Source organism: Rhea pennata, chromosome 5 (assembly GCF_028389875.1).
Source record: "Rhea pennata isolate bPtePen1 chromosome 5, bPtePen1.pri, whole genome shotgun sequence".
Classification (NCBI taxonomy): Eukaryota; Metazoa; Chordata; class Aves; order Rheiformes; family Rheidae; genus Rhea; species Rhea pennata.
Window position 1 is genome coordinate 13,726,979 of NC_084667.1, and position 144,179 is coordinate 13,871,157.

The window sequence follows — 144,179 nt, forward strand, 5'->3', positions numbered from 1 at the left end:
CCGTTTGCAAAGACAACAGACCTCATGGGAGGATCTGTTGCACGGGAGTTTTCCTTCCCCGTGGCTGTAGTTTTCATGTGGGTCCTCGCTCAGTCGCCTTTAGCCAGGCGTGCTGGTTCTGAGCGCCAGCCCGAGCCTCCCTGAGCGTACGTGCTCTCTTCGCAGCTCCGTCAGATACCAGGCTTAGCTTTAGCTTAGTGTTCTGTAAATGGAGTTACACAGTTCTACCCTCTGTAAGATTTAGTTTTTTTAAAAAAAACTTCCCTAGTGAGATACTTGTTTTATGTACAGAGCTCTTAAATTTTGTGCGGTTGGGCTTCATCTCCGTATTACATCTCTGCTTGTGTCAGTGTCGGGGCTCCGTTCTAGAAAGAGCGGTGAAGGTCTAGAGAAGAGCGTGCTCTGAGTTACAGAAGTAGTTCGTAATCCTTACTGTTTGTGAAATACTTGAATTTGCTGGTCTGTTTTCTGGGGAAATGCCTTCACCCCCCTCAAACTTAGTGATACGTTTTGGAGGACCTGTACAGAGCTGAATATTTTCCAGTGCCTTTCTTTCCACAAATCTCATATTTATTTCTGACAAACACACACACACACACACAAAAACAATATACATACATACATATATATATATACACACACCTGGCCTAGAAAGAACTGCCGTATTAATCCTTATTTTTCAAATGAAGAGCAAAAATGTGTGTACTTGGAGTCAGAATTTACATTTCATCATGAAACACTGAAGAATAAGGCATGCTCGCCCCACTAGTTTTCAGATTGAACTTGTCTGACAAGTAAGCTTTAGGTTAGGTTTTCCCCTCTATCTCCATCTCCTGTTGCCAGAGTGAGGATGGATCTAAGGACGCATCCTCTCCACTATTCGTTTGCTGTTGAGGGTGTGCTTTCACAACAAGGCTAAGCTTATCCAATATTAATCACTCTGATGCTGAAAGGGACTTTCCTGCCCCTCGTCACATGCTTGACCTGCTTTCCTGATTCCAACTGTAGCGATTGCACGGCCGCGGGGTCATTTTGGCTTATTTATCCAACTGAAAGCTAAGCTACGAAGTAAAAGCAGTTAGTTTTCTATCAGCTCTAGGCTGATCTGGCCTGCACCAGGACTGCATGCTCATTAAAACCAGCAGGACAGGACAGGTGAGGGGGACAGCCAGTCTTTCCTTTTGGCGACAGCCGATGGTTAGATTAGTTTGTCTCAATCACGAAGTTGAGGGGTAACAAATAGTTGTATTAGTAGTTTTTGCAGTTCAAACAATAGATAGTTGAGATGAAATCTGAAGAACTAGTGCAAATGTCCGTATTTAAAACTGCCAGAGTTACATTTCTCTCTGATTTAATTATGGAAAAAATGGGGTCTTTAATTCACACAATGAGGAAATACTTTGCAAAATGAATATTAAAGATTTGTAACACCAACATTTTAGTAAGAGTTGCAACAAAATATAGGTTTCTTGTCTTTCTGCTATTTGGCACCTATTTTGATCACTGCTATAAAATACTGAAGGATTTAAAGTGGAGAGTTGGTGAATGTAGATAGTGGAAACCGTGAGAAAAAATGGCTTGTGCATGCATTTGGGTTGTCTGTTGTCGTGGCCTAAAAAGAGGACAGGACCCTGCCATCTGGTGGTCTTGGTGTGGTAGTACACAACTTTATTAACAGCTTCTGCTCTCCTCCTCCCCCCTTTTTTTTTCCTCCCCCTTTTTTCCCATGATGTGTTTGGCTCTACAGCATCACTGACTCAGGGATCTCAGAGAGCAAGTGCCTGGAGCTGGCAGACTTTCCGGAGAGTGCTCTGGAAGGACCAGGATAGGCTTTCCCCAATCTCACAGTTATCTCTTGGCATCTTTTACCAGCCGTGTCAGAGACTGTTTTCTGGATGAAATTGGCTTTGGCCTGATTGGGAAAGCTGTTGTTGCGATCTAGGTAGATAGATCTAATGGATATTTCAGCCACTGGTAATAGACAGAAGAACATAGCATTAAAAAGTGTCTCCGTGCAGTCTGTGAATGATGACATTTTACCATTTGCAAGCTACAGAAGAAGTTTCGAAAAAGCGCATGGCTTTCTGGTGAACATACAACCTACATGCTGTAGTGGGGATATTTTCTTACATATTTTCTCACAGGATTGTATGGTCCTGTTATTATTCAGCAAATCTGAATAGTGGGAGTTAGATTCTTGGTATAAATGGACCCAGTTCTAAAAGTCTGTCAGAATCCACACCCATGGTTTCTCAAGGTTTGGGTATAGATTTTGGTTTAACATGTTTTAAAAGGAGACTCTAACCTGACAAATGTGCATGATAGCCTGACTTCTTCCAAACTGGGAATTTTGGACCAAGGATTTTAATTCAAGCGCATTTTTACTTATACATTAAGACAACAGAAATGATTAGAGGATACACAAAAAGGCCAGTATATCCCAAGCCCTTGTTTTGAGAAGCCATGGAAGGAGCTCAGTTTTATTCACATATACTTAGAACCATGGTCTCAGCTTTTACCCTGTCTTCCATGTGATGTTTGTGCAGACTACTAAAAATGACATTTCTCTTCTCTCTTTGCTGGACCTAGTGCTGCATGTTACTGTGCCTCAGTGCTCTGAGCAAGGAAAAAAAATCAAAATGCTACAGAAAGAAGGAAAGGGAATGTCCAGAAAGAAGAAAAAATACCAACATAGTCAAACTGCATCACAGTACTGGAATACTTCCAATTATAGCTATGACGAAAGCATATATCTACCAGCGCAGTGAGAAAGCATAAAAGATGAGGGAGATGCTCCTTAGTACATCTGCTTAGTGCAGCTCACTCCTTTTAAATTCCATGGTACTTTATATAGCATGTTAAATTAACCCATCACTAATGCTCTCATTTTGCTAATACCATTTCAGAAGATCTTTCTCAGATGTGTTGCATGCTTTTGTCAATAGATATAACCATATAAAACACTGTGGAGATGTACCTTAGGCCAGTAGACGGAGTTATTTGATCAATTTGTGATAACAGCTCCTCAAACAAGGGAAGTTTTACTGACAGATTGATTCTTCTACCACTATAGAGTGCCTCTCTGCATATCTGTAAAACGGAAGTGTGTTTTTCCCCCACTTTAAAACAGTATTGCCTTGCAAACATCGCCATAGGGGAGGTTTGTTCTTCATGTAGGGGAGAGAGGCAAGCCACTGGCAACATAAGTTTTATGAACTGTGCTGTGCTAGCTAGGAGGGAGGCTGGGAATCGGGGTCTATAGCATCGGAGTCAGGAAAAGAGAGAGCTCTGCTCTGCTTCATAAAATATATATGTTAATCTCCCAGATGGTTATCTCTTCTTTCTTCATAGAACAGATGACCTGGAAAACAAACAAGACTGAAAACTGTGGGTAGTGGAAATTCTGGGCTGAGTAAGATCTGGGAGCTTCCAGCAGATTTCACAGTCAGACTTACCTGTTTAGTTTGAATTTGTTTTGATAATAAAATATAGCAACGATTACATGACTGTTGTTACAGGTCTCAGTATGATTTCACATGTGCCACATAGCGTAAGGTAGTGATGCAATTATCATTATTCACAGAAGAAAAATAAGACAGACTTTCAGATGAGATTTCTGCCTACACTAATAGATATACAGCTAACTGAAATGTTGTTTGACTTTAGTTTTGCGATAATTTCCACTTACATCCTGTGTGTTGTCTCAAAAGTGCAATCCAAGCCACATTTATAGATCCTGTCTCATTTGGCACTGGTGAGGGGCCACTCCTGCAGAAGAACACTAAAACTCTGCACTGCTACGCGAGCAACGTTGTGCCACAGTTTTGCAAATGTGTAGAACAATTAATATAGCTGATCTGAACAGAGGAACCGAGAGCAGTGCAATGCAAATGCACCCACTGGAGTTTGGCAGACACTAGAGAAAACCTTTCGGGAAACAGCCCTGACGTCTTTACAGCCACTGGTGGACTTGATCTTCCTTTCTATGTTTCATGTTAAAAATGTGACAGCAGCACAATACCCATCAGTGCCATGTCCAGCATCTGGCTCAGCACTGCTTCAGTGCTCTGCTTCCTAATGCACGGCCAGCAAGGCCTGGGGCACCCTGGCTTTCCTTAGAGGCCTTCTGTCCAAGCAATGACCCAGCAAAGTCTCCTCTGTTAGTCCATGGTTTTGTTTAGGTTTAAAGTTTCTCAAACAAAGAGTTTGGGTCAATTTTCAGGGTGCCACCCTCAAATAACTTCAGAAACGCAACAAAAAAAAATGAAGAATCCTGCATCTGAACTGAAACCATGAAAGACAGATACAAGCTTTTTTCCTAATTCTAACTGTCCTGAGCTAAGCTGAGACTTAAAACATCTGTTAGAGACGCCAGGGTTCATATCCAAATCACAGCTTTGTGATCCAGAGCATAGCTCCTCTAAATGTTTTGTCATAAACACGTTACAGAGTTATAAAATAAAATAGATAGTCTTTTCATTTGGTATAAAATAATACCTGTGTTGATTGAGGCTGATGTCTTTTTTTCTCTAAGATGTATTCAGTAAGCTAGCTTACTATGCAGGATAATAAACCTCAATCTAAAATAAGATCAAATAGGTCAGTACAGTAGTAATTGTTTTTTTCCCTGTTGTCTTGAGGGAACAGGCAACATTTGCCTGCTGTCTCCTTTTATTTGCAATCACAGTTTAAACCCTTAGCAGAGTTATTAGAGGAGCCGTCTTCAAAAATGTATGACTCTAGTGGAAAATTTTCAGTCTTGATTTCCCAATATAATGCCTACTCTTTGCCTAGTGACTAAGCTCAGCTATGATATTGTATCCATTTAATATTTCATAAGGCTCCTGGAAGGGGATTTCCTTGTACTTGCATGGAAATGGAGATAAATTTGTTTTGATCTTTCAGTGGGTGTGGGGAGAAATACACATAATGTTTTTACTGTAATGCCATCTCTCAGTACTGGCAGCACCAGCTCCATAGACAGCCAGAGCCATCAGCTCACTGAGCAAGAATACCCTGTCAAACTATTGCAGCTATCGCAAGGAGTTTGCCTTTACATACCAGAATTAATTTATGTTACCATTTTTTTTCCTTCCTTAATTGGCATATGGTGGACTCTGGCTCTGGGTACCATAGAGGCACTCCACAGCTCTGTGCAGCTGAAGCTTCTGCAGAATGGGAGATGAGTGTGACTCACGGCATTAGCCTACGCAGATCAGCGCCAGACTCCAGACTGTTGAGTGTCTTCGACTCTAATTGGTACCTGAGTAGTTATCAAAAGATAATATTAAACAAAATTAACTTCTGACAGATACATGCCTCCTTCTTTCTCACAGTGTGGTATTTTCCCTCCAAATTATGCTGCTGAAAGTACCTGTATGTGTAAGATGCATTAGAGTATGAATGACAGGCTTTTTTAACATAAATATTCCTCAAGCATAAGTTTTCCTGCTCCACTGGTGATAGAATTTGGAATTTTATGTCACTAAGAAGCTGAGATTCTCAGCTTCTATCCTAAAAGGCTTTGCATAATAGACTCTATTATCCTAAATTTTTATGCACAGATGAGTAATATTCTATTTTATTTGGAGTCAGCTTGGGTGCTTATATTCAAAATAAGTAAGACACTTGGCTTTATAGGAAAAGGGAATTTGAAAAACAGTCACAATAAAGTCTTGTACAATTCTTAGATCTTTCAATATATATTTTTCCTGTAACTTGTGTCAAACTAATGGGCAACAGGGTAGAGATGAGCCAGCACCCAACAGAATGAGCACTCAGTTCGCTCACAGTGAACCGTTTGTCAAGTATTCACCTCCAGTTCATGCCAGCAAAGCCTCTACTTTATTCCACCGCAATATTTACTCTTGCTAGATTCCACGCTGCTCCTACCAAAGTATAACAGGACTGAAAACTGCAACACAAGTTAACACTTAACTGGGATTGTAGACGGGCTTCTAGTGGAATTAAAACACCGAACCAATGCACCATTTTCATGTAAGCTTCAGGAAAACCTGGTGTGCTATTTACCTGTATTATTCTGAATACATATATAAAATGTATTATAGCAAGACCATTTCATGGCTACAAAAAAATCACTTTTCTCCCACTTTCATCCTGTTATCTCTACCTTTCTGATATAACAGCTTCTTCGCTGCCAGCAAAGAACTGGAGTAAAAGTAATAAGAACTGTGCTTCCTTTTTATCAAATATCAGTGTACGAATTCTTTTCACTGCTTATTCCTAGCAGAGGGTACCTTTCCTGAAGTTGTCAACATGGTGCCAAAATTTCTTAAGTGGATAATAAAAGGAAAGGTTAACAAATTCTGCAGCTCTCTGGAGAGGAGGGTCCGTAGTGAGGCAGGTCTCGTCACCCACGCGCCGCGGGAGGTCCACGCGTGCCCCGGGGCGGCAGTGCGAGCCGCCGGGCCGTCCCGCTGCTCCTCAGGCCTGCCCCGGAGATGCAAGGGGCAGCGCGGCGCTCCCAGCAGCCGGCCCGCCCTTCTTTGCGGGCGGCGGTACCGGTGAAGCGGGGCGGAGACCGCCTAAGCGGCGGGAGCGGGAACTAATTGACATCGGCATTCTCATCAGCCCCAGTCAGCGCAGCAACAGAGTGAGACCTTCGGCTTGAGGAAGGTTAAACTAAAAAAAAAAGGTGGTGGTGGTGGGGGAGGCAAGGCGAGGCGGAGAAGAGCGTGTCCGCTCCGGGCGGCGGCGGCGCCGCCTGCCGCCGCCGGGGGGCGCCGTGGGGCCGGGCGCCCGCACCGCCGCGCACCGCCCCGCCCCGCCCCGCCCCGCCGCGCCCCGCCCCGCACCGCCCCGCACCGCACCGCCGCGCACCGCCCCGCACCGCCCCGCACCGCCGCTCACCGCCCCGCCCCGCCGCGCACCGCACCGCACCGCCGCTCACCGCCCCGCACCGCACCGCCCCGCACCGCACCGCCCCGCACCGCACCGCACCGCACCGCACCGCCGCTCACCGCACCGCCCCGCCGCGCACCGCACCGCACCGCCGTGCACCGCCGCGCACCGCCGCGCACCGCACCGCCGCTCACCGCCCCGCCCCGCCGCGCACCGCACCACTCCGCCGCGCCCGCACCGCACCGCCGCGCCCCACCCCGCCGCGCACCGCACCACCCCGCCGCGCCCGCACCGCACCGCACCGCACTGCCGCGCCGCGCACTGCCCGGCCCCGCGGCGGCGCCCGGCCCGCGGCGGGCGGAGAGGAGGGGAGGGGAGGGGAGCGGAGCGGAGGGAAACCACCCGGGCGGCAGCACCGCGCACTAGCACCCCGCGGGTCTGCGCGGCAGCGGGCGCCCAGCCCCTCTCCCCCAGCACCGCCCTTAAAATCCAGTTTATTTTTCCATTCTGCGGTAACAATGGAGAAATTCTTGCATGGGCTATTTCGGGTCGTGCTGGAGGCGCACGCTGTTTCCTCAGGGCCGAAAGCTCATTGTTTTTATTCACTTGCATGAAGCAATTGTAGTCTGCATTGGACGTATTTGTTTTCCAGTTCCTCAAACCATTATTACCTTTTCCTGTTCTCCTTGAGAAAATGGACCTTTGATACTCTGCCAAGCTGTGTTATTTAATTTCCTGCACATTTTGGATGAAATCATGACAAAGGCAGGCACTTTTACCAAAGGGAAAAAACATCACAGGGAGAATGTGGAAGAAAACCTTACTCTGGAAAAAAGCAGGTTGCGTAACACTGGAGGAATGAGGTGGTGTGAGTCATCCCACTCACGAGCACTTCCTCGGTTAGAGTTTTCACCCCATCCAGGAGCGAGTCTGCCAGGCCACGGCTACATCCCACGGCCAGTAAGCCCAGCCAGGGGCACAGCAGCAAATACAGAGCAGTGTATATGCAGCTCCTTGCATATATAAGACACAATCTCAAGATTACCCGTGCAGAAGCACATCAACTCTCTTTCCTGCATTTTACAGCTAATGACGCCACTAAACACAGCATCGTCTAGGTGTGCAAGGAGGTCTGGAAGATTTAGGTCCACAGATTCCCTAAACACCAGGTTCCTGCTTGGAAGAGACCATGGTTATGTGTCATACTACTCTTCCCACACTTTTCCTTCACCTGCTCCAGAACAACTCCCTCTTCCTCTGAAAACAGTTTTATTTTAATTTCTTTCAGATTTAGACCTTTTAATCTTCTATGGACTTACATGTGCCATGACATTCCAAATGTAAGAAAAAAGAAACGCACACTTCGAGGATGTAATATTGTTCCTCATTCTTAAAAACTGTGCAGTAAGGTGAGGTAGGGGTGTAATTCATTTTTGCTCAGAGTTTGAATTAGTCTTGATTCAAATGTAACTATACAGGTACATCTAGGATTCCTGCTTTTTTCCTCTGCTCTGACTGATTCAGAGAATGTTTCCAGGTTTATATCCACAGAGACTGAACGCCATCAAAAATATCAATAACTCTCAGCATATTTCTATGTTATTTAGGATAGAGTTAGCAAGAAGAATCACCAAGAGAATGGCTCTTGCTATCTTACCAGCGGGAAGGAGAAGAGGTGTTATCGTAAAGGATAAGCATTTGGAAATGCACTCTCTCGTTTTCTCATAGACTATACAAGGCAGCACACACCGCCTGTACAGCCATCTCCCACAGAACTTCCTTGAAGGTCACTCTAGCTAACTGAGTTTGATGGATTTTCCTGCAATATCAGTCACCTTCTACTAAACACTTTCAGCCTGGAGCTGATGTTCTTCTATCACTTCATTAAATTCAGTCCCTTGTAATTTGTTTGTTGTATTTATGAGCAAATTTGACAACATTAAGCACTTATTTCATAGTTGTTGAGAGCATGAGGTTGGTAGAACCAGGAGATGCAATTAGATAGTGAGAATAGCATCTGCCAGAAGCTCCTACCAGGCCTGCCAATCACATACGAGCCTTTTTGAGAAGATTTATGTTGTTTAGACCTGTTGCTAGGAGTAAGGCAGAAAGGAGGCTTGTGAAAAGTTGGATTATAATAAGCTCTGAACTATTTCCTTCTAAGAGCTAAATCCTAGAGACCTGCATTAAAAAAAAAAAAAAAAAAAAAAAAAAAAAGGGAACTTGAGTGCAGTTTTCCTGACATCAGTGGAAGTGATAGTCATGAATAAATATGCTTTTCAATACATAGCTTGCAAGATTAAACATAAACCTGTGACTAATATCTTTTTCTTTTCCATTTAGAATGTTGTTTGTTATCTACCACATACTCATTTAAAGATTTAAAAGAAAACATTTAGTTGCATCAATACTAACAAAAGCATGAAGTAGCAGAAAGTCCTAGGCTTAAAATTTTGGCCACCTGTGCTTAGCAGTGCTGTTACCACAAGAATGTTTTTCAAATGATTTGTATAACACTCAGTATTGAGTTAAATCTTGGAAGTACATTTTATACTGCAAAATAACTTTTTGTGGTTCAAATACTGTTTGCATCAAAATATCCTTTTTCATGTCATGTCACATGCTGAAACAATGGTGAAAGGATAAATCACTCAAAACCTAATTTTAACTTCTGTAAATTTTATAATAGGGTCTCTGATTTCTGTAAAGTTTAGATAACTTCATATAACAGATACATGCAGTTAGCTTACAGATTTCTGGTGCAACCATCACCAGCATTTCTGGGTTCCATAAGCAGAATTAGGCAAAGTATAAATCTCTCTGAAAGGGTTGCCTGCTCCACCCTTCCTTTGTTTCAAATTCTCTTCTGATTTTTTGATTTTGGGGTTATTTTTAATGTTACATTATTTCCATTGTTTATCTCCAGAAAAGTGTTTCCAGGCCATTCTGCAGTCATCGCTATTCTGGGAAGGCCTATGAAAAGATAAAAGTTATACACTTCGCAGGCAGATGTGGTCAGAAATACATGAGTAACTGCCATTAGCATCACACTCCTATATCTAACTCTTTCTCTCTCTAATAGTTTTCTCCCAGTTCATTTTCACTGCATAATCCATTGAAGATTTCCCAGGGGGTCTTTCCATGCTGAGAACTGATAAAGAATATACCAATGAAATAAATACACTAATGCTATTAATAGGGACAATTTGCTGGAGCCAGACCTGGAGCCAGGAGGCTCTAGCAGCTGCACAAGTCCTCCATGCAAGTGGCTCTCAAGAAGCAGAGATCCCTCTGGGTGCCCAAAGATCCATGAGAATCTGCCATGAAGGATTTACAACCTCATCTGTGATGTTCAAAATCCTTTATTCCTGAGCAAATGATCAGGAAGGAACTCAGCGATGGGTTGCTCATTGTTGCGCACAGAATAGATGCCAGTTCTTTCTAGATCTCAATAAGAAAGAATTTCCACTTGAATCTTCAGGCATAATTCAATGTTTAATCAGAATATTCAAAGATAGGAGTGGAATAAAAGATGAGCAACTAAATCTTACATTCCTTCTGATGCTAGGAACCCTGAGATGACACTGCATCGGACAGACCTCTCAATCAGGACACAGCATGCTGTGCAGACCCCTTGGCCGTAGGATAAACTTAGCCAGCTAATCGTAACAGCGGAGCCTGTAGGCAGCTCCCACTTGGCACCAGCAATTACACCACCTGTGTGTCCTCGTCTTTATCTAAATGTGTAGCAACATATTCTAATGTGAACATCCTTTCGCTCAACAGTAGGAAAGATATATAAAATTGGTTTTGTCTAAGAAAAACCTGTAAGACCAAATGCTCGTGAACCTCATCATGGGTAGAATCTGCATGTCGTACCCTCATTGAGAGGTCCATCTGATGCTGTATCGTATTGGGTTTCCCAGCATCAGAAGGAGCCACAGTTCTCCACTCAACATGATGATTCATTGTGCCACCACTGTTAATGAGGGTCATCAAGCTTTACCTATATGACAGGCAAAGGGATAAATGTAAAAATTGAAACACAAACTGTTTTAGAAAATAGACTAAGTACTATCAGCTAATGCAGCTGAAGGATTATTTGCACTACCTTATACATGTGCCGTCCACTTGTACTTCAGAAAACTGCGGAATATGCATCAAAAAAAGCTATTGTCTGAAAAATTATGATGTTTCGGAACTTGGGGTATATGCTCTTGTACACATATATGTATATACATGCATGTGTGTGCTTTGTGTTTGCGGGGAGTATCTTACAGGATTACAGCAAAAAGATAGCCGAAAGTAGAGGCTCCATGGAGAAACTGAGTTGAATCAGAGTGTGTATGTGTTTGTGTGTAGTCATGGATTTCCTTCACTGTAGGAGTTTCCTCCACAGTTAGCTTAATATAAAATACTATCTTTGGAGGGTAGGTTAAAATCAGTTGCCCCTTGAATTGCTACAGCAAAATCTGCTCACCCAGCAGGGGATGGAAAAGATCTTTGCAGTTGCTCTTCATTTTCCTAAGGCATAATCATGCCACCAGTTGTCAAAAGACCCTGTCTTTAAAAGCCATATGCCCTATCTAATAACATCATTGTCACACTGCTATCAAGCTGCCCTCATTCTGCTGCAATTGTGCCTCATTTCATCAAATATTTCAGGCAGTGATATGGCTTAGGATGATGGCTTCCTTAAGGTAGTGTTTGGATGGCCTAGAGAAAAAGGAAAGATTGTCTAAGACGGCCTGGGTCTGCACTTCTGTGATTCATGGAATGTTACTCATGGGATTTTCTTTTTTAGTAGCTCTTCAAAGGGCTGCTGGAATCCAAGTTGCTTTATATCTGCCATGAAGTGGCAATGTTTCAGGGCACTCCCCTCAGATTAATCATCATTTTCATATTCTGAAATCTGTTAACTGTACCTTCAGCCATTGCCAGTTCAAGCAAATATAAAAACAGTAGTCACAACACCTCAGTGTATGATGTCATCAGACCTTCTAAGCTAAGCAGGTCTGACCTGCCCAGTATTTATCTGGGAGACCTCCAAGGAACACAAAGAAGCATACAGGAAGTGGCAGATCTTGTGGGGAACTGACATTTCTTGTCAGCATGAATCATATAACATCTTTGGGAATCTAAATCTTGGTAGTTTAAAAAATGGCCCTGCTTCTCCTGAGACCAACCCATATTGGTGCTGAAGCAGAGTGTGACTGGAGATGTTACCTTCCAGAAGGGATTTGAAACTGAGATTCCATAGTTCTTTTCTCAAATTCAGTTTGTTAACTATGGCCACTTTCCATCTCAAGGCAATGAATTACATACTGTTTCCAATAGTCTTGAATGTCAGAATTATGCTTCACACCTCCTACTACAGCGCATAGTCACTGCCATATTTCACTTCAGACAAAGCTGTATTCAGCAAGGAGTCTTACGTACACAGTCAGCAAAGCTGTTGTGATCAGACAGAAATATAAAGTTAATATTTTATTTATTCAGAATGAGCTTAAATCTGAAAAAGATCAAGGGAAATTGCCAAGGCGCTAGACCCTCTGAACTGATCTGCTTGGGCAAATTATCTGCCTTCTTGTATGAAATCCGATCACATGAAATTGTGACTTGTACTCGCTATGACTTTCCCCACCCTGCAATGCTACTGGTTATTCCACAGATTTCCTCTGTTCTTGTATATGCACACTACACTTAGCACCCTCCTATGCCCCTACCTCAACACAACAGCTTCTTCCACAGTTCCCTGCAACAATCTCCCCAACCCATGTTCCCTGTCTACGTATTTTTGGCTGACTAGCTATGCAAGAGATAGTCCATGCTATGGATAATATGAAATTACATGCCTGTTGATAGGCCAATCATTTTATGACTGTGCTCCAAATATTGCCCACATTTCAGCTTTGTAGGTACTAATTTTGTCCTCTTCCCAGTGCCCTGAAATCAGTAGACATTTAATATTTTAAAAACTTCTGTCTATCTGACTGTGATTGAAACTGAAACCCTCTCCTGAGCAGAGACTTACCAATCCTAATGGCTTAACTTTCTTAGAAAAATGGCTAAAAAGAGTCATAAGAGAGAGCAATTCTTTTAAAACTCAAAAGATGGTCTTGTGGACTCGTTTGCGTGCCCTATAGCTTTGAACTTCAGACGGTGAGTTTTAAGTGTGAACAAAGATCTTAATTAGGAATTTATCCCAGTGGCACCATGAATCATTGTTCGGTAGAAATTTCTTACAGTGAGGCACTGCTGTGCTGTAAAGTTTAAAGAATGTGGTATAAATGCTGCTAAAATACTGTCAGCTCAGTGTCTGGATATTCTAATTTTAGCCTTGTTTATTATGTTTCATCTCTATGGTGGTTTTAGGAGATTCTTGTATCAGAAATGCTAAAAATGCCTCCCTGTTCACAGAGACCTTCCAGTCACTGGGACATTGATGACACTTTTGTGACTGATTTCTGCATGGACAAGTTCACAGAATTAGATCCTGTAATGTGAAAGTGAATGGTAAAGTCTACTGTGTCATAATTTTCTTGCAAGAAACATAGTATCATCTCTCAGAGGAAAGTTCACCTTAAAACTGCAAATTACTCTCTATCTCTAGCAATGGGAGTCTTAAGCCATTCCAGTTGGTTTTTCAGTCATACTGAAGCACCTGGAAGAATTGTAGAATCAGTAAGGTTGGAAGGGACCTCTGGAGATCATCTAGTCCAGCCTCCCTGCTCAGCAGGGTCACCTAGAGCATGTTAGACAGAGTTGCATCCAGGTGGGCCTTGAAAGATCTCCAGAGAAGGAGACTCCACAACCTCTCTGGACTGCTTTGGTGGCATTAAAAGGACCAGGCTTTCTAAATATGTATAGCAGAAAGATGCATAGAGACAATTTCTAGAGAACAAAGAAAAAGGAGTGGAGCTGAAGATACTGCTGTTCTAGTGGTGAGTTATAGGAGGTTGCCATCACCAAGATTTTGGTAAGAATTCTTTTCTCCTTAGCTCTCACGGGACTTCCTTGTCAGCGTGGATCTAACTTAAAACTTGTTCCCCTTTAAGCATTCCTCGATAATAAAAATCTTAGGTAAGTGCTCTCTGGGAAAAAAATCTGACTTTAGTTGTGGTTGTCTTAAGAAAACCACACATCCTAGGGAGTTTGCTAAAAAAAGCTTTCCTACTCAAACAGCGTAGCAGGCAGCTGAGACGAACTGCAAGGGCAGAATTAATGGTACTCAGTTTTGTGGTTCAGGCGTGTGCAGATCAGTAGTTAGCATCCTCTGCTCAGTGAACTGAACTCCTGCTAAGTAGCACGGTGAAATACTACCGAGAGCTGTATTAGTCATAGGTACAGAAGAAAGGAAGACAGAAAAGAAAGGAAGAAAAACCCTCTTTCTCTCCTTTCTTGGTATGTGAGTGCAAGAACTTTGTTTTTCCACCCTGAGAGAGAGGGGATGCTGCAGCCTGCCCTCAGAAGTGCCCGGGCAGGGTGCATCCTGAAAAGCCGGGTGGATCTGCAAGCGTGGGGCGTGTGGCAAAGGTGGGTGCAGGCTGTGTCCGGATACACAGCTGGGACTGCGGTATGGGATGTGAGTGGTGAACCTGCCAGCACAGCGGGGAGATGTGGCCTCGCAGCATGCAATCTTCCTGCTGGTAAATCTGTGCCTGCTCCGCTCTGAAGTGCTACAGAACATGCGTGCTTTCCCCACCGTTTCTAATGGCTACGTTCAGCAGTAGGGGTGAGATACAGGAGTGAATGTCTCCGAGGGACTTCACAGTGGTATTAGGCTGTGAGGCTGAATCTGGCGTGACTTGTCACGAAAGGTTTTGAAGAGTGAGCGAAAAGAACTGCCAGAAAGGGAATGCAGTCTGCGAAAGGATCTGGCTTTTGCTTAGAAGTTTGTTAAATGCTATGAAAATAGCAGATAAGCCTACATCAGCTGCTAACATCAAGGCAGCATGTTCAGCAAATAGTAGAGTACTACAGTTGCTGAGAACCATTCTACCGTTAATAAAAACAAAGCCAGGAAAAACACCTGACAGGTTTGTAAGAAAACTAGTTATCTTACAGTAAAACCATGCTCACAAATATTACTGTGGAATGACTTTCTGCTTTCTTTCCGTCTTGTAAATAAGCCTACTTCTCAATTCTCTTTTAAGATGGGGAAACAGTTTTATTGCCTTTTATGACAATATTCCAAATTCTGGTCACCCTTTTTCTACAAGGCTGCACTTGCATGTAGATGGCAGAAAGAAAGTTGAGACCTGAAGTTAAACAAAGACAACTAATGTCCAAGTAGCAAGGAAATATTTTAATTTTTGCTTCTTTGTGAAATGAACAGTTAGGTATGCCACTTTCCTAGGCCGATCAGTAATGAAGGAATATTTTTGGGGGTGGTCGTGGGTCGGAGTGCGGAAGGAGACACTAAAATTGTAACTTTGGATACTGTATCCAATCCCCAGTAAGAAAATATCTGTCAGCAGGATTCAAAAGTCGGGGTTGTAATGCTGCTGACTAGCTTTAGATCCTGAGCCAAGGGATCAATGGCAGGAAATAAGTAAAAGTCAGTAGTGGGCTATGAAAGCCTTATTTGTCAAAGTTTATCTGAAAACAAACACTCTATTCAACATGGAGACATAATTACATATTGCATAATTTACATAATTGTAAAGTGAGTAAATTAGTGTTTCTTTTGTTTTGTGCTGATTATTTTACAGGCTGTTAGCAGCTTGGGATTAAATGGTGCAGATTAATGAAAAAATACAAGAAAGTGCCAATAATATGCTTGTTTCTAGACAAAATACATTTCACGCAGTTTAGGCAAAATTTTGTTTTCAACTTCCTGTTAGCTCTCATGTCTTAATTATCTAAGTTATGTTCTCATAGAGCTCAGCAATTCTCTTGATAACTACCTTAAAAATGATAATTTGGGGTAGTCCCAAAAAAAGATTGCTGGAGGAAAAAGTATAAAACTTCATTCCCTTGAATGAAGAGATAAGAGAGACTGAAATATTTCTAATGGTCCAAAGCATGCTGCAGTATTGCTCTTACAAATAGAAACATGCTGAAGCATTTCTATGGCAGGCTTCAGTGTTTTGTTACTGTTATGATTAACTTTCTGTTTTTGTGATACCATGCATTTACTGCCCACCCACTCCACACCCTCCAAAAAAGGTGTTCATAAGTTTCGTCAAGAAATTGTGATTAGCTCACCTGAGTATTTTGTAGAATTTGTATTTTACTATGTACCATATATAGCATTGCTTTGATTCTGCTAATGCCACACTTCAGCGGGTTGAAGGAGTATGAAGTAAAGAAAAATACTGCTGTATATGTTTACAAGAACGTTCTTACTTGGCCAAGTCCAAGTCAAAACAGCCATATCTTTAGCATGATGGCATTCCCTAAGACACCCAATAAAATTAATTTGTTACAGAAGTTCTCCAAATAGCCTGCAGTTGTAAAGAGGGTACTTGACTGGGTAAATATACTGAGAACGTGAGGAAAAAACAAACTGGAATGTTGTTTGGCCAAAATAACTTTACAGAAGAACAGCTGTTGGAGTACAGAATAGAGTTTTCCTCCTTTGCAACAGTGGCTTATGCAGCAGAATGACTTGTTTGCCTTAGTTTAAGCATACTAAATTATGGGAGAAATGCTGGAGAAAAATGAGTTGATTGCCAAATCACTTGAACTAATACCCTTCTTCTAAATATTATAATATTTAATAAATTTGTCACTCTTCACTAGTGTTCTATTCTAATTTTCCCAGAGCATGCTCTCTCCTCTCACAGAGAGCAGTATCCATCCTAAATAAGTATTGGGAGGCTAAAGCAGAGCATGATGGCAAGCCAGATATTTGTTGGATTGCAGAGACTCAATGCATAGCTCTAGTCTACTGCTGTTACTTTCTACCCAGATGTAGTTTGCTTGTTTCCCTTAAAAGCTGATCATGATTTTTTCCCCCCTTACTTTATTAATGATGCTGACAGCTCGGCTTGTTACCAGCTTTACCTTCAGACATGGACGGATTCCAATATTATTTGCTATCTCATGTCTTAATGTTTTCAGCCTGTCTGCATTTAAGTAGCTCAACAATAAGATTTAACTGTCTTCGCAAGGACATAATTTTGCTTATTTTGCTGAATATGTCTTCCCAGGATGCAGTCCTCTTGAACGGGGCTGTGTGTGATAACTAGGTTATGCTGCTTTGGATCAGGGTTGAGCCTGAAATAGTCACAATTTGTTTCCTTGGTTTGTTTTTGTTCCCCCTCCCACCCCCCCTTCTCGGCTTCCATCACTCCATGACCGGACCAATGACTTCTAGGAGCAGGACTGGGGAAGCGGCCATAAGCTTCCACAGTATCCATCCTCTCACACAAGGGAAGTGTTCAGTGTGTGAATCATCACTATGAAGGTTGAGGCTTATCTGTGCAGATTTAATCAGCGGCTCCTAAACAAAAGCAGAAAGGTTTTTAAAGCATTTAGGGTAGCCTTTAGACTCATTATTAATGAGTGTTATCCCTCTTTTCTCCTTTTTGTGGAGAGGATGAACAGCTTTTATGTAACATTCATAAAATAGCTGCAGAAAGAACCTACAAAGAACATTTCTTAATCCGGATCATTACAGAATCACAGTATATTTATGGATAACATTTGCATCCTAAAAGCTTTGTATTTGAACAAGTGTATTTGCAATATCAATTTTTAAAGTTATTTTGAAAAATGATGTAGTTGAAATACAGATTTCACAATTTGGGTGACTTTTTTTTCTTCTTTCTTCTTTTTCTTCCCTTCTGTAACTGGTGGTCCTTCTTATGCTTGGCTTCATCCCAACAGACGGAATTCCCCCCTCCCCATCCATGAAAATTCTTTACAGGTATTTCCTGTTTTTCCCCCTCTTCTCCCCCCACCCCATTCTTTTTCATGTTTCAATCCTGTCTGACAGATTGAAAACGTATTCCCTTACCAAATACTGTTAGCAGTCTCACATTCAGAAATGCACTATTTGAAACACTGTATTTATTTATTTTTTTTTAATATGGGGAGGGAGCCATCATGATTGAGGGTCTTGTGTCAATCCCTTCTTCTTTCCCATTAGGGAACCAAAAAAAGAAAAAGAATAGATCAACCACATCTGTTTTGACTCAGTCACTTCTATCTTCTGTTTTTCCAAGAATATTCCAAGAAATAGCCGAATGCTGTCATTGGTTTAGATAATGGAGAAAAAGGTGGAGACTGTGGCACCAAGCCCCTTGAAAACACGGGTCCAAATGCATGCTTATCATGAGTCATGACTATTTGGATACTACGTGCATGCGATTCCTCCTCAACAGAGAGCCAGAAGGCTCTGCTCTCCCGTTGTGTGCCCGGTGGAGCTGGACAGACACCGAGGTTTGGGCTAGAAACCGAGGTGGGATATTTCTGCCAACGCTGTAACAGCATCAGAGCATGCCCTCCTAGCTGGATTTCCCCCCAGTTATGACTGGCAGCTCGGTGAAGGATCCTCAGCGTTACTCACTCGCAGGGCCTGAAGGGAGAGGCCTCCCCTTTCCCCCGCCTGGCAGCAGTGCCAAAGCTCCTTCCCTCATCTGCCTCTTTCTGTCTCACGGTTTTCGGGATGTGTTTAGTGACAACTAATGACCTCGTTGCTCCCCGCGTGCTAAAACACACGACTCCGGAGGTTCACACCTAACACCCCGGGACACCGCGGCTGCGCAACGGCCGGCAATAAACGGGACCGTTCTGGCCGCCCGCGTGGCCCAGGCGGCAGCGGAGCAAGCGCTGCGGCGGGGCCGGGCGCTCGACGCCGCGCCGCGCCCGGAGGGGCTCCGAGGCGGGAGGCCGCGGGACCTCGTCTTTACCCGCACGGAACCGAGTCACGGGCGGGGGCGGCGTCACCCCGCCCCCGGCACGGGCAGGGCGTTAGAGATGACGGAGCCGGGGAGCCGAGGGCGAAGCCGCCTGTGGCGCCGCCGCCTCCTCGCTTCCCAGGAGCGCCGGCGCCAGGCCAGGAGCGCTGCCGCGCGGCCTGGCGCCCCCTCGGCGGGGCAGGGGCCGCCGCCCGCCCGCTCCGCCCGCAGCCCCTGCCGTTACAGCCCGACGGCGGCAGCCCCTCCCCGGCGCCGGGAGCGGCGGCCGCGCTGCCTCCTCCGCGCCGCCAGGGGGCGCCGCCGCGCCCCGCGCGCATGCGCATGCGCAGGCGCCGCCGCCCCCGCCCCCGCTGCGCCGTCCCTCCCCGGCGGCAGCGCGCGGGGCGGGCGTCCCCTGCCGCAAGGGCTGCCGGGTCTATCGGGGGCGCGGGGGCGGGCGGCCGGCCCGAGGCCCGGACATAAGATGGCGGCGGCGTTGCTGGGGAGGCGGCGGCGGCGGTTGCGGCCGTGCGGGCTGTCGCGGAGCGCGGGCGGTGCGCGGCTCTGCCCGGGCTCGCAGGGCGGATAGAGCGGGGCCGGCGCGGCGGAGCGGGGCCGCCATGGGCTCCCAGGTGCTGCAGATCCTGCGCCAGGGCGTGTGGGCGGCGCTGAGCGGCGGCTGGTACCAGGACCCGCACCAGGGCGCGGGGGTCAACGCGCTGCACCTCTACCTGTGGCTCTTCTTGCTCGGCTTCCCCTTCACCCTCTACATGGTGAGCGGGGCGGGGAGCGGGGCCCGCGGAGGCGCTGCCGCCGCGCTGGGCCGGGGGCTGGGCCGGGCCGCGCGCGCCCTCTGCCCGCGGCGCCGGGGCCCGGCGGGGGGGCGCTGCCCGCGGCCCGGCCTGGCCCGGCCCGGCCCGGCCCGGCGCCGCGCGTGCCGCTGGCGCAGGAAGGCGTCGCGTGAGTGGAAGGTGTCGGGTGCAGCCGGCGTTCGTGGCGGGCGGTGGTACCGCTTTCGTCTCTGACCTCGCCTGGGAGAGGGATGTGCTCTCGGGTCCGCGGGGTCGGAGCGGCTTTGGCTGTAAAGCCGCAGTCTGTGCGCTGGCTGGTGGTACGTGTGGGTCGCCCATCAGCGGTAAGTCACTTCGTGTCCTTGTGTGCAGCCGGGCTCTGGTGTATTTGGTTTGGGAGAATGCCTGCTGGAAGTATCTCTGTATCTGACGTTTTGGTGAAGTCTTTTGGTGAAGTCTAGAAGTTTCTTGATGTTTGGATTTGGGAATTGACACATAGATGGTACCTTGGGTTGTGAGAGAAGGAAGTGGTTTCCTGTTGATCACTGCTCATTTGTCTTTCTGAGCTGGTTGTGTGTGATTTACAAAATACTAGTGTTCTTCAGGTATCTTGGCAGAAGAGCAGTGTGATTGGTCTAGGTGTGGTGTGACTGGTCTTGAGCTGATGAAGTAGAATGTAATCTGCAAGTCTGCCAGGCCCAGATGTTGTGACAACTTAAAGTAGAAGCTGACTTGTGGAAATTGTGAGTTAGAATGAGACCTTGGAGGGGGGAAAAAAAATCTGTGAGTGCAGTTGTAAAGATCTAGAGCTTGTGGGTCAGATTTTTGCTTTGTTTAAAAAACAATTTGTAAGGATAGATGCAATATGAGACTCTTCATAAGAAGAAATGGCTAATGTGGAAGAAGAGGTTACAGCTCTGTACACTTACCTCTTAATTTGTGTTACTATGTTCTTGGAAAAGGTAGCTCCCAGGTTTTGTCTGAAAACTCTAGACTTGGCAAGGAAATTAAAGGCTTGAGACAAACTTCTGAAAAGCAAAGTTAGTGTGACAGCAGCTAGATCAAACGTTCAGCTAAATAGATCTCTGTAAAAGTTGAGACTCTCCATATAGAGTTCCATTGAACAGGGGGAGAGGCTCCTCTTGGTCTTGAATCCATAATTGCTTAGAAGTAGTGCTTTTGTGTTTTGACAAAACAGTCTGTCTAAGTAGTACTACCTTGTTGAGAAAGTGGTTCTTAAAGTCATCATACCTTCATGTTGCATGTGCAGGAGCCCTTCCTTTCCTGTATTGTATATCCTATTAGCTGTTAGGATATCTATCAGTTAGAGATCTATATTGTATATAGATCTGGAGCAGCACTTGAGCCTTTGGCTGCTGTTGAAGCAGCAGTTGGGCTTCAGTTGCCCATAGTATGGGGTGAACTTCAGTGTTGTCTAAACTTTCCCTCCTTTCTGTGCAAAGGGAAGATAGGCAGAAGCAAGCTGCTTCAGGTTTTGTTGAGGTCAGAGAAATTCTCTTGCTTCATAGCTTTGGACAAGTTAAAGATGCAGCAACAAATGCCAACTTCCCTGAGAATAAGTACAGAGATTAGTCACAAGTTAAAGCAGATTGAATCATATTTGGCTGTTGTCCCTCTTTCCACCCTCTGCAGTTTGAGTGTTGTCTAGACATAAACTAAACAGGCAGAACTATGATGGTCATCTCAGCCTTTTAACATCTCTTAGACTCTTCAGAACAGACAGCAGTAAGTCTTGCATTGCTGTAGGACGTACATAAGCAAGCAGAACTTGCTAAAATCCTAGGTAACAGTAATCTGAAATCATAGTACAGCAGAGTACTGGTGTGGGAGGAAATTTCTAAGCTAGTTCAAATGACTTGTTGCTGGCAGAGAACCCTGCATGGTTTTTTTTTTAAAAAAGTGTGTGTGTGTGTGTATAAAACCTTAAAATACTGTCAAGTTTTACATTATATATACAACCTTCTCACATAGACTTTCCAAGATCATGCTCTTGCTTTGCTGCATCAGTAACAATTGTAGTTATTTCGAAGTTGTTTTGTAGCAACAAAGGTGGGTAGGATCACTTAATCACTCTGCTTGTAGCTAGTTCTCAAGACTGAATGCATCTTACAATAGGCTAAACACTCTTCAACTCTTATTTAACTTCAAACAGTAATGGAACGCTTCATCTTGTCTGGATTTTGTAACTTGGATGCCTTCATTCCTTAAGGACTTGATTTATCACACCAAATACTGTGTTTTTTTTTTCCTGTCTATGCATTTATTGTATTGATCCTGTAACTTCAGAATGGGATCTGGTAATGATTATTGTCAGTGAGTCATAACATAAATCTGTGTGCTTCTTTGTGTCTTTATAATAGCAGTGCTATTAGGGCTGAGAGGTAGTGGATGCTTTCTGGGTTTAATATGTAGTACAAACCAATTGAAGTGGGGAAAATAGTGCTATATATATATAAATATATATTGCACTATATAGTGTGTGTATATATAGTGGAATTCAGCTGGTGTTTCTTCCTTGGTCCCTTCCTTGGCTTCCTTCCGAGCTTGGGCATGTGAAAGTGTGGGTCCTGTACCCTTGGTGAAGGAGATGAGGTAAGATGTATGCATATCAGAATCTGTGTTACAGACTGAGATAGTTGTCTCTCATGTGTATTTATGTGCTTAGCTGTCCTTGCCAGAAATGTGGCAAAAAAGTCTAGATAATAAAGGATTGGGGTATAGAGGAGAAGAGTCTGGATAAGTGGAGCTGCTTAAGTCTTTACTCTTAGATCTGTGGCTTGGCAGTATGCATGCCAAAGTATTGCTAGCTAGACTAGTTTAATTTATCCTCTTGTAAAATTTGTAGTTAGTGATAGGCTCAATTATGCCAGTTGCTCTGCATGTCTGAAGAGTCAAACTTTCAAATGTTTTTGAACATAGGAGAATGTGCTACAATATGGGCAAACTTTTTGTACAAGACAGTTGTAAAAGCCAGTGATAAGAGTTAAGAAAAGCTAAGGCATCCTAAATCCAGAGACCAATGTCTGTGTCACTACTAGGAGGGGAGGGGAAAGCAGAGGAGCTGCCAGAGCACTCTCCCCAGTCGGGATGCTACTCCAGCCCCCCATGTGCCTGGAAGGGGCAAAGTCTTGGCCCTGGAATAAGGGGAAATTTGCCAGTGACTGAAGAGGAGCCAGAACTAAAGCTTGCTTTGGGTGATGGGCTTGTACCTAAAGAACTTGTCTGTCGAAGTTGAGATCATTTAGATAGTGGTTTATTTAACAGGCGTTTGACTTCCTGACTTGTGTACGTAGTAATAGAAGTAGGTCACGTAAGTGTAACTTCATGTGAAAGTCTCCGGTAGCCAAGTTTGATAGAAGTGCTGTTTCTTAACTTACCAGTTTAAGTACTCAGAGGTAGGCCAAGAGTTTAAGTACTTGGAAGTGGATGAGAGTCCACCTCAGCTTGCTGTAAGCCACATCTAGTTTCTTTGTTACTAGAAGTTTGACTTTGTACATGTAAAGCTTCAGTCAAAAACCTAGGTAACTTATAATTGAACATACTTCCTAATACCAACAGTTCTTTAGGGCTCTATGTGTTTATAAACAGAAAATAGTGACAAAACTAGATCTACTGCTTCTTAATAGTCATCTTTCCTTGAGTATGAATGTGTCTATGAAATATTGGCCTCAAAATGCTTGGGTTTCATAGGTTTTTACAAGATGGTCTTTATTGCTTAATGAGTACTTAATTGATATCAGTTTTATGTAACTATTTGCAATCAGATTTTGGGATGGGAGTCTTTCCTATGAATATTCTTAGTAAGAAACATCTTTATTTTGAAAAACGTCAGCAAACTTTTCATTGAATTTACAACGTCTAACCAAAGCATGATGTGGTTAACTAAGATCAAATTCATGGTTTTTCTTATTTCTTTGCAAAGTGTGCAGCTCAACCTGTGATCAAGTGGAACTCCCCCTAGTTCCTGGTGCTCTACAAAGATGTGGAGAGATCTTTGTAGTTTAAATGGGTATATTTGAAAGCCTTATAACTGTTGCTCTGAAGTTTCCCTTCTGTTCTAGGCTGACACTTGGATTTTGGGAATGCTTAAGCTTTCCTACAACCCTTTCACAAAGGGTGTGCTGCGATACAAGTGAGCTGCCCTAACAGCCAGCTGCTTCTTCAAAGGATAGTCACACTCTTTGTAACTGTGATCCTGCATCTTCTTTCTTCACCATTTGTGCTCATCTAATCACCTGTTTGAGGCCCTCTTCCAATGCAGTTGTAGAACACTTGTTGCCTGTTGTGGTGAGCTTTCTACTAGCCCGGTTGGCTATGGGCAGTAGTTAGTCTGCTACGAGGGTAGGCAGTGACTGCTGACAATGGGCTGATAGCACAGCAGTTGAAGGCCACACTCAAATTATGTCTTGCAATAAATATACTTTAGAAAAGGAGGAACTCGAATTATAGTGCTATTCTTTGCTTCTTTTATGTGGTTTCTATCATATCATATATCACAGAGGAAAGATGAAGAGGAGTTAGCCAGGCTTGAAAAAGCATTTGATTACTTTGATATCAAGGCTCTACAGGTATAGTATAGATATCCAAAATTTAGAATTTTCAAGATAACTTATGAAGTATGTCCTTGAAGAGTGCAAAGTCCTGTGTAGGGGGTGTGTGTGTCTGCAGGCTTTTTGTTTTTGCTTGCTTTTGATCTTATTCTCTGCCCCCACCTTAGTCTTTGGAGGTGCTACTTAATACTCCTTAAAGATGCACAGAAATATTCTTAGATAGGAGTTTAGATAGTGATTGGGTTTGTTCAGCCGTTAGTTACTGAAGTCATCAGACATTTTGCAATAGAACACAATTAAAGCAGGCAGTTTATGTATGGACAAGTAATGAGGGGAGGGAAAAAAAGTGAAGTAGACAAGAGCTTCTGTTGTGAACAGTCCTGTTCAGTTAGCACTCAAAAAAAAAAAAAAAAAAAAAATGCAGAAGGGGCTACACAGCTGTGCAGTGCAGATGGATGTTCTCTGAAGTGCTGTTGCAGCTGTAGACTTGTGGCCAGTTAATGTCTGCTGACAAGCTCTAGCCTGAGCTTTTAGTCTGTTGGGCCTAATAAAATGGCTGCTTTATCACTTATGAAAAGAACTGAAATGAGACCAAGTTGCAAATAGGTATGGCTTCCAGGTATTCCTATTGATCTCAGATGCTATTGTGTAGGAGTCTCAGTTCTGTTGGCAACAGACCTGTTTCTTGTCAAGTGCAGTAAAATGTCAAGCATTGTTGAAGTTACTAATCTCATTTTAATTTGACTTTAACCTGGATTGTAGAGAAGAGACCCCCCCTCCCCCAAATGGAAGCTAGATGATTCCAAATATTGCAAAGAAAAACTTGTTAGGCACCAGTGATTTAGGATGGGTTGCAGCTCTTCCTCTTCAGGCTCTGATGCAGATTAATTGCTAGTAGCCTGGATACTACTGCTGTGCCACAACATGAGATTTTTGTGGGAAGTGTGATCAGACAGCATGTTATTCTGGACAAGTTCAAGTTTTTTATTCTTACAGTATGCATACTGCTCAGAGAGGAATAATTACTAACAAATGCTAAGAATTTGAAGTACTGAGTTTGGTTCTTCTATTATTCTTAGCCATCTGCAATCCTGTGAAAATGGAATACAAGTAAAAGCACTAATTGTTTAATGGGTTTGCTGCAAGTTGTGTTAGTGTCTTGCCTCTTCCCCCACCCTCCTTGTTTTCAAAACTTTCTTTTTGCAGACCAAGATGTAGAATTGAAATCTGTACTGGATACATGGTGTGATCTGATTGCTGACAGAGCGGAGGGGAGAAATTGAAGAGTGCTCCAGATAGACATGCCTATGCTTTCCTATCATAACATTTGATGGCTGAAGTTAGTCCAAGACAAATCCTGTGGTAATGGCTTCTGAACATGACGTAGTTGTAAGGGGAAAGCCAGTTGAAGTAGCTTTTTGCAATGGAGCAGCAGACTGCTTAGCACTTAAGAGAAGCTGATATATTTTGTCGAAGTTAATGGGTTTGTATGTGCCTGGAGGAAGCTAAGCTACCTCTGAAGCTCTCAGGGCATAGCATTCCTTGAGGAAACCCTTGTACCACTGCCTCAGAGGTTGTATGGGTGTCACTATCAACACTGTGGTTTCTGGCTGGTTACTGTTGCAGTTTTTAAATAGCTTTGTTTCCTCTTTCTTTTCCTGAAGTGATGCTTGGTAAGTGAATCTTTCTCTGTCAAGGAAAGTTAGTCTTGTCCAGCTCAACATGAATGATGATAGGCAAAATCTAAATTGCATACCCCAGCTTAGTTTGCCCATCCTCCTTCAAACATTAAGTTTAACCTACTTCATTTCCCCCAAAACAAGTCAACACCTAGTATAACATCTTTAAGAGAAGACTCATAGTAAGTAAGTTCCCTCTGATCAATTCCAGACTCTATTATTTATCTGTGTTTGGCTTTAGAAATGCTATTGTTTGGGATTCTCTTTTGTACTTTTTGCTTCCTGCCAGAAAATGGACAGCAGAGTTAGGAATTGGTTTTGTTCTGGAGTCAACAGTTGATATGATATTTAGAAGTGGTTTTTTTTTTTTTTTTTTTTTTTTTTTTTTAATCCCTTTAGTTAGTAGTTAGTACAATATTTTGTGTTTGGAGAGCCTTTTTTGGTAAGCTCATGGCCTAAATTATATGATGAGCACTACCTGTTCTTTCAGGACTAATAAGTTTTTGAATATGTAGAAATATTTAATGTTTTAATCAGATCTCTGTAAAAGGCCAAAATTAGCTTTATGTGTAGAATAGAGAGGCTCTCTGTCTTGTTCTCTGGTTGTACTTCTGTTTCTGCAAAATGTTGGTAGAGCTGTGATTGTAAAATGCTTCTTTATTAATATGGTCCGCATATGGAGCGTTACTAGGTGTATCAACTTGGAATTAACTTTAGAATAGGAAGTCTAAAAAGATTGTTTGTTCTCCTCATACTAAATTCATATTTGTGCTTGATAAAATACTATTTAATTCTGACTGTATTGTATTTCTCTAAAGGTTATCTTAGAATTTGATATAAATCTATACCAGTAGGTAAAGGGAAAATGATGCAGCAAACTTGATTACATGGCTTCTTGTTGCTTTTACAAGGAACTGAAGTATTTATGAATAAAGACTGAGAATTAATATCTCATGTTGTGCAGTGACTGACTGGGCAAATGAGGTGGCAAAGGTATGAGTGAAAGTGAATTGGATAGGTAAAAGCCTTGAAATGAAAGAACTCTAACCTTGTCTAGTGCTCTAAAATTTCTTTAAATAGCTAATAGGTTGTGCTTACTCAATACCTGTTGAAGTGACTGCTCTGTAAAAGCTTTTTCATTCTCAGCAAGAACTTGGGGAGAAGTCTTAGTTCTGAGTGGAATTTCAAAAACTGAATTCAGACTTGATTATTCATGTGGCTTTTGGCCACCTTTGACACAACTGAAATTCTTCTTGGAGCAGCTATGTTGGCTGCCTCTCCATGGGCATGTTAGGGTTGAACACAAATGATCCTTGTAGCATGTGGTCTTGCAGATTGGCCTGGGCTGCTGCTCAAACCTGTGAGCCACAGAATGTAAACAGACTTTTTTTTTGTATGCAGACAGACTTTTTGTATGCAGTGTAAGCAGACATTTTTGTATGTAAGCTTTTGCAACTGCCCAGTATCTCTCTGTGTGAGAGAAGCTGTCGTGAGCTGACATGCTAAGTCAAAACCTCCAGATTGAGTTGAGCAGGACTTTTTTTCCCCCAGTCATGCCTTTCAACTTGTATTGGTATTTCCAAAATGGAGTCACTGCTGTGTACTGGCCCTAAAACAAGGTCTGATCTTGTGCTTGGTTTTAATTTAAGTTGCTAAAAATCTCTTGTTCTCTTTGGTTCATAACAACAGATTAAGTGTTGAGTATGACACAAAAATCATGCTAACTGTAAATCTAAGTCTTGCGTACCTGTAGCCTGGATGATGAGGTCTAAACATGGCTTTTAAACCATTTGCTAGCTCTACTCTAGTATGCTACTCTAGTGCTATGGTTTTTTGTAGATGGACAGCAGATCTTTTTTTTTTTTTTTTTTTTTTGTCTTACTAACTTTGTTAACAATCTCCCTGTAAGATTTGACTGTGAGGGTTTTTTTTTGTTTTAGAGACTTTTTAAAAAAACAAATCAAAATTTTAACTGTTGGTGTGATCAATATCTTCGGTGTGAGAAAACTGTTAAATTCTCAATAGCTTTATGTACTCTTATGGACTTCTGACCTTGTAATCATTAACTTTTTTTATTCTCTTTTGAAAGGCTCTTCCTTCTTCCATGATGATAGTAGCTGTCTACTGCCCAGTGATAGCAGCTCTGTTTATCGTTTTGAAGATGGTGAATTACCGTTTGCACAGGGCACTGGATGAGGGAGAAATTGTGGAGAGGAATGCCAATGAGCATATGGACAGAGGTGCAAAAATGGAACAAAGCAGTGTTTCAGCCAAGAGAAAAGACAGCAATGGGCCCAGGTAAGGTGGCTTCCCATACACTAGGCATTGCTTCAAATGATAAGCAACAATGTTTTCATCAGGAGTGTAACTGGAATGGTGGTTGAAATAAACACTGCAGAATACAGATGTAGACCTCAGTGGTTCTGAAAGACTTAAGTTTGATCTTTTGAAACAGACTTCTTTTTACATATGAGATTGAGGTTTTGGACTCCTGTTAGTTTCCCAGGTCTTCACCAGTAGAAATTCTAGAGTAATAGTGGAAATGCTGGAAGCATTGAAACAGCAGCATGGAAAATGTTTGTTTAGATTACTAAATACTTAATGAATGCAACCAGTATAAGTAATCTTATCTCAGCAGTACACTTGCTTTTAAAATTCTTGCTGGCGAAAACCGCTTACTGCACCCCAACTCTTGTATCACTAAAGGAGTGTCTGATCTGGGCTCGGTTTACTTTAGTTCTGCAAAAACATGACTCAAATATAACGTGTGACTCCATTTGTAGACTTAACTCTGTCAGAACACTATCCTCCAAATTTGGTAATCCTGAAATTGCTTGCCTCTAATGATGCTACTTGCAAATCATCATTAGGATTCCTTTCCAGGACCTCCTTTGCTGTCAGCAGCATCCGAAACTAAATGCATCTCCTACCCTTGAGCAGACAGTTTAGTCAAAGAAGAGGCAAAGATAACTTACCAACAAGGCCATCCTAACCAGTCTGATCAGACTGTAATGTGTTATGGGCCCTTATTACAGCTCCAATTACCTAGAGCTGTGCAGAAGCTTGGATAATAAGAGTTAGACTGCATGAAATCAGTCTTTTGAAGAATGTTTTTATCTTGTCTGTGGGTTTCTGGTAATAGACCTATGAATAGTTTTCAAAAGCTAGTGTACTGTCCTGACTTTCTTTTTTCCTTTTTTTTTTTTTTTTAAGTGGTTGTTTTAAAACAGACTGTGAAGCTTCTGTGTGGAGGCCCTGGTATGCTAAAGGGAAATGTAACTGAAAGAAGCCTCTTAAATCTGTTTATCAGGATGTTTAGAGGAAGGAAGTCTTAAAGCAATGCTCTTTAAAGTACTTAGTATAGAAGTGAAAGGACTTCATTGTGTGGATGGAATAGCTTCTCCCGTAGTGGACCAAAGTTCTTCTGTATCTGCTCTCAACTCAGTCAGTGCAAACCATGTCTTACATACCTTTAAAGCTGATGCACAGAAACTTCTTGTATCAATATTTTACAACCTGACCCTCTTTTCCATGTTGTACTTGGTAACTGAACCTGTTGATGTTAATTGTGACTCCAGTTAGATCACCATACACCTTACTCAAACTGTATTAAAATAGTTTGACAGAATGCTTGCCTAAATGTAATTTGATGCTTATTTTGTTTAATAAAATTCATGGAAGCACATCAGCAGTCTGTTCTCTTTCAATGCCACCTTGCTAATGCATATCTTAGCTGTGATACTTAGATTTTTAAGCTCTCGAACAGTAGCTAAGATTTGACAAGGGACTTCTTTGCATTAGTATTGTGAATAGTTACTTCTGAATATTTTTAGAAACTTCAGTCTTTCTGAAGAGCAGTCCACATGGGCCAAGTTACTACATTATAAACACTTGAGCCCAGAGGTGGAGGTTAGTTTGTGTCCGACTTGCCAACTTAAGTTTCATTAATTTTTATATGATCCTTGTTCCCACTTTCAGGTCTCTTAACTAGAACTGGGAACAAGGTCAATGCAGAAATTATGGAGTTGCTTTTTGGTAAGTGGGGGGTACAGTATATACTAATCTTTGCCTGGAAGCTTACAAGAGCTCTGCAGTAACACTCAAACCAGAAGAGGGGATGTAGGATGAGCTTTTAATATTAAGCTGTCACTTTCTTGGCCAATTATCTTGAAACAATAATAATAAATCTATTTAAAGTAGGAAGGGTTTTTTCTTTGACTCTTTTTCATAGCTGTCCTAGTATAATGTTGATATAACTGAGATCAAAGGGAACATACATACATTAGATATTTGCATAATAATCTGTTTTAATAGCTCAGCCTATAGCACATGATACTTGATTATTGTAATCTGTAAGATTGTCCTTCTAGAGTAGTCTAAAACTTACCCATCTTCTCCCTTTCTAGAGCCTACTTAGCTATGAATAGTAGCATTGTTGAAGGATTAAGTGGTAGATAGGTCTCTGTTCAAAAATTGTTGGGGGTTCTGTTCAGATTTTTTAGAACAGCTGTTCTTTCTGGAAGCACCACTTTGCAGACAAATGCTTGACAAAAGTGATGTACTTCTATCTGTAGGCTTATATGGACTGCTAACTTCTGCTCATATCAGTTTCAGAACAGGATCAAAATCATTTTTTTCATAAGACTGACTGAATTAAGCAAAGAAGTTGACTTGCTCCTTAAGAGATGCCCTATTTGTTCCTTATTCATTAAACTTGCAATTTCCTAGTCAGTGTTTTTAAAAGAAGCCTGCACAGGCTTAAAGATATAGGATAAACTGTTGTCATCTTTGCTTATGTAACTTACAGTGCAATTGTTGATTTCATTCTTGCTTGGCAGGGTGATGTCAGTTAAACTTGTCTGAGGCTTTTTTTTGTTTTGTTTTTTGAAAACCTGTGTTAAGGAATGGGATACAGTATCCTCTTCACAGAAGAGGTAGAGGTAGAAGCAACAGCATAAGCGTGATTTTTGTCAAGTATCAGTGGATCAACATAAATATCTTAAAACATGTTTAATTTTTCCTCTTGATTCTGGGGATAGGAATGTGGCTCTTTTGTCAGTGACCACCATGATACAACATAGTACTAAGCAGTGAACTGACGCTGCTGTTTCTGCCCTCTATCAGCATAGGTGCCCTGTGTTCATATATGACCTCAACATGTACTTTGTTACAGAATAAAACTTATTCTTGGAAAATGCGGTTCATTTGTTGAATCTTTTGAATTGTTTACAGTCTACTTAAACAAGTATGATCAGGAGAAATAAAGTGTAATCTCTTTAACTAGTGCCCCACCTTAGCTATCACTCCTCTTTGCAGTTTTCTCTGATTAGCAGACCTATTGCTAAGCTTGAAGTTTTGTCCTTTTGGAGTTACAATTACTAGTTCTAGCTTTAAAGGCAAAGTTTCTCAATAAGCTGAAACTGTCTTGGTCTAGAGTTCACATTATATACTGTGTTCTGAGACCAGCCTCCTGACTAGTTATCCTGCTGTCTTAGTTGGAAACTTAAGGGCAGAAAAAGATGTATAAAATAGAATTCTCCTATTCTTTTTTGACTTGTCCTGAAATCAAAATTGCACATTCCAAGTTCTCCCTGAAAGTTCTAGTCCTAGCGTCAGATTTCTGTAGTCATTCAGCTTAAGTCCAATTTTAAATTTTTGAATTTACCTAGACTTGCAGCCTGTTAAGACTTCTAGTTGAACTCCAGCACAGTAATGGAGCTGCTTATGGTAATTTTAGCTAGGATGGGTACTGATGTTTAGAAATGCTGGTTTTAATTTTATGCAGATTCTTGATATCTTTTCTATAGCAATCTTGGTTGCTATTAGCTAGACATGGTTTTCTCAGTCTTCATAGTAACTTCACTTCTGCTTCATTGATAATTTATTTTATTTTTTATATTTTTGCTTTCAACTTCAACAATGCAGTGCTTAGTTTCCTGACCTCATACATTAGAAAAAGGAACTGATTCTAGAACTCAGTAGCAAAAAGGAATGACTGCAACACCAGCAGGAGATAACTGTTAAGATGTGGACTTCAATAGCGTGTAGAATCCTCTATGCATACAATTATTAATTCTAGAAATCTGTATTTCCTGCCTCTTCCTGCAGGGTTTTTTGTTGTTGTTGCTAGGTTTTGTTAGTCTGTTAGTTTTGTGTGTGCTGTCACAGAATGCAAGAGCTATGAGTAGAGTATGGTTGTTGGGTTGTACCATTTCTTATACTGCTATCTGCTGGTTTGCTTTTAACCGGACTCTGAACTGTGTGCTGGTCTTACAGCATAGATATCTGTAAGGCTAGCTGTATGCTGAGTCATGTTGTGCTTCTTGTCTGCCTCTGTCCCATCCTCCAGAGGTAACACAGGGCTACATTTGTAGTCCCTTTGCTCCAGCTGGAGAAGGGTTGTCCATGTATTCTTTCTCCAGCAAAATGCTGGAGCTCTTCATTGTATGAGGTCCAACAACTTATGTTTCTGCACCACTTTATTACAGTGGCATTGTATTTTCCCAGTTGCCTGGTTCTAGCTTCTCCAGCAAAATGCTGGAGTGGACTTGCCACAGCTCTGGATCACTGGCTGTTGGGAGATAATTGTTTGCTTTATCTTTGGGGGAAGAGGGCAGGGGAGGAGCAGAGGGTGTGAGCGCACGTTGCATTGCAGCTAGTTCTATTCAGAAGTCTTGTGGGTCAAGTTAGTTGAAGATAATTGTATTAGGAGAGGGGAGAAAAAATGCCCTTATTTCTGCATCTTTGAATTTAATGAACAAATCTAGATTTGATCCAAGAGCTGTAGCCCCCAAGTCATCCTACATCTGTCCTAAGGGATAGACCCAGCTTGCTTTTGTATCCTGAATAACAGCCTTTGAGCTGAACTGTGTTGAATTATAATTTGATGGTGTGATTTGACAATGTATTTAAAAAAAGACATATTCATTCTAGAAGTTAAGTTTAAAATATTTTCAAATCAATTACAACATCAATAGATTCTGAAAGTATGAAATTGGTAGTAGATATATTTTATATTTATACACACACGTGTGTGTAGTTATACAAATATTGCACCTTAAAATACTTCTTCATAAGGGCTGTGAATTTTCTTCAAGTAACTTATTTTCTGGTAGAAAGAAGAGACTTTTCTCCGTAGGAGAGATACCACATCCCTGTATGCTTCTGCCATTTCAACAGCTTTCCCTGGTGTAGTGCATGGCTATTTGGTTAAACTGTCTTTACAGTATTACTCCTAGATCCAGCCTTAGAAAAACTTACTGATCTGCTTAAAGACAAGGGCATTCAGCAATTTCCTTTCAAAGTGTTTTGTTTATTACTTCTGCTTATTTCTGGGCATTCCAGTTAGACAGGCAATCTGAAAACTGTACATCTTGGCGTGTGTATGTGTATATAATGTGTATGCAGCAGTATCTTGAAACTCCATGTAGCTCCTAATTAATCCCACTCTGAGGGTTGGCCAGTGACTCTGGAATTCCAAGGCAGCATCTTCTGTTGCAGTTCTGACAGAGCTTTCCCCTATCAAAGAAACAGTGTTCATTTGAGATACTGGAGTATACTTGAGCCCTTAATATTTGAAAAGAGGAAAAAAGTGTTTTGAACCTGGACTTGGTGTAGGCAGATGAACTCCTGTTTATTTAACTGGTAGTGATGTTCTAAGTATAACCTTAACTCTTTTTTTTCCTTTTCTCCTCCTGTCTTTCAGTGATCCTGGTGGAGGGATTGAGATGTCAGAGTTCATACGAGAAGCAACCCCCCCGGTCGGCTGTAGTTCACGCAATTCTTACGCTGGGGTAGATCCAAACCACCAGGTAAAAAAATAAAGCTATTATAGTTGCTGCTTTAGCATTACTGGCTTTGTAACCTGCAGGGTTAATCTTTGCTGAAACTAAAAATGAAAAAAACCCTCAGTATGTACTCTTTCTTGATTGTATGAGGTCCAACAACTTATATTTCTGCATTGCTTTACCGCTTTATTACAGTGGCAATGCATTTTCCCAGTTGCCTGGTTCTAGCTTTTTGCATCTTGTGTTTGTTCTAGTGACTTGAATCAACTTACTGTCCCAGCAGAAAGTATTTGCTCCTGGGTTAGCTTTCTTCTGACTTAGTATATCAAAGTGGTTTATGGCATGGTCAGACAAGAAGCAAGAAACACTGTGGTTAGGTTCGTTCTTCCTTTTGGTACCAGTTAGCCCTTAGCTCACACCATAATACATAACTTCATCCTTGAATACTACCTTTCTCCCTCCTCTCCATTAGTTTTATTTGATCTCTGCCATTTGGATACTTAACTGGTAAATTTCTATTGTGTTGGCTTTGAGGAGGCTCCCTTTTAATCTCCTTTTAGAATATATTCACTGCTGTTTATTTCTTAGCATGCTGCATGGCTCTCTAAAAGTCATTATTCCTGACAGATCAGACTGCCATCGAAAATGTTGATTTGCTAATGTTGAGAGCCAGGTAAATTGCTGGAAATGAAAAGACTAAAATGTTTTATTTTTAGATTACATGTAAGATCCTCACTGTGACTCTAGCAGGGCAGGAGCAAGGCAGTAAATAGGGGCTACAGTACAGCAGATGGAAGGGCTGAAGAACTTGGCTTTCTTTAACTTTAATGCAGTTTCATTATGCTCTAGTTGCTTTGTAATTTCATTGGGGAAGTTATTCCATTCCTTTGTATATCCACAGTGCATGCATTGGACTCTTACAGAGCTGCACATGCTGTTCCTGTTATTTTGGCTGTGATGTTTAGCCAGTCATGGCATCTTTCTTTTTCCAAGTCTTCATGAGAACAAGTAGATTAGCTGGCTAGACTGTAAGGTTGTGCTGAAGAGGAGCAATACAACCTTATGTTAAAGGTACAGAAGCTATTCTTGAATGAAATGGAAATCTTTAGTGCAGCATTGCAATACTGAGTCTATTCTAATCAGATCTCTGGGCAAGCAGTACGAGGTAGCATAGTGTTAAGCAATGCTGGTATTCTGGAAGAGTTGACTGATGTATCTGCATAATGCTGTTAAACAGCATAGATACACTCTAAGAGACTTTATCTTTTGAAGAGAGCAGATACTTTATAGTGTTCATAGGAGCATATTCACATATAGGAAATATGAAGTGATGGCCCGTATAAGGGAAAAAGAGCCCAGCAGGGGACTGTGTGTGTCTGCTCTGTCTGGAATAGTGGTTTTGAAGTGTGTGTGTGTGTGTGAAGCTCAATATCCTTTCCTATGTGCTTTAATAGTATAACAGAACTGAAGCTAGTGTTAAAGAAAGGATGTTGTTTAAAGCACATCTATACTGATAAAATTAGTGCTTGCTAGCCTCCTGTGATGGAATTTCCAGTATCAAAAGGGTGTTTGAGCAGTAAATACCTGAGTTCAGCTTTTTTTTTTTTCCTTTGGTGCTGTGCACTTGCATTCAGCTGCAGCATCTAAAGGCAGTGAAAAGGTAACAAATAGTTGAAATACAGCAAGATGACTAACTAAAAATGTTAATAACTATAGTAAAATACACTGGATAACTTTTTGTCTTCAGCTTCTGCTTTTCTGCATTATGTGAGTAACAAAGCTACTGTTCTGTAGAATGAGTGATTTGTTCAGATTACTTTGTTTGGGGTACTTGCAGAGAAGAATTAGTAGGTTTTTATTTTATTTTTTTTGATTCACTTGAACTGGACTTCTGAAATAAAACATCCCAAGAAGCGTTTGGTAAAGTCAAACTGCTAGCACTTTAAGATTCAGATTGTACCTTTGAGCACCCTGCTGCTATCCTATTTCTGAATAATTAGATGCTTTTGTCATTTTGTGTGGTGCTCAGAGTTCTTTGAGAGAAACCATACTGGTGATATTATTAAAGAAAAAGCTAAGTTCACTTTAGCACTTCTGCAAAGTATCATCTACAGATTGCTGTATGTGTGTAGAAAGGCAACGTTTTTATGTCCGCAGCTACTTGCATCTGATTGGCCACTGATTGTGGTTAAAAAGAAGATACTATAAACTCAAAATAAGATTTGAACTAAAATAAAGATAGTGCACAGTCTTCCACTAATACATTTGCTTACTTTGAGGGAACTGTAGTGTGTGTACTTGAACTATTTTCAAAAGAGAAATTACATTTGCGGGAAAGACTATGTTCATTATGATCAAGTTAAACTGATCTGAGTTTATTCAGTTACCAGCAAGGATCATCCTGCCTTGTCCCCTGTTCATGTTGCTGCTGCTTTCCATGTGCAGATACTTAAGTTTTTTACTATCTGGTCACCTTCTTGATATACCTGAAAACTAACCTTGATAAAAATATGCATCTCTTCCAACTGGAGCAGTTTTTCGATTTAGTTCAATACTTACTATGCTCAACAGAAATGTTTTATTAATTTGTTTTCTTTAAGCATTTTAGGCAACAATATACACTGCAGTCAACATTCAGCTTACTATATAGTAGTTATTAGTCTACCACCGAACATGCAGGGTTTTTTCCATGTTATGTGTTTTTTCGAGGAAAACGTTCAGATTAGAAACTGTGTATTTAAAATCCACATATTAAAATCTCTATGTTCATTGGCTAGAACAAAATAATGTGGTGATGTGATTGGATGCATAATTTAGATGTTGTCATTATGTTCACAGTAGAAATGTTCTGAGGCAGAAAAGACTTTACAGCTCTTCTCAAAAGCACAAAAACTTTTGACAATCTCCACTGTGTATATAAGCAAATACATGTATTCCAGTAATAAGAAGTAACAGCTGTGTAATTTCTAAAAACTTACAGCTTTTTAAATGTGACTTTCTGTTTCTAGGTTGGGTCTGGGTTATCTCGTCTGGGAACAGCAGCAACCATCAAAGGTGAGATTTCTAGTTATCCTTTAGGATAAAATACTATCTACCTTGTTTATCCTCAGAACTTCCTGAGGCAAGTGCAGCATTTACTAACTGGAAGACGTCTTCCTTGGATTTGAATTGAGTAGACTTTTTCCTACGTTTGAGTTGCATGCGGCCAGTGACCCTTCTGGTATTGTTTTTCAGTGATTTGGTATTTCTTGTTACCCAGCATCTAGCAAAGTTGTTGCCCAGAACAGCCATTGTAAATATCTCTGAGAAGAAAAGATGAATTATTTGTAGTATGTAAAGTTGTTATCTTGTAAACTTGAGTTGATAAAATGACTAGTAAGACAAAAGAAAATACTTGAATTTGTTACCTTTTTGATTTTTCTTTACTTTCTGCATCTTCAGAAGTACTCAGATAAACATCTGTTCCTATTTTTATTGGCAGCTGTACTAAAAAAGGAATATTCAGATATACTTATCTCTTAGTCTTTACCTCCATTGAATTCTGTTTAATACACTTTTTCTTCATGAAAGATCTGTGTAATTGAACGAGAGTTAGCAATAATACTCTTTCTTAAAATTTACAGGAGATACTGACACTGCAAAGACCTCTGATGATATCAGTTTAAGTCTTGGCCAGAGTTCTAGCCTATGTAAAGAAGGGAGTGAAGAGCAAGGTAAAATTTCTTCTTGCTGAATATTAAACATGGTATTTTATTACCAAAGACTCTGCTAAATAAATCCATGAAATTTGTTGATAGAATCTAGGAAGGGTATCTTGAAGTGCACTTTTTTCTGAATTCCTGTTAAGCTTCCAGGATGCATGGATTGAATCATTTGAACTTTATTCTTTGACTGTATGTTTCTTGTTCTAGCTCTTTCTAGCAGGTAACAAGCATTTACTGTATATCTGCCTGCTTACTGCTGCAAGATACTTAGCTTGTGTGTCTCTAGACTGTAGACCTCTGATATTACAAGTGGTCTGGAATTCATGGAATTCAGTGTAGGGTAATACACTTTGCTTTCCTGTACAGCCAAAAGGGTGTGTTTTACATCAGGCGTGCTTTCCTGTAAATAAGCCTGTACAGTGTTCTGTTTTTAGAGGTAGACTCTATAGCTAGACCGTGTAGAGTTTTCTAGTAGAGTTTTGTAGTTTTTTCTAATATGGAAGGAAACATCTACCTTGGGTTCTCTGCTTGCGCATTGCTGTTTGTTTTCTTTCCTTTTCAGTGTTTGTTTTTCTTAAAATTTTTTTTACCTTTGTCATGGGAAAAAAAATCTACTTCAACTAAAATGGAGCATAAAGCCATAGGGAAATCCTTTGTTTGCTGATTTAAAGCACATTATGGTGATTAACAGGAAGTTAACCCTGGGAATACTGTAGTTCATTTTGGCTAATCTCAGCAGACTGTTAGATTCCTTAAATGTATTTGGATTTATGACTGCATGATTTAGTGCAGAAAGTATGTGTAAGATTTAGTGTTATATATAGCAGTGCTATGGTAATAAGCAGCAAGATTCTACTTTCAGCTAAGTAACAGAACTGTTTGCCAAGTTTCTTAAGTTACACATATGCCAATATACCGTACAAAACCTTTGGCAATTGTAGTAACTCAATTTGACCTCCAGATTTTCTATTTTATGACAACACCAAAAAAAAAAAAAAAAAACTGATTCTCAATACTACCTGCATGTGGCACTTTCATGAGAAAAAGCTTGTGACTGTATTAACAATGATTCTGAGCAAGAACCAACAATCAATCCTTGTAATTTGCCTTAACAGCACTGATTTTGGAAGTTAGGAATAAATTTTGTTAGAGCAGTAAGCACTTGTTTTTGTAAAGCTGGAATTCATCACTGTTCAGAAGAATCTCAGTAACTTCTCAGGCAGTTTAATTGTAGCCCTGATCAACCTGTACCAGTGCCTGTAGGTCCTTGTTAAATGTGTACGTGAGCTTATCTGCTATCTGGTGGAAAAGGTGTGTGGGTGTTCTGTTTTTTTTTTTTTTTTTTTGAACTTCAAATTTGATACAATTTATTCATATTTCCTCTAATTATTTTAAAGTTTATGCAAGACAGTCACTGCATGCAGGAGACATGACAAAAGGCAGAGTTAGACTGCTTTGTAAATAAACTTCAGGATATGTAATATTGTCTGAGACATACAAGCAAGAAAGAAGACTGGAGATTTGTCAGAATTTATATTGTCTTTTATTATCTGCTAGGTTAAATATATTAAGAGCTGCTTTAACAAAAAAAGTCACTGTCAGTTTTGCTGAAATGCTAGAAAATCTTTTTTTTAAGTGGTAATTAATGCATAGTACTTCCACATGGATTTATTACTTTATTTACTTTCTGACATAAACAAGCAGTTGTAAAGCTAAAAGCATAACTTGAATGTTTTAAATATTTTCAATTGTATACTTAAACAGATCTGGCAACTGATCGGAAGCTTTTTCATCTGGTGTCCAATGACTCGTTTGTCTCCATCCAACCCTCGTTATCCTCTGGACAGGATTTGCCAAGAGACAACAGTGACAAAGTGTGCCTCTCGAATAACCAGCTGGTGGACCAGGCTAAGTCTAGTGCGTGTGACACAGAAGTAGCTTCGCTTGTAACTTTGCATTCTCACTCCTATAGAAAGGATCACAGACCACGAGGTGTACCAAGGACTTCTAGCTCTGCTGTTGCTTTTCCAGATGCTTCACTAAATGACTTCCCTCTGTATCAGCAAAGACGAGGACTAGATCCTGTCAGTGAGTTAGAAGCTTCCAAGCCTCCTGCTGGATCCAAAGAGTCCTTGGCTGAGAACTCTTGCATTTCAGGAGTTTTTCAACTAGATGACATTCTGAAAAGTAGCAGTCCCCAGCCATTGGCCAAGAGTGGGAAGAGCAAATCCTTGAAAGCAGACAGAAGTGTGGACAGTCTGAGAAGCCTCAGTACTAGAAGTAGTGGCTCAACAGAAAGCTATTGCAGTGGGACTGATCGTGACACTAACAGTACCATCAGTAGCTATAAAAGTGAACATACTAGCTCAACACACATAGAAAGTGTGCTGTCAGAGCATGAGGAGGAATCTCCTAGAGAAGAAAAGGACAGCAAAAAAATGGATTGTGGTGTTGACTCGGAGGATGACAGTAGCTCTACTACTGACAAAAGGACTAGTAGTGAAAGGACTGCTGTTGAAGTGAGCACTAACAGTGGTGTTCAAGAGGCAAAGGGTTCTAATGCATCTGATGAGATGCAGAATCAGAAAGGTCTCAGTGCTTCTGCTTCTGAAGAGGCCAATAAGAACCCACATGCCAATGAATTGACTACGCAAGCTGACGGGCTGCCTGGGAAGGCTGCTGAACAAAGAGATGAGCAGAGTGAGAAACTAGCTGTGTTGGTAGATTCAAGAACTTCTAAAGAAACAGGTGGAAAACAAAAAGAAGGAGATGTTCGACCAAAGTCTTCTAGCTTAATACATCGAACAGCCTCATCTCACAAATCAAGCCGGAGACGGACAGGAAAAAAGCGGGCTAGTAGTTTTGACTCAAGTCGGCACAGGGAATATGTTTCCTTCCGAGGAGTATCTGGTACTAAACCCCACAGTGCTGTGTTTTGTCATGATGAGGACTCCAGTGATCAAAGTGACTTGAGCAGGACATCAAGTATGCAGTCAGCTCACCAGTTCAGCAGTGATAGCTCTTCCAGCACCACCTCCCATTCATGCCAGTCACCTGAGGGGAAGTACAATGCTCTAAAGACCAAATACATTACTAAAGAGCGTGGGGGCACAGACGCTGAAAATATTCACAAAACCCACTTAAGCTCTGAAGGAATTAGCAAAAAACGGTCTACACGTCGGACTTCTAGCACAAACAGTGCCAAGAATCGTGCCAGAGTATTAAGCCTGGACAGTGGTACTGTGGCTTGCTTAAATGACCCAAATAGCCTAATGGCACCAGGTAACATAAAACAACTAACCACTTCAAAATCTGATTTGGAGGCCAAAGAGGGAGAGGTGCTAGATGAGCTATCTCTGTTGGGAAGGGCTTCACACTTAGAGTCAGTCACTCGTTCTAGGAATAGCTTACCAAGCCAGGCTACATTTCCTGAAGGAGAGGAACAAGAATCAGCAAGTGGAGGTAAGTAACTGAACTACCAGAAATAATCTTGCCACATTTTGTTAATGAGTCTGGTATGGGTGATTTAAGTTAGACGTCTAAGTGAGTAGCCACACTTAGACGGCTGCCTGTTTCTTTGTTTTTGCCCAGCAAAATTGACAAAGCATTTCCTTTGTCTTCTCTTGGAAGATCCACAGAAATGGGAATTGAATTCAAAGAAATGTTACGAAATCTCTAGGCAGTGGTGTTAAGTATTTGTTACTGGCAGTCTTGGTTAACCAGAAACTTACAATAATTGTGATCAAATCAGACATGTTCCGCTGTATTACTCAAATATCAAATTATATGTTGACAATAAAATCAAGACTATTCTTGTTTAAAAGACTGTATGGTTTAGAGAATTGAGAATATAGAAACGATTCTTTGCTGCCTCTTAGATAATTTCTCTACCATGGCTTGAGATGGTACTGGAAACTTCTACCAAGCAGTCTTGAACTATTTTTTATTTATTTATTTATTTATTTTTAAATGGTGGTTTAGCTACTAAACTAAATTCTCCTGGAGATTTGATTTTGCTTAGCGTTGTCATTGTTAGTTAGCTGTACAATGTTGTTTACATTAAGATTCTTTTTTTTAATGTCCTTATTATGAGAACATACTGGACTTCCTGTGCTAAGGAGAAGAATGCAACTTTTTACTTTCTATAATAATTACTTTGCTTGGTATAATGTGAGGAATAAGCTTACTTGTAGTAGCTGATAGTAATACTAGTTGCAGTCCTTCAGGTTTTGTTGTCAGCCACACTGACTGCATTACCTGCAAAGCTCTTTCATGTTGTGGAGGTTCAGTGAGTTTGAAGGATGTTTTCAGAGTAGTGTGTGATTAGTAATTGTTTCAGTCTGACTTTTGGGATTGTGAATCTGGATCTTGTTAACTAAGGGGCACAAACAGTTTGTAAAACTATATCTTCTGTGAAGAGACAAATTATTTTGAAGAACATGTAATCAATTTAGTGACCCTGCTACAATATTTAGACTGCCTAAACTACTGTGACTGTCCTATCATAAAAGAAGAGTTTTGAAGTGAAAGTGAGGTGAGAATTGACTGATAGTTCTTTTCTGACACTAGCTTAAGAGCTAACTTTAAAAATCAATACCATTACTTTAAGGGAGAAATAATTACAAATATGTCATTGTGAAGCTCTACTATATATTGACTGTTGCTCAAATTTTACTGGTTTATGACTAGCTCTATCTTCTTCATATACTTTCAGTATTAAAAAAATTATCTGCAGATGGGATTTATTTCTGTCTTTGTTATTCCTAGTAACAGAGCTCTGCAGTTCTTTTAATGAAAAAATCGAGGTTGTGCTTTCAGGACTAACTTTGCAAGCTGAGTATTTCAAATATAGTTGTGTTGTTAAAATGATAGTTCTGTGATATATCTACTGGGAGTAAATGTGATTAATAAAAGGGCTTATTAATGTGTTGGCTGTTTTGACTACATTCTCCATAGTAGCTCAAAGTTTAATTTCATTTTAGTCTGTTATTACAGCTTAAAACTGCTCAGCATCCGTTTTGATATGCAAAGGGAGATTAATATATTTTTTACTGTACAGGATATTTTATTTGCTTACCAGTTGTCAATAGTCTGTGAAAGAATTAGTGTGTGATTAATCAATGTATATTACCAAATATTCTGATCATGCAAAAAAGTGTGATATAGCATGTGGGGGGAACAGACTCACGTGTGTGTTTAATCTTAATGGTATAAAGTCTGTGGTAGCTTTACCGGGGAAGTCTTGCTGCTGTTCTCACCACACTATTCTCTTAAGTCTCCTCTTTAAACTCTTCCTTAGATAAGCATCATTCTGAAGTTCTTAGTAGGTTTTATGCATGGAGAGCAATGAAATGGTTCTCACCTATGGGCTTCAGACTGTATTTAAGAAGCCATCTGAGTTCAGGTTATCAGATCTGAAGATGCTGAATGATTAATGACACTTGCTGTATCTCATGTTTCCTATTAGTGGTAGGATGGGAAATATTTCCTTTATTGAAAGAAATGAATGTCATTCTGGATTTCTGGAAAGAAAAGATATCACACACTTTTGTGTCCTGAGTCATTGTGCAGTCATGTGGCATTAAGCCACTATTATTTGAATTTCTCTTCCTATCTATTTATCTAAATAATTCTTTCCTGTTGTCCTTTTCCTTTTTATAAAAAAAGACTACTAGAAACCGAATTGAGTTACTTACCAGTTCTCTAATGACTGTACTTCAATTGTTGCTTTCTTTTCCAGTTGTAACTGTGATTACTATTAATCAGAGTTTTTTTTTTATTTTATTTTTTCTTTAGAATCTGTTAAGCTGCTTTAAAAACCAACATTTCCCCCTGTTGAGTTACTTTCACCCTTGGGAGTGTTTTTTAAAGCCTTACATGTATATGATGTATACTTATGCTACACAGATACACAGGAATTATTTGCATGTGAAAGTGTGTGTGGTGGGGGGTTCATGTAGCAGATGCATTGCAGAATAAACTTGATTCAGGTTTTTGTAAGATCAGAGGATATAGGTTGGATGGGAAGCCCAGGGGTCGTCTGGTGCAGCTTCTTACTCAGAATTGTTTTATAGTTTTATAAAACTATTTTTTGAATTCTATGGATTGCATGAGTTAGCTCTCTAAAACAGTAAATTATTCAGATACCCACTGGATAATCAGTACGCTGATGCAATACTGCTTTTTCAGCAGCTTAGCTTCCTAATTTTCAAATATGATTTAAATTGATCATTGTAATTTTACATTTGAGTCTTTAGGGATGTAACTAAACATTCTTACTTGCTCATATAACTAAAACATGTTTAACAGTGGATATGGCCTCTAATCTTTACTAAGCAAGAGGATGTACAAATTTGTACATTATCTTACTTAAGCAAATACAACTTAGCAGTTTTGTTTTTATATTACCATGCCAGGAACTACTGAAAGACCTCTCCCCCCCCCCCTTTTTTTTTAACAAGGTAACTTGGGTATTTGAATAGAAATTGAAATTCATTGAAGTGTAGGTAGCCAGCACTTTGCAAACTGCACTTGAAAAATTTGTAAGTAAATACATTAAATGTGGTGGATGTATAACAAATCAAATGGAAATGTCTTACAATAGTTAGCTGACTTAAAGTACTAAGAGTAGTTAGTGCACTGGTGACCTATAGGTTAGATTTGCAAAGATGTTTAGATTCCTAAAAGGTTGGATAGGTGTCTAGTGATACTTGGAAAATATCACTAAGATAGTCTCCTGTGCGTGGTTTCTTTCAAGTGTCTGCTATTTCTAGATCGGAATTTGTAGAGATTTAAAGAACAAATTTAATGCAGTATATGACACAGTGACGTTTAGTAAAACTGGAGCTGACCTCAAAAGCTGTGGTGTTCTCCCCTAATTCTATATTTATTAGAAAAGATGCACCCTTATTTTTTTTTTTCCTTACAGCTTGCTGTACATTTAGGTTTTAACAGAACTATTTTTTCAGATACTTACATATTCTGGAAAATTGCATATAATACTGTTTTTCCTTTTGTGCTTGGTTATGTTTGTAATACTGAAATAACAACTTACTGTGTTCTTATGTATTTTGTGGTTTACACTGCATCTGTACAAGTGGACAAAACAGACTTCTGTGAGCTTGGATTAGAATCTTGCTTTTCCTTTGACATATGGAAACCTGTTCATCTTTTCAGTTTGAGTATATTTGTGTGTATGTATGTATATATCTATTTTAGTGTGTCTGCATGTAATCATTAAACAGTTCTCCTATCTAAAGCTAAAAACAAGAGTTCTCTGCTATATAACAAATTGATCATGTCAGCTGTTACCAATATATCACTTTTTTCCTACTATGCATATGTTGCACAGTTTTAGCAGTCTGCAGTTACTTAATTTCTCTGTGTTGTAGAGCTCTTCTATGCTTTTGGTGGCCTTCTGTGTGTGGAAAAATACAGTTCCACAAGATGGGGTTTTTGATCTGTTCTTTGGGAATCTGATTATCCATACTCAAACTACTAAACCAATTTTGCATAGCAAGTCAAACTCTAAAGTTATAAATGGTACAAACCATAAAATGTGCAGTTTTAATGTAATCTAATTATGTATATGCAAACTGTCTCTATTCACGTGTTTGAGACTCTTGCCATAATTGGATTGAATTAAGCAGATTAGCCAGTAGAAAGGACTCTTTTGCACTTGAGGTTCTTTATTTGAACCTAAAAACTATTTCATTCCTGGTTCTGTAAAGTCTTGATTCAGGATGTCAGCCTTGAACAACCTGGAGTGTGCCAAAAAGGTATGCAGTATTTGACTCAAGACTGAAATAGAAATTCGATTTTTAATCCTTCCCAATATTTTACTTCAGAAGCTTAATTTTCTTGTGTCATTGCTGCTTTGTGTAATGAAGTAAAGGTTGAGTTTACAGATGGACTTCTGATTTTTTTGGTTCTTTTGTTGTCTCAGTAGACCTGAGATGTAGCCATTTAATCCTTGAAGGTTTAAACAATGTTAGGAATAATGTATAAAGCAGAAATAGAATTCTGCAGCCTGCAGTTTTGGAATTTCACACTGAAATAACACTTAAATCTAGTATCTAATAAATTATTTATTGCTATCTAATAAAGCAAAATGCAGTTGAAGCATAATATTTTGTGTGGGGACTGTCCTGGTTATTGCTGCTTTATGTGAAGGGATTTTATTACATGGTTTATGAGCAAAATAACTGTCATCTTTCTTTATGTTTTGTGGTTCTGTAAAGCAACTGTAGTAAGATCTGTGGGAATTGGTTTTTATTTACCAAAAAAAAAAAAAAAAAGATGCCAGGTTTTGCCCAACTCACAGCAGTGAGTGTTGAGAGCCAAGAATGTGTGTAGTTGCTTGCCAAAAGTCCTGAGTAGTACTTGCAAGAGAATTCCTTTTACTTGATAGAAGCACACTCCTTTAAGAGTACCATGCAAAGAGTAGTAGATATTCTGCCTAAAAGCCTGCAGAGCTATGTGGTAGAAATTCAGGATACTAGATGAAAAATGCATGCCACAACACTGCTGCATGTGCTAAGGGGAAGTTGAAAGTTAAGTGGAAAAACACTGCATCTGTTCATTTTTTGTTTGTTTTCTGAGGATATAACTTATAAAATTTGACCAAAGGCAAGTACTCTCAAGTTCCCCAAAGAGGCAGTTCTTTTAAAATGCCTTGAATCACTGTGGAAGTGAGATATGTCTTAGGCTGGCAGTGTTTGTGCACCTTTTTCTGCAAGTGTGTATGCGTGCTTTTTAACTTGATTTGGAAAGAACGTGAATTTTGTTGACAAATAGCATATATTGTTGATAAACTTCTAGTTTATTCATCTCAAATGAGTTGTATAAGAATTCCTGACACTTGATATAAACCAAGCTGTATTTACATTTGGTTGCTTCTCTCATGCCTCTTTGTAGATGTACCTGGATTTATTGTTATGTATGTGGCCAAGAAGAGTTCCTGAGAACTCCCTGAGCTATAATAGAAGTGTTGAACATTGCTGTCAAATGTAGCTATGGGATGCAATTGCAAGATACACAGAAGTTGTCTAACAATTTAACAATTGATGTTATAGTTAATAGAAGCCTAGTCAAAACAAACATTTTCTACGTATGATATTAATATTGAACACCTTTTATGACGAAAGACCATATGTTCTAAAGATTTACAGTCTTTTTTTTCCCTTAAGATCAATGAATCAAAGTGCAAAATCAGGTGAAATATTTCATTAAGATTAACATAAGATATGAACATTGTCTGCTGAATATATTGCTCACTATTGATATCCGCATTCCTGGATAAAGTGATCCCTGGATATAGGGGCTGTATTTGGCCAGAGATCAAATTAGGTGATCATTTTAAGTTTTTGCCACTAAAATCTATCAACGTTACAGTCAAGAAGGCTATACAAGAAACACTTGTTTCTAACAGTGAAATAGTGCAACTGAGAGAGACAAATTTCTGTATCAATGCTAAAGATAGAAGTAGAATAACTGAAGTTCATAATTCTATCAGGTTTCAGGCTAGCCTATGAAAATGTTTGATTCAGTGTTCAGAACAGATGGCTTCATGGTAATCGCTATTCCCTGCTTCAAAATGTTTTCCTTCAGACTGTTGTAGCAACTGTGGTTTGATGTAATTGTAAATATCCTTCCAGTCTCTTCTTGAATTTGTTTTTTCATGTTTCAACCACAGCAATGGAGTCTTGGGCTTTATTCCTTGTTTCTATTCTAATTTTCTTCTGTGTGACTAGCTTTCCATGCTAAACTGTGTACTTTTTCCTCTGCCTTGTTTTCTAGCAAAAGTTGGTATCTTAAGGAGATGTTTCTCCTTTTCAGTGTTTTCCCCTTTGCCACTCATCTCCATTTTTAGCTTTCTTCAGAAACTGTTACTAGGTAAACTTAGAACAGTAACTTGTTATGTACATTTAATAAGTTGATACTGTTTTTTTAATGAGGAAGATCACTAGTTCACCAGGAATTATAAATCAGCATGAGCTACAATTGTAGAGATTTCTTAATTATATTGAATATATGGACTGAGCTGCTTGTTCATTTCTCCTCAAAGGTTCTGCAGCAGCTTAAATGGAATATTGTACAAGCATGGTTTTTAAAATAGAGTTTAGCATGTGAGAATTCACACAGATGATAAACTTACAAATGCCTCAGTGATGAGAAGAGGGTTGTTAACCAATAAATGCATGTGTATAGGAAACTAAACTTTATTAATTCTGACGATCACTGAAAGCTTTATTTTTGAACGGATCTCAGTTGCTGCCAGAAAGCGTGGGTTCTCTGCCTTCCAGCCCAAAGGAGACCAGGTGTAGATGCTTGGTCAAGAAGTGTGAAACTTCAGTTATATACGGTTTGGCAAAAATGTGTTTGGTATTAGAAGACAAATTTCATTGCTTTTGTGAATGCATGGGCCGTATGCCTCTTATTTCAGTTCTTGCTGAGAATTTGTAGGGCTGGTCATTACAAGTAGCTGAAAAGTCAGATGAGAGTTCCTATTTGATAGAGAAATAGTTAAACCTTTGTATGAAACTTGAATGAGTGACATCTGGATATTCTGTGTTTAATCTGAATAATATACAGAACAACCTAGACTTCAAGTAATGTGACTTTTCTTTCCTAAGAAGAGTGCATGTAGGGGTGGTTGTGTTCTCATTGTGTGTGCATGTGTGTGTGTTGTGGATTTTTTTGTTGTTTGTTGTGTTGTGTAAAAAATCTGCAGTTTGTGTTCAGGTATTTCCAGCTGTCTGGTAGAGGGAGTCACAGTTATTGTAGAACTTTGTCTGGAATAAGTTTTAGTTCTTTTATTGGGGAAGTATCATCACAAATGCCTGATAGAATGTTATCCTCAAATGTTACCCTCATGACCTTCTGAGTGCTAGTTTGGCCTTCTTCCAAGCAGAATATAATGAAATAATAAAAATAATAATAAATTAACTAATGCATGTCCATATACATAGTTGCATTATCCAATACAAAATTTGGAATAGTTCTGCTTTCTTCTAATATGGTAGCCTAAATTTTTGGTTAGGATGTGTTCTTAAGAGTGCCTTACACTTATTTTCATAGACATGATAAATTTCCCCAAGAATCAGTTTGTTTAAATTGGTAGCTGTTCACACTCTGAGCCCTAGTAACTAGTATAGAAGACTAAGTTATCACTTGTTCAGCCTCATCTGTGGATAAAACCTGAGTATGGGCACATTCATAACTTTGGATCTTACTTATAAGGGGGAAGAAAAACAAAGCAGCGATGGAACTTTCTGGAGAAGGAAGGAATAAAATAACTTTAAAGTTTTAAAGGGGATTAAATAGTAGAGAGTTAAATGGAGTAAGTCTACATTGTCCCACTTTGTCACACTTTTTTTTTCTTTATAGGAGTTTGGGGAGGGAGATGAGAGCCTTTCCTCCAAGAGCAGTGACAGTTTCATGGGAATTCTCTCACCCAGAATCTTTAGCTAAGCAGATGTAGGACAGTATCATGTTACAAGCCTCTTATCCTTTATTTTTCCTTCTAATAGTTGGGAATGGGTGTCGGAGGGTTAAGTTTGTCACAGTTGTCATTAGACCTCTACCTCTTTTATTATATTGATCTCTGGGAAGGAGGTTTGTATTTCCAGTTTGTGCTTTGTGAACTTGTCTTTTTTTTTCCCCCCCTCAAGAACAGATAATACAGGGACGTCAAGTACATATGAAAATTAAAGTACAGAAGTAATTCATACTTAAATCTCTTAATACTAGTGAAATGTGTTTAAGTGAAAATCAAAATAAAACAAAAATCGGAATATGAAGAAAAACAACATTGCTCTGTGACATGAAAGGCTTACCTTTGCTTAGATGGTTTATTTTAAAAAGCAAGCGGGAACTGTCTAGGTACAACTTAAGTTATTTGTCCCTATTGGATCTAAATTTTGTGAGCACAGGTGTTGGATCTTTGCCCTCTGGAATCTGGAGTAAATGGTTGTAAACAGCCTCATCATGTAAGGGTGAAAGATACCATGTCTGGAGATTTAATTAAAAATCAAAATAAAACTATCCTACTGAGATACTTTTAACTTTATTTTTTTTAAATACTAAGCTTTATCTTTTAAATATTAAAAGAAAATTACGTATACAAAAGCTGTTTCCCTCATGGTTAAATTGCTTTTAGAGCCTGATAAAGGTTGTTATAGGATCTCTGCCTTGTATTCTGCTGGTGAACTGAAGAGTAGGTGTACTGCTGAGGAGTTACTGTTAAATTTTTCTCATTAAAGACATGTGGAAACACAAATAATACCTGTAAAATTGCTTGGATTTCCATGCTGGCATAACTTTCTAAAATCTATGTTCTTTAGAATGGATGAGTAGGTGGTTTGGATTATTTTTTCCTTTAAACCCTCAATTTGATGGCTTTCTACACTTACATATATGTGGTTTTTCAAACAAACCATAATATTTTTTGCTCAACTGACTTTTTTAATTTTTTTGATTTTTCTCAATCATGGCCCTAGGTGACCCTGCTGAGTGGGGAGGTTGGATTAGATGATCTGCAGAGGTCCCTTCCAACCTTACTGATTCTATGGTTTCAGCTTTTTGAGGGGTTGCATAATGTTTGCAGACTTGGAACTGTTGGGGCTGAAAAGTTTTGCAGTCTTTTCAGAAGAGCTGACAGACTTAGTGGTTCTGAGTATCACCATCTGCATTCAGGAGGAAAGCATGTAGATGATGTATATTGAACAAAAAAATTAAAGGCCACTCCCAACACACATGTCCTGCAGATTATGTGGAAAACTATAGTAAAAAAAAACTTTTTATTAAAGTTGAATAATAAAAACTACAAAATGCCAGAGCTGTTTCTCTAGGTATCCTGAATTCAGTCCCAAAGTGTGTATGAATTTTGATTTAAAATATTTTTCTTTTCCTGGGGGGGGGGGGGAGGGAACCTTCAAACATGTTCGAATCTCACTTTCCCTGCAGAGCATGCCTCAGGCAGTGCTTGAGATGGACTTTACTTTAGTCATGTATCTGAGTTGTTTAGAAAGGAACTCTACTATTTTTAGAATCTGGGCTTCACTTTTTGCAACAGGTGACATCTTTAATGAATAAAGGGGATATCAAAAGAAAAATAGATGTTTTCCCTGTTAGGGATGTTACCTTGAAGACTTGAATTTGAATGCTGCCTTGCTAAATAGTTGCTATAAAATGGTAATTAAGATGTTTGTTTTGGTTAAGCTCAGTCGCTCTGTTCTCTATTTTGTGATGCTTAGCGGTGGCCTGACTGTGCATGGAAGTCTGACAGCATCTGAAATCAATAGAAGATGTATTATAAATTTTTGTGCTGATATATACACTGGAGAAATTAAGCATTGAAAATTGGCATCTAAAGTTAGTGTGTGACTTTAACCTCTTGTACATTAACTTGATCCACCAGAAGTCAGGATTCAAGCTACCTTGTTTAATGTGCTTCACTTTCTCAATACTTCAAATATAATAGGTATAGAAAAATCATTTAAGAGATTAAAAATTCTTGCTTTAGAGGATGACTTGAATAAGTTGTGTATTAAAATAAAGCTTAAAGCTATGTATTGAAGCACAAGGGTAATAAATTCTGTTCTTGCTGAAGTATACTGAAAAGCAGTTATCTGTTCATGTGCAGAACGAGGGAACAGTTGTGGAGGGACATGGGAGAAAGTGGGCAATCCCATAGTTTTCAAGGAAAATATACAGAAGAATTTAATTAAGAATGTCTATTATAAACTGACATTTTGGTAATGAAATGCTTTTAACCTTTATGTTGGTCTTAATGTACTCTTTTCATGTAGCTTCCTAGGTTTTAAGGAGAATTGACAGACTGAAGTTTCATTATACAATATTCACTTGATAAGCTATAGTAGAATTAGACACTAGCTTTATTGTTTGGGCTGTAGGAGCCAAGCCTAGCAGCGGTAGGTTGTCATTCCCTATAGACCACTGTTAGAGCCAGGTGATGTTGTTTGCTAGCAGTTTTTGCGAGTTTAACTGACAGGAATTTAGTAACTTGGGAAACATGCTTAAGTCAATGTGGGCTATTCTGACTGTGATCCTTTTGCCTCTCCATAAAGTTTTGTTCCCTCAGTGTTTTCTCTTTTCATTTTGGCTTGGCACAACCCTTAGTTTTCTCACACTAGTAAGAGGGTTCTCGCCTACTATGCTATGACTTCCACCCTACCTCCCAGCTTTAAGATGTTCTTATTCTTGCACTGGTTTTGTGTGAAACTCTTCCACCCTCCTTCACCGCTTGCCCACCTGTTTTCCTTCTCTTTGTTACCCGTCCATTTGAGCTCTCTAGTGCTCTGCTTTGAAACTGGATAGTAGCTTCCTTGGCTCAGCAGAAGATTCTTTGGGGCATAGGCACACCATGAAGTAGTCTAGAGCTGAAGTTGCAGAGAAGGTCCTGTTTAGACTCAGGCTGGGAGCATGGGGGAATGTAACTGTAAAAGGTCTTAAGATGACTTCTCTGAGTATATGCAAGCTGTTCTGTATGGTGGTTTTTTGTTTTGTTTTTTTTAGTGTCACCCTACAAATGGAGAGGGAGGGGGAAGGGGGATTTGAAATAATAAGAGATGAGCCTTAAACAGAAGCTATTCTCTTGCTTAATCTTAATCCCCTGCTCCAAATCTTAGTGTTGCTAGTATAAAAACGAGCACCCTATTAAGCACCAGCGCTTTTTTTGACAAATTTGCCTCCTGGGGGGATGTGATGTGATACTTCAACCATTTCACTTTGGCAGAATTGTAAAATTGAGAGCACATTTTTATGGTGAGGAGTGGCAAACCTTACTAGGTTGTCCTCTGAGTCCTCCTTTTCTCTGTTAAATGAGAGAAATGGGTAGGGAGAGACAGACTGATCCCTCCACTGTAAAAGGAAGAGTTTTGGGGTATCTAAGTTTTTTTTCTGGCAACTTAGCCTTTTGGATCTGAGAAAAACAAAGGCTGTATTTTCAAAGCAAAAATTTGTCTCTGCTAATAATTATTCTTTATAATCCTGCCTGAGGCAGGTTACTTGAATAGTTGGTGCATAAGCTACTTCCTTGTTGCAAGCCAAATTCATTAACTTGGGGAGGGCCAGGGGGAAGAGAGGAGTCTTAAGTTACTGTGTTACATATCTAGGCTGGGTTCTTATTTGACCTAAAGTCTGTCTTGATGCAGCAGCACAAGCCAGCGAGGAGACTGTCACATTTCGCCGTGAACGCAGCACATTTAGGCGTCAGGCAGTACGACGCCGGCACAATGCAGGGAGTAACCCTACCCCTCCTACATTGCTCATCGGATCACCCCTCAGGTAGGGTATCTAAATGTTCCACCATATCTAGCATGCATGCAGCGGACCACTACTCCCCACACCCACCAGTGTTGCCAGAAAAGCACTTTTTTCTTCCCTTCCCACCATAATTTCCTTGAGCTGTCACTGCATGTCACTGTGGGCTTGTTGAATTGTGCATGTATATGTGGCACTTTTGAAAATGAACAGGGTAGCCAATCTTTAACATGTTACAGTTGGTTCCAGATTGATAACAAAATGAACTAATGCTAACAAACCTAAACTGTTTTCTCAGTTTTAACAAATACTTCAGAAGCTCTTACTTTCAAGCAAGAGAAGGTCCCAAGAAGATGCCGTTGTTTGTTACTCCTCATTTTGTTGTTCTCTTCCCACTAGGAAAGTAAGCATTAGGGACTGGTAACATAATCGCTTCTCAAATTCTGTAGATGGTGAGAGATGAGCACTATAACAAAATGGCAGACTACTACAATGAGCTATATCATACCTGGAAAGCTCCATCTAAAATACAAGTTAAGCAGTGTATAAATAGCCTGCAACTTTTTTTTAACAGAAAAGAAATAACAAACTAATGATGTTCTTATTCTAAAACCCCAAATATTGCTCAATATTAAATCTAATCGTGTAGCACTCTGCATGCCTCAGCGGTATATACTATACTCATGTATCCCAGGCTCCCTGAGCTTCACTGGCTCACTTGGTAGCAGTGGTGAACCTACTGATACGTTACAGATAGCAGTGTTCTGTGTTCAGTTTGTCAGCCTGAGCAGCAGAAACAGCAACCACAGTAAAGTAAATAAATATATATTAAAAAAAATCAATTCCATGATTGCCTACAGTGTTAAAGAATGTGACAAGCAGAATATTGCCCTTAGTCAAAGGAGCACTCCCACATCCATGTCCAAGTAACTCTTCAAACATGCAGAAATAAGAATATACATTGCATTCTTAACCATCATTCTCAATTTGCTAAGCTAACAGTCTAACAACAGGAGCATTCTGGCTTTGCTTTTCAGTAATACTTGTGCCTTGTTTTTAAACTGGAAAAAGCTATAGAAATTTGAGCAAATTTAGAAATTGTGCTGTAACAAAACAGAGTACTTCAAAATATGAAAACAGAGGATGGGGAGGAGTTTTGTTTTTTTGGCACCACCAAAATAATTGGGGACTGAATTTCTACGTTGTCCTTGGACAGGAGGATTGCAAGAACAGTACCTAAGATCTAACAGATCAAGGATTGACTTTGGCCACATAACGGACTGAAATTAGGAAGATGTGTTTTTATTGGTTAGTGCAGTATGTGGTAGTAACTAATTCATTTCAGATATGTCTCTCTTAAACTTCTGATCTCACTTAAACACTTACAGTTAACGAATAACGTCACAGTCAGGGATGTTGCAATAACTTTTGCATTCTCTTGTATCACTTTTGTTTTGCTCATGCTCTCTTTTAGGATGGTAGTGCAGTTTTGTCTCTGTATATAAGAGGTGGTATGAACTAATCAGAGTAAAAATGAGTTTTGTTTTTCCTAGACAGGTAGAAGGTGATGCAAATGAAGGACACAGTTTAAAACAAAGATTACCCCCTGTCCCTTCTCGCATGTTAGTGCAGTCATTAATGTTTCTCAGGTCTAATTTGGAGTTCATTGTGAGAGCATGAGAAAACTAAATTTGACAGTAGTAACTATGAATTCAGACAAGATACCTGAGGATGAAAAAAGGAAGCAAATATTCTGGCCAGATGTCATCTTTGTGTGTCTTCCCATTATCTGAATTTGTTCCTTTCTAAATAATAACAAAGCTTACTACTTCATGAGCAGCTATCTGGAAGAGAAGTATAATATCATAGGTATTTACATTATGTGTGCAGAATTGCCTACTGACAGAGGTTATTTTGCTCAAAGCGCTGTTTGATTCAGTATTGTGATGCTGAATGTGTGTCCTTTGGTGTGGAGTTTAATTGCCTTAGTCTATGTCAAGTTCCCAGCCAAATGCAAAAATTCTTTCACATTTGACAAATTCCATTTGAATTGCAGAGTGAAATGTGTTTAAAAATCTGGGAAGTTTTTGTTCAGATTTATAGATGAGTACTCTGGGGAAAAAAAAGTGCCATTATATGGGTAATTTGATTTTATTGGGTTTTTTATTTCTTACTAGAAGAAGAAACCCCTTGGTATCAGTAAGGTATGAATTTAGTGCATAAGGAAGAAATATGAAGTAGTACAGGAAATTTTAGCTATTTTTAAAGGATTGTATTAGATGACTATAACTGTAAGTACACAGACATTTCTGGTATATGCTGGTATGACCTGCCTCAGTTTTACTTTTAATATTGCTAATCTGTATGACCTCAGATGTTAAACTTAAAACACTGTTAGATTTACTAATCTTTATTAAACCTGATATTCTTTCTTATTCTTACCACAAACTTAATCTCCTAATTTCTTAACTCTGGCATGAAATTGGATCTAATTGGGATAGCCCCTTAGGGCCTGTTGAGTTTCACCTGAATTTTTTAAACTACCATTACAAATACTTCTCTTCTATGAAATCTTTAGTAAAAGAGATGATGGTATTGTATATTTATTTGTTTGGCAATGAAAGATGCTTTAAATTAAAATATGGTCTGGTAAATCCTGCTGGTTTGACACTAAACTAGACACAAGTGTACTTTTATTTAAAAACAAACAAACACTGCTTTCATTTTAAGTGTCAACAGTGTTTTGGGCACTTCAGGCAAATATGCTTTAGCATCCCTTGTGCTTAATGATGTGCGCATGTGTGTCTGGTATGAGAACTGAGTGGACTGATTTGATTTTTACTTTTAGAATTATTTTTTAACTAGGTAGAGAATAACTCGTATATCCACGCAAGCTACTAATAGCAGTGTTCTGCCATTTTTTAGGGGGAAAGTTGTCCTTATTGTGACGGATAAGGGTAACTGCTGAAAAGACGGCTTGTATTTACCTTGTGGTATTTAGCTATTCTTTAAGGGAAAGCTGTGTTGCTTAGTGTTGTTCTGTTACTGATAATACTTAAGGGAGATGAGGAAGGTTGGTGCATCTGCGAGCTTCCTTAGGGCTTGTGTTGCCATGCAGCTCACTGAGCTTTGTCTACAGCAGCAAAATACTGAATTAAGATTCAAATTCAGATACACTAGAATATGGTAATGATGGCTTGCGATTTTGTTATCAGCTGTATGCATGTCTGCTTCATCTTGCATGAGCTTTTCCTAACACCTATTCTTGTACATATTTTCATGTTTTCCCCTCCCCAGTGGTATTCTAACAAAACCTGAAAATTAAATGTTTTAAAACCTATTCTAAGCAAGTAATATGCCAGATAACCCTTTCGCCCAACTCTTACTAAATCTTGTTTGTCTAGTTTCCTCATTTGCCTGCTGTAGAACAGCATCAAGCTGTATTCAGTGAAATATTAAAAACAGTAGGTGATACAGTTTGTTCTTTATCGCAGAACACAAAGGGAGTGTTCTAAGATTTTTTCATAATAAAATCACAAAATAGAAAGCCTTTAATCTTTTGTAACAAGATCATTTTTCAATTTGATTGAGTATCCCTTGAATAATGTGTGACGTGATTTCTTTAAATGTACAAAATGAATGTTAATAGAATTACTGATTTCACTAGGTAGATGTGATTTTTCAAGTGTAAATGTCACTTATTCGGGGACTCTGCCACGTTAATACTAAACAAGCTATTTTTTAAAAAAAAGGCACTAGCAACTTTGTTAAATAGCATAGCAAATTAGTTTTGGAGTGGAAAGGAGGTGAAGAGGAAAACAAGCATTTTCAAGCATTGTCTACTCATACATCTGCAAATCTGTAGACTTCTCTGTAGCCTAAATTGAATTTTAAACCCTGTTTTTTTGGTGCAGATGTATGTTTCTGTATAGAAGAATTTCTTTGTGGTAGGAATATTGAACACTGAGATACTAACTTTTTGCAATGCTACCAAAATAAAAGTTTAAAATAAGCTGAGCTAATGAATAACTTAATCTAATATTTTCAATTAATAACTTGTTTAAAATACATTCAGAAAAGAATTCTGGATCTGCTGCCTGAACTACAGTTACCTACTAGGTGTGTGACGACGTGTGGCTGGTATTTAAGCTCAAAGACTTTTGTATGACTTTGTAATTAGAGTGCAGGTTGATAGCAAGAAAGAAGGATGGTGGTTCTGTTAGTCTGATTAAACAGCCCCCAGCCTACTAAACAGCTGAGCAAGCCGTACGGCGGCGAGCGGAAAAGACCCTGTGAGACCGCTGGAACGGCCGCTGTTGTGTGCAGGCGGCATCTCGTTTTGCAGTTGCAATAACCCACGGCAGCTTGCTTTTGTGCCTGCAAATTAACACTTACAGAAAAGGCTTGAAGGAGGCTTGCAGAAGTTAAAACACAATCTTAAAAATAATCTTAAAAAGTAGTACGTGATCTGTATCTCTAAAGCTGCTGTTGTAACTGGGTAAACTAAGTATTTGGTTGTACAGAACTCATGAGTTATTGTAAGCTGAACGAATGGCTGCTTAATCCTATACTTACTCTTAACTTTGATCTCTTTAGAAGAAAGTTGTGGTTTTGTGTGTGTTGCTTCACTTCTAGCTGTTGTTCTTTCCTTCCCGGTAATGTCTCCCCAATCCGTGTTTTTTCGTAGCCTTCAAGATGGTCAGCAAGGCCAGCAGCCCTCCTCCCAGGCCCCAGTGCAGTCCCGCCCCCCCTGCCAGGCCGCTGGGCTCAGCGCTAGCGCCTCCTTGCTGGTGAGAAACGGCAGTGTCCACTTAGAAGCCTCACATGCCACTGCATCTGCTGTAGGCGGTAGCAGTTTGCACGATGAACTTGGTATGCAGGCCTTATGTAACCTTGGTGACATGGACGTTTTAATACGGCAGGTGTATGGGTAATGATGCGCTGCAAGTCAGCTAAACCTGGCTGCCTTTCTGAATCTCGGAGGCGGGATCCTTGAAAAGGCCGTGTTGCTCCTTAATTCCCTGCCTTTCGCAGGTGCTTTTCCATGCGCTTTCTCTAACGAATGCACGGGAGGGAACCTTAAAGATTTGTAAATACAAATAATGAAGCTGTACAATCTTTCATGAACAGTACAACACCTGTAACGCGTAAGTTCCTGCCTCAGTCTGCGTTGTCACAGATAGTTGGGCAGAGGTTGGTATCTGCTTTGGGGAGCTTCTGGTTCTTTGCAGGTGAACATTTAGCTCCTTGGAGACTTCTTAATCTTACTCTCCCCCCATTTGAGTCTTGCTCAGCTACTGTTTTCTTTTTCTTTTTCTTTTTTTCTTTTTTTTTTTTTAAGGAAGAAATTCCTATGTGAAGGAGGATAATTTCCATATCCAAATTCATTTAGCAACTTGAAATAAGAAGAAAATCACAATTTGTTTGTGTATCTTCAGTTCATTTAGCACCCATGGTAGTTCTTTTTTTTTTTTTTTTTTCTGTATAGTACTTCCATTTTATGTTGAATATCTTAACTATTTATTAGCTCATCTTTTTCTCTGTGGTCAATAAAATCACTGTGGAGGGGGAAGTTAAGATGGTTGGAATAAGTGACCGCTTCATGTGACCCGATAAAGCAGGGATAGATATGGAAAAATTCCTGGCAGGGGTGTTTGCAGTAATCCATACGTGACCTGAATTGCTTATGACTTTTGGCATTAATGTAGAATTCCTATTTAAAATATTAACATGGCTGTCTCTAGAACTGATGCTTATTAGTGGCATAGTATTTTGAGCAGCTGTCAGTTTTATAATTTGAGTTATATAAAATATAAAACTACAGGTTAGCTCAGAACACTGATAAAACACTTCTAACACACCTTACTGTAGTTTACTACTAAAGATTAAATGAATGTAATCTTGCTCTGTCAGTGAGGAAAATTTCAAGAATTGCCAGGCTGTGGTATACCATAAAATATGAAAATAATCGTAATTTGTTAACCAAACTGTACCCTCTAGTTGCAATATAAGGAGAATTGAAAACAGTCCAGACTTTCTTTGATATGTTTTATAAAATTAATTACGGATGTGAAAAATAGTCAACTTTACTGTTTTGCTTTAGATTCTGTGGTTCTGGAAGTCCCTAGATATATAATCCTAAACCTTGATTTTTTTTTTTTCTATCTAACTGTGAAAGTGTACAGTGTTTTTTAAGCATACCAGGGGATTTTTATCTATTTAATTTGGAACCTTGTATTTCTTATTTTAATGCATTGTTGTAATATAACTCATGAAATTCAAGGATGTTTGTCATATCGGTCCAAGGTTAAAGCCATCATTCATATTTCTGAAAAATATGCTTCATCTTACCCAAAATAATCAAGCTTTATACAATTCAAATATAATACACAATCAGTCTTTAACAATCTGAATATATGATACTGTGACTTTCTCAAAATTAAAGTAGATTCTTTAAGAAATTAACTTTTTTTTTTTTTCAGGCTGTCTGGACAGTCACTAGTAATGCAGTGCAATGGAGTCTTAGAACTTTTTACAATTAAATTCTTCTGAAACTGTGTTTACTGTGCTTACAGCAGTGTGGGGTGGCACATTGCTAGTGGGAGGCACAAAGCTCCTGACATCTGCTTGGTTAAAAATCAGATAAATAATAGACATTTATTTTTGATGTAAAGCTCTTTAGGAGCCTGAAACATCTGCTTGGAAACATTTCCTTAGTGGAAACAGTTTGTGTAGGCAAGATTGCCCCCTTCCCTCCTCCTTTTTTCTTTTTTTTTTTTTTTGAAAATTAAATTTTCTAGTTGGTATGGCAGTCTACCCAAAATTCAGTGGTGTGAACAAACGTGTTTTCCAAGAGATGTTTTGTGTGGCAGATATCCTCTTTTGTTAGACCCGCTAATACAGGTGGATAAGTGGAATAAGCTCTCACACACACAGTCCGTTCATCAGGCCTGGCAAGGGGGAGTGTCTGAGGATAGAGATGCTCTGGTCATAAGGAAAGATGATCAGGGCTGAAGTAACACTACTGCTGCATTTGTTTTTCCAAATTATGTTAGTGAAAGATTACCCTTTTTTGTTTTAATTTTTATGCTACTGCTAAAGCGATACAGGCTTTGAGCTTTTTGCTTTTTTTTTTTTCTCTCTCCCTTCTGCTTACTGAGATCCTATTAGCATTTTTTCCAGCTCCTCTGGAAGATAAATAGAGCATGTGTTAACATACATGAAAAATATTAGGGCTACTTTTCAGTGTACGAGTGTAGTATCTGCTTCTGTGTTCTTTCTGCTTTCTACGGATATGTTGATATCAAGCTGTGCCTCTTAAGAAAACATGCAGAATTGTTTGCTTTGAAGGTTTGTGAAGGTTAATTTGGCATTTGCGACTCATTTTATGAAGGGTAAACCTTACTGGATTATACCTAGTCTATGTTCAATCCAGTCAGGAAGGTAAAAGAGTGGATTAATGGAGAGTATGGCCAAATTTTAAGCAGCCCCAGAGTAGAAGTGGTAAGTTAGGTGATCCTGAGCTATTAACACTTCCTGGTTTAAATGTAAAAGTAGTAAAGAAGCTTCCCAGCAAGAGCAGTAGTCTGGTAATGACGGTGCGTTCCACTTGCTGGGTATGGCCCTGCCAGTGGGAGAAGAGCTGCTTTGAGTCACTATCTTTAGCCTTCCAGGTCTGAAGTAGAAAGAACTTTATAAGTTACGCTCTTTGTGAGGGAGGAAGAATGTGAGAGGGTGGAAAAGGAAGCTTCATGTGAAACAATAAATGAAGAAAACGATGGGAGAAACACAGGACAGGAAGGGAAAGCAGCAGATCGGATGCCATTACAGGTAGGATTAAGATGATATGGATCCAGAGAAGGGGCAGGAGGGCAACAGGCTGTGACTTAATTGAATTACTGTCTTCAAAACATAGCCTGGCAGCACCGATAGCCTTTTATTCTCACTAGTATCTAATTCTTGGGGCATATAGATGATGAGTAGAATTTTTGAATCCCTGTGGCAAAGGCCATGGGTATTACAATTTGTGAAGCAATTTAGAATCCAAGTACTGAGTTATTAGAATAGATTCCCAGTTCCTGAAACTGGGATGGAATAACAACCTGTTATCCTCACCTAGCTTTTTTTTATATATATATTGGACTGTATAAGTGGAAGAACATTACTGTGGTTAGAGATCTAGTTATTTGAAGCTCTGTAATAGAATTCCTGTGCCGTATCTGGTTGTTTCGTACAAGCGATAATCTCTGATTTCTGTATTTCTATTTGTGAAGGTGGTTGGACTTTTCCTGTTGAAAATCAAATTTTCCCATACTGCCTCTAAATATTTATCAAATAATTAATCTATGCATCTGTTTAAAACAATTCAGCATCAGTTCATGAGTAACTTTTTAAAATTTAGTAACTTTATTTAGGGTGGATAGGGGAATATTTTCAAATGTACAAGTAGAAGATAAATACTCACTTCCAACTGTCTCCATTGAAAATCTCTTGTAGTTTGTGGGATTCTTCATAATAGGTAAGCTGTTATTCAGAGAATTTAAAAAAAAAAAAAAAAAACTTTGAAGTGTGAAACTGTGAGTTTCAGTACTAAAACTGCTAAAGATAATTCTTTGACCTCTGAAAATATTTCCTTGCACAGTAGAGAGTCTTCAAATTCCAGTGGCCTCACAGGTTGTTCTGACTAGATTTTAAAGAAATACTGGAATAAGTAGTAGATGAATGAATTCTAATGTTGCTGTAGACTTCAGCTGTTAGCAACATACAGAACTAGTCTATGAGAGGTTTGAAACAAAGTAAGATTTTGTTGAACAGAAAACTGGAAAATGTGCTGGAAATAACTTGACTGAAGAAGACATCAAACTCCATTCTAGTTGGATGCTAACTCACTTAAGTCTCTTCCAGCTTTTATCTGTGTAAGCTCAGCAGTATGTTGCTTTCTTTGATTCCCAAAACTGCAAATACACAGTTCATGTAGTATGTGAACCATAACACTGTCTTTTGACTAAGTGATGAGGTTTTTGCTTCTTTGAAACAAGTGCATGCATTCACCTTTTCCTCTTGTCATGTCAGGATGAGGTTGTAATCTGGATTTGCGTGCCTGAGTATCAGTGACTTAGTTTTGTCATTTTTATGACTAGTGTAAATGGAATATTATTTGAGTGACTTTAACTTGCTAAAAATTTGCACCTCTCCCTTTGTGAGAAGTAGCAAGTGTTTCTCTTTAGTGGCCAAGTGTATTACTGACTATTTCTTTGAAATATAAACTTTGAGTTTGCCTTTTGTTTACAACCTGATAAAACCATAAAGCTTTAAACAAACAGACAAAAATTCTTGCTCAAACATATGCAATGTAATGCTATTAAATATTTCAAAGAGAATGCTATGGGAAAACTAGGAATGAGAAGGAAAGAAGATTTCCAGGATAATTGTAAAAGTGTCTTAAGTAGATTCCTAAATATTGAGTCTTGTGAGCATTGGAATCTTTCATGAGAGTTCTGTGAGAAAACTGTCAATAACCTTGCACAGATTTAAAAAAAAATTGATTGTGCTTTGGGAGGACATTCATAGAACCTCCAATTACACCCTGTCTTTAGCTTCATCTCCAGCATTGACTAGTTCTGTAAATAACCTTTGCTGCTTTGGATGACATCAAGCTTTTCTGGAGAGCCCTTTTATTTAAAAACAAACAAACTTAGTATTTTATACTTACAAAGTTTTGTTATTGAGAACTTGCCTGAGTTAGAATTTTAAAGCCACATTTTTCTTGTCAGTGAGCTCACTCATTAGAAAGTTTATTTTAGTACTGGGATACATGCAAGTATGGCAAAACCTGAGTTGATTTTGTAGTTCATGCAGATCATCTAACACTGTTTCATCTGTTTGTTGAAATCGTGCAATACGTCTCTATTTACCAGGTATGTTTGATCTCATCAGTCATGTAGTACTTATCAGCAATGCAAACAGGAATTTGTAGTAGACTTAAAGATGAGTTGGGCATGAGGGAACTGTAGGTATTTCCTGATGTGAAGTTATAATGATTTTCTTCCATAATCATAAACCCTTCTCAGAGATGTTCACATTATCGTGTAACACAGTTTAGTAGAGACATGTTTATCTGATGCATTATCTCTGAGTCTAAGAGCATGAGAAGATATTTCTTTTAAGTAGTACATTCTAACTTCTCTGACCATTATTTCCATAATTTAAAAATCAGTTTCGTTGCCAAGATCTCAATTTAGCTATACAAAAGCATGGGGAACTTAAAGTATCTCAAACCTTCTTCTTTTAAGAACTGGTTACTTGGAGGATTATCCCCCCCCCCCCAAAAAAAAAAAAAAAGTTGCAAATTACTTTGTTCACACCAGAACTTGAAGTGTATTACTCAATATCTTTGCATTTGTTGTTGAAGTTTTCCTTTACCAATACACTTGTGAAATGTATCTCTGTGGCTAATCTTCATCACTTCAGCTGAATCTCACCAAGTAGTGTGCTAGTTTAAATTTAAAGCTTTGCTTTAGTCAAGCGTGTTGTTAGCGTAGTAACAGTTTTTACTAAAGGGCTTCATTAGGAGCTTAACTATTCTAAAAATATTAACAAGTGAATTTTCCATTTGTGTTTACTTACAAGTATCTATAGTAGATATAATTAAATATTGAGGGAAGACTGTTGCTGAATTCTGATGCATGCTGCCCATGACTCCAAAACCATGTAGCTGTCTTGGCAGAATGGTCTTATGTTAGCACAGCTGTGGTGTGCATCTGGTTGGTCTTAAGTGCTTCTTCCCCCCTTCCACTCTGCAGGTGAGAGTAGGAATTTTTATGAAGATACTTTCATGGTACTAGTATTTCTTTTTCCTTAGTTTCACTGATTTTTATCCATCCAGTTCTATTTCTTCTTAATCTCCTCATTTTCGTATACCTCTGGAGGGAACTCAGTTTCCTGAGGAACTGAAGAGAGGTCAGAGTCGGAGACAGAGAAAGGAGAAAGAGAGAAAAGAGGGGGGAGGGAAGAGGACTATGCTCTTGCAGATGGAGGAAAGAGGGAAGGCGCTTATCCTATATCAGCACGAGGAGAAAGTGAGCTCTAGGACATGTGACTGAGAAGGGTGTGCAGTTTTTTTTGCTTTTGATGCTCCAAAGTTGGTTTTCTGTTTTGTATAAGCAGATCTTAAAACACCTCAGGTTTTCTATCATGGCTTAAAAGATGGGTTTTGAGCTAGAGGAGATGCAGAAATTGGCAGGGCATTTCATGTGAGAAGATTGCAACTTTTAAATCTGCTTGCTGTATACTGAGCTGAAATACATTGAACCTGGCCTTTGGGGGGAAATTGCAATGTTTATCTCTCTAATCAGACTTTTGTGGAGGGAAGGGCACTGTGAGAACATAATATTACGAGTAAGGTAACATATCGCTTGGGTTTTCACCTATAGCTACTCTTAATTTTGTGCATAGGCTTGATATTATTAACTCCAAATTAGTTTTTAATAATATGTTTATAGTTAATGGATCTTCAATAACTCCAAATGGTTTTGCACGCTTCTGTTCTTATACTGAGTATTTTTCTCTGCTTTGAAGACTAAATCTCTGCCAGCCATTTTTTTGCTTTCTCTAGAGGTATAACTAATGAAGCATCTCTGTCATCTTTACTTCTTTATTTCTTTCTAAATAGACATGTACCTTAAAAAAAAGACACTTGAGGAATCTCTGCTATAGCTAAACAATGTGGTTCCTAAATGCTGATAGAATAATTCACTGATTGCTCTACAGAGAGGGGAAAAAAACACTGAAGCAATTGGTCATTACAAGTTATTTACTTGCTTATTCTCTAAAGGAATAAAAACTTCTGTTGTACTTCTGTTGCATTAATGATGGTATTTTTGTAAATATCAACTCTTAAAATTTGATTTTAGTGTTGTAGTTTATATGTTGTAAACTGGTATGGAAGAACTGAATAGCTAAATTTTTACTCTACTGGTAACATTAATGTATTAATGTTTTTATATTCTGACATTGATACAAATTTAGATGTTTAAATCAGTCTCATTAACTTAAATGTATAGAAACTAGTGCCAGTGGGATGAAATCTTATGGAATTTTGACCTGGTTCTTGACCTTTTCTTTAATAGGTAAGTTCAGTTCTACGCTCTACGAGACAGGGGGCTGCGACATGTCACTTGTGAACTTTGAGCCAGCTGCAAGAAGAGCATCCAACATCTGGTGTGTGTGAAGGCCAGTCAACAGTGGTGATTCTTGTCTTACTGCAACCAAAACTTTAATTTTAATTTTAAGAAATCATTTAGTATGGACTACAAAACCCACATTTTTGTATAAAATATTTGTGTATTTTTACTTTTAAAACCTAACTCTGATCTTTATTAGAAGATCATATTAAATGGTTGAATCTTTTCTATTTAGGCCAATCTTGGAAAATGTAGACCAATGTTAATTTAAGTAATATATGTCCACACTGAAAACTTGATAAATGCATTTCTGATTGGCTTACTGGAAGTCTGTGTTAATGAGTTTAACTTGGGTTTTGGGAAGGGAGGATGCTATCAATCATAATTACTATTAGTTACAAATTAACTTCCAATTATGAAGTGAATGTAAACCTGATAGGTTTGTTCTCAAGTTCATAAATGGCATGAAACAATACAAGAGTAACAGACTTCCCATGCTGGAGGCTAAAATCTGACTTACATTTGAATTAGCCAGCTATGTACTTGAAAGTTCATCTGCTTTTGGAAAGATGCCTTTTCTCCCTTTGAAGGGACAGGATGCAGAGAAAGAAAACCCAAAACGTCCCCACAAAAATCCACTGCATTACACAGAACACATATTGCATGGTGCTGAATGCTGCTAAGCCCCACCACGTATTAGTGGAAGCTTTCAGATTTATGGAGCAATGCATTTTTAAAACTGTCTGCAAGTCTGTCTTGTGAAAGTGTGAAAGTACCTCTTGTAGAGCTGCACTTGACATCAGGTTCTGTATTCCTTGCACAAAGTTGCCGATGCCCCCCTCTACTGCTTGCGTGTTCCAGATGCAGAGGCTTTGGTGATGGCTGTTACGAAGCTACATATGCTATGCAAAGAAGCAAACCGGGCACATCCAAATACTGAGATCTCAGCTTTTCTAGATAATAATTAAATTTCAGTAAAATAAAACTGATAACAAAGGCAGCTTTTAACTCAAGATAAAGAACTGAAGGCAACTTGTTTAAACTTGATACAAATCTTGGTTGTGTGATATACAGGAAGGGTATATATAGTTAAAAGCCATCGAAAACTGGGGAGAAAGCAGTGGCTAGATATGGATTTTTACGAAGAGAATTTTGTCCTTATCTCTAAGAACAGTAATTAAAGTGCTGCAATTAAGTAGTTGCAAAAAACTGTTCCTCTTACCAAAGGTTTAAGAATAAAATTCATTTTTTCAAGAGTAACTTAAGATTAAGAACTTCAGTGTACTAAAGTATGTAATATTTTTGGCAGTTGTGAGACTGGTGAAATGGCATAAAACTAACAAGAACTGCAAACTTACAGCACACAGCATTCTTCCAGAGATATGCGCTCAAGTCTATGTGGTGTTAGCTAACTGATTTTAGAACTTTTTTTTTTTCTTTTTAGTTGAATTATTTCCATTGCAATAAGCCTCCTTAAACAACTAAGGGATCTCGAGCTGGTCAAATCATGTGTTGAGAAAAATTATAGCAAGGGTAATGGTAAAAAGCTACCTGCTTTACTGCAGCTACAGAACTTACTGCAACATACAGACCCAATGTCAAAATATGTTTCCTTGCTTAGTTGCATATAAGGCTTGAAAAAAGGATGTGTTTTAAAACACATTATCGAAGGAGGGGAAAAAAGTTTAAGCTGAAATTTGGAAGGAGTCAAAATTGATTTTGGACACTAAATTAGAGTGGCTTGTTGAAATCAAATGTAGTTTTATAATCTGAAGTCTTTCCCCTGTTCTTATAGTGACACGGACTCTCATGTATCGAGTTCTACCTCAGTTCGCTTTTACCCACATGACCTAGTAAGTTTTAAAATTTATTTTTAAAGCATGTAAAAAAATCAGAAGACTTTGTTTTTATAGCATTAACTGTTTGTTTCATGTTGTTTGTTCTTGAGATTATTTTTGCTTATGTTCTAATGAAGATAAATTATTTACTGTTGCAGTGTCTTCATATATACATACTTTCTGCAAAGCACTTTAATGTCAGAAAAACCCTTTATATTAAATTTAAACTTGGTAATTTGAATCTAAATTATGCAGAAATAAGATGTGCTGAGATCCTATGAAGATTTCCAGAGACTAGATAGCTGTACTTGGGCAGTTCTGTTCCTCTGCACTGCTTAGAGCAACAACTAGCAGAAAGAATAAATGTCAGAGTACTGTAGAACAAAAACATGACCAAAAAACTTCAGTAATTTCTCTGAAAGGAGTTTAATAACTTGTCATTTGGAGTCTCTTGCACAAAGTTTAATTTGTATAAAATGAGTTCTTGGGGGGAGGGGGGAAGGCAGAGGCTTAAATGACTTCATCCTGCAGATAACTTTATCATTTCCTGATTTTCTGATCTCTGGCCTTATAAATTGCCCTAAAGTCCAAATGTACTTGTGCTTGTAACTTGGAAGGCCAGTATTGATATGTCACTAAAACTCTGCAAATGATCATAGTTCTTAAGAAAATAAAGCATATTAAATTATTACTGTTAATGATCACCTAATCAAGAGAGGGAAGTGGAATTTTAATTCTGTGCTTGGCAGAGTGGCAAGAAACTTCCATTTGCCTAACCATGCATTTTATCGATAACATGATCCTCAAATCTGCTGTTTGCTAGGGAAACTTTGATTTTCTTCAAGGGACATAATCCAGACTCTATTAAAGGTTTAGGTGTTATGTGCCAATGAGACCATCAAAGTGGTCTCATTGAGGAACATGATTGTTTAAAGCAAACTCTTGACACTCAAAAGTGTAGCCCATATACCTAAATGGGAACTTCCACTTGAATTTATTGTTAGTGTCACAAATGTTACATTACAGTGATTTTCTACTGGTTAAGAAAACAAGTTTTTAAAGTTCTCCAAAAAAACTCATTTTCTGACACAGCTCATCTTAAATGATGTTTTTGTATTTTGAAATGCCTTTAGAAAGTGAATGTTCCTGATTAGGTTTTTGCTTTTTTTTTTTTTTTTTTTTTTTAATAATCTTTTCATGCAAAGGAAAAGCTGTCTGAGCATAGTTTCAGTATACTGATAAAAAGTTAGAAATCAAATGTTAAACTTTAAGGTAATTCTAAAATGTAAAACTGTACTTTGAAACTTCTAGGTGACATGAACACTTAAATTTTACTTTGCTTTAAAACATTATAAAGGATTTTCATTAAGTGACATTTTAATTATAGTATTAACAGTAAATGGGAGTTTGCTAAGATGTTTCTTAGCCTGTTAACAAGATTTATACATCTGTCTGGGTTAGACCAGACATACATATTTTAGTAACTGTTTTTTAACCTTCTGAATACTTTCCTTAAATGTCCTTTGCGATTATTAGTATTACTATGATTTCAAGAGAACTGGTTCAGCAAACCCTGGTTCAGCAGGGTTTTTTTATTCATCTTTGAATATATTCAGAATGTAGTATGCTTAAATTGGACCACTGATATGGGCATATGCTGCTTTGGTTTGCAAAGTCAACAATTTGGCATGGGTGTGTATGCAAGTTAGTTGACTATATAAGAAATGTGTTGTCATTTCTTTAAAACTGGGATTAGAGTGTTGCAGTAAACATTACTGCTACTCACCTATCAGTTTGCTTGTCTTCAGATAGGAAGTTTCTAGAGTTAATGGAATAATTTGCTTAGACAAATCCTTACTTCATTTGAAATAAGGTAGATGATATAACACAGTTGTTCAGTATTATAAACTTATTGATGCTGGTGTGCTTATTCGCTATGATAAGGGCAAAAAGAGTAAGTAGAAACCTCAGAACTAACTGTGCTTAATCTATAACTTCACAAAATTGAAATTATTTAATCTGTTATATTCAAACTAATATTCAGTAGAATACAGCGATATAAAATAAATAGGCTTTTAGTAATACTGTCTGTCTTTTAGCTTTCTCTTCCCCAGATCAGATTGAACAGGCTGCTAACCATAGATACAGATCTGCTGGAGCAGCAAGACATTGACCTGAGCCCTGACCTTCAGGACCACATGCAACCTCAAGAGGAAGCAGCTCAAAAAGTCAAGCAGTACTATCGCTTTTGGATACTGCCTAAGCTTTGGATTAGCATCAATTTTGATAGATTAACCCTTCTGGCTTTATTTGATAGGTGAGATCCTTGTATATTCCTAGACTTCAGAAAGTAAAGTTTTTTTTTTTTTTTTTTTTTTAAAAAAAAAAAAAACAACTCTATCCAAGCTGATAATACAGATAGAGGTATCCTTAGAGAGCCATACTTACTGTACTCTGAAAGATAAAAGAACAATAAAAAATGCAATTCTTCTAGTATAATGAAAGCTATTCTCATTTTCTTTAGCAATACTAAAATGAAAAAAGCACCAAAACTGGTTTGGTGTGGCTGAGGCAATAGCACCTCTATGAACTGTCAAGAAAGATTTGTTGCAAATCCTTAAAGCTATCAAATAAGCTTGTCAAAAGTAAACTGAAGGTTGGCTAGGACCTGATATATACCTGTATTATTTCAGGAGGCAGAGAAAAACTTACCTGATGTTTCAAAGCCTTTTTCAAAAGGCAGAAAGAGTTATAGAACACTAACATGTTGTCCCTATTTACCTATTGGAATAAAATGAAAGTGACCCTCCTTATCAGCTGTGGGAGTACAACACTTAAATTTCAGCAATAAACTTCCTTAAGGTCTGTGTACCAGTGATTCTGTCTAGGCAGAAATACTACTGGTGTGTTACTCAGTACTACTATATACCATATGGTATGGTACACAAAGATGCTTTTTAGTCCACTTTAGTTTATTGTAGATTGTGAGAGAATACTTTAGTTTCTGCATTATACAGTCATGAATGGCAGATTATTTCTAGATAAGGTATCATGCATGTAGTTTTCCCTATCTATAAATGGGAGGAAGGAGCTGTAATCATCCTGTATGGAACTCAAATATAGATTTATATTATGGACCATGCATCTTCTAGCTGAGCATTTAAATTATTTCTGAAGCTATCAGTGCTGCTTCTTAAAGGTCAGGTCCACAAGATACTAATTGCTTTCAGCTGTCACTGAAATCCTGGTAGCTTCTCTCCTAGCTTTGCTAATAGGCAGTGTGCTAATATAGTCTATGCAAGTTCAAATTTATTCTTAACTACTTTGCTACCAGCAGTATATTTTATTTGTTAACATCTGACCCTAGCTGCTTCCTTGCAAATTTTTCTAAACATAGTTAGCTATTAATGCTATCTCTCTTTTTTTTTTTTTTTTTTTTTTTTTTTCCCTAATACAGGAATCGTGAGATCCTTGAAAACGTGTTAGCTGTCATCCTAGCTATTCTAGTTGCATTTCTGGGTTCTGTACTACTTATAGAGGGCTTTTTCAAGGATATTTGGGTCTTCCAGTTCTGCCTGGTAATAGCCAGTTGTCAGTACTCACTGTTGAAGGTATTTTTATTTCCATCTTTGCTTTTTATAAATGGTAGAACTAACTTAATTTGTTTGTGTAACAAACTTCCATGTTACAAAATGTTTGGAGGTTGGGTATTGTCTGCCAGTTAGGGCTTTAAGGAGAACCCTGTGTGTGTGTGTGTGTGTTCAATGAAATGAGGAAGCCCCAGCTGCTGGGGAAGTTTGCTAGATGGTCAAACAAGGTCACTTACAATAGTTCTGTGTATGTTTGTTGTACAGCCCTTTATTTGTTGTTCTCATGCACTTTGTGTTCCTAAAGAGAGAAAACTCTCATTGGTTGAAAACATAATCTACTAACTAAACCTGAAATTGTATTGTTTTTCAGTGGATCCACTTGAATATGTTCCTATTAAGTAAATACACATCTAAGCATATTTTTTCTCCCCTCATGATTATGATTAGACTATTAGGATGCAAATTGTAGTTAAAACTGAAATGCCTAACACTTTGTAGAACAGTGTAAAATGTTTTACTTCAGGCATTTTGAACAGATAAACTTTTGATTTCTTTAGAATTTTGGCAGTAGATACATGCTCTTTGAATGTATTTTATGATTTATTTTAATACGTTCTGCTTTCTGGAGGCTCACAGTGGATCATCAAATGAGAAATTCATTTTAGATATTAAAAGTGGTAGAATTAATAAACATTGGGGAAAGGAGGGTAGATGAACTTATCCACAAAGTGGATAATTTTTCTTTGCATTTTGATTTCAGAGTGTTCAACCAGATTCTTCTTCCCCTCGACATGTAAGTCATAGACATGTTTCACCTCAGTAACCTTGCAGATGTAGAACTTCCCCTGCAGAGAACTGAACTTCTTGATTTTTGAGCGTTTGGATTTCTCAAAGTGCTACTTCAGGCACAAGAGGTGTATGCAGTTTTAGCATGCGAGAAGGGAATGGAGCTCTCTTTCCTTACCCCATACAGTTTCTGCATGTATTTAGCATATCATGGTCTCCCTGTTTAGAGTCTAGCTTATGCTATGGAGTTCTGTTGTAATAGGTTTGTCAGTCACACTCTATTCAGGTAATTATATCCAAAAAGATTCTTAGTTATAATTTGCTTTTCTGATGTTCTGTACTGCCCTTGTAGACCATTCACTTGTTCTATCTGTGGATGCAGCCTTATTTTTTCACTTGGTAAAACCATGAGTAGTTGCCATAATGCTCTTATGAGCAAGTATTAATGTTTGAGCATGGAAAGTGATATGATAGTGTTGAACAGCATGTCAGTATTCTGGCAGTTTAGCAGATCATAATGTTTTTGTGTGTCCTAAACAAGATGTGAAAAAACACTATTCCTCTGCAGCAAGGAATTACTATTCATAGTAATTTAGGTAATGAGTCATGTTTTAATGAATGCATTCAACAGCAGCATCTGATCGATAAAACCTTAATTGCTCTTTCTTCAAAATTAATGTATTCCTCTCTATTGCTTATGAAGCCTAGTTAGTTTCCTCTGTTTAGTGTTACAGGAAAAATGCTTTAAAACTCAGAGGAGAATAGGGTAAACATAGATAGCTTCAGTCTATCTGCTGTGTATTCATTCATTACGTAAAAGCCACAAACCTCATAGATTTATAGCACTGAAAAGCAATACACTGAGGATTTTATGATCTAAACTTAAGTGGTGAGATTGCAGCACATAGTGGGAGTCTAGCTAATGAACAGAAATTAAACTTTAATTATGAAATACTTTTCTGGTAATAAAACTCTTTTTTGGCAATAAAACAAATGTCTTTTTGTTTTTGTTCCCCTCCTTTCTCCCTCTTCCCCCTCCCCCCACCTCACCCCAACAGGGTCATAACCGTATCATAGCCTATAGTAGGCCTGTATATTTCTGTTTATGTTGTGGTCTTATTTGGCTGTTGGATTATGGCAGCAGAAACATATCTACAACAAGATTCAGGTTGTATGGAATGGCTTTCACCAACCCATTGCTGCTGCTGTCAGCCAGAGACTTAGTTATAGGTGAGTGGCTTCCTTGTGAGTTTGAACAGTTTGTTTCACCACAATGGAATTATTTTGTATTCACAGTCTATTTCTGACACAGTTGCATCATAATCTTCTAATTATAGTTTATTTAGTTTTAGGAGGAGTAACTTTAGATTTGCTGGTGTTTATAGGAAAGTTTGTTTCCAGCACCCTACCCTCTTGGCAATTAAGTTTTGCTGTCACAGACAGCTGGAATGTCAATGTCAACTAAAATGCTGTCAGAGTTAAACTAGAAATACTTTTTTTTTTTCCTCCTCCCTTCTGCACTACCTAATAGCTCAGTACTTGGCCCTAAACCCTTACATTCTTTAACTTGGACTGGGATATGTTGTTCTGTGCTTGGACCTACCTACTCAGTGCTTAAGCATTTTGAATTGCCTTTTTTTTTTTTTTTTAATAAAGCTGCCTAGAGAGACTTGTCACAATTGAACAGGAGCCCTTTTAAGGCAGGTTATTTGTATTTAGCAGTTGGGCAGAACAGTAGGGACACAAGAATTTTTAAATATATTATAGACAGATTAAACCTCATTTAATCAATGTCTTACGTCAGAACAGGCCTCCTATCAGTAATACCAAAAGTGTGACTTTGAACTGTGAATGATGTGCCTTCATTGTACTTGGATGAGGACGGTGCTTTCAGAATAGTGCTGGCATTAAAACACTTTCTCCAAAAAACGGTGCCTTCCTCTTCCCCCAAACACAAACAAACCAAAACCACCAATGAAGCTATGTTGTTTGGGTAATTTTCTTTAGAGGAGAAATTGCCTAAGAGATCAGCTAAATTGAACATACCTGCTTTGTCTTTGAAGCTTTTCAGTTGTACCAAAGCATTTATGCGCAATAGAATACCTCAGCTGAATATTGTGAATGTTTGATTCCAGTTCTTGGACAGTCTTTTATCAAGAAAAAGAAAACCTTATCTTTGGCTTTCTGACTCTTTTTATTACTATTTTTTTTTTCTGTTTGGATTTGTAATTGATGAGTAACAATTACTGACTCAGGCATTCTGAAAATTAATACTTGTGATGTGACTCTAAGAACAATCTGAATTTCATACCTTACACTATTCCCCTTTTTTACTTTCTGCTGGTAAATCTGTACTTAAATTAAAATGTCAAGGGGAAAAATTCTAAGCCTCTTATTTATGAACAGAGGATTGTCCAGGCATTTCTAAAGGTGTTTTCTTATAACTTTTGTGGAGCTATTTATGCACTGATATTTGTGGTGTTCATTCTGTATCTATAATGGGACAAGGAATTAAAACGGCAGATGTTCAGCCATTCAGGAAATAAATTAGTTTCATTTTTTCCCTTGTTTTGTTCTCTTAGTCTGAGATCATCTCTTCCTTTTTCCCCTTAACTCAAGTTACTGCAATATTGTTCATTCATAACTCCATAAGGTAAAATATACACTTCAGTATAGGCTGTGTGTTGTATCATGAAAGTGACTTGAAAAGACTCTTACAGTACTTTTTTACTCCACATTATTTTGTATTTACAATGAGTTTACAAATGACCTAGTCTTAAGAGATGCTGGCATCTTCTCCAGACTACATCCGTCTTGGATTTAGCTTTTAAAAATTCTTAGTTCCAGTGTTTTAAATGCTTTTTGATCCCTTTGTTTTACTATTCTCAGGTATCTTGCTAAAGCTTGTGCAGTTGATATTTCTTACCAGTTCTACATGTAAAAATCAGGTTCCTAGAGCGCTACTCATCAAAACTTGCATTTGGACCAGCTAATGATGCTACTGAAGCACTGTTTCCAAACCCTTTGTGTATACTGCAAAGTTGACTGCTAATAAACATAAATTGCCAGCACAAAGTAAAAACCACAGCTGCCTTTTTGGCCTGTTCTCAGGCACATCTACTAGAACAACATAGATGCGGGACAAGGCAAACTTCAAGTTTGGATGATGCAATTGCTCTGTCCTACCAGCAGACAAGTGAGGTCTAAGATTAATTGTTAAGCCTCCCATGTACTGGAATTTGACAACTAATCTAAACCAGCTACATGTTAATATCAGCTGTTTTCTCCTAAAGGGGCCCCATTACAGAGCAAGTCAATTATAAAATTCAAAAGCCATCAGAAATACTGGCTTTTTGCTGGCCTTCTCCCTATGAAGTTTATTTTCCCAGTTTTTTTTTTTGTTCATTATGAATTTTCAGCTGACCCATGCTAGTTCAATTTTCAGGCCTTCATAAAGCAACCTTTTTAATGTCTCAGAAAGGAAGCACTATATAGACTGCTTGCAGTTATGACTTAAGTTAGACATGAAAACTCTGAAAAAAAACTTCCTACAGGTCCTGAGTACCTGGTACCAAGTCATGTATTTCCTAACTTGTATTAGCAAGAAGTACAGAACTCAGTGTTTTTACCTGTCCCTGAAGGCATGTGTTTAAAAATCTTAGTTATTTAACTTTGCCAAAGCTTAAAAAAAAGTGTGCATATGTGTATATAGTATATATGTATTTCATGTTCTTCTCTGTATTTAACCCACTCTGGACCACTTTAACAATTTGGCCTTTAATATCTAATCACCCTGTGGATATAATGTTAGAAACTTAAAACTGAGACTTCCAGTTCTTTACCAGATATTTTCAAGCTGTTTTTGTCTTTTGGTTGCTGAAACTACAAGTTGGTAAGATTACAGAAAATCCTCCCCAAGCAGTCAGATTTTTTTCTTCTAGGAATATTTTCCTGGCTTGATTCTTCTATCCCTGGGAACTAGTGCTTATTAAATACTGTTTTTTGTGAAGTATGCCTAAACTACTGACTGCTTGTGTGTAAAAGGCAAATTTTTTTTTCCATCTCATTTCTGAAAACGGGAAGTTAGGGATATGCACAGGTCTGGACAGACCGTTCTCCCTATTAAAATTAAGTGACTTTATTTGTATTTGCGTTCTTATAAATCCTGTAATCTTCTGTGATTTTAGTGGCTTATACCAAGTTACCGTTTTTTCACTTTGAAAAATGTAATTTGGATTTGAACAATACAGAATTTTTCAGAACTGGTATGGAAAAATCTGGGTAAACTTGTGAGGCATTACAGGCAGCAGAAAATCTATGGGTGAAACGCATGGCCCCTCTTAAATCAGCAGGCCTGATGGTATGTTGCTCATAAACTCTAGACAGGCAATTAGGTGTATGTGAGCCTTAGTTATAATGAAGGAAAACTTATAAATCCTTGTAAATGTTCTTAGCTTATTTTTACAAGAACTTTATTACACAAAACTACAGCCATCCTGAACTGGCCCATGTCATTTTTATAGTGATAAAATCAAAATGAAAGAAATGATTATTGGTCTATGTAATGATTCAGGTAGATGAAATATAGTGGTTAAAGTATAGATTTGTTTAATGGCTGTTTTCCTTAGAAGTTACAGTAGAAAAGCTTTAGTGCTGTTGAATTATGTTGTGTGTTACCCTAGAACTTGAAGGAACTGAAGAATACGTTACAATACTGTATTTTTCACAGCTTTTTCATCATTTTTATTTTTTTCCCCTCCTGCAGTGTTTACACTATGTTTCCCCATAGTATTCTTTGTTGGTCTCCTGCCTCAGGTGAATACGTTTGCAATGTATCTCTGTGAACAGTTGGATATTCATGTCTTTGGTGGCAATGGTAAGTGTGATTTTTTTTTTTTTTTTCCAAATCAGTGACAAAAACTTTTGATTAGGGCAAAGCTATCAGATTTCAAATAATTTAATGGGATAGTTTAAAAATAATGATTATATCATTTGTATTCCTACCCTCTATGTTCAGAATATTAGTTGTATTTTTAAAAAGACTAAAGGTTTTCTGATTTATCACCCAGAAATATAATTACTGTCCCAGTAAGTGTTAAAAGTATGATTTCTTCTTTTATTAGTTTGTGTTGTAGCTGTTAACCATTCCTATGATAATGCTGTTTGATAAAGGAGATAAAGCCATATAAATCAAAAAAACTTTTAAAGGAAAATACAAGTAGTTGTTATGCATTGTGGTTTTTTTATATCAGAGGGGTGTTGCAACTGGGGGCTCTCACTTTTTTGCAACAATTAGAAGTATTTTGTATTCTAATCTAACTAATTATGTGTTACTGACTTTTCCTTTCTTTTCCATGATGGACAGCTACCACAAGCCTGCTTGCAGCACTTTACAGTTTTATCTGTAGTATTGTGGCAGTAGCATTGTTGTATGGACTGTGCTATGGTGCCCTGAAGGTGAGCACGCTTATAGACACAGTGTACATGAAAGTTCTGGGTTTTGTTTTCTGCTTAAGCCTTGCAATATACAAAAAGTGAGTTAAAAATAACTCTTCTGATTTGGCACAGTCTTATACTTGTTTTGCTCTGATGCAAATGAAAAAGCAGGAACAAATTAGCTTTTTGCTTTTAAAAGCTTTATGATTTTTTTCAATGAAATGTATATGCTAATGGGCAATTTGTTTTGCCTAAAGTACATACTTACCTTCAGTTATGTTCTGTATTGGCTCTTGAGAAAATCACACAGCTGGCTTGTTTCTTGCATACTCTTAATGTATTGGTATTTCCCTGATTTCTCTCAAGAAGATTCATTTGAATGTTTTTCTAGTGCTGAAAACTAGAAATAAAGTGTTTTCAAATTAATAGTTACTTTAAAAGCCAGAAATAGTTTGTAGTGCCAAAGTGAAGATGTGTGCCTATCTGAAAGTAGAATTATCTGATAAGGAAACAAAAAACAGGCTTTCCTTGCTTAAAAAGCCATTTTGTTTGAAAACTGACCGTGGTGTTGGTTCTGTGTCTGTGTTAATTCTGTACGTATCAGTAATCAAATATGCTCAGTTGACAATTAATCTTAGTGTGTGCTCCTTCAAACTCTACTTAAACAGGTTCTTTTCAACTCTGTTGCAGATGGTAAAAATCTTTTTAGAGAAAATATTCCCATGATGCATCACCCACAGACCGTCATTAGTGTTCTGGGAATTTGTACAGGTGTAGCTCATTAGATGTTTGTAAACACATATGTCAAAGATATACAAGCTTTAGCAAAGGATCATTTTCATCTCTGTAGGTCGAGTACAGATTGAGACTAAAAATTGAATATATATTAGAATTTAGCACATGTAAAAAAAATTAGAGTAAGAAGGCAGGCAATGTTTAAAATGTAAAAGTGAATAAAAATGCAATTCTGAGGAGCTGTGATCTCAAAGCATGCATAAAGTGACTAATGATTAAGAAGTAAAAGCTTGATGTACACTATGTTAAAGGTTCTGATTTCTACTTAGACATAGGTAAATATTGAATAATACTTTCGTACTGAAATTATTGTTTCATTGTTGTTGAAATATAAAGTTAATAAAAGAAAGGAAAAATTAACTTTATAATCATCATATATAATTCTTGGATGTCAGATAATTGTTATACCCTTTGTTTTCTAGTTACTAACATCCCATTTCTGTCCCCAGGATTCTTGGGACGGGCAGCATATTCCAGTTCTCTTCTCCATATTTTGTGGTTTGTTAGTGGCAATATCGTATCATCTCAGCAGACAAAGTAGTGACCCTTCTGTGCTTTTGTAAGTGTCTCAGTTTGTATCTGTTTACCAATCAAGAAGCAAGTCTTAACAGAGAAGCATTGGTTAAGGATATCAGAAGTACTATTCAAACTGGTAGTCATTAGCATTATCAAATAGCGTGAAGTTGGTCTGGTAACTAGAGAGGGGAGAGTAATTCTCAAATTTTGGTCCTGATTCCTCCTTTAACCACAGTCTTTCTCTGTGGCTTCTGACAAATAACTTACATCCCAAAGTCTGATTTAAGTGCCCGTTAATATTCTCAAAGCTGCTACTGCTGGCATCTTTCTGCTAGAGTCTTTGTGTTGAACTCCCTGAATGGTTTACCCATTCTGTAGCTAAAAATCTGCTGAAAGCACTAGTGTAAGCTGAATCTCTTAAACACATTCAGAATGTGTTTGCTCATTTTTGTTATTGCGATCCTATTTTGAATGTATGCTCAAAGCACTAATTCAGATAGACTCATTTTGCATCTAAGATCAGTTTATTTAGGTGATTGGAGCTCTCATCTAGCATGAGGAAACAGGTATTCACATCCATCTTCCTTCTGAGAGCACTGATCTGATGAGTAATTCTGATTCAGTTTATTTGTGTAAAACAAAATACTTCCAATAGAAGAAACACCTCCTACAGAATCGCCAATCATGGCTCAGTTGCATATCTGGGTTAGGCAGAGTTTGAACTTGAATTTAAATTTAGCTGCAGTGCTGGGTAAACTTGATAAGCAATGGTCTGTTAGATAGCCTGAGGCCTCTCCTGTGAACAGAAAAATCAATGATTGCTATCCAAGTGTCACATGCAGAATGGGAACTCGTATCTTTGGCTAAGTTAGGCAACTAAACTTTTTCCTGTTAATTCTGGTTAGTTTAGGTGAACTTCATACTCTGCTGGTACGAAATCCTTTTCCTTAGCTGTCTTTTTTTTGAGCACTATATCATGGATGCTTGTCTGGCTTGTGGATTCCACTAGTCAGCAGGATGCATTAGAGTCGAGCATTGCAATACTGTGATTCCCCCCTTGAAGCTGTAGGGCTTGATTCTGTAGTCAGTTTTCTGACTATAAAATGTGTGTGTGTGTACACACATAGTATATGTATACATATGTATATATGTATGTGTATATTCAAAAAATACACACATAAGTATGTATATAAAAAAAATTTCTGTACCACGTGGGGTATTATAGGAAAAAATGCATGGAGGGATTTTGAGGTGTTTGTACGTGGCTGGCAGTGCTGCATATAATTTTCTAAAAGCCTAGGAGTAAGTTCTTGAGTTCTAGCACTAGTAAGATCTGCTAAGAAATCAGTAGTTAGGTCAGCATGGCCCATTCATGAATTAACTCTGGCAGCACATATTTTTTTTTTTTTTTTTGAAGTGTGAATTAAATCGAGGAATTCGTGTTTCTCTGACTTATGTGTTGACAAATAGACCCCTTTTGAGTTAAGTTTTTATTATTTATGCAGTAAGGCTTTGTATTTTATGACTGCCGTCTCTGCACCCATTTGAAAATTCAGCATTTGCAGTTACCCCTGTTGATTCTGAAGAAACTGCTGTTAGAATAAGATCTGTCTACTTACTAAGTTCTCTCTCTAATGATAGTCATTCTGTGCAACCAGAGAACAGATTCTGTTATAAAGTTAAGATCTTGTTTTTATAAATTGGCTGAGCCCTATGAAAGTACTATTCTGCCAGAATTGCTTTTTCTTATTATAAAACTTAATCTTTTAACTTCTTGTTACTTTTCTAAAATCACACAAAGCATGCTTTTCAGTGGTTTTTTTTGTCTTTTTTAAGCTCTTTAGTGCAATCAAAATTTTTTCCTAATTCTGAAGACAAAAACCCTGAGGATCCTCTGTCTGAAGTGAAAGATCCTTTACCTGAAAAGCTTAGAAATTCTGTGGTAAGTAGATTTTTCCCCCCCCTTTCAATCTAAGTATTTGCTATGTATTGGTACTGTCTCAGTCTAGATGTTACTTACATTTCACAGTTCACAACAATTTAATAATTACCATGGTGTTGATTAGAGCAGGACAGCAATGAGCACATAGATATTAAAGTCTCAGATGCTTTAAGAGTTCTAAGTGCACTGTATATTCCTTTCTCAGGTAACTCACAACGCTTAAGAATATTTACTTGAAAACAAATGCTTGGTTATCTGTATTAAGGGAAAGAAAGCCATTTTATATTGTGGGGAGAAAGGGCCCATCCTTTTTGGTATGGAAGGGAAAGATTATGCTATTCCATGTTAAGGAAGAAAAACAGTAAAGGTGGTCTGCTCAGCTCTTTGCCTAGGGAAGTGCATTCCAGTTGGTTAAGTTCTCATCATAATATACCTATGTTGCTATGTAACCTGCACTACTGCTGGGCTGAGCATTTGAAAGACAAATGACAATTATATGCTCCCTTTAACAGGCAGCAGCTATGCATCCAGAGTGAGAAATTTTATTTGGTCAATCTCATGCTCTAGGAAAATGTGCCTCTAACTGTTCCTTTTTGTTGTTTGTCACAAAGTTAAAACTTGGTGTAAACTGAAACCTTACCATGCTGTATACAATGAAACTTCAGATCTTCTGAAAATTTTGTATTTGTCATTTGTTGCTAAATGCTGTCCATGAAAACGATAGTTCTTTTAAATCTGTAGTTAAACACACATACTATGCTAAAAAATATCATCATAATACAATTTAAGTTCTATTATTTAAATAGAGACATGTGAGAAAGTGAGCATTTCCCTGAGTTACACTCGAAGATTCTTTGGGGATTGTCTTTTAGTTCATGTCAATAATGTAAGTGATGGTTGATTTTGTGTGCAAGTTCAAGTTGGAATGATTAATGATGGTAAGACCGTATTAACTCAGTATTTCTAGTAATTGTGAGCAAAAGCTTCATGTGCCCTGTTCCAGAAGGGGAAAATAAAAATGGTGAAAATATTACCGGGCAAATATAACATACTCCATTACTCCATTTACTTTATCTTATAATTTGAATTCTTGGTGCAAATTCACTCTAAATAGTTATGAAAATAGTAATATTTAGACATTATTCTTTTTCACCTAGTAAATCAGCAAGTGTAACACATCAGAAACATATTAAGTTTAGCTTACACAAGAGGAGGTTGAGCACTTAATCTTTTTAGGGCCTGGCTCTAGGAGAATAACTGCATAGATAGATTTCTTCTAGTATAGCATTCCTTAGTCTAGCAGATATAAACATGGCAATGTGCAGTGCATGGAAAGCGCGGGTAGATACTTAAACCAGATAAACTGAAGTCGTCTTAACACTGATGGTGTTAACACAACTTATCTTTCCTCCCTAGAATGGGAGATACTGGCACTATTTATATTCTTAATGTAGAGCTGTGGCTAGGGGGTGGGAGAGAGAGACCAAAGGGGCTTGAACCTCTTATTTAGCTTTCTATCCCCCATCCTGTTTGAGAAGAAAGAAATCTGAGAAATATAATGTATTCTTTCTTTCTTTTTCTAATATCAAGTCTTTTTGTCTCTCTAAAAATAAGCTATATCTCAACAAGTTAAGAGCTTGAAGAAATAATTGTTTTGTGTAATTATATGGCCACTATTAGGATAGCTAATCCAGTAATGCCTTTCTGATCTGGGAATACTAATACTGTATTTACACTGAGGAAATAGATCTAAACTTGGAAGGCTATTGAACTCAAATGGCTCTAAGTCTGTTTCGCCCCCTTGTGACAGTCTGGCGTTAAGTATTTTGTAACTTGCCCATTTCTTGAAAAAACAAACAAAAACCTCCCCAAAACTTGTGCATGTGTCTCTTCTTGAGCCGTAACAGAAAATTCAAACTCATTCCGCTTTCTCAACCCTAAGCTCCCCTCCAGGTTCAAGGTTGCTAATCCTTAGTTCTAAAGCTTCCCTTTCCCTTCCTGCAAAGGAGGGGGGAGATCAGAGATGGAGAGCAAGCCTGGTTTTTCTACCTGACAGTTAGCTTTGTCAGGCAGCTGTCGTCCAAGGCCCTTTCTGATCTCGTGTTTCTAAACAAATCTTTGATTGTAACTGGGAGAACTGGTTAGCCTTTTTGGCTCTTTTTTTTCAGTGCTATTAGATAGGATCCTAATACCCCTTCACAGTCCAGAATGAGAGAGAGAATGTACTGGGTATGTTTTTCATATACCCCTTCGGGTAGGTATCTTTTCAGTTGACTCATTTGGACTGATGTTCTTGGCCATAGGACTTACCATGTGTTTGGTAATAGTACAGATTTTTCCTTTGTAGCTTAAAAATAGAGGATTGAGGAATGAGATTCTCAAAAGCGTGTAGGTTTCTCTCCTGCCAAAGTGGAATGTGGTATTTCCAGTAACTTGGGTGGAAGTTGCTAATGCTGGCATCATTTGAAAATTCTCTAATTCGTTTGGATGTTACTGGGGTGGAACTTTAAGACTTAGAAGACAACCAGGGTGAGTGTTTTCTAAAGATTTTTTTATTATTATTATTTCCCAGAGTGAACGGTTGCAGTCTGACCTGATTGTGTGTGTTGTCATTGGTGTACTCTATTTCGCAATTCATGTCAGTACAGTATTTACAGTTCTACAGGTAAGGTATTACATCATGCTGTTTGTTTTTTATATCCAAATCTAATGCTATAACACATATTTCAGTATGTTATAACACATATTTAGGTAATGCTCTAGGTAGCTTGACTAGTTCTAGAATATATCTTTAAATGTAGTGTGACCAGTGTCTATGAGAAGATCTTAATGCTTTGGTTTTATGTGCCCCAAACCCATTCTCTACCTTCACTTTCCTACTTTCTTTTTAGCTTCTGGACTTTTTTCAGCTAACTTAGAAGGGCATTTTGTGACAGAGACTATTTCATCTATGTTAAATAGTGTTAGGATCATTCTGGGCTGAGGAAAGATGAAACTGGTTTGGCGTTTTTGTTTGTGGGGATTTGAGGGGGGAATTGTTTTTTCTACTTGATAATGACCTGAAACTAGACCTATGCTTGGATATATCTAAATAAAGCTATTTCTCAAGAGTTATAGCTGCTCAATTTTTTTTCTAGTATTCTTCAAATGGAGTCACTAGCTTGCTTAAACAGCATTATTTCAGGCAAATGAAAGATGGTTTTTGGCTTCATTGGTTGTTGGGTGTGCTGCCCGCCCCAATTTGGAAGGGTTTAACCATCCTGCAGCTGCCTACGGTTAAATTATGAAACTCATTTTACGAAGTACATTTAGATTGTGTCAAATATTAAAGTTCTCAGATGAAGAGTCTTACTTGAGCAGATGTGCTAGATTTTTCTGTGGGAAGTATCTGTTCTGTTGTGTGGATGGACTTCAGCACTCCCTCTGGATGTTGTTCTCTGCAGTGCTTGAGAAACTTGGCTGTATGCTTTTCACCAGTTATATAGCTGGGTAGGCTTGGGCTTCCAAGAATTTCAGAATTGAGAGTTTGTAACAAAGTAATGCAATCCTGACTTTGCTGTGCTGTGTCTAAATCTTTTAAAACAATTACATATAGAAAGTGTTGCTGTAAAATTCAGTCTTTATACTGTGCAAATATACTAATTTTCTGATATTTGGGAGAGGATTTGGTCCTAGAAGGCTGCTTATTTGACTCCTCTTCAAGAGAACACAAGAATAATTTCTTTTTCATTATGCTTTTACCTCGTCCTTCTTTCCAGAAGATGAAAATGTAAATCAGGTTTGGCCCTTAGAGCATAATAACTTTATAATTTAAGAAATAAAACGCAGATGGGTCAGAAGCAACTGACTGTGAAATAACACTGGCAGGGTATTTTTCCTCTAAGATACTTCTAAACTTGGTGAAAATATGTTAGAAATGGACAGGTAATTCTCTTGGGGAGCATTTCTTGTTGTTTGACACTCTTAAAGTTGACAGTATAGTTTCTTGTGAAGAATTACAGTCTCAACTTGTACAGGAACAGCTGCATAGATGCTGGAAAAAAGTATTACTAGAATAAAAAAAAGAGCAGCTATAACTCTTGAGAAATGTCTTTATTTAGATATATCCAAGCAAAAAACTATTAGCTAATTATCTTGTTTATAAAATACAAACCTTAATGTGTTCAATTCTTCTTTTGTTTAGCCTATTTTAAGTTACGTTCTCTATGCATTGGTGGGTACAGTAGGCTTTGTGACCCATTATGTTCTGCCTCAACTCCGAAAGCAACTTCCTTGGCATTGTTTTTCTCATCCCTTGCTGAAAACCAAGGAATACTATCAGTTTGAAGTCCGAAGTAAGTACTATTAATGAGTACTTAATAGTAAGTACTATTAATTTTTTTAACTTGTAGTTATTGCTGACTAACTATCAATATTTTTTTGTTCTTTGCTTTATCATCATTGCTGAAGTATTTCGTGATAACCAGTTTTGTAACTTATTAGTTTTAGTTCCTTGTGCTTTGATTCCATGATGTTTTATGTATCTATTAACTAATGATGATAATATCGTAGATATACTAACGTTAATCGCCAAGCAGTTCCATTGAAGATTTCTCAGAATGTAATGATTGTGACAATGATTGCCTTGGTAATTTTTGGTATAGTTGCAGTGCTTTTTTTTCACTAGATATTTCTTCAAGTTGGTTTTCAAATGTTGTAGAGGATTAGAAACGGTGAATGCAGTTGAAGCTTTCAACTTGGCATAGATTTGATTCTTACTAGTATTGTTGACATGTTTAGCAGACATGTGGTGCCCCAAAAATCTAAGTGAATAACTCCATTTCATTAATCATTCTTCTAATGAAATTTGTTTTTGAAGAATTTATGTACTGAAAAATTCAAGCAGATCAAAGGTTGGTGAATACTGATGTTTTTACATGCAATAGTGTCCCTTGTGTTAAGATCTTAAGGGCCCTGCTAGGGGAAGAAACAGACTAAGGGATCAGTCTCACTAATTGATATGTATGGATAGACACTTTCACCTTGTATTAAAGTCTACATCTTCATGAAATCTTTCCCTGGCAGCTGTAGAATATATAAACATCCTGCTGATCAATTTGCCAACACCGATAAATATTGTAGAGGTAGACTGAAGTGTCTCCCTACTGGAGCTTTTTCTTTTTTTTGATGTTGTTTTTTTTTTTTTCTTGAGAGCAAATTGAACAAATTTCTATCAAGAAAGACTTAAATATAACTGAAGTTATTTTTTTTCTTTCAGTTAGTTTTCAAGGGAAGACAATGGCAAAAACTTGTGTGGGATTCTGTTTCATCTCTAATCCCTGCTTTAACTGTTAACAGTTGTTGTAGTACTGTTAACAGTACTACAAAAATATATCATTGAACAGTGCAATTTTGCATGAAATAACTGATTTGCAAGAGGCCAGGTTTGCCTTACTAAACATGTCAAGGATTAGCCAATTCTAATATTTCTATAACCAGGAATTACAAGATAATAGAGTAGTAGTGCAGAGAAAGTTGAAGTACACAAGCATTTTACTACATTCAAAAACATGGAATTTTCAGAACAGATTCTTAACCTCCATCTTTGTACCAGCTATGCAGTGTGGTCTTTTCACCAGTGTCCAAGTTGCATTTTTCTGTGATTGGTGTACAGATGAATAAATATGAATACTAATCGTAATACCATGCTAAGCTCCCCTTGGAGGGGAAAAGGTGAAAAGTGCACTTGCATGATTAGACTTTCAATGTACAAAAGTAGAAAAGCTACAGTATTAGCTCCCTTTGATTCCTGACTTCAGGTTAGCCATATTTGATAGTGTGTTCATTTTAATGAACTTACACAAGATGAAAGAAGAAATGTCTGACACAGGTTCTTTCATCCTGTATTTGTACTGCTTTGTAAGATTATCTCTGCCCCCTCCACCATTATTTTCATTTGCATTAATTTGAAACATAGCAGCCCTGTTTAGCTTTTCTGTGTGTGTGTGTATGTTTTTTTTCTTTGGCAGTTGTAAAAATTCAGAAGTTTTTAGCTTTCAGAAGTTTGTGTTGTGGAAAAAGAATGTTCCTCTAGATTGTGGAGGGGTGAACCAGAAATGTTTTAATTTAAATATCATTGGAAGACATCCTTTCACACCAACTAAAATGCGTAATGTGAAATAATTTGATTGGTTTCGATGTTGATGTCAATGTATTGTTACTTTCCACGAGCAGAAAGTGTGTAGCTAGCAAAATGATGCTATGGTGTAGTAAATTTTGTGCAGATGCTTATCAGTGGAAGTCCTCTGCTGTGCTTTGGGAATAATACCTCAGAATGATCATCATCTATCTACTGCAGTTAGATGAGAATATAGATGTCCCCTAATTCAGTGTTTGGTTTCATGACTGGAACTTTTGAAGGGAGTGAGATGTTAATGCTGTGATATATAGAAATGTCGAACTTGTTAAATACTTCTGTAGGCAAGCTGATAGAGGTACGTGGGCTTTTTAATCACAAATATCTCAGACCAAGGATCTGTATTGTTAGCAGTCTCCTGAGTTTAATTTGATACTACAATCTCTTATTTTTTAATGTGTCTTGATAGATGCTGCACATGTTATGTGGTTTGAGAAACTTCATATTTGGCTCCTTTTTGTAGAGAAGAATGTTATTTACCCACTGATAGTCCTCAATGAGCTTAGCAGCAGCGCTAAGAATATTGCTAGTCCAAAGAAACTGGATACAGAGTAAGTAGAAAAGGTTATCAAGTAATCTGAGTATGTCCAATATGCTGTAAAATGGAATAGTGTGTTCTAGTCTGTGAGAAGACAGTTAATGCTATTTGCATGAAACTAAGACAAGAAATAAATAACACTTTCCTTTATTTGCAGACTCTTACTGAACTAAATCAGCTTTCTGGCTTAAAATGAGTGGAGTACTTCAGGGTTAGATTAGGAATCCTTACAAAAAATCTTTGGAGCCCTAGCATATACTGTAAAGATCAAAAGTTGCAGAATTATCTAGTAGTATGAGATCAGAATTTCTTGTTCGATCTTCGGAGTCTATAATACGATTATTCAGTCTGCAAAGTTAAGATAGCTACAGTACACTCTGTCAGGTGTAAAGCTAAGATTTGTGACATTCCCTCACTGATGATATGCTAGCTTGCAGCCCCTCTGCTGCTTTCTGCTCTTACCAAGGAATTCCTCAGGCCTTCCAATTTCTTCATCAGTATAACTTGTGTCCAGACAGAATTGCATGCTGCTTCTTACACTGAGCCTTGACTATAATTCCAAAGTAGTGTATCTGATTGTTTCAGTAAGTGTGAATCCAATAATAGGCCCTGCAGTTTATCCCTCCAAGAACAGTGACTAGGTGGCCTTTTTCGATTTGAAGTTCTAATGATTTAAAACAGAAGTATTGCAGGAAGAAATAAATCTGAAAAGAGTGTGATATATGTTTAGCTGTTCTTTCAAAGTTTAGTAATCCCTGAATCTAGTAATTTTTTGCTTTAGACTTACTGTTCTTGTCACTCTGGAGGGAGTTTGGGAGGAATATCACCATTACATTATTTGAACTGTTTTATATAACCCTTCAATCTGTTACTAGCTCAGAAAAAAGAATACCATCCAATAGTATTACAATAGTAAGTTTGTCATTAAACTCAATATTAGCTGGAGCAATATAGTCATGCAGGAAATGTTGATAATCCACTATTTAGAAACATCCTCTCACTGAGTAATATAGATCATTTTTAGCATTTTTGCGTCTTGATATTCATAACCTGAATTAAAGATAGGATCTTTTTATTCAGAATATGGGGATGATTTCACCTTTAATGTTTTAGGGAGACTGGTTTTTTATAAATAATACTAATGCTTTGAACATTGTTTTGGACTACTGATTGGTCTTGGCACTACTGATTGAAAGACTCTGATAGTAACCTTAAAATCTGAAGTCATCTTTAAGGTGGGGAGAAGAGAAAAACCCTAAATCCAAACCTTGAGATTTTAAGAAGTTGGCGTCACAACAACAACAGTTTATGTGGTCTTTAACAACCCTTTCAAATAGCAGATAAATAACTTTTTTTTGTATGAATTTCTTGCACAGGTTGGGTGCTTTAATGATCACAATAGCTGGCTTGAAGTTACTCCGTTCATCATTCAGTAGCCCAACGTGCCAGTACGTCACTGTTGTTTTCACAGTGCTTTTCTTTACTTTTGATTACAAAAGTTTTAGTGAGACCATGCTGCTAGATCTCTTCTTCATGTCCATACTCTTCAGCAAGGTAACTAACTCTTTCTATTTCTGGGTGTTTCAGGTCATCCAAAAGGGAAAACAGTCTGAAGTCCTAATCTTTCAAGTCATCAGTCCTATCAGCACTTTAATACATATGCTGTAAAACAACTGAGAATTCTCCTTCCCAAAGCACTTGTGATGTTTGCTTGAGGAAAGAATATGTGACCTTCTAAAAATCTGACGAGTTTCTGTTAGTAGAACAATAAAGTACATAACATGTTAGTAGTAGTTTAGTTTTTAAATCTAAAGACTTCTGGCAGACCTGAAAGAATTCTAGGAGGATCAGGAAGCCCTTCAGGGTATTTGTTGCACTGCAAAGCAAGTTAATTTTTAGCCAAATCACTAAATACTTTTCCTTCTTTCTCTTCTGTAGCTTTGGGAACTGTTTTATAAATTGAAATTTGTATATACCTACATTGCTCCCTGGCAGATCACCTGGGGTTCTGCTTTCCATGCTTTTGCCCAGCCCTTTGCTGTGCCGCGTATCCTTTGAAAATGCAGATTTAGTTTGTTCGTGTGTATTTATCATTTCTGAGTATTGCATTATAATGGCTTATGGATCATAGGCTGTAGTGTATGAGCATGCTTGTCCAGTGAGTATTCACGAAAAACTGTGTATACTTGTGACCGCACTGAGAATTATACCATAGTAGGAATAGAATTATAACCCAGAATCACAGAAAGGAGTTGTTTCACTGCAAAAATGACATAGCTTTTCTTCTGACAGTCATTCCCTTTTTCAAGAGTCACCAACTCTGGTTGTTGGTTTCTGAGTTCGCATTGCATTTTTAGCTCATGGGTAGACTGTTCTGAGTTGTATTGAATTAATATTCTTTGCAGAAGAACTTCCAGAAAAGCAATTAGCACCATGTCTAGTGCCAAGCTCTTTCCCCCTAATTTCTGAATTTAAAAACAACAAAGAAAAAATCAGTTATTGCTGGAGATGCAGTAAAGATACTTGGTAAGGTACACGGTTGTTCTTAGTTAGTGCCACTGTCTACTTAATGTACTATTAAATAAGCTTGAAAAAGTAGTTGCTTTCCTTAACCCTGTTATCCTACAGATTCTGCAATGTTGTTTGTCCAAGCAGCTGTGTCAGCTTTCTTTTCCACTCCATTGAATCCTTTTCTGGGAAGTGCAATATTCATCACTTCATATGCCAGACCTGTCAAATTCTGGGAAAGAGACTACAAGTAGGTGACATAAAGCCTTTAAAGATCTGTGAGGCTGGAAGGGTGGGAGGATGTAATAACATAGCTATGGCTAAATGTGTGTTTATCTCCAAGTGCTTTTTTTTTTTTTTTTTTTTTTTTTTTTTTTTTTTTCCTGAAGAAATGAGTTTATAGCTCTGAGTTTCAAAAAAACTTGTTTAATACTGACAGTATTTACCTTTCTTTAATTGCTATTTATAGAAGTGTAGTGTCTTGGTTATATTCTTTTTTACACATCAAAATTGTGGGGGTTTTAAATGAATTTTTAATTAGAAGGTGAGTTTTAGATACAAAAGCTGCTTTTGGGGGGGTTTTCAGAACCCTGACTTATCTTTGTTTGTTGCTCATCTTACAAATAAAACTGGTTGTCCTTAATGCTAGCACCAAAACTCAATTTGAAGTCATTCAAGTAGATCTCTTGATCAAGAAGCTATCAACAATAAAAGCTTCTTCATGTCAGATTGTACCTCCCCTAATTTTATACCTCCAGTGTTAATGGAGTATCAGACCAGTGGAACACTAGACAAACAGCGTAGGGCAAGATGAGCACAGTAGAACAGTGTAAGTACTGTTTTCAGAATACAGGGTAAAGAAGGCTTGTATTTTGAGCCAAGAAAACTATTTCCTGAAAATTGCCCTTTACTCAACAGGAATATTAGCTGTGCTGATTAAATGCTTCTAAAGTGAAGTTGTCGTATCTAAAGCTTTATGATATCTACCTAAGAGAATACATGCATTTTATGATATCGCATCTGAAACTAAAGTTTTCTATGACAACCTATTGTGGGCAAGTTTTTGTTAGATATTGGATCATAATGCTATTACCAGAAAGCACTTGCACAACTCAGAATAGCAAATTAGCATGTAAAAACTATAAAAAAACAACTTTACACACTATTTCAAGGGAAATACTTTTTTGATTTTTGTTTTGTTAATAATTTCTTCCCTTAAATTTTATTACAGTATGAAATTTTATGTTAAGAACACTTTATTCTATTTTCAGCACAAAGCGTGTGGATCATTCAAATACAAGATTGGCTTCCCAGCTTGACAGAAATCCAGGTAGCTTTCCTAGTTTTTGTCTGAAACTGTTCTAAAGAAATAGGAGGAATGAGGATTTTTAAATAGGGTATGTGATCAGTTTGCTTTCTGGCCGTTTTCCTCCTCTTCTCAGGTCATTTTCTTCCCCTACCCTCCATCCCTTGTCTGCTGCTGCTTTCTCCCCATCATCTCTTCTGCTTCGTTCTTTAAACTGTCATATGATCTTATCTCTTCCCACCACCTTGTGTATCTGTCTGCTTTATTTTCCCTTCCTTCCTTGATAATCAAAGTATACATAAAACTATTTTGCATTATATTCTTTCCAAGTAGTTAAAAAGCCAAACATTATTTGAAGATATCTTAGTGGTATCCTTAGTGATAAAACCAGTACAACAAGTCATTACTGGATTACTTCTGTGCTCATTTACTTTTGCATGTTGTTACATGGAATAGATTGTTGGGAGATACATGAGTGAAACTAAAGGAATAACTTGATAAAAGGAAGAGTGAGTCAGTAAGAGGGAGAAGAATAGTCAAAGTATTAAACTTGACCTAGTATTTATTCAGAATTGTTGTCTCTAAAAACAGATGGGACCTTGAAACAAAATTGTTGCTGAGAAAATTCAGGACTAAATGTGAAGCGGTAGCTTTCACTGACACTCAAGCTTGAGTTTTTTTTTTTTGTTTTGTTTTTTGTTTTTTTTTTTTCCTGCAGAGTCAGATGGTAACTCAAATTCAATCTTCCTGCAGGTTCAGATGATAACAACCTGAATTCAATTTTCTATGAACATTTAACCCGTTCCCTTCAGCACAGCTTATGTGGAGACTTGTTGCTGGGTCGGTGGGGAAACTATAGTACTGGGGACTGCTTCATTCTAGCCTCTGACTACCTCAATGCACTCGTACACCTTATAGAGATAGGAAATGGCTTGGTCACCTTTCAGCTGCGGGGGCTTGAATTCAGAGGTGAGTACGCTACACTTTTAACTGTCTTGCAGAGTGAACTTCTGTTCTGGAAACTGAAGTTACTTTCAATTCCATCTGTAAATCATTTGCTTTGGAAATGGGTTACAGAGCCTCTGTATACCCCCTTATTTGTGAGGAAAATTAGCTTTTTCTTGCAGAATTCATGCTAAGTCTGTCTTCCCAGTTGAGTGCAACATGGCTGCCCTAATTGTTGCTTACCTTCCCCAAATTATTATAGGTGATTCTACAGTGGTAAATTAGGCTATACATTTATTTAATGTATATTAATAAATTAATATTAATTTATTTAATTAAATAGTGAATTACTGTTAATTGACAAGTAATTCATGTGCTGTTCACAGAATTGCAGTTTGAGACTTGCGTGATTCTAAACGTGTAAATGAGTCATCTTAAGTCCATCATATAAAAAAAAGTTGAAGAGTTTATTTTCTCTGTTTCTCTAAAGGAACTTACTGCCAGCAACGAGAAGTAGAGGCCATCACTGAAGGTGTAGAGGAAGATGAAGGTTTTTGTTGCTGTGAACCGGGCCACCTTCCTCATATGCTTTCCTTTAATGCTGCCTTTGGTCAGCGTTGGCTGGCTTGGGAAGTTCTTGTGACAAAGTATGTTCTGGAGGGTTATAGTATTACTGACAACAGTGCAGCATCCATGCTTCAAGTCTTTGATCTGCGAAAAATTCTCACCACTTACTATGTAAAGGTATGATTCTGATTAATACAGATGTTGGGGGAAGTAAGCCGGATTAGAGCTAGGAAGTGTTTAAACTTCCAGTGTCTCTTCATCAGAAGATCAGTGTGGTGCAAATTGAAGACATGAACAGTTTCATCAAAGGACAAAGTTGGAGCTGATAGGTAATTGATATTCTAGTGTATGAGCAGGGAAAGGCTTGTGTAGTCTAGAACAAAGAGAAGACACTGTTTCCAGCTGAAACTGGAGTAGAAACTCAGAAGGCTATTACCCAAACGTAAAATCTGGTGAAGTAAATAAAAAGATACATTTATCTCAAACAGGAACAGATTAGAAAGCTGAGCTGTTTTGTTGTTAAAAAGCTGGCCAAACCCATATTTGTTTAAAAATCCTGAAATTGTTACAGGACTCTGCAGGCCTCAGATCTCCTCAGCTAATCAGTTTGCATACTATTTCGTGTGTCTCACAAGCTCACACTCTCTCTGAAAGATGTGAAAACTTCAGGTTGAAGTACTTGCCAGATACTTATACACACATATACATGTGGCTTTTTTCCTCCAAACACACCCAGGCTTTAAACTTTCCCATCTGTTAATTTACCTTAGAAAACTAAATTTTAATTTCAGAAATGTACTGTGTCCATGTTCAGTAGGTAAAAATTCCCATTTATTTGACTTCTCCTCCCCACCAGCTACAGTGAGAATGCTGTGCCATCCTTCTTTCTTTTTGCCTAGTCCCTTAGCACATGCTTTAGAACTCTCGACACTTCTAAATTTTTAGAAAATGTATGTGTTTGTAAACTTGTGTTTTCTGAGCACTCAAATTCATTCCATCTGTAAACTAAACAAACACTTCTGTGTAATACTTGGGCTTTTATGGGTAAGGAGCGAGAGTGAGTTGAAAGAACTGAAATTGTTAACACTTTTATTGCAGTATGGTCTCATGTATTTTTTACTACTACTGTTTCAGGGAATCATCTATTATGTCACAACATCCCCCAAGCTAGAGGAATGGTTAGCTAATGAGACCATGCAGGAAGGACTGCGGTTATGTACGGACCGCAATTACGTTGACGTAGACCCAACATTTAATCCCAATATTGATGAGGATTATGATCACCGTCTGGCAGGGATCTCAAGAGAGAGTTTCTGTGTGATTTATCTGAACTGGATAGAGTATTGCTGCTCTCGAAGAGAAAAGGTAGGTGTAAACATGCAAGGAAAGCTATTCACTGTTCTAGGATGGTCTTATGTGTTTTTGTTATTTGACTTGCAGAGTTCTTTAGTATTCCCTTTAAAATAACTTTTAATCAAAAATCAGTGTGTAGTTCACTAAGTTTGATTTTCTTTTTCTCCTCTTCCATTTAAGTAACTAGTATAGTAGTATACGATGTAACCTGTTTAATAGTGCATTTTCACTTACAGCTCTCACGAATCAATTGAATCTTAATCAGACATTTATCTACATAGAGAAGGATATATTTATGTTTAGATACTTGTTTTTATAACTTGACAGTAGTCATACAAAAAGCTGTCTCCAGCTCACGTAAAACAGACTGTGTGTTACTTAGTCATCATACTGTGCCTCTCCTTTGGATTGCTGGAACTGCTGGCATGTGATAGTGATCATTCCATACCCAACCCTTTTCCTCTGTAGATCCTTCTGCCTTTTAAATAGGGTTATGAGAATGTTTTAGAGTGCTGCTTGACTTCTTGCTGCTTACCAAAAATCATATGTGACACAGTGCGGCTTTTTGAGAATGAACAAGAATTGACTGAGTTTAAAAGGAAAGGGATAAAATTTGATTTCTTGCATTTAATGAAGGATCTGAGTTCAGAATGAAGATTTACTTTGGAGTGAGAAGATTAGTCAATTTTAAAGGGTATAAGATTTTAAAGCTTTCTGCAGTCAAATGACAAACAACAGCCAAAGATAATCATTTCACTCAAAGTGACTGTCTTGTGAAATACTTTGTGTAAGTAGTGAAAATCGAATTTAATCACTTGGATACTCAATCTGTTATCTAGGGCATAATGTACCTTTACCTCTTAGGGCTTTAGTTGAGTGATTTTCCACTAAGTAAAGCTTTAATCTACAGAAGTTTACAGTTAACTCAGTTATACACTCCTAACTATGAAGTGAGAATCCATTTTATTTGTTAGAAGTATTTTCATCTTAAAACATAGTAATTTTGCTAAAAAAAAAATATTTGCATACAAGATGCACAGTATGCATAAAGAAAGCTTATGCATCTGAACAGCTTACAACTTATTTCAAATATAGCTTGATGCATCTTTCTTTGCATGTATGTAGAACGTACAGTTTTACATTTTAAAAATAATTGCTAATGCATGTCTGAGCGGAAATACTTGGTGGGGCAGGTACACGAGCACACTTAAATTTGTATACCTTTTGTGTATGTTGGGGTTGTTGTCTTTTTACTCCTTCTGGCAAAACATTTTTTCTTCTGTAGTGATATATGTGTATATCTTTAAACTCTGTTCACCTGACTATTATTCCCTTCTCCCCTTTCCCCCTTTTTTTCTTTTGTTATTACAAGCCACTGGATTCAAGTAAAGACTCATCCTTGGTGACACTGTGTTATGGACTGTGTGTCCTGGGGCGGAGAGCTTTGGGGACAGCTTCCCATCATATGTCTAGGTAATAAAATGTTATTGTATGCTCCCTTTCTCCAGAATCCCTATGAGCACCTAGGTTAAGTAATGAATGAGTACCTCTTTTTTTAAATGAAAAAATTCTGTCTTTCCTTAAACTAGACAGGTATGCTGCATAACCTGTTTTCATTATAAGAACCAGTGAAACTTCACATAAGGAACAGCAAATGAGGGAGAACTTGAATTCAAGTATTTTGTGTTGAACTAAAGGAAAATGAGAATTCTGGTGTGATTGAGCATCAATGATAATTGAAAAACTAGGTGGATTGAGTTCAGAAATAAGCTTCACTCCTTGCTCTAAGTAGGTGCCCTATGTAAATAGGGAGAAAGAGGATGGCTTGTTAAAATGAAAACATGTCCTGGTGGGAGTTAGGACCATTGTGTTAAGCTTCACAACTTCGCTGGCTCTTTGGCGACAGTCTGGCTTACTAAAGTCAGCTGAGGCTGTTAGCCTGCAAGACAGAGGTTCCCACATAAAGCAAATATCCTAATGTGGCTGTATGCTTCAGGAAGTTGAAGGTGGTGATTTACAAGCAATAAAAAGTGATATAATCAGATGTGGAAGCTACTGGTCAGCTGGATGCCAGCTGCAAAAACTGTTTTACTTCACTTCTTTCAGGGAAACTAATTTCTCTAAATGCCAGCAGATTGACTCATGAAAATTTTGCAGGTATACAAACAAAAGCAAGCAAAGTATATTTGAAGCTCACTAAAAACATTAGCTTAGTAAAAGGAGTTGATGACACTGATAATGGGAAAGTTGTCAGGATTTTCATTCTGTGGTACAACATCCACAGCGGAAGCTAAATTTCCTTGTTAACTTTTCCACTGTGGTGCTATAGTCCCTGAAAAATCTTTTATTCAGTAGTCTCAAAATCAGGCATTTCTCATAGAGTTCCTGCTTACTTAAGTCCATGTAAATACATTATCTACTGCATATAAAATGTAGTCATCAGATGTTTAGTGTACTTAACCATTTAGTGTCTTGGCTTTGTTGCACATGTGCTTGCTTGTATGTTCTTTCTTCTCCTGCTCTCCTTCTGTAAATTGCCTTTATAGAGAAAAATTGTGTGCCTTTCTCTACAGCTCAGTGTTTGTGTAAATCTAGAATTTTCTGCTGTTGTCACAGATGATAAATAATTGTGGAAGTGTTTGTGCATTTGTGTTAATGTCTGGGGTGTGGGATTTCTTTTTTTTTTCTTTAACAGTAATCTGGAATCGTTCTTGTATGGCCTGCATGCCTTATTTAAGGGCGACTTCCGTATATCCTCAATTAGAGATGAGTGGATCTTTGCTGACATGGAATTGCTAAGGAAAGTGGTGGTTCCTGGAATACGCATGTCACTTAAACTACATCAGGTGAGACCTTTGACCAGCCACCAATGGCCAATTCTTGTCTTGTCTTTTGTTCTTTGTCTTGAAAGATTAAATGCTGGTCAAACATGCAGTTCTTTGTTTGTCTTGGATGAATCCCACCTGCTCCCAAGATGTCTAAACAGAGACTTATAGGTAGAAGTAATGCTATATTGAACAAAGTGGCATAATTGAAAAGATCAGTCCAGCTTTTGGCCACATGTTCTTCAGGTCTGGAAGAGAAGCTGCCAATTTCAAATTAAAATGTGAAATAAAAATAATTCCTCAAATTTTAGTGAAATGTATCAGACTGTTTCTGAAAAAAAAAGGTAGTTGGTACTTACAAAGTAGAAGGGAGTAGGAATATGAAGACAACAGCAGTCGTATGGGAGTTAGTTGTGAGGGGGAAAAACACAGAGGGAAGAAATTTAGAGCTTGTGGATCGCTGTGGCTGAGGGGGTAGGACAGACTGTAGTATGTTTAAAAACCTTTCTTCCCCAACATGCTGCCTGGTCTACAGGTGTCAAATACCTTTCCTTTTTTAAAATAGGTCTAACTACAATCTTAAGTTGGAGCCATTTGCATTTTACTTCTATTTTATATCTGAAGAAGGTCTTGTGTGTTCAAAACCCTGTCTGATTTTTCCAACCATACTAATTGCCTAATAAAAGACACCCAGCAAGCCTTATATTGCCTATGCTGTCATACCTTACCACTGAGATGTCTGATTCAAACTTCAAGGAAGATGATATACTTGTAAAAAGAGGAAGAAAACAAAAAGGAAAAAGGCATGCAACAGAGATGGACAACCAAAAAAATAAATGAAGGAATGGCCAAAAATAATGCCTGTCTCATGTCTTGCCCTGTATTCTATTCTGTTATCGTATTCTATTACTGCTCATCTGCAGGGTTATGTAGAGGAAAAGGGAATGCACTTCAGAGTAAACTTTCAAGCCCTGGGCATAATGTCAAGCAGCAGAAGTTATGTCAAGTCCTGTTTCATATTCTTCTAGAAATGATTCCTTATAGTCTTTCTAATACTCTTCCTCTTCCTTTCTCTCCTTATGTTTGTAGTTGGCTTAAAAGGGCATCATAGCATTCAAAGCTGCACAGCTCTCCCCAGTTGTCCAGTGGAGTTTTTTATTGTTGTTAAGATACTTCAAAGAAATAAACACTTGAGCGTGACTCATTTATCCCATCAGTAAGGTTTCTATTGAGAATGAGAAGCTTGCAATTCAAAAAGCTGAAACTGGGGTTGGTCTTTGTAATGCAGTTAAAATGAAGATGAACAAGCTCAAATTCTGTCCAGGAAGTCTTTTTACTAAATGCAACAAGAACAAGGAACTGTGTAGTGAGTGATAAGCACCCTGTGAGGAAAAAGTGTTAGTACTCCAAAAGACCAAATTGTTTGAAAATCATAACTACATAAACCTTAGTTGTCTTAAGTAATTTAAATCACATTCCATCCTTCACTACAGAGTCTGGATGTCCCCTTAAATTAACAATGGCTGAATCAGCTCATGCACTTAATACGAAGAATTCCTTTAATTTATCAGAATGCATATAAATGTTAGGAGTATAGAACTGGAAGTTTAGCTATATCAGAAGGTTCTGTGACTAGATACAAAATAAGCAAGTTCAATTTAGTATTCATACTCTAACACAACTTAATTTGCTATTTGAGTATCTGATGCTGTGACAGCCTGTCACCAAGTATTAATCTGCATTTTTAATAGAAAATAGGAACTTTATTATATGAAAAAGTATAGGAGGGAAGTCCCAGTGAATAGTAATGCTTTACATAGTATGTTGCAGTTGGAGGCTTGTGAGTAATCAAAGAAGCTAAAACCAGAATGCTTCTACAGGCAGTGTGAACAGATATATTATAAAATTAGTGTAAAACTCCACCAGAAATTTATTCCTTTTTAAGTTAAAAAGGAAATGCATCCAAGCAACAAGAATGGATCTCTTGAGTAAGTCGTCACCCTTTACTGTGGCTTGTTTTTAGTAGGTGTTTACTATTTTTGATGTCTAATTTTGTGCAAAGTGATGAGCTCCTCATGTATTTGAGCTGCAAGGTGTTTACTTCCTGTATACAGTTAATATCTGAAATGCTACCCATCTTTTTTACCTTTATTCTTGGAAACAGGATCATTTCACTTCTCCAGATGAATATGATGATCCTTCTGTCCTCTATGAAGCCATAACAACCCATGAACAAAACTTAGTTATAGCACATGAAGGGGACCCTGCTTGGCGGAGTGCTGTTCTTTCCAATTCTCCCTCTCTTCTTGCTCTGCGTCATGTAATGGATGATGGCACCAATGAATATAAGATCATCATGCTGAACAAACGCTATCTCAGTTTCAGGGTCATTAAGGTGAGGTTTACGGGTATATTCTACAACATGATGGTATGTTGTAGTATATTGTAATAATTATAACAAAGCACTATTTTTGACTCAAGCAGTTACCTTTTTGTTACTACTCTTATTACTGAGGCTTCTGCTTTTCGTGTAGTGGAAGTATTTTATCAGAAAACTAGATCCTACCTTCAAGTATTTTCCCCCCACCTCCCCAAACACTCTTCTTAGATTTGCTTTACTTTCATTGTTGTAACCTGTGTCCTTTCAGAGCAGTGAGCATGAATGGTTGTAGGTCTGCAGTACAGAGGCCTGTTTATAGCAAAGCAGTCTTCACGTACTCTTGTTGATTCAGTTTCTGACACAGCCTTTCTTCTTGGTTTGTCCCTTATCTTTTGTAGGTGAATAAGGAGTGTGTGCGTGGCCTGTGGGCAGGACAACAGCAGGAGCTCGTCTTTCTGCGTAATCGTAATCCTGAAAGAGGAAGTATCCAAAATGCAAAACAAGCATTGAGGAACATGATCAACTCTTCTTGCGACCAGCCAATTGGATACCCAATCTATGTATCACCTTTGACTACTTCTTATTCAGACAGTCACGAACAGCTTAGGGAGATTCTTGGTGGAGCTATCAGTTTAGGAAATATCAGGAACTTCATAGTGTCTACCTGGCACAGGTGAGCAGTGGAGATGAGATCGCATTAGTGTATGGTTATGCTTTGTACTTCATTAGTCTCATGCATGCTAGCAGAGCAATATGTGTAATATTCAGTCACATACTTATGCCTTGACTCTTTATTTCAAGCACATCTGTAGCATATGGCAACTTTTGTGGCACAGGAGTGAATCCTCAAGGCATATAAATAATAAGTTGTAATTCTCTCATCTAGACTTTGTCCTCTGCTTTTTCTGAACTGTCATTTACAGTTGGTGACTTACGTTCTAATGTCAGGTCTGCTAATGAGAGATGATGCAATTTCTGTGTTAATTTTCAGTACCTCCATTTTTCCTCTCTTTTCTTATCTGTAACATCAGCCTTACAGTATCAGGACTATTCATTGGGGATCCAATCTGGTAAACATTTAGCATGCAAGTGCCAACACTGATATTGTTAGGATATGCTTGTGCATAGTTACTTGAACTTTTATTGTTCAGAATTGCGTAAGTGCTTGTAAATGCCCTGTATGTCAGAGACAAAAAGTAACTGTAGTGATCGTGATATATTCTCCCTCCATACAACCCTTCAGTAACCCAGTATAAACTCTTTTTCTGCTGTGTTTTACAGCCCCTGAGAACTTTTACTTCTTTTGTGGCCCCTTATGACTTTGACCCTGAAAGCATCAGAGTTGTGTGGCACATACTCATATTTATACCTAAACATCTACAGGATAACAGGATATTGAAACAGAACATGCTGCTTCCCCCTAAAACATGCTGTATTTAGTACAGTCTGTGGTGTGTATGTCTCCTATCACCATCCACTTGTAAGACGTGGATAGAGTAATAGGTATTAAACACAACAGTGTTTGGATGTGAGCTGGGTATGCTTCCTAGTTCTCATTCCTAGGGGCAAATAAAACTGGGAAGGATTGCTCAGTGTATTTGAATGGGATCAAAGGAAAAGAAAAATAACAGGAATTGAAAGGAGGAATGTGCTGTGTTTATGTCCATTTGAAATTTGTTTATGCAAACAATATAGTGAAATGCCTCTGTATGCTTATATACTCCGTAAACTGTTGGCTAACCTGCCAAATGAATACTCAAGTTTCATATGAGAATTTGTGATTCAAAGAACTGCAGCATATAATACGTGCTTCAAAAAGCTAAAGGTAACAAGAAAGCAAACATGTATTTTAAAAAATGCCAGCATTCTTTCTGTGCTCCTCTGAATTAGACCATTATAAGACCAGCTCTATGGGTGGTATCATAAGGAGAGTAAAAACTTTATTAATACTGCTACCGAATAACCAGCATATTCATCCAACATTTTGTATGTAGAGTTTTAACACTTGATTGTGCTTTAGAGGGGGCTTAATTTTCAAAAAAGGTATTTGTGTATGAAGACTTGGCATGTCATAAATAACTATTACTTGAATAGCTATCACGAAGAAAATGGTGGTCTCCCAGAATGCAACTTCTAAATTGACAGAGCATGTTCTTAGAAAACAAAATCTAGTTTTACCTGATTTTAGGGATTGTTACGGATTGTGCTGAGTGCGCCTTTTGCTTGTTGTCGTAAGGCATTTAAGAATCGTCATAAGGAATCCTGATGTTCAGGAGGCCTGATTATATTTTGTCAATTGCCTTATGTTTTCAGACTAAGGAAAGGTTGTGGAGCTGGCTGCAATAGTGGTGGAAATATTGAAGATTCAGATGCTGGAGGTGGGGCTTCTTGCACAAGTAACAATGCAACTATCAATGAGTCGCAGAGCAGCATGTCGCAAGGAGGAGGGAATGCAACTACAGGGCAGGGACCTGGAGCAGTACAGCACCCTCCTGTCACAACTCATCCCACAACTCATTCTGCAACTCATCCTCCAACTCACCCCTCAACTCTGGGTAAAGTTAAAGTAAAAGTAACAATTTTATGCAAGTACAATCCTATAGCCAGAACTAGCCTTTCAGCTGTAGGCCTAGATCACAAGAAAAAAAGTAACAGTAATACAGTAATAAATCCAGCTGCTGGATATATATCTCAAACTACAGTGCTGCTCTGTGCAATGACAGGTTCCCAAACAGAGATTAGAGCACTAGGGCTCTGATGATGTTAGCAAAATAGATTAAGTAACTTTTTACAACACCTTTTTTACATGACTGACCTTTTGACTTCTGCTGTCATTTTTGTGTGTGAACACTAAACTTGCCATTTCTTGTAAATATCTTTATTTCTTGTTTATACTTTGAAATGGATTGTCTGCTTTTATGGTATTTTTAGCTGAATCCTATCCAAGACTGTAGTTAGTGAGGTGTTAAGCAGCATGGCTGAGCAAATATCCTTTCCCAAATGTTGCCTTTGCTCACAAAGGGTATAAATGTATGTAGTTGAATGTACTGAAAATCTTTTTTTTTTTTTTTTTTTAAGTGGCCCTTAGCTATGGAGAGATATTCAGTATACAGATGCTTAGTATAGGAAGGGTACTGACAGTAAGTAATGTTTGTAAAAGTTTTTCTTTTTGCTTCCTATTTTCAAGTCCATTAAGTAGATTTTCTGACTCGATCTTTGAATGTGCAGTCAAGCATATTAAGAAAGAATATTTAGTGTTTTGAAACATGGACACTTGCACCAGTTGTAACATTTTCAGTATGGGAAATCTAAGTAGTCATGTTAGAAGACAGATTGTTCATATGGTAAAAGCAAGGCTGAAGCATTTTTTAAGCCATTTGTATTGTTGGCATTGTAGATAGAATAACAGTTTCTAAGATATGATGAATTGAACAGACTCGGATGCTCTGCTGTATAAAGTGCAACAGATTTCTGTGGTACTACTGTTTCAGCTGTTTTGGATAGATCAATTAATTTTGTATCTACATGCTAAAACATTTGTGTGTAGAAAATCTAATATATGTGGGAGGCTTTTTTCAAACTCGCCTGATTCTGTATCTTTTATTTTTAGGCACAAGTCACAGCTCTCACTCTGTGCAGTCAAGCCTTGTCAGACATTCCCCTGCCCGTGCCTCAGTAGCTAGCCATTCATCTTATTGCTACGGCAGTCGTCATTCATCTCTTCGCACATCCACAACAGGCTTTGTGCCTTGTCGGCGCTCTTCCACCAGTCAGATATCCCTTCGTAACCTCCCATCATCCATCCAGTCCCGCCTATCCATGGTGAACCAAATGGAACCTACAGGCCAGACTGGGGGCAGCGTGCAGCATGGCCTACCTTCTTCTAGCAGCTCCAGCCAAAGCATCCCAGCCTGTAAACAGCATGCCCTTGTGGGCTTTCTAGGGACAGAAGGAGGGAATAATGCAACTGAAGGTCAGTCAGGTGGTAATGCAAGCCCTGCAAATCAATCGCAAGCCAAAAAGGATGAAGTTATTTACAGAATCCAGGTGAATAGTCCAGAAGAACAAGTTAACTTATGGTTCCTTAGCCATATGCTTTTGTTAGCATTATCTTTATCTTGTAGCAGTTACTGCTTTCAAATACATAAACAGTCTGGAATGCCTCAGCATACAACTATTGTGCAGTTGTTTGGAAAACTGATGTAAGCATAAACATTTCTGGACAAGCAGCCTTCCTGCGTGCTGAGACATGCCTGCTTACATTTCTTTCATGTATTTTCTGTAGTGTAGGTTTGGGAATGTCAGCTGAACTGTTTTACACTTCAGCTGTTTTGCTTGTACTGTCTATTTTTCTTCATGAGTACGTGTAAAGCTGAACAGCTTCATTTGCAGTGTTGAAAGCAAGTATCTTTTTTTCCTTCTAAACTGAATACACTTTCCACAGAAGTAAGTATAAAATGTATGTTTACTCTTTGATTATTCTTACAAGCCTGGGTCACTGAGCAGCTGACAATACTTAATTGAGCTAATTAAGCAGCCTAACAAGTTTTGTGGAAATCAAGAAGTTCATATTCTTGCCTATGTAGCTTTCAATAGGCCCACATACATGTCTATAGTAGCGTATTAGTGGGAAACATCAAGAAGTAATTAATAGGATAGATCATAGTGAATTTGATTTCATTGCAGGCATCACCTCATCTTAGAAGAAACCAGATCTTAATCACAGTTAACAAAGTTGACGAATTTGGCAGGTCTGAGCTTAGTAGCTTTTGTTTGCATAGAAGGGCTCTTCTGTAAAGCTGTTTAATTCCCCTGTGTAAGGAAAACATATGCAAATTTGATGTATACCCTTGGATAGTAGATATTACACAGTTCTTTCTGTCCTTGTATAGGAAGACATTTATAGAGCTTTCTTCTGTTGCCCTTTTCCAAATGTGGAAAGACAATTTAACTCAAAACACTGGGTGGGTCTTGGCTAACTATGCTAATACTAAATGGTTGCCTGGCCTACCAGTAAATTCTCCAAGCTCGTGATTCATAGGATATCATTCTGAGAAGTGGTGAGCCAGTTCTAGCAGCTTGTCATTGCTGAACTCTTCCTTCCTTCCTATTGGGTCTTGTGCTTATCTTGTGCCAGCTCCTCAGACTCTTCCATGAGCTGGTGTAGCTGCCTGAGGGGGTTAGAAGACTAGGAACCAGAGCTACTGCTTCAGACAGCAGTGAACCAGTGTATTGTCAGCTATCTCTGAAACCACAGTCCTAACTTTCAAATTCTGTGCTGGTCCAGCTTTTTCATTGCTTGGAGCTTGAGTATGCAACACTGAAATCAGTGAGAAACTGATTTCTGTGAGGCATGAGGTCAATTCTCCAGAATTATGCAACAGGATAGGTACAATTTATCTATTTATTTTAAATTTTGGGTGAGCTAATGGTCAAAACTCAATTCCTATTTCTAATCATAGATAATGGACCCTAGTCAAGTACTGGAAGGGATCAACGTGTCAAAAAGGAAAGAGCTGCAGTGGCCAGATGAGGTGATACGGCTGAAAGCTGGAAGAAACAGCTGGAAAGACTGGAGTCCTCAGGAAGGCATGGAAGGCCATGTAAGCTTCTCTAAGAACCTGACATGATTAATTTTTATTTAAAAAGAAAAAAAGGGGGGGGGGCAGGGAAGAGACCAGACAGTCTCTTGACTATATGTCAGTACACCTAGAGGTCAAGTCCAAGGATAGATAGTAGTGGGTTGGCTCAGCAGCCCTCCTCTAAGTTCCTGTTACTGGAAGAGCAGGTCTAGGATCCCAGTTTTGAGCAGAAGGTTGTTTCTGCGGCTGTATCTGCAAGACGCAGGATGAGTCAAATGTTGTCAGCCACCTCTTCATACTTGCCTTCTTCCCACTCCTCTTATGAAATCTCTGGTACTGTGCTTACTCATTCAGCCTTCATTTTTGTTTCCCGAAGATGTTAGTCCTTGAGCAAACACTGAAGGTAAATTTATCAACTGGTGCTTAATTGAATGGATAACAATATTTGTTCTTTAAATTATTCTGATGAAAGTAGAGCTATGTAGATTGTCTTTGTGTCTTGATTATGAAATAGGTGTGTAACTGATGTTTATTTTTTAAAAAAATATGCTATGACTAAAATTTTCAAAAAACAAAAAAACTTGCCTTCCATTAAAAAAAAAAAATGCACATTAGTTGTGAAGCTTATCTCCCCTAGTCTGTTTTGTGAAGGGGGGGGAAGAAAACAGCCTGCTCTCTCAGGGTTTTGTTTGTTGTTTTTTTACTGAGGTGTGTGTGTGTGTGTATATATATATATATATGTATATATATATATGTATATATGTATATTTTTTCTGACCTTTAGGTGTAAAGACTCTCCAATGAGTATTCTTTCATTGGTAAATAGTTCCAGGGAAGAGTCAATGACACATGTGCCTGTATTGGTTCTTTGGTGCTGCTGTATTTTCATTTGGAATGAGTCAATGGTGACACTTCATAAGAATTTGCTTTGATTGACTGCTTACGTCACTTGGAGGTGCCATTTATTTGTTAGATTCAGAGGCGTTGAATTTTGCTGTCTGAAATCAGATTTCTGTGAACAAGTGCAAACTTCAGATAGACATTGATAAGTTTGTGCACCCAATATACCTTAATATTATGTTTGTGAAGGAAGGTCCTGGAAGTAAATTCCTTCCATAAGCAACTGCATCACAGTTGATGGTTCGGCCTTTGGAACTGACACGCTTTGGGTGAAGATGTAGGCTTGCCCTCCATCTGACAGCTAGGAGTGGGGTTCTGCTGTAAATGTTCATGGTTATTTTAGGCTTGGAGATTATGCTGGAAGAACGTCATAACGGTGAAGGATATAAAGGGTCATATCAAGGTATGTCCTGGAAGTTGCCTAGTGTCACTTGACAGTTTTTTAGGAATTCACTGGCCTGTTTTGCAAATGCAGGGTGATCTGTACTGTAATTGTTGCCAAAAAATTAAGAACAAGAGGATTTGAAGGTCAGAATAAGTATTGTTCTAAATGTTTTTCATCTACTTTTGGTGGTGGGATTTAACTTAATGACAAGTTCCACTGCTTGCCTCAGCTGTCTATAGTAAGCTTACCAGTATCAGTAAAGCCATTAGTTTTTAAGATAGTCTTTTTTTTTCTAATCCTGCACTTTGCACTTACATTTTTGGGGGAAACAGGCAGAAATGATTCTTACCTGCTGGGAAGCTGCTCATCAAGCAATTTACCAGCCAAAGTATTATGTCAACTCTCTCAGTATGCAGTTCAGCTTCTAGAAAACATCTGTCCTAGTACTACTTATGCATCAGTAATTAAGGCCATGTACTGAGTGGCATATAGATTTTCTGGTGCATAACAAGGGGAAAGAAGCAACAGTTGAAGTATAAATAAGTAAAAGGAGTGGAAGAATGGGAAAACACAGGAGTGAGAAGAGAGATGGAAAGACAGCCACATTCTTCCTGGACTTTGCACCTAAGTATAAAAGATAAAGATTCAGGCTTGGATTACAGCAAAAGGTTGGGAGTCATTGCTGTTAAGATTTGTTTTGCATCTAGCTTATTGATTTGTATAACATACAAAAATATATTGTAACTACTGTGAGGAGGGCGTTGTGTTTGTTTTAACAATGATGATGCCACCCTTAGTAATATTTGTGTGATATCACAGGAGTAACTTTGGATTTCTGAGTACTGCATAGTCATAGCACACTTTTCCCAACTACGCCTTTTCTTTGGCTAAGCGCACAGTATAATGTATATAATATACAAAGATATCATAGGATTTCTTGGAGGAAATTAAATTTAGCAATCCTATTTGGATGTTGCTACACGTTCCTCAGGTTAAAGCCTACTCTGCGTTATGTTTCTATGAGATGGAGAGCAAGATATGTCTTCCCTCCCCAGAGGTGTTTATAATCTCTTTTCTATCTGGTAATGTAATTTTGCATGTTATCCATCATAAATGTGTGGCTATTCATGTCAGAGTTGCCCCCATTTATTGTCATCGAATAAACGCTGATCACAGTACAGCAACAGGTTGAAATTGAGATGGGAGAATGGTTGCTCTGTATAGCTTGTGCTATTGGTTGTTAAGGAGTCCGAACATTGATGCCCTTGAAGTAAACCATTAGCTCTAAGGCACCAGTTTTAAGTTGAACTACAAGGATATAATACCTGGATTTCAATGGGAAATGTTTTATGTGTTTGTGGATGGAATATAGCTGTCCTCTATACAACAACAAAGTTTTTGGTACAGGTTTTGATAAAATAAGTCTTGAAAGAACTGCTTGAATACTGCTCTTTTGCCTCAGACAGAGGGAGACTAAAGACACAGTGCTTCTGCGAACAAAATGCTCTCCCCATGGATGCAGCATAGATAATGTGCTATACAAAGCTGAGTCTTGTTACCCTATATTAGAGAGATCTTTAGCTTGTCAGCTGGGTACAGTGATAATTAAAGGTGTCTTTTGGATTTGATCTTGAATGAGGTAGGTTACTTAAGGTTTACTTCCTCTTTCCCCCCCCCCCCTTTTTTTATCTGTCTCTTTTAGAAGTCTTATTTTGTTGGGACTTGGATTTTGTAGATATTTTTATTTGCTGTTGGCAAACCTTGGCTTGAATTTAGAGTTCTCTTCTTACATCTGGGTAATTGGAGAGGTGGCAATACCTAAAGCCACATTACTGGACTGTTCTTTTGGTGCATCCGAAAGTTAAAGGCAGTATGTTGTTTGTGTGTGTGTGATGGGGTTTTTTGTGTTTTGTGGGGTTTTTTCTGTTTTTTTTTTTCCTTTAATGGAGGAAGCTGAGCAGACAGTTGGTCATACAAAGACCTGGGTGGAAAAGGGTTCTTCTGATGGCCAGTATCACAACAGATTCTTGGAAGCAGTAGATGAAAATACCTGAATGCTGTTAGATCCAAGGGAGCATGTGGTAGCAGTTTGTGGCAGTATTTCTGGAATCCTTCCCTTTTGCAATAATTCTCATTTTAAATGATTTTTGAGTAATTGAGTTTAAAAGAACATTCTTGAATTCAAAGTGAGTAGGAAACAGTTAAGTCAAGGGGTTGACTTGGAGAGATGATAGTATTTTACACTAACTCCTGATAATGGCACGGAGCTGTGGGTTGTGTGGCAAAACATTGAGATATTTTGAAACTATTTCATTACAGCTAGAGCTTCCAGACACAATTTTGTAATATATACATTTTCTGTAGTTATTCAGTTTGCATGAACTGTTTGGTTCTGGTTTGGGTGAGTTTTTCTTCCTACTAAAATGCAAATCTGGCTGGCCTAGGTAAGCTTTATTATGCCTTTTTTTTTTTTCCCCAGGTGATTCACCGCTGGGTGCCTTGCAGCAGAGATCCAAGTAGTCGGTCCCACATAGATAAAACCATCTTGCTAGTTCAAATTGAAGATAAATACGTTGCTGTTGTTGAAACTGGAGTCCTTGAACTTGGGGCTGAAGTGTGAATCTCGGACAGTTAAACTTCTCCAAGGATTCAGAAGAGAGGAGGGGCCAGAAGAAGCAGCTCCCAGGGCATGAAACTTTCGTCTAGTTGTAGGAAAGGACTTGAAACACAGATTTGTCTAAGCCCCTTGCCCCAAATAAACAAGTGTAAGAAATTTTAAGTTGTTAGCTGCTGAAGAAACATTTGCATGAAGGATAGATTTGTTGAGACATATCTTCTTGTTTATAAATTTTGTTTATGCATTGCGTAATGCTTTAAATCAACAAACTTTTCAGTTCTAAGATCAGAGCACCTCATATTTTTCTAATTGTTTTGCCAAAAATTGCAACGTCTTGTCACAGAGTATGTGGAATTCATTCACCTTATTTTAAAGAAATTGACTAGTGTACAAACCTTCAGTTTGATGAAACACAATATAAAGGTTTCATGTGTGGCAAGAAGAGACTGAACAGATGTATAGATTCTTATTCCTTATGAGCTAAAACATTAATGAGAACTGCACTAATTTTTTTACAGCAATGCACTAAAAACAACCCTGAGATTGCCGAGAACATTTATTTATATATATAAATATAAATATATAAAAACCATTATTTAAATTGCCTTTGGGATTAATCCCCTCCCTCTCAATATACATGTTGATGGTAAGGGCTGTGCCATGGGTTTGGTTCAGTGTTCTGTATTTTGTACAAGTGCATTTGCTGCATCGTCTTCACAATAAATGGTGAAATAACAAATGTTGAGAGATGTACCTGAATAGCCCTGTACTACATCAGACTTTACTGTGGCGGCACACTTGGTACATCAAGTCTGTACAACACATCTAGCTTTAAAATGGACCCCAGTATACTCTTCCATCTGTCCTCCACTAGCTAGCCATGGCTACTTTGCTGCTTTACACCCAGAGCTGGCTATGTTGTTTTTGCTGGCTCTTCTCTTGCAGAGATGGTTATTTTTGTTGTTGTTGTTTGTTTTTTAATGGGGAGGGGCAGGTCCATTGCTTCATGGATTCTTGAAGTTTTTCTTGATTCCATCCAATTAAATAATAATAAAAAAAACTTGACTTTACCTTTTTAAAAGGCTTTTATAGAAGGCACAGCCCTAAACTTGTATCACTTTTACCACCTTGCCTTTTCTTTCCCTTTAGTCTTCATTCTTTTCTATGACTTGAATTTTATTTTCAATGATTATATATTCTATGTAAGTGTAATTTGAGTATTTATAACTGTGAAGTTGGATTATTCATGTGTTACATATCCTAGGTTTTATTGTATTTTTTTTTTAATGTGTGTATTCAGGGAAACAAGTAACTCAAAACTCTCATGGGAATGCGAGAGGGGAAACTGCGGTTTGTTCTCTGACTTGCAGCTCCTATGACTCGCTTCTCTCAATCCATAAGAAAAAAAAAATGTACCTGTTGTGATCATTTCCTGTTTCTGATCTGTGATAATGTAGGACTTTGTGGGGAAACAGTCCTAGCTTTTGGGAGCAGCCATCTTCTTCCTGGTCACTTCCACCTCTTCCTAAATAACATAACCAGAAGACACTTCTGGTGTGTCACAGAGATTATTGTAATTATTTCTCTGACATCAGAGAAATCTTGTTCATTATATACCTAATGTAAGAGTGAAATTATATGGGATGAGGAAGAATGCAGGAGGAAACAGTTAGCTAAAAAAGATGATGTTCTTACTCAAGTCACTGTATGCTTTCTAGCCAAGAGAGGATAGTTCTGAGTGCCTGGTAGCTAGTCAGTTGTTAGTACTGGTGCCAGTGTCTTATGCTGGGGCCTCGCTTACATCATACGCTATGCAAAGCTTGTACTGTGCATTTATGATTGCATATTACTCTTCTGTTTATGCATATATAGTCATATTTAATGTTGGTATAAATGCACAGTTTTGGATCTGCCACCTTTGAAATAATTTTGCTGTGCTACATGTGCACATTATAGTGTAGTTGAATTCATCTCCTGCATATCTGCAAATGTAGCACAACCTTTCTTCAGCAGTCTTGTAACTTTCCTGCTGGGAGCAAAGGAGAGGGGTACATTTGAATTGAAGCCTTTTTATTTAAGGTTTTATTCTATGTCCTTCCCTTCAGATAATTACAGGGTTTTGTGTACCTCTAGGGATATTGCTTCATAAAGATTCTTTAGAAAATAATTTCTTTGGAAATAGGCCCACATTTGATACTAGTTGCAAAGTTGTTTTTCTGTAGTGAAGCCTGGAGATAAACAGATGACTGAAAAACAAAGTACGTACATAGTTGTTTAAAACTTGATTGAAGCAACACTTTCAGTAAGTGAATGCTGACTTTGAACAATCTTTTCTACACTCTTTAAGGCAAGATGGTGGCAATGTCCGTTGCTGGGAATGTACATGGTAGAAATCAATAACCTGTTAACATTAAAAAGGTGGTGGTGGGGAATAATTGCCTGGAATTAGATTAGGAGACTGTAGATGGCTGGGTGGGGAGAAGACCTTTCCTAAAGGGTAAAGAGTTGATGAATCGTTTGTTTGTTTTCTATCTTGAGGCTTCTAGTATGCTGCCATTAGGAGATGGATTATAATGTGGCCAGTTAACAGGTTAATATCTTCTTTCAGATATTCAGCTAACATCTGTTGTGAAGTCATTCAAATAGTGCTTGTGTTTATTCCAGATCTGCTCAACTGAAATAACCTAGTTGCAATTTCACTCTTTCATAAGGTTTTGTGAAAATGAACTTTTAAAAATTTTCTCGTATTCAGGACTCTTAAGATTTGTGTATGATTGTATGTTGGTTTGTGTGAAATTAGTTTCTTGGTTCCACTGTAAAAGTGTCAAAACCCATCAGATATTTTCCTCCAACTCCTAACAGGATAGATATGTCCATGGAGGACTATTCCAGATAGATATAACTTCATTTTTGTTTTTTTCTTTGGCCTTAGTCTTGATGTATAGTATTTTTCTTTTGTTGTGAGTATAAAGGATAACTGAAGTAGTGTCCTATCAGTCCAGACTGACCTCAGCATAAGACTGTTTAGATCTTTCTAAACTTTCATGAAAACCCTTTATAGAAGAGTACTTTAACTCTGTCCAGTTGCGTTGTATGATGCTGTTCTTTTGCCATACAGACATTCCAGTTGAGTCGTCTTGTTTTAGCTTCCAGGTAGATCCCCATCTATTTTGTTTCCCTTTGATTTCTTTAAAGGTGGTATCTATGGATACATGTATAAAGACCTACTACTTCACTAAAACACAATTACAGAATAGTGTTTAATAACCCCACTAAGCAGATAATGTTCATCAGTAAAATGCTTGTCATTTTAAATTTTTCCCACATCACTTGCCCATGAAATCTTTTAAAATATTCTGTTTAAAAAAAAAACAAAAAACCCCACTAACATGCATATGTAACACTGATACCTACAATTCTGAGCCCCTTATGATGGTAACTGTGGAGTGATGAATTCTGGGGATCTCTGTTGTAATTCAGCATTTGTGAAGTGACTTCAGAGCGGGGAGGGTTTGTGTAGGTGGGTTTTCTTTTTGTTTTGGATTTTTTTTTTTTTTTTTTTGGTAATTCCATTTTAGGGTGAATGGTCCTGTAGCCAGTTTGCTGAGACATTTGCTATGTTTCAAAGTGTTGACCTCAGTTTTCATATCAGCTGTGTAGTTCATGGTCAGGCATTCCTCATCCCCACATTCACAACCCTTTTGGGAAGTGAAGAACTCTGACAAGCCTAGATGACTGATGAGATGAAAGATGAAAACAGTTGCGGCACAGGCAAGGGTCTGTGCCCTTGGCTGTCTGGCAGATTGCCATAAAGCTTTATCCCATGTGGGTTGGTAGGAGTGGGGAGAGATGCCTTGCAGTTGGATCCAACTTCAGGTCACTTCACTGCTAATACACACAACACCATGCAACCTAGGAGTATAGACACAAAGTTCCTTTAAAGATTTTTCTCAATTACATGCACAAAATGAAGCAGGATAGATTGCATTTCTTAAAATTAACAATATTATTCAAAACATGTAACTTAGACTGGATTTGGGGTTATACCACCACAGGTTTTATGTACTTAATTTTATTAAGGAATTTTATACCTATTATATAGGCATCTACTTTTTTGTCTGGCTTAGTATTTGATAATGCATTACATTCAATGAAGCTAGACACTCAAATTGTACTGGTAATTACTGGTGCCTTAGTAAAAAAAAAAAAAAAAAAGTGCGTACATAACACCTTGGTGGAAAGTAAAGCATGTGGCTTGTTTCACCCCAGCATGATATGCATATTTCCAAAAAGGTGATTGAAGATGGCTGCTCCAAAAGATTTCAGGAGTATACATGCATCACTCAGTCACAAACATCTGAATATGAGCAATTTTTATGACTTCTGGTATGTACAGTTTGAATAGATAACCCCAGTACATTTAGTTCACAACTTTGAAAGATGGAAATCAAATAGCTGGATATGTTAACTTGTTACATAAAGACCCCAGAAAGCCTGACAACAAGCTCTTGATTGGGAAATGGAGGAAGAGGAGAGTAGAGCCATAAAGGAAAGAGGATGGCTTTGCTTTTAATGGACAGTGAAAAAATACGTTGCCTCTACCAGCAAATGGATACCTTGCCAGGGATAGGGATATGTGTACCTGCGTGTCTGTGAGTGTGTATGTGTCTGCGTGTGTTACTGGAAACAGCCTGTAAATATTGTAGCTGTTTAAAATGGAAAAGGCTGAGGGGTTTTTTGCAACATGTTGCAGCAAAAGGACAGTATTGACAGTGAAGAAACACTGAGAAATAAAATAAAAAACAAAGTTTTCACTTGTTGTCATTTATTGCACTTCCACTTTATATTTCCTAAGATATCACTCTCCCAAATTCCCTGTAAGCACTATTTTGAAGTTTACTCTGCTCAAATCACCTTTTAATGAAGAATTTAAGTTGATTTTTCTTATGTAGTTGTAGGAAAAAGAGGGTTTTTTTCCAGTTGTTCCTATTCGTTACTGTCAGCAGTATCTCAATGGGTTATGCTTTTATATAAATATTATGTGCTCTAGTGGCCCCCTTTTTGCAATTAAAATGTTATTTCTTTTGTTGTTCAAGCACGCTTTCTGCATTTATCATAGCTAAACTGTGAGATTCAGATGAAATTCTTCAAAACCCCTTTTCAAAGGTTAGAGCACCGTTCTCCTATCTTTATGCACGGTAATTTTCCATTCTTCATGCTTTGCAGGAAAATATCTTGCTTGGTGTAGTTAATCAGTGATTTCTAACTTCCTGCTGTCCTTCATCTGATAGCTAAGCACAGCATTGTGTGAAGTCCAGATGAATTACATGAATCACGTGTTGATACAGTGATATTAACTTAAAAATATTCATCTGCCATCTGTACAGTGTATGGTCTCAGGCAGCTCAAGTTTCTTCACATTAGCACACAGAATTGCAACGTGATCTTGTTCCTCCAAGTTTAGAAGGAGATTTTTTTTAAAAAAAACTCTAAAATGATCATTTTTATCAGTGGGCATCTGTAGGTATTAGACTAGCTCTTTCTTAAAATTCCTCCACCTCTTAAGACTTGCTTCTGTTTGCCTCTACTAGACACACAGATTTTTGATCAATAGCTGATTTTAACGCTAATTTGTAAGTAGGGGGACAAAGTACAACTGTAACAAGTGTTATCCCACAGTTCTTAAGGAGAAATGAGGTCCTTTTAGGAAAAGCTATGAAGTTTCTCTGAGAACATTGAAAGACATCTGTAACTGATCTGTCTTAAAAAGTGCTCAAGGCTGCAGCTGTATCTGTAATAGTGACAGTATCCAAAAAACATGAGAAGCTCCATCTGACCCCTGCTCTAAAGCATATGGAAGATATTGGTGGCATATGGAAGATATTGGTGACACAGTGACTGGACTCCTGTGAGATGCTTCAGATACCTTCCAGTTGCTACAGCACTTGTGCCCTTCCATAGCAAATCTCCCAGCAATTTAGGAGTGGCAAAGGGAAAGATAGATTTGTGTTGTAGTTCCTGCTACTGTGCTCTGTGTCTGCTTGGAGATTACAACTTTTAGGTAAAATCCATTGCTCCCCAGGCACGATGAAGCAAGCAGCAGTATAGTGCAATCAAAGGGCCTCTGAAGAGTGTCCCTGGCCTTTTGAGGCCTGACTCCTTTATTGCTGAAACATACAGGTGGAAGGAGCTAACCAGGTCTGCCATCAAGAAGAGCTGTATCTTGCAATGGGGGATTTTCAGATCACCTTGAGCATGAGGTGAAGGGGACTCCTGCTCCTGAAGTTAAAGGCTGTATTTATTAACGGGTAGTGCTGCCCATAAAGCAAAATGGTTGGTGCTGAGGAGCTGATGTGCACAACATACGTGTTTCAGGGGCTTTACAAGCCCTAGTTTTGTTCTGTGGCCTAAGTGCCTGTTAGAGATTGGAGTCCGTTTACCAGGTTGGTTTTGCCTGAAAGGAGTGCGATGCGTGCGCTCCAAGACTACTTGGCCATGGGAGCCATCACGGCACTAAAATCTTAGAGCAGCTGATGCAGGGCACCCAAACCTTCTTGGTAGAAAGTCAAGTTCCTGCCACATACAAAAATCAACTCAGAGAGTTAAACTGCTTGTGCATCAAGTCTTTCCATTTTATCTTTTGTTTTCTGAGAATTCACCTCTACAGGACCAACTTTTACTGTGTGATTACAAGCAAGAGAAAACTTTGGCCAGACAGACATTGTAGCTGAAGAGAAGCTGTGGTTCCTTTCCAGCTCTCCTGCCTGCATCTGTTCTTCCAGCACTGTGAAAAATCAGAATATTTGTCTGTTGTGCTAGGCAGTGTCGGTCTCAGGTTCAAATTTGGGACTTCTATCATCTTATCTGAAAAAGTACTACAGATATTACTCATCGGAAGCAAGCCCGAAAAGAAAAGGGTTACTACTTTCTTAGCACTAGATATTTGGGTTATATCATGTAAATAAGCACCAAAGCTCAGATGAAGCCCTAACAGGAAGTTTAGGGCAAAAAAAGGTAGTCCTTGATTGCTACAATGTTAAAAAGAGAGAAGGGCACCCTCAAAAGGGGTCGGAGTCAGGGGCGGGTGGCTGTAGGGGCCTCGGGATCACCCGAAGGCCGGCACGTTTCGCCTTGCAGCGAGAACCCGTGCCTCGTTGAGCCCGCGTCGGGCCTTCGAGCGTGGCGGGGAGCGCTCCTCCTTGCAGAGCGCTTCGCTCCAGCCGGGCCTCGCGGTTCAGGAGCGGCTCTTGCGAGGCCTTGAAGGTTTCTGGAGCCAGCGTACGAGCCGTGAAGATGGAAGATCAGGCCCGGGAAGGCGCGCGGCGCGTTGGCGGTGCGCGGAGCGCCGCGGCTCGGGTTATTCCCCCGCGGGAAAGCGGTTCATTTCCCCGGGAGGAGCCGCGGTTCGGCCGCGAGACACCCGCGCTTTCGCCGCGCTGGCGGCCCGTTCTCCTGCCCGCTCCGCCCGCCCGCGAGCGGGGCCAGGCTGCCGGCAGGTGGCGGCAGCGACCCGCCCGCCGCGCCCCCGCGGAGCCGGCGCGGAGGCGGCGCGGAGCCGGCGCGGAGGCGGCGCGGGGCGGGCGCGGGGCCGGTGCGGGGTCCCCGCGGAGGCGGCGCGGGGCCGGTGCGGGGCGGGCGCGGAGCCGGCGCGGGGTCCCCGCGGGGCGGGCGCGAGGCGGGCGCGGAGCCCCCGCGGAGCCGGCGCGGCCCGGCCGGGGCAGCCCGCGGCGGCGGCTCCGCGGGGGCGCGGGCCGGAGCAACGGGAAAACCCGCGAGCGGCTCCGAGCAGCCTCTCCGAGCGGCGCCGCGGGGGCGCCGTGAAGCAGTCCGGAGCCGGTGGTTACTGCTGCTAACTTCTAAATTCCCGCCTGGTTTTTCTGCTTGCTCAACTAGTCTATCCAGCCTCTTGACTATTTTTTTCTTCTTTTCTTTCTTTTAACGATGTCACTTTAATTTCCACCCCCTACCGGAGCATCCAGATGTTTCTGCTAAGCCAAGCAGCAGAACCGATAGCAACGTTCACATGCAATATGTCAGTCGCTGACTTCCCAGTTAATCCTGTGCTAACGGGAATATTGCCCTTCAGCGGACGGGTGTGCTGGAGCAGCTGCTCCAGCTGCAGCGGCTTGGGGACCGAGGTCCTGCTAGTGCCTGCCTTTTTGCTCCCTCCCAGCCAGTCAGCACAACTGTTTACACGGCCACGGTGGGAACTGACCGCACTTTAAAAATAAATGAATTTTGTAAATTATTTTTTCCTTTCCTGGATAAGGAGTGGAGGAAGGAGGCATTTTTGACTTGGCTCTGCTTTCCTGGCCTGCTCACGTGCCCCAGCCCTGCTGGGGGAATGTGCCACGGCACAGGGGTAGGACCGAGCGGTGGGAAGGGCTCAAGCCCCCTGAGCGAGTGCAGAGGCTGAGCACTCCGGGTAGGGGCCCCACAGTCTGAACCGAGGTACCTGGGACCTTGCTGGCCCACCAAGCATCGATAGGGCCAAGCCTCGTCCCGCACCGGCGGCTGAAAGGCCCCAAGAGGGCGGGAAAGGGCTTTTGCCACGAGGTGGATCTCCGCCGTTCCACCTCATGGATACGATGGTGCTTTGTCACCTTCGTGCCATACTACACCAAACCCCCTGACCTAAGCGCGTGGAGTCCTGGCTTGTCTGCAAGGGACAGCAGCGACGCTGGGAGCGAAACGGCTGTTGTTTCTGCGTGCCGTTCCTGGAAACGCACAGCTGATTTCTCTTGCAACTGAGATACGGCTTTATACCATCGCCGCTCAAAGTGTAGTCTGATGAGAAGTTGGGCAGCTCCTGTGGCTTTCTCTGACATCCCCATCCCTTCCTCCGTCACGCCAGGTTTCACGGGACTGCTTGGAGGACCGTGCTGCGAACCTGGCAGGAGCTAAATAACTCTTTTTCACTCCTGCCATGGAAAGAAAGACTTGCAAACTGTGCCCTTGGGAATCTCTCTCCCAAGCCTACCTGCTCCGTCTGATGTGCATGCCAGGAAACACCGGCAGGAGAGCGTCGTTGGTAAGTCAACACTGTCTTTTTAGAAAACAATTTCCTCCTTTGTCAGTGGAGCATGTTTTACATGTACTCGAAGCGACTGCGGGGCTCTGCAGGAGAGTTGCAGTGACATTCCCCGGCAACAGGAACGATTCCAGTCCTCCTCTTTCTTCACTGTGGGAATATCAGTTTTGGAGCAAACCAACTTTCCCTCCCCTGCACTGTAACTGCTGTGATACATTAACTTTTTCCTCTCTTGCACACTCCGTGCTTACCAGCGCTCTGAGCGATGAGCCCTTGCTGTTCCCCGAGGAACAGCCAGCCCCATTCGAGTGTCTCTCGTTGCCGGAGCGGGGGCAAGCGCGTTAATTCAGAAGTGAGGAAAGCAAAATCCTTAGCAGCTCATCCCTCTGTGAGTTACAGGGCGACAGCTCTCTTTGGAAGAGCAAGCGCTCCGATGTATCGGGAGCAATTACAAACTACAGCTTTCCCTCACCTGGTCCTTCTTAGTCTGGTGTTTGCTATTCATGGAGCATTTTTTTCCATCCAAATATATCGTGTGCCTCCAGGAGCTGGACCGGGGCTGTTCCCTCCACTGGAGCTGACACGAAGTTGGCCCGGCTGGGCTGGACAGAGCTGATTTCCCCACCTCGCCCAGGCTCTCTGCTTGGGCCGCGGGCTGGAGGCGGCAGCACGGGGGGTTGGAGGCTGACGCGCGGCTCGCGGAGGCCGCGGTGGCCCGCGAGCGGCGGCTGCTCGCGGAGGAGCCGCCAGGCGTGCGGCCGCGGGCCGCGGGCGGCCGAGACGGAGGGCCACGAGCCGACCTGCCCTCTCCGCGGCTTGGGGGCGTTGGGGTTTTGTTTCCCCCCCGTTCAGCACGATGCAGAACGCGTCAGGGCCGCGCACAGCGCGAGCACGAGCGCGTGCCATAGGAAGCCCGGGGTGGCTGGTCCTTCTCCGCCGACGCACCAGGACCAGACTGCTGGTTTTTTTTTTTTTTTTTCTCCCACCCTTTCCAACAGGCGGCGAGCTGCCGGCACCTGGGGGCGCCGGGACGAGGCTCCGGGCCTCGGTTTCCCCACGCTCCGGGGCGGGAGGACGCTGCCGCCCGCCCGCCCGCCCGCCCTGCGCGGGGGCCCGGGGAGCCCTCGCCAGCGGCGCAGCTGGCAGCCGCGCACGGGTGCCGGCGCGGGGCTTCGAGGCGTGATGCGGCTCGCTGCTGAGTTATTCTTTTCCTAAACATTTAGAAATGACTGTTCTGGAGATCAGTGGAGAACGCTAGGAAAAAAAAAAAAAAAAGATGACTTTTACAGTTCGGTTTGGTGCACTAGTCCTCCTACGCCAACGTTTCTCTCTCAACAGGAGCCAAATTACACAGCTTTATGTAACCGGCTATATAAAGAGAGCCTTGAAGGAGGGCGAAAGCGCAGCCCACTGCCGCTGCTGTCGGAGCCGCACCTGGCCGCCAGCGCCTGGGTCCGGCGAGCGGGAACCCGGGAGAAAACTGCGGCTGCGGCTGGTCGCTGGTGCGCGAGCGCGCCGCGGGGACGCGCCGCCGGGCGCGCTGCTCGGGCTTAACGGCGCCTTCGTCCTCCTCCCGCGAGCGGTTTGCAGGCGGCGCCCGCGGATGAGCCTCCGTTGCGCGCGCAGTTCCAGCCGTGCAAAACGCGTGGTTGCTCGAGCGAGAACTGCGTGAAATCCGAATTCGGAGCCAGCCGGCGGCTGCCGCGGCGCGGGCCGAGCCCAGCTTTGCGCAGCGCTTCCAGCCGGGCCGGACGGCACCGGGCTCCCGGAGCGCCGGCGCGGTTCTGCCGCCGTGGTGCCTCTGGGAGCATTTAGATTCTCTGCACGTCCATTTTCATACCTTCTCATAGGTGAAAGCAGTTTTAGCTACCTCGTGGGACCAAAGTGTTACAGAAAGCAATTTGTATATATAAAAGTAATGCTAGAAAGCTATTAATAATGTTGATGTAGATGGAAGCTTCGACTCTTCCCGTTCGGGGTGGGTGGCGGTGCAGGAGCTCTGGAATAAACGCGGTCGCTCAGCGCAAAGCTGGGAGCTGCCTGGTCCTGCGAGGGCTGCCCTGCTCGGAGGCGGCGGGGCCCAAGCCCGAGGAGGACCCGAGCGCGGGCACGGCCGGTCCCACCAGTGACCTGTCCCTTCGGAAGTTCATAACCTCGTCCGCGGGGGATGCAGGGAGGAGCGGAGCAGGCAGCAAGGGCGGGTGAGCAACAACCTCTTCTCTGGCTGGTTACTTTTAATCTTTGCTCTCCGGCCGGCCTGACCAACATGGGAGGGAAACAACTAGCCAAGGGCAAGAGGAAGGGCATCTGCGTGGGCTGGTATCGCCTGCGAAGTAATCAGCTCGTGGAAGTAGTCACTCTAGTCCTCCTTCCCCACACCGCTGCTCCTCCCCGGTTCCTTCATCTCCCTTGTTTGTACCTTGCCGTAAGCTAGATTTCAAGCTTTTCGGTGCAAAGATCTTGTTGTCTTTTATGTTTGCAGAGCTCCTCAGACAATATGGTCTTTGAGCGCTTATCACAACGTGGTTGTTTTACAGCCGCGGTGGCTGTTCGGATTTCATGGGCCGAGCCGTAGTGCTGTTCAGAACCTTCCTTCTTCGAACACAGAGGTACTGGCAACGCAGACCGTGCTGGCGGTGTGGACTGGAGCCAGTTTATTTCAGTAGGTAGGAGATTTCTTCCTGAGCAACACAGGAACCTTCCCCAAGCTGAGCATGTAATGAGTCATTACGCCTTTATAAACCCGCCACGCACGGTTCGTACACCTGCATTAGCGCGGGGCCATTTCCTCACTATGCCACTTGCAAACAAATGCGCGTGCATGTGTGTGCACGCGTGTGCGCGCACGTGTGTGTTTGTGCCTCTTTCTCCCTCTCCCCCGGTGCCCTTTGCTTTCCACTGTAATTGCAGTTCTGCTCCGTTCCCACAAGTGCAGTGAGGTCTACAGGAAATCATATTGCTAATTAAGCTGTGGAAGAGAGTACAAAAGCTCTGAGCTATAAATACTCCGTCTGCATTACAAACAGCGACACGTACTGCTGTAATTTAGAAGCCAGCGTATTCTACGAGGTGGATTTAAACTTCTGTGAACAGGCAGCGCAGAATGGGGATCGTCTGGGGGTCTGTGCTTGCCAGCCCCCAACCAGACTGAATTTACACTGCTATCGCAGAGAGAAAGCAGGAGCTCCAGCAAAAATCTGACTCCTCAGTTATCTTGCTTTGTAAATACAAACTACATCAAATTACAGGCCATGGAAGTAATATTTTAAGATGGTGTTGTGTTTGTGGCTGCTTTCTAGCAGCAGTAGTGGTGATGGAGCTGAGCTGTAAAACGCTGCTCGTGGCCTTTGGCGCGGCGCCCCGGGACGAACCTTTTTGCTGGAATTTAAGATTTTCACATTCTTTCCAGGCATACATTTTAAGAAAAATATCAAACATTCAGAGACGTACATTAAACCTTGAGCCTAAGCAATGTCATACATGCAGGGAAAAATATTTCCTAGGTCATGGAAAAATATTATTTCAGCACTTACAGTAACTGAAACCTGGCCCACAAAAGTGCTTAGACAGAAAATACTACTGGCCACTATAGGTGCTGAAGTTCGAAGGCTTGATCCTCAAAACCTTTGCTGAGATGTTGCCCTGCAAGGAGACGGTTGATGTCCCCTGATGATTAGATGTTTGCTATCTGAGATCTCCTTGTGTCTAAGCCTTCCAAGCGCAGCAGTGCGGAGCACTAGCCATCTGGGTCATGGTGTCCAGGCACCAGGAGAAAGCAGGGCCCACGCAGGTTGCGTGCCCGGCGGTCTCGGAGGGCTGTCACTATGTGCAGCCCCATGCGATGCTGGATGCTGTGTGCCGGCTTTCCTCAGTCTCCTCCTATCTTTGACCCAGTAATCTAGGGGTGAAAAAGGAGTGAAAAACATTTCAGTTTGATTCCTTTCTTCTGTCTGAAGAGATTTTAGCTGGCAGCTCTATTGCCTAATGTACATTACCTTTGACCATGAGGCTCTGGGATGGTGCCAGACTCCCTCAGTTCTCCTTCTTCTGATCCTTAGAGGTTAATTGCTAATTCCCTGCTGTAGGTGTTGGAACTGGGCTCCTCTCCCCAGCTCTCCCAGGAATGAGGCTGTACTGCAGCTCTCGCTCTCCTTGACTAGCACTAGGTCTTTATTACACCTTGTGAGGTAAATACCTTGCCTACAGGCTGCCATCGCAGCCTTCACGGGGCAGATGTTGGTTCGGGCTGTGTGGGCAGAAGCCAACCCTCAACCCCAGCTGATCGTCCCAGGGCAAGTTTTCTAGCAACACGAGGAGTAGGGCAGGTGTCCCACTTTCATCCCTGCTCGAGTTTGTAGGAGGAATATGGTTTGAGGGGGCCAGGAATTTATTTGGAAGAATGTGCCAGCAACCCAGAATGCTGTGCAGACCTAAAATCCTAAGGTGATCATTTCTGGGGATCATCTTAATATGCAATGAGGGTGCTACAAAAGGGTAATGTATTAGCCACCAGGGAAAGCATGCCCTGCAGCAAGACATGGCACCTACGTCACCCACCCAGGTCCCGTCTGGTTCTTTGGCACCCATCTCTCCTCCCTCTCTGCTGCTGTGGTTGCTTCTGCTTCTCACTGTCAACAGGGACCTGCAGATCTTCCTGGGCAGCAGGAGCTGGCAGGGCCTACGTTCACAGATGCCTGCAGAACTGCTTTGCTCTTGCTAAGCGCGTTGCACCAAGCAGGCTGTGCCACAGCATCATTGGGAAGACATCGTTGATCCCTTCTCTTGCTCTGCAGAGTAAGAGCTGCTGAGCCCACCAGTATTTCAATAACGAAAACTTAAGTCTAGCTTTGCGAAAAGGGACTAACCATCATGTCTCCACCCTTTCCTCTCTCTCACATGTGTGTGCACAGATTTATCCAGAGCCTCATGTGTATGTGATTCACCCGTGTATCTCCCCACCGTTGCCTGGGCCGGGCTGGAGGGCTGTGAATGTGTGATTTCCTGCCGCCACGCAAGGTGCATGTGCAGCAACTCAGCACGTGAAGCCACACAACGGCAGCTGCACAGGCTTAAGGACACCGCGTTGGTGGGGGCAGCCTCGTGTCATCAGGCCGCGCTGCAAAAGTGGGATTTGGCAGGCGGCGAGCCATGCAAAATCCCGTCCTCCATCCAGCTGGCTGCCAGGGCAAGGAATATACAATTACTTCACACGTCTGGAACATGCTCTTAGAAGTGCAAAAAGCTCCTGGAAGAGAACATTGAAATTTCCAGCCGGTTTTCCACAGCGACTTTGCTGTGATCAACTGTGAATTTGCTCGTTTGGATCACTTGATGGGTGTCGGGAAAGGGGCGGCAATCACGTTCTTTCAATTCAAAAGATTCCTGTCTTTCTAGCTGGCTCCTTCACACCTTGAGAAACAGTCACTTGATTTCAGTGGGACTGCTTTCTATGACTAACATTAAGAAATTTTGACCCATTAACCAAAGTTACATGAAGTGCCTGCAGCAGACTTCTACCTGAAATGTTCCAAACAGCGAGTGATAAATTGGCTAAAAGATCTAATTATTATTATTTATGACAGTGAGAACCACATCAGTGCACTCTCAAATAACATCATGAACAACTGGAGATTACTTCTCTTTGGTAAATCATTCTAGAGCATTCAGTTTCTTAGTTATTAAAAAATAGGAAGTATAATGCTAAAGCTATATGTAAAAGGAGATGTATCCAAAGGGGAGCACTCAGAATTAAGGATCTTTTAGAAATAAAGTTGTGTTTGTCTCCTTAGCTTTGTCATTCAATGCCTGCTTGTTACAACGGTGCTTCATTACTTAATTTGTATATGTCTTTTGCATATGATTCTTGCCTAGCTGCCAGCACATGCTGAATGTTGTTCAGTGAATGAATCAAAATATTGGACAGCCCATCCTGCCCAGTGAACGAGGCAGGTGTCCTGCAGGAAAACGGTGCTCTGTTCAACTCCTAGCGTCACTCACCAGTAGCTCACACCCCAGTCCATCACGAGCAGGGCACTGAGCAGAAAGCCCATGAAGATGAGCAGCTGCCCTGCCTCAGAGCCCCTGCTAGCCGCTTGGAGGGAATTACCTGCATCGCAGCAGCGTCTGCAGCTGGGCGCAGGGGCAGACCCGTGTTTCCCACAGCCGTCCTCCACCAGCTCCTTCCATCAGCTGCTGCCGGACAGAGTCCGTCTCACGAGCCGCGTGGTGTTAGTCCAGGCTGCGTAGCTGATCGGAAAGGATTTGACATGTTGTACATGCACCATGACATCATCTTTTTAGCGACGTAATTAGAGGCTCTTTTTCTAAGTTAGATCCCCACCTCATTAAGAGTCCATGAGACACACACCATGAGAAGGAGTTACGGCAACATGCAAGACTGTCGGTTAGTCACTCCTTAGCTTTCAGAGGCGTGCAGCCTATGTTAATTAACCCGTATCAGCTAGGCTGTACTATGGTGCACATGCATATATATGTGTGTGTGTGTATATATATATATGTCTTGCAGGGCAAAGATTGGAAGAAAACCTTCTGCATGAGAAGACCCACATCATTCTGGTAATGGAGAAAGTAATTCTGCATGAGTTTGGACATGCAGTTGTGTTAGAATTTTTAGGTGATTTACGTGCATTTTGTGAACAATTTTAATTAAATACTATAATTCATACATGCCTTACCATATAGATGAAAGCATTGGGATTTACACAGATAATTCAAATACAATGTAGGCATAATACAAACTGTACCCAAAAGAATACAGAATTCTGTTCCCTAAGTCAAGCTGTAAAGGGGACTTCTGCAAGCATGCATTTATTTTGCCTGATGGAAAGATTTAAGTCTATTCAAATGCCTTTGATCCAGGTAAGAGGGAAAATGTTCTTACATTCTTGTTGCTGTGCTTTATAATAAAATATCAAAGAGCTAGAAAAACAGAGGCCATTTTGCCGTGCCAGGTATTGATATCTTTAATGAGCAGGTCTGTATGTCTTTTAGTGGGGATGAGAGAGCTTTTTCTTTCCCTTGCTCCAAGGTGAGAGCTAGTTAGGGAAGCTGGGCTAATGTTCTCCATGTGGATAAATGCTGAAGGTGGCATTTCACAGCTGTTTCAGCATTCTCCCCTGAGAGCTGAGTTAGTCAGAAGGGGTGATTCATTTCCACCTGTGAAATTCCTGGGTTTGGTAACTGAAACTGTATTTTTTTTTCCTCATGAGTGCCTGAAGTAGTTACGCCACGTGCGGGTAAGGTAATGATGAAAATGAAGGAAGAAGCAGTGAAGAATGTACCTATCGATATTATATCTTGACTCATATAACAATCCCTTCACTAGCTCTTCGTGATGAATATTAAGTACAGTTCTCTTAGAGTGCCCCTGCTGTGAAGGGTAGGGCGGCAACAGTGGGATTGAGGTTAGATCAAATGCTGTTTCAGTGTTCTGGGAAGAAGTTTATAACATTTATAAAATTTATATGAAGGGAAAGCAAAAGCTTTCAGCAATAATTCTTTTTGAAAAGGACATGGCATGGCTAGATCAGAGAGGGGTGGCATGATTTATCTCACCTGGGCAAGCCCAAAAGTCTCTATATTTGGTGCTCTACCATACAAATCTGTTTGAGCCTGCTGCAGGGGCCACCTGGAGCTGCACTAGCACCAGCTGTGCAAGGCATTGCAAGGAGCTGTGGGACACCAGGTGAGAGCAGTGCTGTAGCGCGTTGGTGTCCTGTCGTGGGGTCTACCTCACCCCAGGCATTGCTTTTCGCAAGAATGGCAGAATATATTCTGCTGTCTTTGCAAAGATGTTCTTGTTAGTAGTTGGGTCTAACGAGTTCTGTCATTAGCTTTTCATCTATCCTGGTACCAGTTGAAGGGCATCCCACAGAATGACATCCTTATGTCTGAAGAGATGGGGATGCTAGGTAGGGTGTCTGGGTTTTTCAACAGTAATTGCTCAGATTCAGAAAGCGTTGGTTCTCTGGCCAGGGCACGTTATTAAAATGCCTCGACCTTCGTGAAAATCTTGCTGATTAACTGAAACGGGCAGAAAGCAGGCAGGAGTGTAATGTGCCTCGTGTTGCTGGCCAGCTTTTGTGTCAGATGTACTTCCTTTATTGCTCTCAAGGGGTTCAAAGATATTAAGGAAAATTTAGGTGATGGATGGATGTTATTGCATTGCTTGGAGGGCATCTGGCATTTGTTTACTTGTGTGCTGAGAGCTTGCCTAAATGAACTGCTGATGGAAGCAGTAGGCATTTCTTTGCTCATCAGAGCTGTTTTATTTGTTTAATCAGCAACTCTGTGTGCTCTTGGTTCCCCATGCCCTGTTATGTGCCGAGACTGCCTCTGCACCAGTATTATATGAGGATTACATTACAGTTCAACTTGATCTTTCCATTCAACACATAGCTCTTCTTTCCTTTTATTTTGCGTTAGGCCAACCATCGCATCTGAACTGAGCTATATCCATTTATGCCTACTGAAGGGCCCTACAAATGCAGGCTTCTTTGCACAGCAGGTATTGATAGGCTAATTGCCCGCAGCAATAGCAATGATCAAAACAACCACAGGTGAAGCTGTGAGGAGAGAGAGCGGGAGAAGCTGTGGTCATGCTATAACTTGAAAGCAAAACGTGTACCTCTCCCTGAATTCTCCGGGGAAAGCACTTACCCTTGGAGCTTCATTTTTGTGATGCTAAAAAGTTGGATAAGCACCTCACAGGAGGCACGGGAAGGTTTGCTGTCGGTCCCCCAGCGCCCGCACGTTGTGCTTGCTGGAAGTCAAAGCAGGCGATGGCGACAAGGAGGAGTGTTAAGACAGCATGAAGAAAGAGATTTGTTGCCATCAGTGAGGGTGTGTTTTTTCCCATGGATCTTGTGGAGACCTACATTGTTCAAGAATATGTTAGAGATAAGACAGTGCCTGCTGTTTTCTCACTGTAGAAGGGACAGAAGGAAATGACTTTTAAGAGGGATTTAAATGAAGAGTTTGTAAAGGTCAGGAGAGGGCATTTTAGACAGGAATGATAATGCCATGTACCATAGCAAATGTAGTTTTCTACACATCAAAAAAAAATTGTTTGTGCTTCATTATCTAGTGTCACATAAATGTCTGACCGTTTGTGCTGATATTTTCATTAAGTCTTTTTGCGCCCAGTTGAGGATCATTGCATATCTTAAAGGAAGGCTGCGAGAAATGGCAGGACTAACAGACTGGTTCACTGTGTTTTCTGTATTCGTCAGGCTCCGCTTCCGTGAAGGAGGAGTGGAAATCCTTTTCGCTAAGGGAGAATGCACAAGGCTCGGAGTGGAAGAAGTCTGCATGCTCTTTTTAGTAAGCACTGCTTTTTTGTCTATAGACTCTCAAGCTCTCTGAATTAGAACGCAGCCCGAAGGGACGGGTACTATGAAAAGAGCTGCCAAAGCCCTTGTACGTCGGTGGGAAGTTCCTGATCATCACAAGAGGATCTAAATGCAAAGGTGACATTCAAACATTCAAAAGACCATTAAGATAAAAGGCAGGAGGAATTTCTTTCCAGCCTCACTTAATAGAAACTTTTGTTTAAAATCACATTTCCTGAAAGAATGAAGTAGAGACTAACCTGTGTAATTTGGGGTACACAGCTTGCTCCTTTAATTAGGTGCAGTCAGCTGCTTAAGAAAGCAGTAACTTAGCCAGGAAAGGTAATAAGATTAATGGCAGAAGTAACAAGAATGTCAATATATGTCACAAATATGTATTTCTGACCTTTCAGCCATGAAAGTCTAAGGGAGAGAATATGGTACCAGCTATTTCCAAATCTTCTTCTGGAACAACAGGTACAGAAATGGTACAGACAAACTCATCTCTGCCAGGAAAGCCAGCTTTCCATGTGCACAGCTTGTGGAAGCTTAGCAAATCAAAACAGGGTTTTTTTCTTTCCCTGCTAATTTCGGAGTTATTGTTTTCTTGTCCTGTGGACTCTCTGCAAGGTTGTTCCTTTTGGTATACTCTCCAATGCTTTTGGAAGCCTAGTTTCACATGAAAAATGCAATTACACCATATTCCTTCTGCCTGGAAACTGTCCCACAATTTAACAGTTCTTCCCACTTGGCCAAACTAATCAAAAAATGTTTCATTTTCATCTCATTTTTTCCTGTTATAACCCTGTGACCTTTTCCAGAAAGTAATATATACGTGTCCGTGTGTACGTGGCTGGCCGTTGATTCTGAGTGTTAACCAGTTTGTAACATTAGCCTGAAACTTGAAGATGTAGGCTAAAAAAAAAGGGGGGGCACCACAGTTGTTAATAGTGACAGATTTCCATCCAGTCAGTCTTTTCCCTGTACAGTCGATGTCATTGCCCAGGGAGCTGCTGCTGATTGAAGTTATCCTCAAGCTTTGGGATGAATCTGACTGAGATCTCAAGACCCAAACTAGTGTCTTAACAAAGCTCTCCTCTGCTATGATAACAGGCACTGGCAGCAGCAGCAATCGAACTAGCTGTGTCTTCTCTTCTAGCATGTGCTTCCCGTGTACCTCTCTCAATAGAAGCAGAAAAGGGCAGTAAATGGTTTGTTTAATTTATGAAAGCCAGATCTATAGGTACCTACCTAGCTGTGTGACAGTTGTTGCACTGCACAGCTGGGCTTTGTAGTTTGTAGCTACTGTTGAAGGAAATGCATTAAATAAGTTGCTTTTACTGTGTAGAGCCCGTGCCAGTTCAAAGTCTGCCTGCTGCCTTTGTGAGTTATAGCTGGCTTTTCCCACCACAATTTCCTTTTTTTTTAAGAGCTGGCCCTCTTACACAGTGCAGAGCAAGGGCCCTAGAGCTCTGCATCTACCTGCAGGCAGGTACAGGGCAAAGTCCATACTCAATCCATTCTCCACACTGCGCCTTAAAAGTACTCTGCAGAGGGCTGTGGCGAGAGCTGCCTCCCTCCTGTCTCCCAGCTGCCTGCCTTGCTAGGGCTGCCGGCAGCTCAGCCACTGGCCAGCTCACAATATGCTTGACCGCTTTGCGAGGGAGCTGTTTTTCCCTTTGGGAGCTTAAATGCAACTCTTCAGGCAACCAAAAGGTCACCAACAAGACACGCAATGGCAATAATCTGAGATGTATTTGAATCTGTTACTTAGCTGTGAAAGGCTTTCCTGTCTTGCAGGTTTCTATGAGTTGTTTGGTTCTCCTAGAGGTAGTTCTTGCTCACCCTGCAGCTCATCATTTGCCCTTAAAAGCACCCAGGAGTTTCCCACTACAGCAGTTTGTCATTTTGCTAACAACTCTTCCCTAATGTCCTGCTTCTGTGTGTGCTTCTAATAATATTTACTTGTAGCTGGGAGAGTATGGGCTTCAGAATAATTTGGGCATGTGGCATAAGATGAAGAACACGTAAACAACCCCATAAACCCTTGTGCTATCGTGGTGGCCCCGTAGGTAAAGCGGGAGGTAGAGGAAGCGTTTTCAAGTTGGGTAGGAAGGCAGTGGTAGGATCTGTAACAGCTCGGACTTGGCTTCACCATTGCCATGAGAGACTCTTAGCAAGGTCTCCTGTACAAAATGTGTAACTGGGATTGGGAAGCAGTGATGATGCATTACTTCTACATGGCATGTTAGGGGAGTATCACCAATTGTCCAGGAGTGTAAATTCTAGTTAGGATGCTATAGCAATTGTTTATGATGTGGTAAACTAACTGTATCACTACATATATCTCCTTTCATTTCCTTATCCATCTAGTACTGAATCTGTCCTTCACACAGTATCTATTTTAGAAGTTCATTTTGCGTTGGATTTTTTCTTGATTTAGCACAGAGATGAAACACAATCACTGCTCTCATGGTTTTTCCTGTTCTCTATAGATTTGTCTTGAAAAATGTCTTAACGTTGCCAGAGTTAGGTACAGGCATAGCTCTGTTACCTGCTATTGGGCAAACACTTTCAGCTTCCTGTTTAGAAATAGTCATGCTACCAGCTCCAGAAGTTGAAGATGAAAATAAGTCGAGCCTGCCTTCCTGCCAAAGCAGGATTGTTATCTTGCATACACTCGCTATCACTTTGTCCAACTTAATTTTAAATGTACCACATATTGGAGCTTCTGCCACTTTACTCCGGAGAGAGAATTTTGCATATCTCACTGCAGAAGTCCTTTCCGATACTCCACATTTTCCTATCGCATCTTTATCCTTGAATGCTAATTCAGTCCTAGTCCATTTTGCTAACTGGCTCCTTGCTCTTCATATTTAACCCCTCTTATACTTCCTCTGTCATCACTTGACTGTGCTGTAAGTGGTAACTGAGGCTTGGTCCTTTTCTGCTTGTGGACAAAGTTTTGCCACTGGCTTTAGGAGTCAATGCTACAGAGCTTAAAACATGCCTCGTAGAACAGTGCAAATTATTATCTTATTCATTTCACTGGCTGAAAAAAAGTGCAAAAAATATCAAGGAGAAAAATAATTTTAGTGTGAATGGAGTAGTTTACTTCCGTTTCAGGAAGAATATTTTTAATTATATGTATGTAAATCTCCCATCAGAATGTAGTTCTTAAATGAAAAGTAAAACTTTTATTTTCAGCAGTCCACCTAAATCTTTTTTGCAGTCATTCTTTGTAGTCTCTAGTTTGTTCACATATCTCCACTAACTTACCTGCAGCTGCGAGAAGTAATGGAGGGGTGCTTAGCCACGTCTGGAGTATCCACAAGTACGAAGGCTGATAGCTCAAATAACTTAATATTCACAGTGATAATATAGTGCAAAGGCTTTTTTTTTTTTTTTTTTTTTTTTTTTTTGGTCATGTAAGAAACCACAGTAGCTCATTGTAAATCCTGTGAGGAGGTGCATTTGGCGTGTGTTGGAGGAGGACGCGTGCTTGCGCTATTGCATGTGGCTTGCTTCTTGGGGTAGGAATGAGCCACACCAGGGGTGTAGAGCTGCCCCATTACCTGATCGCCGAAGTAACTGGCTGAGAGAAAGCATTTCTGGTACGAAGTTGTTTATTCAAGCAGAAGCCCCTAAATTGCCTTAGGGAAGCAATATGCAGAGCACTGGAGATATTTAAAAAGTAATCTACCATGATTAATTGTGGTACTTTAAAAACACTGTATGCATGGTGACAGATTCCTTTTTGTTGCTAACTGCTCATTCTTGCTGTGTTTAGGATCAGGATATTTTGTGACCTACTCTTCGTTGTAGTGTTACACACTGGCAACAACACCAACAAAACGCCTTCTGCTATGCAATTCTCCCAGGCTTCCTGTTGCTTCCTGGCTAGGATATCTGCGTGCCCGGCAAACAGCAGCGTAGCTGGGGCACAAAAACGCCTGCTCCAAGAGGACACACAAATGTGGATACTGGCACATGGACTAAGTCGTGAGCAATGACATCGCTCGGGGTGACTGCAAAGTGTGGAAAGTGCAAGGGAAATGCATCCCTCTCCCCGCACGGGCTGCACGGCTGCAACCTGCCGTCTGCAGGACGCACGTGCCCACGTGCTCGGTCCCGCGGGCAGGCGGCCGGCCCCAGTGGCAGAACCATTTTCGGTAACTAGGCTGCTGATGGCTCCAGTCACACGCTGCTCCTCTCTGTTGTAATATTTCTTTCACGGTTCTTTACACCTGAAGAGCTTTCTGTATTGGGCTGCTCCCTGAATAACAAAGCTATCTTTAGCGGTGCTGAATAATTCATATTTGTTCATATTTACAGACAGTCCAGAGCTTTCTTGTAGTGTCTCAAATCTTTAAAGACAAAGATGCAAGACCTCTCTGGGATCAGATAAATATATTAGTAAATCATCCATATAAAACCATAGCCTACTCTTATCCCCCAAGGAAGGTCCTTTGGATGCTGCCAGTTTGCCTGACCAGAGCTCCGCAGTAATCACAGGGCCAGGAAGAAATCAGATATTCCTGCAAGATTTTGGTAAGAGGAGGATTGGGTTTTGAGCTTGCTGTCACAGTCAATAACATAAAATGAGCAGAAGATAGAAGTGTCTAACAAGCCTATGACCCTTGAGAAGGCAGCATAACGTTTGCAGCTAGCAGACAGGAAGATCAAATCTCTAATGAATGAACCACCACAGGGGCTGGATGTGCACTAAATCCTTCTGAACTTTGGTCTTTAGACTTGTCTGCAACAGAAGTTTGCCTAAAAGCTGGTTTCCTCTGAATATGGCATAAGCAGTCTCACTAATGTACATTTGTTCTGGCAAAATGAATTTTAAATGCATCTACCAGCTAGAACTGCAAGCTTAATAAATGAAGGAGGCATGTGATGGGATGGAATATATTTGGGTCTCAGTGAAATATTCCAAAAGAGTTCCTCAAAAATCATTCAGACTACCTTGGCTCAGGCAAAGGCTTGGCAATTAAAAAACAAAAACAAACACCCAAAACCCTTCTAATAATGGATAGCAGGTGGCAAAATATCAATGAAGAGCCCAAGAGAATAGAGGGGGTTGCTGAGATGTGCAAATTGAACAGTCTGCAATCTATATTTAGAAATATCTTCACGAAGGAGCTGGCTGAGGGAACAAGTATCATCTGACTGCTGCTCCTAGAGAGCACTAAGTAGGGAGGAGCTGCAGGCCTCAGTGGACCCGCAGAAAAGGAAGCACGGCTAGAAATAATGAAGTGAAATTCGTTTGTGGGAAGTGCAATATGATCTCAGAACATGGCTACTCACTGGAGGCAGAAATGTTGAAAGACAGTTAAGACTGGCAACAAATAGTAAATGATAGATGGATCTGTAATGCAACAGACCCTTCAAGATATTATTCTTATTTCCATGGTATCTGGGCACTGGAGAGACTGTATAATTAGAAGCTTCCTGGAGAAACTCTTTTCTCTGCTAGGATATGGTAGAATTTTCACTTGTTGACTTTCAATTTGCAGTGAAGGGATAGGCTAAGCTGAGAAAGCAGGGGCTTGTGTTTAGGCTTAGGCGTAGTAAGGTCATCCCGTTCCTCTGAAAGAAAAACCAAGGCTATACTGGTAATACTGCTGGTGACACGTCTCTGGCCCAAGCTCCCTCTGGAGAGTGCCACTGCCCCGATAAATGCTGTTGGAGTGTGCCTAGCCCTGAAGCGCAGCCCTCTTTGGGCTCGGCAATCTAATCTTGAAGCTAATCTGCTACGGAAGGATGAGCCAGAGGACTGCCCGAAGTGCTGGAGTGGTACCTTCACTGCGATCTGCGTGGGAGAACGTGTGGGCTGCTGAATCTGGAGACAAATGACATGATATTTTATTCTACTCTATTTCTAGAAACCCCAAACCTTCATTCCTAAGTGGTGCTCAGTGGAGAAGTGATGGTGGGAGGTGGCAGATGCACAATTCAATGTTGCCCAGGTCTCTGCCCTTCGGCGGAGGGCCCGGAGTTTTGGCCTGTTGGAAATAAGGATGCTGCTCCTTACCTGGCGCGGGAACGGGCCGTGCAGCAGGCAGGAGGGCGAGAAGGGCCAGCGGGCTGCGCTGCCTCGCAGAGGGGCTCGTACCTCGCCCAGTACCGGCTCTGGCGAGGTCCTGTAAATCCTCCCCTCTTCCCACCACATCGCATGCCTGCATCTAGTGTTTGATATGTTTTAGACATTGATGGACATTTCCTATGGAAGAAAGTTTCATGTGATCTCTTACGTTACATGTGTTTACAAGTGTCCCATCTTGTCACCCTTATGCTTGAACCTGTCAGCCAATTTGCACCAAATTTGATTAAAGGGCCTTCAAAGTTAACAAGGGTCCTATAAGTTTCACAAAAAATAATCGACGGCAGGACGGGAAGCATCACGTACAGGTCACCAAGGCCACCGGTTACATGGTGCTGCAGCACGTGCCAGCCTGTATATTGCCACTGAAATACACTTGAGAAAAAGAGGGGAGCTGTAAGGCAAAAAGAAGACACATTTTATAGGGATAGGAGGAGATAACAGAAAATTATAGTGCAACTCAGTTAAAAGGTCAGTCCACCCAAGACACGCATCCACAGGGCAGGCTTAATCAGCCCTGCTGCTCGCTGGGCCATTAATCTTGCTGCAGATGCAGCTGGATGGTGGTGGTTGTTGCACAGAGTGAGGATCAGACGTTACAAATAACTGAACAAACCCTGTGTCTTAGCACAAATATGTCTTAATGGGAGGAGGAAGCATCCAGGATGTCCCCAGATATTACGCTGATGTCCATGAATCATAAACTGCCCTAGAATTACAAGGCCAAGTTTTGTCCTTTTTCCCCAGTATAATCCTATTAAAGATCACAGGGCTGCACCATGTTATTTGAGAAGAATTTGACCTATGCTTCCCCCAAAGCTGCCATAATGAGGGCTATTCTATGGCAGGGCTTGTTGCTATGCTGAGAGGAAGTCAAATGAGGCAGATGTTTGGGGGAGACATGGTGTTTTCTTAGTTTTAACTGCTATAGGGTAGAAGAAGAGAATAGCACACTGACTGATTCAGTGTATCTTGGGGCCTGAAATGCCCTCCATCTGCAGCTGCAAAGATGCTCAGTTCTGTTAACCTTCCACTCTGGAAAAAAAAATGAGAAACCACCTGAAGACTTGGGTACAGTTTCTGCATGTTTCCTTTAATGTAAAATTATGGTGGTGGGCCTATTCCATGCTGCCTTATGCTGGCTGCAGACTAAGTAAAGTGCATTAGAGCCCTGCTCTGGAAGAGGTTGAACTGGAGCTGAAACGTGAGCATTAAGTAGCACAGCAACGAAATTATGCTCTTAAGTGTGCTGGCCCATCATCAGCGCAGATACCTCTTGAGCAGCGCAAGCTTTAAGCAGAAGCTGAGGCAGACGAGGTTTGTGTCAGAGGACTGTGCAAATCACAGCACGTCGTTCCATGGACCTCAGAGGTCAGTTAATATCAAGGGTCGTTTTATCCCCAAAGGGCCTTGAGCTTCCTGCCTCTCGGCAAGTCAGATGCCTGCGAGGGTGTCACGCTTCGTGGACACTGCCATCTGTGAAACAGCAAAAGGAGAAACTAGCCAAACGATTTGTAGCACAATAATCTGTAGATGATAAACGATGAACAGCAGCAGAATTGTCTGCTCTATCTAAAGCCAACATTAACTGTTTCTGCGAGTGCCAATAAGCGAGAAAAGATGCTATTCCGCGCTGCCCCGGGACGTTCTGCGCGTACTTTATGGACACGGCAGCCTGTGTCGCTGGTAGCGCGCCCAAGGGCTTCGTCTAAAGCCGCGCAGCGAGGAGGAGCCCCGCCGCGCTCGCGGCCTCCCGGCCCTCCCCGGGCTGCGAGCGCCGGCCTCTGCGGCGAGGCCGCCGGGGCGCCGCGTCCGGGCGCCCCGACGCGCGGGGCTGCGCCGGCGATTTGTCAGGAACCGGAGAGCGCTCAACGGGCGTGTAAACGTACAGTCGTATTTAATTAAAAGTAAATGACTACAATGTTAATAGCAGCTTGTTGTTTAAATTCATGGGTAATAAAATCCCAAGGCTGATCTTTTATTCTGCTATCAGAGACTGAAATGCATTTTTCCTGGGGCAGCATTTGGCCCTCTGCCAGCTCTGAGCCCACCTGTGTGTATCTGCTAGTGAGGGATTGCAGAAATACAAGAACAGCTCCAGCCCACAAAGTCTTTTTCTCAGGTGTTAGTATTTATAACTAGAAATTGCGATGCCTTAGCATAAGGAGAAAAGCGACAGCAGAGAGGGTGTGAGTCAGTGAAGGTATCTGGGGATACTTACGCCCTCCAAGTGCAGCAGCGGAGCACTTCACAGTAATAAAGTATTTTTGTGGCACCTTGTGCCTTGTGGCACCTCAGTAGGAAGCGGCGAGCTGTACTGTCCCTGTCTTACAGGTGAGGACTCGCAGCGTGGGGTGGCTTACGTCTCCTGCTCACGGCGTTTGCGTGGGAGCTGGGGCTCGGGCTCAGACGCCCTGAGTTCCAGCCCAGCTTTGACCTTCGCGTGCTCCTTTCCCCCCTCTTTCCCGAGAAGCCTTACACAAGCTCTGTGACTCAAACCACGGGAGGAAATGGGGGAGCCGAGCCAATGCTAACCCCTTGCAGCTGGTGTGTGGGCAAAACTCCCCTGCCTTGAGGGCATTGCAAAAGCTCGGTTTCAGGCTGCAGAATGATTTAGGCAGGTTGATTCTCAGCAGGATTTTGAACAGAAATGAAATGCTTTAAGACGCTTCAACTAACTAGAGCAGCACAACCTGCTGCTACTGGGAAAAACAAGTTGTGCTTTAAATAAGCTATTATTGCAGCCAGTGTTGCTTCAGATCTTGCTATCCTTCAGGGCCACTGAACTAAATTAATTTAAGCTTCGTTTAGGTGCATTACGAAAACTGTTCGAAGTATTTTCCGTACCATCTTTCTATGTAGTCCCCTCAAGAAGTGATGGCATTTTAGGTACACTGGGAAGCCACCACATGCCTTGGCTGTGCTGGGACCTTTGCGTTGCCTGGGACCACTTAAAACTCAGGATTTACTGTTTGTGTGAAGCTTCTGTTCTTGGCTTGGTTCTAGTGCTCAAGTGAAAATACATTTTTCATAACTGCCCAGGAAACAGAAATCACAGGAAATTCATGTTTCAGGCATAGTGACTGTTTTTTTTTTTTTTTTTTTTTTTTTTGGTGGTTTGTTTGTTTGTTGGGTTTTTTATTTGCTTGTTTGTATTTTTTTGGTCATCTTAAATGAAGCATGCTTTATGGAGCTGTGGTAGCTGCTGCCTCAAGGTGACATGGTCTCTGGTGTTATACTGGTTAGTGTAACCTAACCAGTTTGGTTTTCACTGCGGATATTCAGCAGCAGGGAGCAGTGGAAATGACAAGGACCATACCAGCTTTAGTCTGCAGTGTGCAAGGGCTTCCCGAGTCTGTGTCTCCCAGGAAACAACTTTATCGAGTGGGAGGAAGTCCTGCATTCCCAGCTATTTGATCTCTTTCGTGGAAAGGCTGTAGAAATGTGGCAAGTCATGGTGGGTTTCTGAGGAGCAAGTAAGCTTGCAGGAAAATCCATCCTTGATACTGATGCAATATGGCTTGCTGAGCACATTTTGAAATCTGCCTTAATGTTGCTTGAAAATTCAGGAAAAGTAAGTGGTTTCTGAGAAATATTGTTACTTTCCCACTGGAAAATACTTTCTTGCAAAGTTTGCTACTATTTCTGCTCCTGTAAGTAGGGGTTTTATTTGCTTTTGATAGAAAGATGAAGATGACAGAGGAGAATGTTATTTTCAAGTGGAGGCAAAGCACGCGAGTGCCTTCTTCGCGTGCGTTAGGGTTAAACCCCGGGTAGCTGTGGACACAGACAATTCCTGTCCAGAAGGGATCCTGGAGCATAGCGGCGTTTGCAGATGAGCAGATGCACGTTCTAAGGCTAGACGTCAGCGCAGAGGCGAGTTTTATCCTTCTGCTTCGCTACCCAACTTGCTGTCTTACGGAATAACTTGGCTGCAGCCAAACTTGGCGCCGCTACACAGGCTTTTAAAAATAAACTTCCATCTCCATCAGAGTGCTCCAAAAGGTTTGATACTACATCACTGCTGAACAAACAGAAACAGAGTGGATTTGCTGTAGAGTGCATTCAAGACCTCAGCTCTAATGCCAAAGATCTGAGCAAATCAGAATAGCATGGCTCTCCTGATTAATAACCATCAGGGGTATCTAATCATAGCTTTAAAGCAATTATGGGCCAGCAGAGAAAGCAAGGGTGACCTACAACAAATATACTTACCCATGAGAAAAAGAAAGAAAGAAAAAATGAGATGGCACCTTTCTGGAAGCAATTTGAAGCCCTGATATGACCTTAGATACCTATCTGAAAATTGATGCACCATGACCAAAGCCTCGTGAAGCTTGTAGGGTATTTGTATTCATTTCAATAGAGTGTGCTCCAAAGCATATGCTCCCCTGTGTGACCCTTCCTGCAGCAAAGAGCAAAGGTGGCAGTAAACCTCAGGCAGAACTAGGAAAAGTTGTCATTAGTTAGTTGTGGTGTTGTCTATCAAAACCTCTTTTCCTCTTCACCTCTGAAGACCTGAGCTACTGTCTTGACCAGCATGTTACAGGTGCTTGCACTAGCAGGCCAAGGCCAGTTGTTCTAAAAATTATTTCTAGGCTTTCTATGGGCACAAAAGTTAATTGTCAGCTGAAAAGGGAAGCGATATTTTGTGGTTGAAACAGTATTTCCCAACCTTGTGGTTGCCAGAGTAGTCCTAAAGGGGCCACAGACCAGAGGAAAAGTGCCTAGCAAGTGCAAACAGATAGAGGAAGCTGGGTGGTGCAGCTGGGGTCTGATGAATATAGCCTTCTGCTGCTTGGGGTGATAAAAGCATCTTTCTTCTCCTTCTGCTTTCTGGCTGCCTCTAACATACAGAGATGCAGGTTTATTGTGGCAGGCTGCTGCCAACCATCTCTCTGGGACAGCACCATGGGGGAATTTCCAGGACTGCTCTTTCAAGCTGCCTTCAGAAGGGGAGCAGAGGAGAGAGAAGGTGCACCTGAAGGAAATAGCAGAAAAGTAAAAAGGAACAAGGTAGGGAAGAGGACCAAAAATCAAAGGAAAAAGATGCCAGAAAGCCAAAACAAAATGAGAATGGAGGACGTTGCGTGGAGATGAGCAGCTGAGGAAGGACACATTAGCGAGCACAAGGCACAGACCAAGGAGCCAATGAAGTGAGGAGAGTAGTAAGGAGAGGAAAGAAAAAGAAACAGACCAAGAGCAACAAAAAGCCATAGGACTATGTGGATGGCTGGGAGACGTAGTTCCCAGCTTAGGTTTAGACTCTTGGGCAAGTGTGTCAGGACAGTTCACAGCAAGGTGCCTGAGGGAGCTTTAAACTAGCTTGGAAACAGCCAGCAGTATCGTTGCTGGCTGAGCAATGCTGTGAGCAAGCTGTAAAAGCAGGAGAGATGGCTAGTGCTGCTGTGTCCTGTGCTGTGACAGGCCCACAGCAGGCAGCCGGAGCCACCACGCGTGCCGGTGGCAGGAAGGACCGGGTTTAGCTCGGGCTCCGATCGGGTGCCCTGGTCGTGTGGGCTCTTCCGACGCGCAGCTGCTTGTTCCAACCCAAGGGCACCCGAACACTGTAAGGCTTCTTACTCTAGCGAAGCAGAGAAGAGTTAACTCCCCCTCAGCTCTTCTCCAGAAGAGAGAAGATGGAAATGTTTCATACTGTGCTATTTTTAAACCGTTCAAGAAATGTATTACTAACAGAAGAACAGCATAACTGACATTTCCCAGAATCAGCTGATGAAAGTGCACAACACAGCTCCTCTTGGCAGTCCAGAAAAGGTAGAACAACTTAAAATAGGTCGCAAATAGAAGGAAAAAGCAGGAAACAATTACAAAGCTCTGCAGGCTGCACCCCAAAGTCCATTTTAACTGTTAGCCATTGTACTTAAGGCAATGGAAAGCAATTAAGCAGCAAGACCAGGGGAATGCTCGTTCCTCCATTGTATCCTAAAAATAGCTCCAGCTCATTGCTGGTGAGAGGTGCCCCACTGGGGGACCAGAGACCACAGGCATCTCTACAGGCGTTACACGAACCTTTACCACGGGAATTGTCTTTAAAATGAGGAGGTCTCCACACCATTTAGCCTGCGGTCTTTCTGGTGGGATGGATGCTCTGTGCAGGTTGACACCTTTGCACTGCAAACTGGGCTGAGACCCACCAACTCACTTCGCACGGTGCACCAGATGATTCATATGTTCCCTTATGGAGGCAGCATGTGGCATAAATTAATGTATTTAAAACTCCCCCAGAAACAGACAGAGGCATGACAACTCGAAATAGCTGCATGCAGAAGGATCTGCTGTGTCCCATGGAATCAAATATTCACTACTATGGTTAGACAGGAACATTTTATTTCTGAGGGCTTATTGTTTGACTGTTGACTATAAATTTTGCAGTGATCATTCCAGAGTAATTTTCAAGTAGAAAAAACTCAAATAGGAATGATTTCAGGCTGTTCTATGGCCTGAATTAGTCAGGAGGTCAGGAGATGAGGTTACTATGGTCTCTTCTGACCTTCTAATGCAGGGAGAAATGCATCTCCTTGTCAAAATACACTAGAGAGCAATACAGCAGGCATTGATAGGAGGTGGTTGCAGCTAAAAACAGGTGTTATGAAAAGTCTGGCAGAAAATACCCTTCCTGTTGGAATGACAGTAAAATTTCTACCCAGATCATAAATGTACTTCCCCCCTTCCCTTTTGTTTTCATTACAGGTTAAAAAAAAAATCCCTTTTCTGTCTTGGTTTTGAGGAGGCAGTTTGAAGTGCAGTATTTTGCACTAGCCAGCTCTGTAGCTGAGAGCCGTGAGCAGACTCTAAGATAAGCGTCTCCCATCTCCTGAGGAACGTGATCGGTTGGCAGTTCAGGATGCCCTGAAGTGCTTTGAGGCTATTTTAAAATCTGACCTGCACAGTAGCCCTGGGACTGGTGCTGTGAATTTGATGACCCAAGTGTGAGTTATGCTCCTATCACTTCCCTCCTGTATTGCTAAGACGAAGGGACGCTGGGGAAAAAGGTCTCCCAACCTTTGAAGGGCTTGCGGAAGAGGGCAAGCTAAAAGTGTGCAAACAGTACAGGCAAATCCAATGTGTCACTTGATGTGCCTTCCTCAGTGACAGACTAAGCAATGCTTGCAAATATTTGCAGAGATGCCTAGCAGGAGGCAGGCAAAATGCACAGGGAAGGGGAAAAAAGTTCAGTTGCAAAGAAGAAGTATCAGCAGATACTAGTGGTAGCACGAATGTGTCCTTGGACAAAATATAGCAGTTAGGAACTGGCTGGGGACCTGGTACAGGTTATACAGTGAACGGCTACTGTGCACAGAGAAGCAGGTATATTTTGATCCAGTCTTTCCTCTGCAGGGCACCTTTCAGACGTAAGGAGTCTGTCTGCTGCAGGACAAATCCTGCAAGTTAGAGATGGTTGTTATAAGATCACTAACACACTTTGTTCTCTACTAGACGCTTTGCATTGATCTTACAAAAGGGATCCAGAAGCCCAGTAGGGGCATTTTCAGTCTGCCTGTAATGTTATTATATATGGAGAAAAAAGTACTCCTGCAAGAGGGTTTAAGATTTGATGCTCTCCTTTCAGGAGGCATGTCTCTGTACAAAACCAAAGTTTTCTTTCATGATGAAATTTTCTAAAGTGTCAGAGAGATCTGTGCAAAATGACTGGGCCTATTTTACTATACATTTCTATTCTGCCACGTGTCTTCTTCTAATACAGGCCATCAATTACTGCCTGATATCTGTGGGCACCTCATTGATGAGCAGAGCGGTGGGGTGGGAGGACACTTTTTGCCTCCACATCGTAAATGCGGAAGCTGTGGCTCAGAGGGGATAAGAAATGTGTCTGGGGCCACAAAACCAGTGGGCAGCAGAGTCAGGAGCTCACACTCCCGCTGCTTAGTTCCTATCACTGAAAGAGTCTTTTGCCCTGTGGAAATGACACTGAGGACAGCGGAGGAGGAATGGGTGTGGCAAATGCTGCATGCCAAAAAACATAGAGTATCCATTTTTATTCTACATTTTGTGTGTGCAAGGGAGAAAGAGATGGTGCAATTTGCCTAGAGGGTCGTTTCCGCAACTGGAAATATTTAATTAAGTGAATTATTTTCCTAGTAGTACTTTAAAAGGTTATATCCCCAATTAACAGTGCATTAGACCTAGACTGAGCCCCATTTTGATATGCTCAGTGGACTGTGAGGAATTTACTGTCAGCTTTAGAGAGATGAAAAAAGGTAGAAGTTAAATCAGTGGCAAAAAGAAGTTTCTGGCTCCTTGTCAAGGCGCCCGCATGCCTCATTACCTTGGTTTAAAGCCAACAGACCAGCTTAAGAGGGCTGTTTATTACTCCCTTCCTCTCCATCTATGCTTGAAAGAGGGCTTCAGCTACAAATCCTCTCTTTTCTAAGTTGTACTTCTCATTTTTTGGATATTCACTCTTTCTTAGGCTGCCTTACTTAAGGATGGTGTTTGCATACAGCTGATAAAATGTCACCTGGTGACTATGTCTCTCAGGCCATTTCATCCTGTCTCCATACCAGCTGTTTCTACTGGGAGCATTATTATACCATGCTGCCAGACTTGGAGCCAAATGATGTAGGGAGAGGGGTGTGTTTTTAATGAGATAATAAAAGTGTATGCTCACTATTTTCCACTCCAAAGTAAATGTGGCTTTTTCTTGACTATAAAGTCTGTTTAGCAAGTGGAACATGGCTCTGTCAAAGAGAAATGCTGCCTCCTCTTTTTATTGCAGTGCTCAATATTGCACCATGTGAATTCTCCAGCTCTTTCTTCCTCTGTTTACCAGAAAGCGTCTGTCCTGATTTCCTTCAGGTCCTCTGTAGCACACGCACCCAGCACGGTGCTCAGCTCACCACTGTCCTCTGGCCCCTTTGCACCAACCAATACACCATAAAGACACCACCAGAAGACATAAAGGATGGATGAAACACCCCAGATAGAGCAACACTTCTTACTGCTGTTTGTGGAGTGGGAACAAGTGAGCATCTCCACAGAAGAACTTGGCTTCAGAAAAGAAATTAGACATAACATGCTGAATTTTCTGTCCATCTTAGATGCAGCAAACTTTCAATAGGGAAAACAAAATCCTGAAGCACTAGTGCCACGGTTAGCAGCAGAGTGGGTCAGTCACAGCTCTGCTCTCATTGCCTTTGGTACTGGTAAAGTGGTTTCACTTTTAGGAAGGGGGGATAAAATGGGAGCAGAAAATCAAGTGGCTCTTCTTGTTAATTGTTAATTTAGGGCTTGACTCCTGCCTCTGAACTACTCGCAGTGCCGTTAGCCATTGGCCTCTAGTTATATTTTCAACCAAACGCTTTTTCCTATACTGCTGCAGAGGGTCCTCCGTAAGCACTGTCACAGCTCTCTCTTCTCTTTCTGAAGGCTCTGCTGGAGAAGACCCTGCTTTGCCTGTCTCTAAACCCTACCACACGTGGATCTGTAATGATTCGGCTCCTGGTGTGCTGAGACCGCAGTCTGTGGCACTGACAGAGATGGTCTCCATGTTACAGTGAAGTCTCTCTCTTAACTGTATCTTTCCTTACTTCCTGGCTTATCCTTCATGTGTTAACGCTTTGCAGCAGAACCCTTCTCTGTACGTGCCAACCACCACGGAGCCTGGCCACGTGGCAAAGGCTCCTGAGCCGCAGAGTACTAAAAGTTAGCAATGATGAGAATAGTCCTCTTAGAGCAGCAGCGTTTAAAACAGTCAGAACAAGGGCTGAATCTGCACAGGATTTGGATTTGGCTGCCCTAAACTTTAGCAAAACTTAGATTTGAACAGTCCCACTATTCCCACATTCCTGCTCCTACCTCATACCAAACTGAACAGAGCTGCTGGAGAAACAAACTGTGCGCTTGGTTAATCAGTCGGCATGCTTGAGGGGACAGAGGCTTACACGTGGCTTCATGCATGCTGCCGAGCTGTCTTCACAAGCCGTTTGGGAGGCAGGGGAGCCATTCAGCTGAGGGGAGGTTCTAGCAAGGTCTCTGCGCTCCTGGACACGAGGGCTTCGCTCAGCGTTTGCATCCCGGCATGTGCACAGGCACCACCCGCTGAGCAGGATGGGACCCTCAGAGAGGCTGGACCGTCCTGGCTCGGAGCAGTTGCTGTTAATCGGTTGATGTTGTCTAGCAGACAGAGCAGGACACAGCGGTTGCTTTGCCTTCCTCACCTATTTCCTCTAACTTTTAATAGCAACTCCTCACAGCTGTAAACTCCAACTCGGTTCTTCTTAAACACTGTGAAAGAATGTGATGATGAAGCTTTATTATTTTTAGCCTGCTTTCCAAAGTGAATTATGCTTATGCAATTATGTCTCTGTAGCTCTACCCTCCCTGCCCCTCACACACAAGCACTGACAGCTTTTAAATCCGTAAACTAACTGTAACCAGATTTGATAGGGAGCCGGAGTCCCTGAGCTGCGAAGGATAACTCACGAAGCCGGCACGTGGGCAGAGGAGCGGCGAGCACCCTCGCGAGCCCACTGCTGGCGCGTGGGCAGCAGCGCCTCAGCCCCGCGCGTGCCGGGAGGCGGCCACCAGCCCCGGCACGTTCGTGGTCTCACAGCTGCCCTGCTGGAAGAAGTTGTCCTCCCAGATGTGACGGGATGGGTGGGTGGGAGAGACCTGAAAGGCCCAGGGCCGGGACACCCGGGCAATTGCAGGACAGGTTAAAGCATACGGGACACAAATCTCCAGCAGACCAGACTTGGTAGTGCTGGAGCTGAGGGAGCTTCCTGCTTTGCCTGAGAGCAATCGGTGCCTTTGGCAGAGGCCTAAAGCAAGTTGGCTAAAGTAATTCTCAATAGGAGTAAAAACTGCTTGTTTGGATTAAGGAAAAAGAGGTGGAACTTGCTGCGGCAAGTTTTTCACTTTCTCTGAAAAGTGAACCTGCAAATGTAAAACAAAATCCAAAAGCCTGAAGTCTCAGGCTTCCTCTTTCCAGACTAAATTACTTCTCTCTTAATGTGCAAAGAATACCAAAGCTGTGAGACATTTGTTAAAACACATACAAAGCCCTGGTGAGGTGAAAAATAATTTGCGCGGTAATTGCTAAGGGGATGAGTGAGTGTGTGGGTAAGCTGCTGCCCTGCTGATGCTCGTGCAATGTGGTGCAATAATTATCTGGAGCCCACCTTTCTGCTTCTGCCGGAATGTCTCTAAAACCCAAGGTCAGGGCATGTGGCAGATTCTAGCAACAGCCCTGATTAATGGAGAAGAGCTCGAGCAGGTGAATTTTCCCTCAATTACCTCCGCTTTCTCACAAATGAGAATGGCAATTGGTCTCTGGGATTTGCAGAGGGCTCTTGGCGGCTAGGTTACCCTGCAGATGAAAATATGTATCAAAAAGGCAAACAATTAGGGGGAAAATGAAGTAAAAGCTTTTTGTAGCAATAGAACATGGTAGAAACATGGGGAATTCAGATAATGAAAGATTTTGCAGAGAAAAAGCAGAATCTTCTTGAGAGCTTGTCTAGGATTTGGGTTATTTAAGAGGAAGAGCAAAGGCTCAGTAGATTGAAGTGGGACCTTCCATGCCCTTCCCATGTCTCAAGCTCTCCACAATATTAGGCCAGCCTGGTGAAGCTGAGATCCTGCTGTATGTGCAGCACCTCCTAGGGACTCTAGCAACCCATCTCTGTGTCTTTACAGTTGGGAAGAGAAGGCACTGGGGCAACACTGTTCAAATATGAAGGCACTTGTGAAGATTCACAGGCTCTGGTGAATGTGTGGTGGGACTTTCTGGACACAAATGCAGGCTACCTGAGCACCTGTGTCACCATTCAGTATGACCTAGGTATCAGGTGTTTGGTGTTTCACACCTGCCTGAAGACTGACGGTCATTTGACTTAAAATTCATTGTGTATGGAAAGTGAGAGACACTTATGTTCAAAGGGCATATGAGGAGTTTACGGGATAAATCTTTCAGCATGTATATACATTGTATGCAGCGTTTATTTATTAACCCA

At 40.3% G+C, this 144,179-nt stretch overlaps 1 protein-coding gene across 6 annotated transcripts; it reads left to right on the forward strand.

Annotated features, from left to right (window-relative positions):
• The first annotated feature begins 19,182 nt into the window (after window positions 1-19,182).
• Window positions 19,183-112,507, forward strand: PCNX1 (pecanex 1). Of its 6 annotated transcripts, none has more exons than XM_062578087.1 (36): window positions 19,183-19,483; window positions 27,841-28,049; window positions 33,457-33,562; window positions 36,547-36,592; window positions 37,162-37,251; window positions 39,007-40,704; window positions 52,419-52,551; window positions 57,215-57,399; window positions 64,656-64,746; window positions 66,505-66,562; window positions 68,647-68,864; window positions 70,005-70,158; window positions 70,898-70,930; window positions 71,982-72,153; window positions 75,689-75,799; window positions 76,289-76,380; window positions 77,604-77,713; window positions 79,507-79,612; window positions 82,185-82,277; window positions 83,796-83,946; window positions 86,197-86,338; window positions 87,702-87,879; window positions 88,264-88,372; window positions 88,954-89,083; window positions 90,105-90,163; window positions 90,893-91,108; window positions 91,575-91,828; window positions 92,786-93,016; window positions 94,377-94,477; window positions 95,700-95,850; window positions 97,994-98,224; window positions 98,608-98,882; window positions 100,523-100,764; window positions 101,820-102,256; window positions 103,672-103,812; window positions 107,556-112,507. In XM_062578087.1, the coding sequence occupies exons 1-36, from the start codon at window positions 19,331-19,333 to the stop codon at window positions 107,694-107,696; spliced, it is 7,047 nt and encodes a 2,348-aa protein (XP_062434071.1). In that variant the 5' UTR covers window positions 19,183-19,330; the 3' UTR covers window positions 107,697-112,507. The 6 variants fall into 6 exon arrangements, with proteins under 6 accessions (XP_062434071.1, XP_062434073.1, XP_062434076.1 ...); XM_062578089.1 differs by having other exon boundaries at window positions 52,422-52,551; XM_062578092.1 differs by lacking the exon at window positions 107,556-112,507 and having other exon boundaries at window positions 101,820-102,182; window positions 103,672-103,767.
• The last annotated feature ends 31,672 nt before the right edge of the window (window positions 112,508-144,179 follow it).

What these genes read in the sequence shown, in the direction of transcription:
- PCNX1 (XM_062578087.1), top strand. Translation starts at nt 19,331, where the DNA reads ATGGGCTCCCAGGTGCTGCAGATCCTGCGCCAGGGCGTGTGGGCGGCG. An exon ending in CAGTTTGCACGATGAACTTG is followed by an intron (nt 57,400 to 64,655) that starts GTATGCAGGCCT and finishes TTTCTTTAATAG; the next exon opens with GTAAGTTCAGTTCTACGCTC. An exon ending in ATTCTTCTTCCCCTCGACAT is followed by an intron (nt 70,931 to 71,981) that starts GTAAGTCATAGA and finishes TCACCCCAACAG; the next exon opens with GGTCATAACCGTATCATAGC.